Source organism: Hemiscyllium ocellatum, chromosome 15 (assembly GCF_020745735.1).
Source record: "Hemiscyllium ocellatum isolate sHemOce1 chromosome 15, sHemOce1.pat.X.cur, whole genome shotgun sequence".
Taxonomy (NCBI): Eukaryota; Metazoa; Chordata; class Chondrichthyes; order Orectolobiformes; family Hemiscylliidae; genus Hemiscyllium; species Hemiscyllium ocellatum.
In genome coordinates, this window is record NC_083415.1 from 18,200,185 (window position 1) to 18,344,363 (window position 144,179).

General features: G+C 40.3%; 3 protein-coding genes and 1 non-coding gene across 7 annotated transcripts; 2 read left to right on the plus strand and 2 right to left on the minus strand.

The window, feature by feature from the left end:
* Positions 1-3,724: 3,724 nt before the first annotated feature.
* On the minus strand, positions 3,725-26,324 carry tti1 (TELO2 interacting protein 1). The gene is made up of 8 exons (XM_060836294.1): positions 26,222-26,324; positions 22,597-24,945; positions 19,583-19,747; positions 14,912-15,063; positions 11,026-11,166; positions 10,603-10,807; positions 6,403-6,490; positions 3,725-5,008 (listed from the first exon to the last, which is right to left on the minus strand). The coding sequence occupies exons 2-8, from the start codon at positions 24,908-24,910 to the stop codon at positions 4,825-4,827; spliced, it is 3,249 nt and encodes a 1,082-aa protein (XP_060692277.1). The 5' UTR covers positions 24,911-24,945; positions 26,222-26,324; the 3' UTR covers positions 3,725-4,824.
* Positions 26,325-26,353: 29 nt separating this feature from the next.
* rprd1b (regulation of nuclear pre-mRNA domain containing 1B) lies at positions 26,354-76,722 on the plus strand. 2 transcript variants are annotated; one of them, XM_060836295.1, is made up of 8 exons: positions 26,354-26,748; positions 34,418-34,547; positions 36,638-36,771; positions 46,073-46,237; positions 63,120-63,229; positions 63,923-64,049; positions 64,191-64,366; positions 71,859-76,722. In XM_060836295.1, the coding sequence occupies exons 1-8, from the start codon at positions 26,598-26,600 to the stop codon at positions 72,006-72,008; spliced, it is 1,143 nt and encodes a 380-aa protein (XP_060692278.1). In that variant the 5' UTR covers positions 26,354-26,597; the 3' UTR covers positions 72,009-76,722. The 2 variants fall into 2 exon arrangements, with proteins under 2 accessions (XP_060692278.1, XP_060692279.1); XM_060836296.1 differs by lacking the exon at positions 46,073-46,237 and having other exon boundaries at positions 26,355-26,748.
* Positions 59,160-59,262, plus strand: LOC132823048 (U6 spliceosomal RNA). The gene has a single exon (XR_009645491.1). It is a non-coding gene; the product is annotated as a U6 spliceosomal RNA (small nuclear RNA).
* Positions 76,723-97,621: 20,899 nt separating the features above from the next.
* On the minus strand, positions 97,622-140,096 carry LOC132822902 (protein-glutamine gamma-glutamyltransferase 2-like). Of its 3 annotated transcripts, XM_060836298.1 has the most exons (14): positions 140,034-140,084; positions 135,125-135,369; positions 130,675-130,854; positions 129,518-129,754; positions 127,565-127,683; positions 125,331-125,459; positions 123,092-123,269; positions 117,732-117,867; positions 114,150-114,253; positions 113,494-113,736; positions 112,945-113,217; positions 110,884-111,044; positions 107,265-107,398; positions 97,622-100,267 (listed from the first exon to the last, which is right to left on the minus strand). In XM_060836298.1, the coding sequence occupies exons 2-14, from the start codon at positions 135,153-135,155 to the stop codon at positions 100,111-100,113; spliced, it is 2,082 nt and encodes a 693-aa protein (XP_060692281.1). In that variant the 5' UTR covers positions 135,156-135,369; positions 140,034-140,084; the 3' UTR covers positions 97,622-100,110. The 3 variants fall into 3 exon arrangements, with proteins under 3 accessions (XP_060692281.1, XP_060692282.1, XP_060692283.1); XM_060836299.1 differs by lacking the exon at positions 135,125-135,369 and having other exon boundaries at positions 140,034-140,096; XM_060836300.1 differs by lacking the exon at positions 135,125-135,369 and having other exon boundaries at positions 140,054-140,077.
* Positions 140,097-144,179: the final 4,083 nt, after the last annotated feature.

The following is a 144,179-nucleotide window of genomic DNA, read 5'->3' on the forward strand; positions in this document are numbered from 1 at the left end:
TACTAGAAAATGACTAATATAACATCAGTGTTTAAAAAGGGAGGGCAGCAGAAAACATGAAATTATAGGCCAGTAAACCTGACCTCGGTCATAGCCAGGTAAGTGAAAATGAGGACTACAGATGCTGGGGGTTAGAGCCGAGTGTGTGGTGCTAGAAAAGCACAGGTCAGGCAGCATCTGAGTAGCAGGAAAATTGACGTTTTTATGGCAAAAGCCCTTCATTCCTGATGCAGGGCTTTTGTCCAAAACATCAATTTTCCTGCTCCTCAGATGCTGCCTGACCTGCTGTACTTTTCCAGCACAACACTCTCGATTCAGTCATAGTCATACAGCACTGAAACAGACCCTTTGGTTCAACCAGCCCATCCCGAACATAATCTCAAACTAAACTAGCCCCACTTGTCTGCTTCTGTCCCCTATCCCTCCAAACCTTACCTTTTGTGTACTTAACCAAGTGTCTTTTAAACATTGTAACTGTGCCCACACCCAACTTTCTCAGTAAGTTCATTCCACACATGAACAACTGTGTAAAAAAATTGTGCCTCGTCTTTTTTAAACCTCTCTCCTCTCATCTTAAAAATGTGCCTCCTAGTCTTGAAATCCTCTATCCTAGGGGTGAAAAAAGCCCACCTATCATTAACCCTCTGTACTCCTCATGATTTTATAAACGTCTGTAAGGCCACGTCTGAACCTCCTAAAGTCCAATGAAAAAAGTCCCAGCCTGTCTTTTAACTCAAACCTGCCATACCCAGCCATATCCTGGAAAATCTCTTCTGAACCCTCTCCAGCTTAATAATATCCTTCCTATAACTGGTCAACCAGAACTGGACATGTTACTCCAACAGAGATCTTACTGATGTCCAACCTCAACATGACTTCCCAACCCCTACATTCAAAAGAACTGAGCAATGAAGGCAAGTGTGCTAAGCCTTTTAAACCACCCAGTCTATATGATGTAAACTTCAAAGAATCATTGACCTAAACCCCTGGGTCCCTCTGTTCTACAACACTACCAAAGGCCATACCATTAATTGTCTAAAGTTCTACCCGTTTGTTGTGCCAAAAATGCAGAATCTCACATTTATCCAGATTGAACTCCATCTGCCATTTTTCAGCCTATTGACAAATTTGATCAACATCCCTTTGTAAACTTAGAACCATTGATAAAATGCAAGATTTCACAATAAAGGATGAGATTATGGAGTATTTGGAAATGCATGATAAAATAAGCCTAAGTCAGCATTGCTTCATCAAGGGGAAGTCATGCCTGACAAATCTGTTAGAGCTCTTTAAGGACATAATGAGCAAGTTAGACGAAAGAGAGCCATTGGATGTGATCGATTTGAATTTCCAATAGGCTGTTGACAAATACCACACAAATTGTTGCTAAATAAGACCCCATAGTATTAAGGACATGGATAGAAGCCTCTGGATTAGTGGTGCTGGAAGAGCACAGCAGTTCAGGCAGCATCCAAGGAGCAGCAAAATCGACTTTTCGGGCAAAAGCCCTTCATCAGGAATAAAGGCAGAGAGCCTGAAGCATGGAGAGATAAGCTAGAGGAGGGTATGGGTGGGGACAAAGTAGCATAGAGTACAATAGGTGAGTGGGGGAGGGATGAAGGTGATGGGTCAGGGAGGTGTGGATAGGTGGAAAAGGAGATAGGCAGGTAGGACAAGTCATGGGGACAGTGCTGAGCTGGAAATTTGGAACTAGAGTGAGGTGGGGGAAGGGGAAATGAGAAAACTGTTGAAGTCCACATTGATACCCTGGAGTTGAAGTGTTCCGAAGTGGAAGATGAGGTATTCTTCCTCCAGGCGTCTGGTGGTGAGGGAGCGGCGGTGAAGGAGGCCCAGGACCTCCATGTAGTCGGCAGAGTTGAAATGTTGGGCCACAGGGTGGTGTGGTTGATTGGTGTGGGTGTCCCGGAGATGTATCCTAAAGCGCTTTGCTAGGAGGCGCCCAGTCTTCCCAATGTAGAGGAGAGTGTAATCGGGAGCAACGGATACAATAAATGATATTAGTGAATGTGCAGGTAAAACTTTGATGGATGTAGAAGGCTCCTTTAGGGCCTTGGATAGAGGTGAGGGAGAAGGTGTAGGCACAGGTTTTACAGTTCCTGTGGTGGCAGGAGAAGGTGCCAGGATGGGAGGGTGGGTTGTAGGGGGGGGGCGTGGAACTGACCAGGTAGTCACAGAGGAACGGTCTTTGCAGAAGGCGGAAAGGGGTAGGGAGGAAAATATATCCCTGGTGGTGGGATCTTTTTGGAAGTGGCAGAAATATCGGTGGATGATTTGGTTTATGCGAAGGTTGGTAGGGTGGAAGGTGAGCACCAGGGGTGTTCTGTCCTTGTTACGGTTGGAGGGGTGGGGTCTGAGGGCAGAGGTGCAGGATGTGGACGAGATTCATTGGAGGGCATCTTTAACCACTTGGGAAGGGAAATTGCTGTCTCTAAAGAAGGAGGCCATCTGGTATGTTCTGTGGTGGAACTGGTCCTCCTGGGAGCAGATACGGTGGAGGCAGAGGAATTGGGAATACGGGATGGCATTTTGCAAGAGGTAGGGTGGGAAGAGGTGTAATCCAGGTAGCTGTGGGAGTCGGTGGGTTTGTAAAAAATGTCAGTGTCAGGTCGATCGTCATTAATGGAGATGGAGAGGTCCAGGAAGGGGAGGGAGGTGTCAGAGATGGTCCAGGTAAATTTAAGGTCAGGGTGGAACGTGTTGGTGAAGTTGATGAATTGCTCAACCTCCTCATGGGAGCACGAGGTGGTGCCAATGCAGTCATCAATGTAGCAGAGGAAGAGGTGGGGAGTGGTGCCGGTGTAATTATGGAAGATCAACTGTTCTACGTAGCCAACAAAGAGACAGCCATAGCTGGGGCCCATACATGTGCCCATCGCTACCCCTTTGATCTGGAGGAAGTGGGAGGATTCGAAGGAGAAATTGTTAAGGGTGAGGATTTGATTAACTGGCAGAAGGCAGAGAGTGTGGATAAAGGGATCTTCTTCAGGATGGCGGCCAGTGACTAGTGGAATACTGCAGGTGTCAGTATTGGGACCAAGACTATTCACATTATGTATTAACAGTCTGGACTTCGGACCTGATGATGCTGTTGCGAAGTTGGCAGATGACACAAAGATAGAAGGGACAGGTAATGTGGAGGAAGCGTGCAGGCTGCAGAAGGACTTGGACAGGCTAGGCGAATGGACAAAGAATTCATGTGGGCAAGTATGAGGTTATGCACTTTGGGAGGAAGAATAGAGATGCAGACTATTTTTTAAATGGGGAAATGCTTCGGAAATCTGAAGCACAAAGAGACTTCGGTATCCAAGCTTGACGCTGGTGTGTTCCAAAATTCAGCAGCAATGAAGTGCAGAACCATTCTCAATGTAGAAATGTCATGACGGTGTGGAATGATTGGCATGTGTTGGATGCTACAGGTCTGTGGATGTGCTGCCCTGGAATATGCCCTGAAATGTTGGTGTCAGGTGTCCAAGATAGAGACCCCAAACAGCAAGCTGAGAACTGAAGTTGTCAAGTTCCTGCTCTGACTTGCATGTCAGGAATACATTTCTCTAGGAAAGGAATGTAGTGCGACTCAGCAAAGTGAGCACAGGTTGCACTGACCTTTAATCTAACTTCTGCCTATTCAATAGAGTGGCTCAAACAGTCTTTCAAAAAGAGTACACATGCTGAAGATACTCCATTCCGATCAGAAGGGGGAGCTGCTGCTACACTGTTAGCTTATACTTGTGTGATTTGCCATCAGGAAGTACATATACAAACCTAAACAGAAGAAGCTCTCACATCTCACTGTAATGACCAATACAGCTGTGTCTGTTATAGGATCAGCATAATTTAAAAAAGGACCAGGTAGCAAATTCCTTCCCTGTTGAATTTCTAAAATGGATATTCTAGAAGCAAGTCATTGGCCCATTACATTAAAATATCATATCAGACAGTTAGGCTTTCATTAGGTTGAAAACACTAGTGCATTTATTACTGAGTTTCCTTGTGTGTACCAATATTGATTGCATAAACACCAGATGTACGAGTCATCCAATTATATTTTGTAGCCCTTTGATGATATTGTTCAGATATAATGCAACCTAAAACTGTTGCAGAATTTGAGGAATTCAATCCATTCAACCTTGATGAGCAGAAGATTAATCAGTTTTGAATACAAAGTAACCAAAAAAACCTAGTTATCCCTGTCTAGGATTTCATCCCACTGCTGGTTAATAACATGGTGTTGTGGGATTGTCCCATTCATCCCATAGCCAGTCACAGTTGCACAGCTTAATACAGGAAAGCTAAAAAATAGCAAGGAAAGGAATCATAACACATTATAGACCCAGCTACAAGATGTTGAAACCAATCTGTGCAAGACAAAAAAGACCAAAGAACTGTAGCTGCTGGAAATCAGAAACAAAAACAGAAATTGATCAGTTCGAAGAATGTCACTGGATCAGAAATGTTAACTTTGCTTTCCCTCTGATGCTGCAAGATTTGCTGAGCTTTTCCAGTGATTGGTTCAATCTGTACTAGATACCTGCAGCAATTGTTTGAATCTTTAAGACATCCCCTTGATACTTTTGTCACCTATATTTTCTTGGTTTTTCTGTTACCTTTGCCAGTGGTTGAAAAGGTAAATGTGTCCAAACCTTGAGGGTGCTGCTATACAACTAGCCACAGAAACTGGTGGGAGGTTCAGCTGTATGCCTTTTCTCAGTTTATCACATTCCTTGCACCAAGGCTGATATTAGCAGTCTGAACATAGGGAGCTTTAGGTATGGTTGGCACTGCCAACTACCACAAATTTCTGAGTCATTCAAATTCTTGCAGAAGTTGAAGAACATTATCAGTAAATTCATTTCTCTGTTTTCCCATTCCTGTCAGGTGTATTGGTGGGAGGCTGAAGTGCGGCGGGTCATAAGTACTTGGACAATAAACTTCATTTAAAATGAGCCATGTGACATCAGGATCAACTTCATTTAGGTGGTAAAAAACACTGGTTAAAGGAAAAAGAGAGAAGTTACATACAAATCAACATATTTCGATAGCACCTTTAATGTAATAATCAAACTACTACACAGGAGTATTACAAAATAAAGTATTATACAAATCCAATAGGAGATAATCCGTCACATCTCCAGAAACTTGGTAAAAAACATAGGCTTTAAGGAGTGTCAAATCAGAAAACTAGATAGAGAAATAAAGATTATATGGAGGCACTTCCTAAACTTCAGAACCACGTAGCTAAAGGTATGGCCACCAATGACACAGCAATTACAATCAGAAATGCCCAAAACACCAGTATGAAAGCTTTTGGGGTAAGAAAGGATTCCAAAGCTACAGAGCGGCAAGGCCATGGAGATATGAAAATGATGACTTACTGCGAGTTAAGGCCATTACATGACTTGAAGTTTTACATACGGTAAAATATGGCAAATCAGCCACGAACACATGGATTTGGGTTTGAAAGTAACAAAGATGAGGGTTCAGCTGCAGCTAAGCTGAGAAAATGGCATTATTGGCAATATTACGGAGGTAAAATTATGCAGTCTTAGTGATGGCGCAAACATGAGGATGGAAATTCATCTCAGACCAGGAGAGGAATAGAAGTCAGTAACTAGGGAACAGATTTTGGAACAGGACAGAAAATAATGGCTTTACTCTTCCCAACATTTAAATGGAAGAAATTTCACTTCATCCAGGACTGGAAGTTAAACAATTTAACAATAGTGGAAGAGTTGAGAGAGGTATGCTTTGATGGAGCTGTGCATGTGTGAAAATTAAGAGTGCCATCAGATGAAGATGTTGCTGAGAGGGATCTGCTATTTCAAGCCCCTTTAATTCCAGTTGAAATATTCTTCAAAATAATGCGTTTCTCTTTTTTTTTCAAAATCATCAAGCCTCTTCTATCCTTTGTATTTCTGCTGAAGTCTCCTTCCTGCAAGCCATTCCACCAGTATCCTCACCACCTTGATAGAGAGGCTCCTTAATTTGAATGGCTCAGCTATTAATTAGTTGAGCCATCAGGGCCCTGGTTCTACATCTAATTTTAATATAGATGACAGGGGATAATAATTTAAACAGGAAGCTCTCTAATATGACCTATGTGATTATATGGTCATTTTTTTTTTCACATGCAATAATGCAACCTCAAGAACAGCCACAAACATTTAATTACAGGCACCAAGTGCACCCCCAGACTATCTTCATTCTTCTATCCTATTGATATCAAAACAATACATGCTCAATAGGATTGTCAGAATGGTTGGTTACACTTTTTCCCAAAGTATTTTAAGAGAAAAGATATTAAAATAATTCTAAGACAATGGGAATCTCTCACATTTTAAAAGCATAAATTCATCATATTAATCACTGATTATAATGAGTTACCTGCAAGCTGCATCCTGGAGTTTCGGTGGTTGTCTGCTGCTCAGATATGGTAGGCAAGTGTTGGCGACCATATCTAGATCGGTTTCACCTACATCAAGAAAAATAGTCCTATTTCATCTTCACTGTAAAATCGAGGAAATTAACTTTTTATTTTACATTGCCAGTGTTAAACAGTGCCCAAGTCAGACGTAGCACAGTGGGATAGAAATTGAAGCCATCTTGATTTCACCTAATAATGCTTCTTTGCTCTAAATTCAAATTAATAACTGCCATTTCTTACATCAGCAACCCTGTGATGACTCTGATTAAGGAGGAGAAAGTGAGGTCTGCTGATGCTGGAGGTCAGAACTGAAAATGTGTTGCTGGAAAAGCGCAGCAGGTCAGGCAGCATCCAAGGAGCAGGAGATTCGACGTTTCGGGCATAAGCCCTTTTTCAGGAACGAGGAAAGCGTGTCCAGCAGGCTAAGATAAAAGGTAGGGAGGAGGGACTTGGGGAGGGGCGATGGAGATGTGATAGGTGGAAGGAAGTCAAGGTGAGGGTGATAGGCCGGAGTGGGGTGGGGGCAGAGAGGTCAGGAAGAAGATTGCAGGTTAGGAAGGCGGAGCGGAGTTCGAGGAATTTGACTGAGACAAGGTGGGGAGAGGGGAAATGAAGAAACTGGAGAAATCGGAGTTCATCCCTTGTGGTTGGAGGGTTCCTAGGCGGAAGATGAAGCGCTCTTCCTCCAGCCGTCGTGTTGTTATGGTCTGGCGACGGAGGAGTCCAAGGACCTGCATTTCCTTGGTGGAGTGGGAGGGGGAGTTAAAGTGGAGCCACGGGGTGGTTGGGTTGGTTGGTCCGGGTGTCCCAGAGGTGTTCTCTGCAACCTTCCCCTGCAACCGCAAGAAATGTAAAACTTGCGCCCACACCTCCTCCCTTACTTCTCTCCAAGGCCCCAAAGGATCCTTCTATAACCGCCACAAATTCACCTGCACCTCCACACACATCACCTATTGCATTCGCTGCACCCGATGTGGCCTCCTCTATATTGGGGAGACAGACCGCCTACTTGCAGAATGTTTCAGAGAACACCTCTGGGACACCCGAACCAACCAACCCAACCACCCCGTGGCTCAACACTTTTAATTCCTCCTCCCACTCCACCAAGGACATGCAGGTCCTTGGACTCCTCCATCGCCAGACCATAACAAGACGACGGTTGGAGGAAGAGCGCCTCATCTTCCGCCTAGGAACCCTCCAACCACAAGGGATGAACTCAGATTTCTCCAGTTTCCTCATTTCCCCTCCCCCCACCTTGTCTCAGTCAAATCCCTCGAACTCAGCACCGCCCTCCTAACCTGCAATCTTCTTCCTGACCTCTCTGCCCCCACCCCACTCCGGCCTATCACCCTCACCTTGACCTCCTTCCACCTATCGCATCTCCATCGCCCCTCCTCCAAGTCCCTCCTCCCTACCTTTTACCTTAGCCTGCTGGACACACTTTCCTCATTCCTGAAGAAGGGCTTATGCCCGAAACGTCGAATCTCCTGTTCCTTGGATGCTGCCTGATCTGCTGCGCTTTTCCAGCAACACATTTTCAGCTATGACTCTGATTAAATCTGCTAACATGTTCCTGTTTCATACTTAAAACAAACTAGATTGAGGCCATGTAAATTCATTCCATGGCTAAATTCCTAATTATTGATTTCCACTAACAACAATGTTTTCAAAGAAAAACGGCTATGTTTTCTGTTGCACAATTAGATAAACCTAAAGCTTGAAACAGTGCCTGAATACATATTGTTACAGACAATGTATGTAAGAAATATCTTGCATTTCTAGCATTAATTTAAAGGTACAGCTTTACATATGAAGGAAGCTAGAAGCCAGTTATAGTCTACTAATTGTTAGATTGCTTTAACTCCATTTGTATATTGCTCCTGTTTTTGGGTTCAGTGTTCTGGTGAATGCCCTCCTAAACTGAATATTATAACTGTATGATTTAGCACGTTCAGCACCAATATGACATCACCAGTCTGATACTTGCTGGATGCATTAACTTCTCAGTCCCGAAAAATGACATACTAGGTTTGTTTTAATCCAAAAATGATAACTGAATTGAAACAAAAGTGAGGAATTGCAGCCAAATATTGTACTGTATACAATTACACAAATCTGTTACTTCTGATTGCAGGTAACAAGCTTCCTGGAACATTGAGAGAATTTTGTGCATTTGTTCTATTTTAAGACTGTAAGAAGGACTAATTTTCTCTCCATCTCACTCCCTTCTTTGCTAATGATTTTAAAAAGTGTATCTCAATATCAAAAAATCTCATGAAAAACAAGCATTATTGGAATAAAAACAGTGCTAAAAACATTCAGCAGATCTGGGCAGCATGGGTGGTGTTGTTTAGCGATTAGCACTGCTGCCTCACAGCACCGGAGACCCGGGTTTGACTCCCATGTCCAACGACTGACTGTGTGGAGTTTGCACATTCTCCTCATGTCTGCGTGGGTTTCCGCTGAGTGTTCTGGTTTCATCTCACAATCCAAAGATGTGTAGGTCAGGTGAATTGGCCATGCTAAACTGCCCATAGTGTTAGGTGCATTAGTCAGGGGTAAATATGGGGGAATGGGTCGGGGTGGGTTACTCTTCAGAGAATTGGCTGAATGACCTGTTTCCATACTGTAGGGAATCTAGTCACCCAGCATCTTTGGGACAAAACAGCCATTTTTGGATTCTTGCTGAAAATGCTACAGGTATTAAATGTAGAATGTATTGAGGAATTATTTCATGTTTTGAATCCAATAAGACTCATCTTCGAAACTGACAGGAATTAGTGTCCATTGGAATATGTTGGCCCTTGAAGCAAAGTCTTCTGGAAATCATCAGGAATACATGACGGTTTGTAACAGCATAATTTGCCTATGGTCTGTGATATATATCTGTGTCAAGACATCTGCCACATAGTAAAAGTAAATCGATAATTATTCAGCTAATAGAGGATTTTAGAGAGAAAAGTTCTAATTCTCAGTGTCTGAATACATAAATAGTTTGAAGCAGGAAAGCTAGGGTTATATTTAGAAAATGGAACTGAATTAAAACAGAAAACAGAAAAAAAACCCACAGCTGCAATGGAAAGGAAAATGTTAGGCATGAAAAATGTATTAGTTTTCATTCTTATTTTCTTGAAAGCAATATGAAAGGTCCAACTAGTGACATTGGTGGTATAGGTGAAAGGATCTTTCTCAGGATGGCAGCCAGTAACAAGTCATGTTCTGCAAGGCTCAGTGTTGGGACCCAACTTTTCACTTTATACATGAATAATCTAGATGAAGGAACTCAGACAATACAAAGGTAGGTCGAGTGACAGGTAACATAGAGGAAGCAGAGAGTCTGCAAAGGATTTGGACAAGTTAGGAGTGTGGGCAAAGAAGTGGCAGATGGAGTACAGCGTAGGAAAGTGTGAGGTCATTCACTTTGGTCGGAAGAATACAGGCATGAACTATTTTCTAAATGGGAAGAAAATTCAAAAGTCTGAAGTGCAAAGAGACTTGGGAGTTCTAGTCTAGGATTCTCTCAAGGTAAACTTGCAGTTTGAGTTTGTAGTTAGGAAGGCAAATGCAATAGAGGCATTTATTTTGAGAGGATTTGAATATAAAGCAAGGATGCACTTCTGAGGCTCTAAAAGGCTCTGGTCAGGCCACATTTGGAGTAGTGTGTGTGGTTTTGGACCCCATATCTCAGGAAGGATGTTCTGGCTCTGTAGAGTGTTCAGAGGAGGTTCATGAGAATGGTCCCAGGAATGAAAAGCTTAAGAAAGGAATGTCTAAGGACTCTGGGTTTATACTCCATGGAGTTTAGAAGGGTAAGGCGAGGATCTAATTGAAACTAACAGAACATTGAATGGCCTGGACAGAGTGGCTGTTGGGAAGATGTTTCCATTGGTTAGAGACCAAGACTTGAGGGCACAGCCTTTGAGTAAAGGGTAGACCTTTTAAAATGGAGATAAGGAGAAACTTCTTTGGCCAGAGAGTGGTGATTTTATGGAATTCGTTGCCACAGAAGGCTGTTAAGGCCAGGTCATTGAGTGTTTTTAAGATGGAGATGGATAGGTTCTTGATTATCAAAGGGGATCAAGGGTTATAAGGAGAAGGTGGAAGAATTGGGATGAGAAATTTATCAGCCATGTTGAGGTCTTGTGATCTTATGTACTTACCAAGATCCAGTTTCTCACAGAGTTTTCCAAGACCTTGAAGCTCAGCTAATTGGAGTTTGTAGGCAAGTGTGTGGCTATAAATAGGCCCAGCCTTTGCACTGACAGGGGCTTGGCTGACTAAAGAGCCAATCACCTTTGGCAAAATGTTTTTCGAAACTCTACTCTTCAGAAAATCACCACAGGTGTCTGCCAACCTGCATAGCACCTGTAAAACAAAACAGAAACCTTTCAATGTTCTGTAGTTTTTTTTATTACACCATTCAAGATCAGAAAATAACCCATCAAATTTCTGATATCCAGAAATATTTGCAAATATTTCATAAGAAAGTCAGGATAAATCAAATCCCTCTTGCCTTAGTTTAATGCAAAACATGTAAGATGCACAAATTCACCAAAGATGCTGGATAGGAAACATCACTTTACCCGGAATGCCCTAAGGACCACGAGGGGATCATCATTGGTCAATCTTTGCACAAAAGGACTCCATACCCGGTGTACCATTGGGAGTAGTTCATTCACATTACTCTGGAGAACAACCACACACAGTTCCAAAACATCCAGTACCTGTAAGAAAAGAAATATTGCATAACCGAAGATACTTAGTACATGTACATGTTTAAAAGGACCTCAGAATAAACTCTTCAAATTTATGTTAATTCAGAAAACAAGAGTTTCGTGTTAAAAGTATTTTGCTACAAATGTAGTTCATTTTGTTTTACACAGTTACTTCCATTATGCAATATGTGAAGTTTGACTGTTGATAACATCATGGTCATTATAATGCAGAAGAGATCATTTGAGCTATCAAGTTAATGCCAGTTCGCTGTGGAGCAATCCAGTCAGTCATATTCTCCCACTTTATCCCTGTAACTCTGCCCATTCTTTCCTTATAAAAGCTATTGATCATCTTCACTTTCACCATCCTTTTAGACAGTGGTTTCAGGTCACTACGACTCACTGTGTGAAGAGGTGCTTCCTCCAATCCACCACTTCTCTTGTCCACATCATTAAGTCAGTGGCCTCTACTTCTTGTACAATCATTCATTGAAAATAGCCTATACATCTCTTTATTTAAACTTATCATAATTCTAAATACACTATTAAATCTCCTTGGCTCTAGGGAGAACAACTCCATCTAACCTTGCAAAAACAAAATCTCTCATGATTTTAATGGTATTTCACCTGCACTCTCTCAATGACTTATATGCTCTTTCCTAAATGTGGTGACCAGAACTGAATGCAATTTTCCATCTCTGGCCTAATTAAAGTTTCCTATAGGTTCAGTTGTTTGACTCTGTTTATGAAGTCAGAGGTCACCTGTTCTTTGCCAACTCCTTTGTCAATAACCTTGGAATTTGCAAAGTCAGAAGGACTGCAAAGCCATTTAAGAAATCATAGGTGGGATCAGATTCCAGGGCACCCGGTGCCATTAATACAATGTACAAAGATGCAAGAAGAGAGACTGCACACAGCACTCCTAACTCATCCAGCTCCATTCGAGTGGAGGAATGCCCCACTAATTTTTGTGGAGTTGAGCCAGCTTCTCCATGATTTTAGAGGAGTTGTGAACCATATTTTAAATTTGGTACCATTTGAATTTGCCTTTGAAAAACATCTTCCTTGTGCCTCTTCCATGCCAAATCATTCCCCTACTCAAGTGTCACCAAATGGCCAGCCAAGCTTTTCAAAGAGATTATGTGAGTTTGCTTATGCAGGTCCAAAGAACTGATATGCTTGTTTGATTGACAGCTCTAAGAACTCCATTTTTCTGATTACCTTTTGTCAATATCTCAATGTTTTTGAGCACATGTTTAAGAGGTGACAAGCATTTAAAGCTTTGATTATTGACACCCTAATGGCCTTTCACATTGACATGTATATGATTTAGAGATCCATATGATGGAGCTTTTGTATGTCGTCATGTGGGAAGGAAGGAAATCCTCTTCCTATTTTCTCGTAGGTGCCTCTGATGGGCAAGGGATACCTTTCAAGGCTAGCAGTGTTCCTTCCTTACTACCTGTTTTAAACAGTTTGAAGATAAAAGAAACATATTTCCCCTCTCCCACCCACTAGCCATGCAAACTCCCTTGTTAACTCTCTTTCTCCAGATACTGCCAGACAGCTTACGTTCCTCTAGCAATTCCTGTTTTTAATTCAGATTTCCAGCATCTGCAGTTATTGTTTTTTAAACTATTTTGTGGCATGGGTAGTGTAATATTAAGAGTCAATTATTTGTTTACATATGGTGGGCAGCACGCTGATCGTTGGGACCTCTGCGAGTGAGAAATTGGCGTGCTAGATACCTTCATAAGAACACATGCCCTACTTTCCAAACACATGTAATATTCAGCTTCAAGGTTTTAAATCATCCATTCGGTATCAGATAATTGCCAAGAATGGAAGCAGAGTCTATGGCAGGGGTTAACATAACAGTTTCAATCTCCCTAATGCCCACTTAGAGATTTCCCATCATTCAGTTTTGGTTGTCAGATAAGCTTTGCTGCAAATCAGACACTGGAATAATCCAGAGAGCTGGTGGTGAAGTACAGCTTAGTCCCGACAGCGTGCATGCAAAACTTAATGCTGTCTTTGGGGATATCACCAAGGGGCAGTATGTAATATGGGAAAAGGAGCAGGATGAAATGTTATTACAGGTGACTTTGGTCACAACTGGACAAGTACAAATAGAACCAAGCAAAAAAATGTCCACCTAGCTAGATGATAGAGGAAAGGCACTGAAGGAAGACGGTGTGGTCAACTATGTTGAAGACAGCAGATAGGTGGAGAAATATATTAGCCACAATCATACATCATCAGCTATAATTTTGTAAAAGTCTATTTTAGTTCAGTGACTTTAGTAAATATACAGTGTGGAACCTTGAATGGAGGGATTTAAATGTGGAAGAACAGGAAACATGGGCATGGATTTGGCAGGTGAAAGCATGTTACAAAATTTTGGATAAGAAAAGTAGGTCAGAGATTGGGTGGTAGCTTGCAAAGCCAGAGGGATCAATGGTGACTCTTTTTGTTGCTGGAGGAGCAGACAGTCAATGTTAAGGGGAGTGTTATTACCTGTGCAGAGAGAATGGTTAACAACTTCAGTTAATACAGAAATGAAGTTACTTGGCTGCAGTTTGCTTGGAATAGCCTGATGGAGCAGAAAGTGGGACTAATGGACAACTCATGGGAGGAGAGAGGAAGGACACCAGAGAAAGGCCCAACTTACAGCTAAGGCATTGGTTGGGACAATTAGGAGAGGTTTGGTCCAGTGAGATCGATGGGAGAGAAGCAGCAAGGTAGAAGGTATTGATTCTTCGAGCTCTGGGTACATTATTAAAGACTAGGATAAAGGCAGCACAAGAGAGTTGTCCAAATCAAAAGCTTGTGCTGAAGAAAAGCTGGGGGTTATCTTTGCATTCCAGAATGATTTTGGAATAATGAACAGTTTTAGCAATGGAGAGAAATATCTGTTAATGACTTAAGTGATTCAACCAGATTTGGTAATAGATGATTAAACTAGTTTTCTACCATAGGCATTCAAAATTTATATTCCCTGGGCTTAAGGGAGTGACTGTCCGTCGCAGACTCCTTAAAAGTTAACAGATCTATGTAAGATAATGCTGTTCTTTATTTGGGGCTGCACAGTCTTGGGACTAGCTTGCCTCAAACCATTTATAAGAAGCAGACTAGACAGCATGAAAGGTTGGGTGCATTCACATCAGCTCTCAATTCCCACCTCTAACAATACTCTTTTGAAGCATCAGATTGAGCAAATCATTACAATTCCATTTTAGAACTAACTCAATAAATAAGGTTTTATTCCATTCTAGTCCAATCTCTTATAAATGCTAACTATGCAGTCCAGGAGTCTCTAAACAACGAATTATAGGGTGTTTATTATGGTAAGATTTTTATACCATAAAATGCAACATGTTAGAAAACTAATAATACTAATTTGCTTGCTCTCAAAACTCATTTTAATTCACAGATGCCATCTCCACAAAGATCGGAAGTTATTATACATGACTGACAGAAACTAAATAGAAGAAACATTAAAATTAACAGAACTATTCTGAGGGAATGATGGGGGATGAAAAAGACTTTTGCTTGCACTCTTGAACATTTAATTTGGATTAAGTTTAAAAGGAATATTTAAACTAGGTCTCAGTCAATACCATATGCCCTGACTTGATTTTACAAGTAAACTGCCTCACCACTTCTAGCCTTAGAGAAACCTGAGAATTGAAAAACATGTACAAATCCTTGAACATTTTAAAATCAAATATCAAGATAGGGAACACTAGAAGACCTTTAGCCGTAATTTAATGCTTTTGTCTGACAGAAGGTGAATGCACCTCTCCATCACATCTTTAGCAATTTGGATATGAGCAGGGAGCTCCTTCTTCACATCAGGGTGGTCAAAAGTAATGTCAGGTTCCAGTTGATCAGAGATTTCATATTCTAAAACAAAACATAAATTTGTGTTAAGAAACTCAAATTTCACGTAGAATGTTTAAAAATAAAACTGTCAACCAAAAGGATGGATGGTTGAGTAACAGATTCAACATTTGAAACAGCGAAAGGATCAAGTTAATAGGTGCTGATCTATTAAATCAGACCGAAAATAGAAAGGTTACTGCTTTGATACATCAGACATGCCAGCTCCATAGTTACTTAAAAGTATCCTGGAATTCGTATTAGCAATGAGTGGTCCTGTTTATGCAACGACAACTAAAACAACAGAAAACTTGAAGATGCTGGGCTGGGAAAGGTTACAGAGGACCAAGTAATTTTAAAACAAGATGGAGAATTCTTTAAGAATCAGCTATTGATTGATCTAGAGCCAAAATTAGACTGAAAATACAGGAGTGCTGATGAATGCTATCTGACGTAGGACGCAAGCAGAACAATTTTGGACAGTGTTGGATTTATAGTGTGCAAGGTAGAAGACCAGCGAGAAGAGTATTAGAACAGTTAAAATTACAATCAATAAGAGCATGGATAAGGGTTTTCACAACATAAGGTCACACAGGCATATGGACTGGGGAGTGTTACAGGTTGAATTGAAATATCTTATTAATTGACAGGATCTGAGTTAGCTTAATTCAGGATAAAGGAGCATGCCAAGATTTAAACACTATGGTTTCTCACCAAAGTGGTTAGGATGAGGAAATGGATCAATGGCTAGGGTTTGTGGTTAGGTCTAAAGACAGTGATTCCAGAATTCCCAATATTTAATTGAAAGACATTTCTATAACAAGTTAGGCCAGTTGGCTGCCCAATTGCAATGCAGACAAATTTGTGAAGTAATTTTAGTCTAGCCTATCCAGTGGAAAACCAAGGGGATTGAATTGCCTGCACATTTTGCACCCATCTATCCTTACTTTATTGACTGCAACAGAAAGTAAAAGTGGGGCAAAATGAACGAGTGCTCTGATGAAGGCAGTTTCTGCTGGGTGAGCCAGGCTCTCCTTCAAACAGAAAAAGCCAAAAGGGTATTTGAAAGAGGTGCTTAAAAATCATGCAAGATTTAGATTGAGTAAGTAAAAGTAAACAGTTTTCAGTGGCTGAAAAGTTGGTAACCTAAGAAAACAGGATTTAAGGTGAATGGCAAACAAAAAGAGGTGGACCGAATGTTGTATGGTTCTATATTCTGTTGACAAAAGAATCTTCAAAGCAACAAGCTCACTGTCTGACAGGACAATGATATAGATTCAATAGTAGGCTTCAAAAGGAAAATGGAAAACTACCTGAACAACAAAAATTTGCAGGCATATGAAGAAAGAATCGTGGAGTGGGACTAATTGGATTACTCACTGAAAGAGCTGGTGCTGCTTCAATGGGCTGAATAGCTTCCTTTTACGTTGTAGTACTCTGCAGTAAGTGTTGGGTCAGGTACCTTCAGAGTTGGTTAACTCTATGTCTCCATAAGTGAAAAAGATTACAGTATCAAATATCATTTAGATATTTAAATGCTGTAGAATGGTTTTCTAGTCTAATCAGAAGCTTCACCCCTGAACTCCCAACTCCATTTGAAGTTGTCAGCCAGAGACTGACAGCTTTCAAAGGTTAAACAGCATTGTTGGAGATCCATGTAGAGTTGCACCGTTGCAAGATAAGTGTTTTTTTGTTGGGCCAGAGAGGGACTTACAAGCAAGATGTTCAAGGTGGAAAGAAGATCAGAAGCAAGGTTGCCTTTTAGAGGTCACTTTCCTGCCTGTTCATCCACACCATAATTGTCCTCAGGTTAGGGAAAATAGGACAACCCACCCAACCCTGGAGGCAGCCACTCTGTTTTCTGGGCATGGAAAACACAGTCTCTTTTCTTGACTGCTGGGAAGGCAGTTAATTTGGGCCAGTAATGAGTTTAGGTCCTTAGATGACATTAACTGACCAGTTATGGACCGTATTGATGACAAAGAGTTGCTATGGTGGCAGGAAGGGGGAAGAGATTTGCTCCAAGACCCACCCACCCACCCAATTATTTGCCCTTTCTGCCACCTCCAGGAAAGGGGACAAAAAGTATTCATGGTTTTGTCACTATACATAGCCTTTTGTCCAGAACAACTGTCTGAAAACTACATGTCATCATGAAATCATATAAAACTTAATATTCAGAAAAAACAACATGCATTACCAGAGGCTGTATTAGAATTGCCAAACCAATTATTCTGCTGCATTCCTTTTCAGCAGTACGCAGAATTTCTGGCAAAATAACTGGTTGCAATGGACTGTAATGTGCAGCATGGTTGGTTAGGAGGCAGGAAACATAAAATACAAAGTAAGTTAATTGGGTACTGTACAACTCTGATATGGAGAATCCTCTCAGTATTACAGCCAATAATTCACAGTTCAAAAATTAGAGCATAAATGGGGCTTACACAAATATGAAAAGTGAGAAAAACAGAGTGCAAGGAGATATGAAGAAATAAGAGAAGATCATAGGAATGCTAGTGAACATATGAAAAGGGATTAAAAGGATTCACTCCATGTCAGTTATTCAGTCATTGCATCCAGCAGCTAACGGTTGAATTAATCACAGGATAAGCTTTTATGTTTGCAGAGAGCTGCAGTACTCTATAAGAACCAAAACTGTAACAACAAAATCAGTTTACTGAGAAACGTAACGACAAAGTTAAATCTCACAACACAGTCTTCAGAATGTCAATCACCTATATAGATGTGATAGACTGTAGGGAAATAGATGGTGACACCTTGCAAAATGTCCAGATTACAGAGGAGGAAGTGCTGGATGTCTTGAAACGGTTAAAGGTAGACGAATCCCCAGGACCTGATCAGGTGTACACGAGAACTCTGTGGGAAGTTAGAGAAGTGATTGCTGGACCTCTTGCTGAGATATTTGTATCATCGATAGTCACAGGTGAGGTGCCGGCAGACTGGAGGTTGGCAAACGTGGTGCCACTGTTTAAGATGGGCAGTAAAGACAAGCCAGGGAACTATAGACCGGTGAACCTGACCTCGGTGTTGGGCAAGTTGTTGGAGGGAATCCTGAGGGACAGGATGTACATGTATTTGGAAAGGCAAGGACTGATTCGGGATATAGTCAATATGGCTTTGTGCGTGGGAAATCATGTCTCACAAACTTGATTGAGTTTTTTGAAGAAGTAACAAAAAAGATTGATGAGGGCAGAGCAGTAGATATGATCTATATGGACTTCAGCAAGGCGTTTGACAAGGTTCCCCATGGGAGACTGATAAGCAAGGTTAGATCTCACGGAATACAGGGAGAACTAGCCATTTGGATACAGAACTGGCTCAAAGGTAGAAGACAGAGGGTGGTGGTGGAGGATTGTTTTTCAGACTGGAGGCCTGTTACCAGTGAAGTGCCACGAGGATCGGTGCTGGGCCCTCTACGTTTTGTCATTTACATAAATGATTTGGATGCGAGCATAAGAGGTACAGTTAGTAAGTTTGCAGATGACAACAAAATTGGAGGTGTAATGGACAGCGAAGAGGGTTACTTCAGATTACAACAGGATCTTGACCAGATGGGCCAGTGGGCTGAGAAGTGGCAGATAGAGTTTAATTCAGATAAATGCAAGATGCTGCATTTTGGGAAAGCAAATCTTCGCAGGACTTTTACACTTAATGGTAAGGTCCTAGGGAGTGTTGCTGAACAAAGAAACCTTGGAATGCAGATTCATAGCTCCTTGAAAGTGGAGTCACAGGCAGATTGGATGGTGAAGAAGGGGTTTGGTGTGCTTTCTTTTATTGGTCAGAGTATTGAGTGCAGGAGTTGGGAGGTCATGTTGCGGATGTACAGGACAATGGTTAGGCCACTATTGGAATATTGCGTGCAATTCTGGTCTCCTTCCTATCGGAAGGATGTTGTGAAACTTGAAAGGGTTCAAAAAAGATTTACAAGAATGTTTCCAGGGTTGGAGGATCTGAGCTATAGGGAGAGGCTGAACAGACTAGGGCTGTTTTCCCTGGAGCGTCGGAGGCTGAGGGGTGACCTTTATTTACAAAATTATGAGGTGCATGGATAGGATAAATAGACAAAGTCTTTTCCCTGGGGTGGGGGGTCCAGAACTAGAGGGCATAGGTTTAGGGTGAGAGGGGAAAGATATAAAAGAGACCTAAGAGGCAGCTTTTTCACACAGAGGGTGGAACGTGTATGGAATGAGCTGCCAGAGGATGTGGTGGAGGCTGGTACAATTGCAACATGTAAGAGGCATTTGGATGGGTATACGAATAGGAAGGGTTTGGAGGGATATGGGCCGGGTGCTGGCAGGTGGGACTAGTTTGGGTTGGGAGATCTGGTCGGCGTGGACGGGTTGGACCGAAGGGTCTGTTTCCATGCTGTACATCTCTATGGCTCTATGACTGGATCACAAGCTTCTAAGTGCTAGCACCTAATTGTTCACTGCACGCACATTGAGACTGATAGCATGCACTGCATTACAGAAAAGTGAAATATCTTGATTATTTGGAAAGGTAATTCTTGTCCAGGAAATACCTGTTTGGTCCGAATCAATATCTTCAACATCCCCTTCAGCCAAACGCTTTTGCTTCTGATAATCCTTGAAAAAGCACTGGATCTCTTCTGCTTTGGTAGCAAAATTACAGGCCTTATTGTGAGGTCTCTCTTTCTGAGCAGGCTCCTTCGGTGGAAACCAGTGAGCTATTTTGTGATCAAAAATGTGGAGGTTATTTTGTAACAGAATCTCTCATTAATATTTCATTAATTGAAAGGCTTTGTCATTCAGCTTTTCCCTTTGTCCGATCATTACAATGATGATGGGTTACACCTTCATATCAACCACCATTATTGGATTTGGCTTGTGGTTGACATCATATGCTTTCTGTTGCTAATCTTCCCAATTTATCAGGATTCGGGACTGGCACCAATAAACGCTAGGTTGCCTGAAACAGTAGCTCAGGTAAGTTAAAAAGCTTCTACCAGTCAAAATTTGAAAAAGTCTATTAAATGATGTTTTCAGGTGCCTCACTTAAATTGGACCACAGATTCTAAACTACATAAACACTTGAGAAAAAACAAGGCAATAGATATCTAGAGAATGCGCTGCTTAAAATAATAGTGGCCATTTGTAAAGGCAGTAGACTTTTGAGATAGGTTGGATAACTTCCACAAACTTTGCCTTTTTAAAAATGTGGTTTTTTAATTTGGTTTGAAGACTTTTCGTTATTATAGGAAATAAAGGAAAATAGGCTGTTTGATAGAAAGCAAAGAATCACCCAATTATAACTCCATCAGTTTTCCAACTGATACGGTCAGGCTGTGCATCAAAAGAATGGAGGAGTCAGGCTGCCAATAGTGAACAGGCCAGAAGACATGTCACAAAGCTTCCATCAATATGTCCAACAAGAGCTGAAAGCTAATTCTACTCTTGATTCTAAGAAGTCCGTAACACAGGTAGGTAAGGGACATTACACTGAGCAATACTAGCAGAGATTTACAATATTAGAAGTTTCCCAGAGGTAGGAGAGACAGTTGAGTAGAAATAATGTCACGAGACTTGTAATCCAGAGACCTAAGATCGTGCTAAAGCAGCTGATGGAAATTAAATACAATTTGGAATTGTAACAATGGCCATGACCCTATCATCAAGCATTGTAAAAAAAACTCCTCCTCATTACTAATTTCCCAAAGGAAAAGTTTCTATCCTCTTACCTAGTCTGGCTGACATGAGACTCCAGATCCATAATAACGTGATTGACACTTAACTGGCCTCTGAATTGGCCTAGCAAGACACTCAATTCAAGGGCAATTAGGGATGGGAAACAAATGCTGATCTTGCCAATGATACCCATATCCCATGAAAGAATCCAAAAATCTCACAAGTCATTTAAAATGAAATTAAATGGAGTCTTATTTATATAGCATTTTACTTGTTTAGCATCTTCCAAGGCTTGAACCATTGCAACATTCGTCAACAAATTTGAAATGTAGTCATGGTTATGATGTAGGAAATGTGGTGGTTATTTTGCACACAGAAGCTTCCACATCTAGCAATTAAATATCTGGACTATCAATACTTTTAAGGTGATGGTTAAGTGATAAACTTTACTTAGCAATGTTTAACCTCCATTACACATTTCATTCACAGCTTGCTGTCTGCATACTTAATCCCATCCAGCTCTGTCAGCTGATCACCCATGTGTGCTGGTTTCCAGTTAGGCAACACTTTGTTTTTTGAAAATTCTCATCCTTATTTTCAAATCCCTGAATGGCTACCTGCTTCACAGTAATCTATACAAGACTCCAAGATTCATAGGCTCCTTTAATTTTGGCCTCTTGCAGATTTCTTGTTCCCTTGCAGACTTGCTTTCAGTGGCTAAGCCCAAAATTCTGGAATTCTCTTCCTGAACCTCCTATGCAGTTTCTTGAGGATCCTTAAAATTTACCTTGACGTAGTTTTTGGGCATTTACCCCAACATCTTATGTTGATCAGTGTCAACTTTTGTTTGATAATCAATTGCCCTTTGAAATGCTTTTGGAATTGTACTACTTTAAAATGGTTCAAGTTGTTGTTGTTATTAACTTATTTCTTTACTTGTGCTCCATGCCCTAAATTACAAATCTCAAAATCTTGCTGGCTTTTTGTTTCCTACATATCAGTTTGCAAAGCTGGACACACAAAAAAACTAAAGATTAGTAGACGTATTCATGACTTCTGCCATTTACCCATTTTAAAAATAATATCAATGGTTATAGCTGGAACAGGAAAAAGGAAGTTCACAGACCATTTTGGATCTAAAAAGAAAAAAGGGAGTTTCTGTCATTTACAGGTCAATAGTCTTCAACAGAACGGGAGACTACAAGATAAACTAATGTTGGATGCATAGGGCTGCAGCTAAAAAACTTGGATTACAGGCATTGTGTAGATCTAAAAATACTGTAGACTTTAATGATGGTCACATTCTAATGAGGAGTTTAGACAAACACAATTGAACTCATGAACTGGAGATGCTGTTGTTGGACTGGGGTGTACAAAGTTTAAAAACAAGATTTTTAACAATTGAACGCATCATTGCTTGAAGCTAATTCTGAAAAGAGGGATGACTTTTAAGACACAAAGCCATTGCATTTATAATGTGTTTTTAAAAACTTTGAAATTTAAGAAAAAGGATGACCAAATTCATAATCCACTCGACTACCACTTATACATTACTGGATGAGAATGGAACAATTACTCTCTCCAGCCGCAACAATAGATATTGCCATTTACATTGGGTTTTAAAAGTTCATATCTTTGTAGGTTGAGTTTGTTCCTCAACCTCCACAATAACGTTTTGGTTTCAGCCTTGGAAATTGCTTTCTTACCTTAAATTGTCCTAATATTTAAACAAGATAACCATGTTTACTGCAAAAGAAAAAAAACACTATATTGCTGGAAACTTTTCTGCTTGCAGCAGAATGCTTAGCACCATTCAATTCCAATGAGTAATGACAAACATTGTGCTACATTCCAATAGTGGAATGTGGATATACTTTCATCAACAACATACCTAAAGCTGTCATTAGTGAATGGAGGACATTGAAAATTAGATGAGCCTTTTCACTGTGGTAATGATCAAGAGACAGCAGCACATCCTGAACCACATCATCAACCAAAGGTAGCAGACTGGCATCGGAATAGCTAAACATGACACTAATAACACGGGGTGTGTGAGGATATTGAGTTAGTCTTCTCAGGTTGAGGGAAATAGTGTTCACAAGATAGTCAGAATTCAGATTTATCAATTCTTGAAATGAATCATAGCCACAGGCTTGGCAAAGATCTATTAATGTCCTTGTAGCTGTTTGACTAATAAGTAAAGTCTCAGCTCCAACCTTTTCTATCACTGGGTAAAGAGAAGTCATTAAAAGTTGACGAAATTCCTTATTTAGCATCTGAGCAAAATAGCCAATTCCTTCAAGTTGAATGCAGATTTGCCAGATATTGCTGTTCATAGTGTGAACAGTTAGACTTTGACTTGTGTGAAGACAATCACTGTGGGATCCTTTAGTAAAACCCAGAAATTTTGGTTGGTTCGTATTGAGGCCAGCCTCATGCTCTGACTCAATACTTGTTACCAGATCCCAGTTAGCCCTGCTTACGTATTCCTCAATAATGGAAGTCACAGTTGCCTTGAGATCATCTACACTAACTGGAGTTTCTCTTTCATGCAGAACATCCACATCTAACCCTGCAGCCCCCAACAGCACTTCATTAATCACTATTGCAGCCTGTTTCCTATACAACACTGACTCTTGGTAGAGGTGAATGAAATGATCCACGAGTAGATACAGATTGCCATAGTAACCTAAAACTCTGCAAGTCTGCTGGAGTAGTGCAAACACACATTCTTCGGTAAAATGCTTGAAGTATTTTCTCTTCATAGTGGGCTTGTTTCCCAGTCTTAAGTGATCCCAGCCAGACAGAAAGGACATTGGATGTTGTAGATCATCAGCTTCAGAATTCAAACGTCTCTCTTCCACAATTCTCACATCCGTGACATCCAACTCTAGGATTTGCATCAGTGCTTTTGAAAGACGGCTAAGGTGAACAGTTGAATTTAATATAACATTCACTTTGGGTCCTAATAACTTTAAGTAGCCAAGTAATAAACCCAACGATTTCAATTTACTCTGGTCATCCAGTGTTCTCATAAGTCTTGGAAGAGCAGTTGTGAGTGCGTGCACATTTTCAGACAGCACATCTGTAAAATCTTTGTTCTCGCATATCATACAAAGCTCAGAGACATTTCTCAAAACTTGCCCGCATCTGGTATGCACTTCTGGTCTCTCATCACCTACAAGGCCAACCAGAATTTCCAGCAAATGGCCAATAGATTGTTTCAGTGATTTGTTACAGTAAGACAGCAAATGGGAGACTAGCTCAACCAATTCCAACCTTACTTTCCAATGTGGGTTGCCAGTAGCACAGCTACAGATTTTCTGTAACAATACATCTAATTTGTTTGCAGTATCTTTCACCCATTCTGGTTCCCTGCAGATTACAAGATCAGCAAGCTTACTGTCCTCTACAAAGAGCATTTTCTTGTCACGGTGATTCTTGGACACTTGGTCGTTGGCCATGACTAAGCCCACCAGTTTATACCAAACCTTAATGGCATAGGTGGTTACTAAGTGACCCTGTTTAATATCTCCAGAAATTATGCGTGACATTCCTAAAGCGATTCCTGGCAAAAATGAGGCAAATGCATCTCCAACTTGAAGGAGGTCACTACTGTCAAATGAACAGTGCGTATCTGGGCAATCACACTGTAATATCAAAAGCAGCAAACACTTTAGGGCCAGGACCCGAAGCTGTCTTGATTTTTCATGTTCAGCAATGTCTAAAAGCATAGAAATAACAAATCCTTGTGTAGGAAGCATGTGTGGTTGGTAGAGACATAGCAAAATGTCACCATATGCTGAATGAAGCAGGGCAATGAGACCTTGGACAACAGCCATTTTAAGCTCCTCTGAGATAATGGCCAGCTTTCCATGGTTTCCTGGAGAGGACAGGCAAAGAGAAAATTCAGAGAAGATGTCACAAAGTTGTTGCTGATTCTGCACACATGTTCTAGAAATTATAAAATGAATGCACTCTACTACACTTTGGACAAATCTTTCTTGCTTCAGACCAGGTGTCCTCAATGAAAATCTAAGTGGAAACAAGACATACTCCTGCAATTCCTGTAATGCAGCATCCCCAACCTTCTGCAGCTGGGACTGAAGGCATTGTACATTGATGACATTCTGTTCCTTTGTTATCTTAACACAAATTGGACGCAAGGCACTGAAAGCCTCTTTTGGGGTATGAAAGATGGCCATCTTCAACCTACTGCTGCATCTATTGCTTTATCATCCTGTAAAACAGAAACAGAATTTTATGTTCAATTTGCTGAACCTTTCACAAACACATTCATTTAAAAAATGTCAATGTTATTCAACAAAAGGTAGCAATGCTACTTAGATGAAGTGGCAATATGTGTTGAGTGGCTAATCATGTTATTATTACAATCATAATAGCTGTAGCCCAAAATCACTTTTTTTTATGGAGACAGCCACAATATTACAGAATGAGCAAACATCCGAGTTCTGATTAGATGTGGTGTAGCTGTAGATTCCAGTGAATATATTGAACAATGTCCACAAAATTTAAATAATTGAAGTGGACAGACTTCTCACTCTCCAGTATCCTACAGGCATGGACACAGATCCCTCACTCCTCGATATCCTGGAGGCATAGAGATGTACAGCATGGAAACAAACCCTTCAGTCCAACTTGCCTACGCCTTATAGATCATGTCCACCACACCGTCCTCATCAATCTTCTTTGTTGCTTTTTCAAAAAACTCAATCAAGTTCCATCCTGACTATCCCTTTCCAAATATGGGTAAATTCTGTCCCTCAGGATTCCCTCCAACAACTTGCCCATGACCAAAGTCAGGCTCACCAGTCTATAGTTCCCTAGCTTGTCCTTACCACTGTTTTTGGCCCAGCTTTTACTTCCCTACCTTTCCACAGAGTTCCAGGATACACCTGATCAGGTCCTGGGTATTTATCCACCTTTAACCGTTTCAAGACATACAGCACTTCCTTCTCTGTAATATAGACATTTTTCAAGATGTCACCAACTATTTCCCCACATTCTATATCTTCCACATTCTTTTCCACAGTAAACACTGACCCAAAATACACATCTAGTTTCCCCCCTCCACCCCACCGTCTCCTGCGGCTCCACACAAACACTGCCTTGTTGGTCTTTGAGGGGCCCTATTTGCTCCCTAGTTACCCTTTTGTCCTTAATGTATTTGTAAATACCCTTTGGATTCTTTTTAACCTAATTTGCCAATGTGATCTCATGTTCCCTTTTTTGCCCTACTGATTTCCCTCTTAAATATACTCCAGACTTTATACTCTTCTAATGATTCACTCGATCTCTCCTGTCTGTTCCTGACATACGCCTCCTTCTTTTTCTTGGACAAACCATCAATTCCTCTAGTCATCCAGCATTCCCTACACCTGCCAGCCTTTCCTTTCACCCTAACAGGAATCTACTGGCTCTGGACTTTTGTTATGGTCACAGACTCCTCACTCTCCGGTATATTATAGGTATGGATCCAGACACGATATACTAACATTTTGTCCGGCTGTTTTCAGCTTGAAGCTCCAGGGATGACCGGCGCTACTGCACATGCGCCAAATCGAGCCCAGACGCCTGCGCACTAACGGCGGCCGCTCTCGATCAGAAATTTCTAGATTGAACTGTCCAAGACCCAGTGATGAACGGGCCCAGCCAACCGTCACTGGGAAGCTCGCGCTGTCATTGTTCCGAGAGTTGGCGCGGGCGGTCACGTGGCCGGTCTGGCGCCGTGACCTCTGACCCTGCCGGGTGGTTTGGAGGGGGGTGAGAGGGCAGGCCGCCATTTTGCCGAGCGAGCTCCTGAGGGATCGATCGTGGCGGGCGGCAGGCACCGCTGGATTGACCGATACGTACCCGCACACTGAGACAGAAATGTCCTCCTTCTCTGAGTCCGCCCTCGAGAAGAAGCTCGCCGAGCTGAGCAATTCGCAGCAGAGCGTGCAGACCCTCTCCCTGTGGCTTATTCATCATCGGAAACACGCAGGGATAATCGTGCACGTCTGGCACCGGGAGCTGAAGCGAGGTGAGCGGCTCGTTCCCCGACCCCGAGTGGGGTTAGGCTGCCAGGCTTAGAGAGCTGTCGTCCGCCGGAGAAAGGAGGGCACCCGCCGCTGTCTGTTGCCCGCCTCTTGGCTTCAGCGCTTCTCGTGTCTGGAACGCTTCCAGCTTGAGCAGCAGAGTACTCCTCAAAAAAAGGGGGATAAACATTTGTGTTTGTGTAGCGTCTCGGTGCATTCTTAAGAAATCTTGACCGTACATGAACCACCTTTTTGAAGTTAAAAATCACACAACACCAGGTTATAGTCCAACAGGTTTAATTGGAAGCACACCAGCTTTTGAAGCACCGCTCCTTCAGTGACGCTCCGAAAGCTAGTGCTTCCAATGAAACCTGTTGGACTGTAACCTGGTGTGTGATTTTTAACTTTGTACATCCCAGTCCAACACCGGCATCTCCAAATTATCACCTTTTTGAAGTTTTATTACTATTGTAACGAAAGAATCATTCACATTTCTCCCACCGACAGTTTTTGGATGATATTTGAGGGCTAAGTACTGGTGCTCCTTCCCTGACTTTCTCCAATGTTTCTGTTCTCCTTGGGTTCACTTTAAAATTTTATTCTAAAATGACAAGTTTGACACACTATTATGTCCGTTAGTAATGCTTTGATGCGACAGCCGATGTGCTACAATCTCTGATTGGATATGGGACCACAGATATCAGTCTCAGATAAAGTTAAAAATCACACAACACTAGGTTATAGTCCAACAGGTTTGATTGGAAGCACACTAGCTTTCGGAGCGACGCTCCTTCATCAGGTGATTGTGGAGGGCTCGATCGTAACACAGAATAACTGAAATTATACATTGAAAAATTGATTGTTAAGCCTTTCATCTGTTAGAATACAGTGATAGTTTTCACTTCTTTCATGTGTAAATCACAAAACCATTTTTTTAAAGTTGCATTCTTGGGTTAGCTGTTAACAATGGTGATAGCTAGACAATATGTTGAAGGCATTTTTTTTATTTTAAGGATGAGAATCGTGCCTATGCATGATAATGGTGCAAACCTTTGGCTATTTTGTATTGTATATATGTGACAGATGATTAAATCAACTTTGCGTAAAAAAAATTGTGAGCATTGGAAATGGGAGTAGAAGTAGGCTATTGGCTTACCAACGTGCTGTGACATTCAATAAGATTATGGCTGATCTCTGGCGTCCATTCTGTTTTCTTTCCTGATCCAACATCCCTCAACATGCAAGTCAATTGAGCCTTGGTTCAACATTGAATTTGATAGCTCTTTAGCACAGAATTTGAATTGCTCACAACCCCCAAGGAGAAATTTCTTTGCTCAGTCTGAAATTATCATTACATTTTACACTAAACTATAGCCCTGACTCTGGATACTCTCATCCAGGGTAATAAAGTCTCAACATCTACTGTCAAGCCCCAAGTCTGAATTTTGCATGCTTCAGTGCCAGCCGTATGTCATTCTTTTGAACTCTGGAGAATAAAAGCCTAATTTACTCAGTCCTCCTTCATAGTGTACCGTCATTCTATGAACTAATCTATAGAACTAGCTTCGCATTGCCGTGCCATTGTTTCCACCTTCCTTTGAAATTTACTTTATAGAACTTTTAGATGGTTTTGTCACTATTCTGTCTCTTTGATTGTCCTACATGTGTTGTTCTTGGTCAGTGCTAGTCTTAGTTATTCTTTCCAGTTTTGTAACCTAATGACAGATTTGCCTGGAGCGGGAAGAAACCACAGACATCCTTTTCCATATTGCTGTATCTCTGATCTTAACCAGAGAAAATATTAGTTTGTTCGGCTTTTTATTTAAAAAAAAAACTCTGGGCACCTTGGAAATATAAAATTAAATACATTTTTAGAGACCTGTGCATAACATGTTCGTTCACTAAAATAAAACTCTCAACACCAGTATATAGTCCCAACAGGTTTATTTGGAAATACAAGCTTTGAGTGCTGCTTCTTTATCAGATAGCTAGTTTTGGGCAGGATCAATTTTAACTTTGTTCACTGCAGTCCAAAAGCGGTATCTTCACATCACTGAAATGAAAGCAGAGCACTGCAGTTCCTGAAGGTCAAAAATAACAACAGAGTGCTGGAGGAATTCAGCAGGTTTGGCAACATCTGTGGAACAAAGTTAACCTTTTGAGTCTAATATAATTCTTCTTTGGAATGTTCTGAGGAAGAGTAATATCAGCCTCTACATTACCTTTGCTGTGAGACCTGTTGAGGGTATCCAGCACTTTCTGTTGATAGTTTAGGTTGGTTTATTCAATAGGCTGTGTTTGTTTCCATTGACAATAGAAATATTCATATTTATTTCTTTGCATATGCTGAAATAAACTATAGTTTGACAAGATGAAAGAAAAGCACTAACTCAATGCATTATGGCTAATATGTTTAACTTGGCTTTTGTAAGCATTGCACATCTGTTCTATTTCCAACTTTCCCTTTCTCGTCGTGTGGTGATGAACTTGTCTGTTTTGTGTGACGTTTCCATCCATTCTGAATAAGAATGAAATAGTATATCTTTTCAATGGGGGAATGTAAGTGTGGAGAGTAGTATTTGAGGGGAAGAGGAATATATTGCAATAGAATTATGCATGAGTACTTTCTCTGCTCCCAGCTAAAGGGGCAAATTCAGTCAGCATTTGGGCAACAAGTAGCCTTTCAGTGCTTTATTAGTATGAAAGTTTATTCTCTATTCCTGAAACGTTTTCATACTTTCTCTGCTCTAGAGCTAGCTAATACTTAAATGAAAATTCATTTATTTTATTCCCCTGCAACTTTCTCCATTAAAAGACAGCCATGACATCAACAGTAGATTAGATTAGATTACTTACAGTGTGGAAACAGGCCCTTCAGCCCAACAAGTCCACATCGACCCGCCGAAGCGCAACCCACCCAGACCCATTCCCCTATACCTAATGCTATGTGCAATTTAGCATGACCAATTCACCTGACCTGCACATTTGTTTTTTGGGATTGTGGGAGGAAACTGGAGCACCTGGAGGAAACCCACACAGACACGGGGAGAATATGCAAACTCCACACACACACAGTCGCCTGAGGCAGGAATTGAACCCGAGTCTCTGGCGCTGAGACGCTCTGGCCACCGTGCCACCCACAAAGTTTGCATTCGTGATTTTAAACTGATACTTAACTATCTTTCAGGAACTCCTGCAGTATATTTTTTTAAAAATTGGTTAGTTAAGTTAGCAAGAGGCTAAAAGCAAGTGAAAATTCTTGATGTCCTGAAGAACTTGCAGAAGGTAAAATTTTGTGAGAAAAGCAGAGGTGAGTTAAAGCAGGACCTACTTTTTACATTATAGAAAAGAAAAGTGAGAACAGTTCCTGTTTCCAACTTGTCTTTTCTTATTTCACTAGTATCAGATCTGAGATGAGCATTATTTGAGCTGCAATCATATTTTTATTAGTTTGATTTTCTGAAGAAGCGTGAAGTTTTTTATTTAAATAGTTGTCTGGTTGTATAAAAGTGTTTTGATGAAAAAAGATGCATTTTGAAGTTTTTCATTTTGCATGCATTAGGGCGTTTTGCAAGAATATCATTTCAAGGAGAAACAAATTTATATTGCATAAGAGGAGAGTGTTGATAGGTTACCAGTTGGAAACTGAGGAATGTAGTATATGGATTTTAGCGCTATTGTGGTAGGTATGTATGTCCAAAATCTGGTGGATTGTATCAAACAGAATATCCTTTCATCTGTTCTCCACAAGCAAGTTACTAACTGTTCCAAACAAAACTCCCAGTACAGTATTCAACACTGATTCTGCGACCGGACAGCAATTGCTGGATAATCCTGAACATGGAACACTTGTTTGTACAGGAAGCTTTGAATATTAATGCTTAAGACCCTGTTCTTTAGGCACAGAAAGGACATACTGTGTCTGCTTTGACTCAACGCTGAACAAGATAGTTCACATTTCTCAGGGCAATGCCTGACAATACGGAGTAAACCTTTCTGATTTAAAATTTAAATAAAGTTTGGCAGTTGACTGTCAATCAGTATTAATGGATGCATTTTCCATGAAAATCTCTCAGCCAATCCAAGTCCAATATTTTCTTTAAAATGCCATGTGTTTTGTTCATTTGTAGAAACTGGACATCGCTGGTTGGTCAGCATTGTTTGTCCATTCCTAGTTGCCTTTGAAAGGTAGTGGTGAGCTGCCGCCTTGAACTGCTGCAGTCCATGTTCTGTAGGTTGAACAACAGTGCCATTAGGGAAGGAATTCCAAGATTTTGACCCAGGATGGTGAGTGGCTTGAAGGAGAACTTAAAGGTGGTGGTGCTCCCTTGCGTCTGCGCTGCCCTTATCCTTTTGGATGGAAGTAGTCATGGCTTTGGAAGGTGCTGCCTGAGGATATTTAGTAAATTGTTGCAGTGTATCTTGTAGATAGTACACATTGATACTGAGTGTCATGAATTAAAGGGAATGGATGTTTGGGGATATGGTGCCAATCAAGTGGGCTGCTTTGTCAAGTTTGTTGAGTATTGTTGGAGCTGCACTCATCTAGACAAATGGGAAATACTTGTCTGACTTGTGTCATGTAGATGGTGGACAGGTGTTGGGGTGTCAGGGGATGAGTTACTTGGTAGAGTATTCCTAGCCTCTGACCTGCTTTTGTAGCCACTGTGTTTATGTGGTGATTTCTGTTGAGTTTCTGGTCAATAGTAATCCCAAGGATATAGGCAATTCAATGATGGTAACATCATTGAATGTCATGGGGTAGTGGTGAGGTTGTCTTTTGGTGATGGTCATTGCCTGATATTTGTGTGGTTACTTATCACTTTTCAGTCTAAGCCTGGACATATCTAAATTTTGTTGCATTTGAACATGGACTGGTTCAGTGTCTGAGGAGTTGCAAATGGTGCTGCACATTGTGCAGTCATTGGTGAACATCCTCACTTATGACCTTGTGATGGAGGGAAGATTGTTGAAGCAGCTGAAGGTGGTTGAGTCGATGGCACTAACTACACTGAGGAACCCTTGGGGAGTTGTCCTGGAGCTGAGATGACAGACCTCCAACAACCATAGCCATCTTCTTATCCACCAGGTATGACTCCAACTAGCAAAGAGTTTGTATCCTGATACTCATTGATTGTTGTTTTGCAAGAGCGCCTAGATGTCACCCTCATTGAATAGTCTTAATGTCAAGGGCTGTCACTGTTACCTTACCTCTGGAGTTCAGTTTTTTTTGTCTCTTTGAACCAAGGCTGTAGTGAGGTCAGGAACTGAGTGGCCATTATGGAGCTTAAACTGGGCGTCACTGAGCAGGTTATTGCTGAGCAAATGCTGCTCAACAGCATATTGATGACATAATTCCTCACTTTACTGATGATTGAGTGTGGACTGAAGCAATAATTGGCTAGTTTAGGTTTGTCCTGCTTTTTGAGGACAGGACATATCTGGACAATTTGTTGTGAAGATGCCTGTGTTGTAACTGCACAGGACAAGCTTCCTAGGGCTGTGGCAAGTTCTGGAGCAGAAGTACTTTTGCTGGAATGTTGTTCGGGCCCATAGCCTTTGCAATATACCGTGTTTTCAACCATGCATGGAGTGCATTGAATTGGCTGATGATTAGAATTTGTGATGGGGAAGACTAGAGGTGGCAGTGATGGATCATCCATTTGGCAGTTCTGGTTGAAGATTGTGAATGCTTCAGCCTTAACTTTAGCACTAAATGATGGGTTCTTCCATCATTTAGGATGGGGATATTTGTGGAACTGCCACCTCAAGTGAGTTGTTTATTGTCCACTGTCATTCATGACTGGATGCAGCAGGACTGTATAGACCTGATCCGTTGATTTTGCGATTACTTAACTCTGTCTGTGGCTTGCTGCTAATGTTGTTTTGGCATGTAAGTAGTCCTGTTTGTTAGCTTTGCCAGAGTGGCACACCATTTTTAGGTATGTCTGCTGCACCTGTCATGCAGGAGAAAGTGAGGACTGCAGATGCTGGAGATCAGAGCTGAAAAATGTGTTGCTGGAAAAACGCAGTAGGTCAAGCAGCATCCAAGGAGCAGGAGAATGAACGTTTTCGGACATAAGGCTTCTTCATTCCTGAAGAAGGGCTAATGCCCGAAACGTCGATGCTGCCTGACCTGCACTTTTCCAGTAACACACATTTTTGCTCCTGTCGTGCACTCTGCATTGAACCAAAGTTGATGCTAATGGTTGAGTCGGGGGTGTGCTCAGCCATGAGATCAAGGGTTATGCCGGAATATGGTTCTGCTGTCAATACCTGGTCTTGAGTTGTTAGATCTGTTTTAAATCTCTATTTTAGCAGGGTGGTAGTGCTACACAACACAATAGAGGTTATTCTCAATGTGAAAGTGGGACTTTGTCTCAACAAGGACTGTGCGGTTGTCACATTTAGTGAAACTGTCATGGACAGGTGTATCTGTCGATGGCAGATTGGTAAAGATTAGGTTAAGTATGTTTTTGTCTCTTGGTTCCCTCACCATCTGCTGCAGATCAGTCTAGCAGCTGAGTCCTTTAGGACTGGACCAGTTTGATTTATGGGTGGCTGCTGAGTCACTAGTGGTAGATATTGAAACCTTCTCACCCAGAGTAATTTTGCTGTCTTGCCACCTGCCATGCTTTGCTCAACATGGTGTACTGATTCATCAGTGGAAAGAAAGTGGTATGTGATAAGCATCAGGCTTCCTTGCCCACGTTTGATCTGAAACCTTCATGGGATCCAGAGTGAATGCTGAGGATTCATTGGGTAACTCCCTCCTGACTATATACCATTGTGCAGCTATCTGAGTCTGTCTTGCCAGTGAGACAGGACATATCTAGGGATGGCGATGATCTTGTCTGGGGCGTTGCCTTACAGATAACGTTCCATAAGTACGACTGTGTCAGGCTGTTGCTTGATCAATCTGTGAGACACATTCTCACATATTCCCTGTGAGACAAATCTCCCAATTTTGGTACTACCCTGAGATGTTAGGAAGGAGGACTTTACAGGGTCGAGAGAGCTGTTTCTGGTGTTGTCTTTTCCAGTGCTTAAATCGATGCCAGGTTATCTGTCCAGTTTCATTTCTTTTATGAGACTTTGTAGCAATTTATATAACTCTGGCTTGCTAGGTGTTTTTAGAGAATAATTGAGAGTTAATCACATTGCTGTGAGTCTGCAGTTCCAAGTAGGCTAGACCAGGTGAGGATGGCATATCATTGAGTAAGATGGATTTTTTTAATGACAATTAACAAATGTTTCTGATCGTCAGTAGATTCTTTATCCCATTTTTTAAAAATTGAATTCAAACCCAGAATGAGAACATTAGCTAGGTTTCTAGATTTATACTCCAGCAATAATACCACTAAGATGTCACCTACCCTGCAATATAATGGTGTTAAATTTCAGGGAAATTGACTCAATTGGAGGCTACATCTAAATAAGTTTCTTCCAGATAGCACAAAAAAATTACCAATTAAAAGATCTTTACACGGTTCAACCACCATCAACCCAAGCAATTTTAAAGCAGATCACACAGATAATCCATAAATGTAACAGCTCTGTTTTAAGTTATCTGCAGTTAGTTATTTCTAACTGACAACACTTGCCTGGTGTATAGGAAGGTTATATATCTAAGTGTTTTTGTCTTCATTAATTGCAACCTTTTTTATGTAACAGCTAAACCAAGCAGGAAATTGACATTCATCTACCTGGCTAATGATGTCATTCAGAATAGTAAGAGGAAAGGTCCTGAATTCACCAAGGCTTTTGAGGGAGTTCTTGTGGATGCTTTTTCACATGTTGCCAGGTACAGTATATGTTGAGCTTTATTTTGTAAAAATATCATGGCTGTGCAATATATAGGAAGTTCATTTGACTAATTTGTTGGTGAATAAGTTTAGAAAAATGCTGACATTTGTCCAGACTTGCAGACTAGCACATCTGATTGTAGTTGAGGTACTAAGATCTCACCTTCTTAACCTCACCCTTCACCTGAGGCATGGTGACCATCAACTTAACTGATCACTAGTCATCCCTCATAATGAGCAAGCAGCCATAATGTCCTATGGGACTATTGTAACTTAATATTGCTATTGTTTACCAGTCCACAAAGGATCACAGGTAGATTTTGTGTCCAATAGAAAGCTTTCTTCCTCTGCACCTTGGGCATACATGTGGAGTTCTATCAGCAGTGAAACAAGGGATGTATATACTGTAACTCTGTATATAGGCCTCTTGTAAAGAAATAGGAAAGTTAAAATCTGCATTATTGAATTGATGAATGGAATTTCAGAAGTTTAAATCCACTGCAAGGTATCAATGAACTCATTTTATGATTTTGATGGAATGTGTCATAATTATTTGTGCGCCTATTTTGGTTTCTGGATTCTACAACTAAGTCTGAATGTAAAGCAAACAAACTGTGAAGTCAAAAGCTTTTGTTGCTTTCTTGAAAGTCAAGCGCATGTTCTAAACTATTTTGTCAAGTTGTAAAAAGTAGTATTAAAGGTGACATGAGTTACAATTTGCTTTGTATGTATGCCAGTGTGAAAAGCATAATCTCGTCACGATGGGATTATGTAAAAGATGGTTTTAAATGGATTTAGAAGTAATTTTGGATTCTGAAATTGGTGTTTCTATATGTAGGAATGCAATCAAACATGTTAATAATTACTTATTAACTTATTAATGATTACTGTCATTGTAGAGTTTCTTCTAACCACGCTGAATCATCTGGGCTTGTTATTAGATTAGATTAGATTAGATTACTTACAGTGTGGAAACAGGCCCTTCAGCCCAACCAGTCCACACCGACCCGCCGAAGCGCAACCCACCCATTCCCCTACATTTACCCCTTATCTAATACTATGGGCAATTTAGCATGGCCAATTCACCTGACCTGCACATCTTTGGACTGTGGGAGGAAACCGGAGTACCCGGAGGAAACCCACGCAGACAAAGGGAGAATGTGCAAACTCCACACAGTCAAGTCACCTGAGTCGGGAATTGAACCCGGGTCTCTGGTGCTGTGAGGCAGCAGTGCTAACCACTGTGCCACTGTGAAATTCCACATTTTTGAACAGAATAGAAAATGAATAAGTTGCATCCAGCCTTTGAGTGAACAGTCGCATCTGACATTTTAATACTGACATGTACAATCTGACAGTACATTTAACATGAGAGCTGGACTGAAATCTGCCCAACTTTACTGACATCTTCCATTTATTAGGTGTTCCTGTGGCATAATGCACTGAATCTCCGTATGACAGTAACATTGAGTGGCTAAACTGAGTAAATGTTAGTATAATATGTCTGTGACAGTGACCAGTGTTTGAGTGTCAACTGGTGATTCCCAATTGCACTCTGCCAGTATCTGCTCTATCAATAACTAACCAGTTGCATGTGAATGGAAGCCATTTATTGTGGATCCACTTTGTAAAGTATAAAGCATGTGCATCAATTTTCTCATCCATAAATTCTCTAAGGAGTTCTCAAATTATTACAAAGTCATTGTTGAGGAAGTTTCACTGGTTTGTGCTGAGTACAATGTAAAATAGGAGTGCTACCATTGGAATGATGTGTTACAGGTATGTTTAGAGACATGATTTAACATACTTCTTCCAATTTCTTTCCAGCAATTATTCTATAAGTAGTTATGGGTGACCATCCATTGAGGACAGAAGCAGGTTTGTTTTGAGTAGCTAACTTTTGTCTTGTTTCCTGATAGAAGCTGAGAGAAATTGTTATCCTTGATCAAAGGTGATATCTTCAAGTTTTTTTGTAAATAGGTTTTCCTTTAAGATAAGTGTAAGAGAAGCCATGTTGTTATTGATGGTCTTAACTCCAATAACTTTTATATTGTTTTTGTTCATATTTTAAAATTTTTTCTTTCCCCAGAGAATCTGAGCAGAGTTGTAAGAAACAAATGGAACGAGTCCTGAATATCTGGCAGGAAAGAATTGTCTATGATATTGATTTTATTCAACAACTTAAGTTAACTGTGGATGAATCTAACAGTCCGCTTCCAGTAGGTATGCAAATCATAACTTATAATATGATCATGTCAGTGTACAATTTGTATATTATAACCTGAATTATTCAGATTATCTTTGTGCTGAATAGGTATTTGGTTGAAACAAACTGTGTTCTGTATGTGACATTTGTAAAGTGGGATATTGGTGTTTAAAATGGTTGTATGTGGGCCACTGTCTGCGACTCATTGAGACTGTTGAGAACAAAATATGTCTGTTAATCTCCTTATTTCATAGTATTGCTTTATGAATGTTACTTCAATTAGCAGTGATCATTACATGATTGAGTTTTGCATTTAATTTGAGGAAGAGAACAAAAAAGGGTTTAAGATGAATGCCTTTAAGGGCAATTATGAAAATATGAAATAGCTGGCTAAAATGAAATGGAAAATTTTGTCAAGGGATAGGATAGTAGGGATGTAGGAGCAGACAGTTTGAGATATTTCGTAACGCTCAACAAAGAAACATTTGAGTGAAAAAGCAATAGTTTGGGAAAGGACTCACCACCTGTGATAGCATACTGAGAAAACACATACAGTTCTGCAAAGATTGCTGGCAAGTCAGACTAGACAGAATGTAACAAACTGCCAAGAATTATTTGAAAGAAATGGGGGAAATAAATAGGGTATTGGGGCAAAGCTAGCCGTAAGTATGAAACTTTCTACTGGTATTTCAAAATGAAAAGTATATCTATAATGAGCATTGATTCATGGTGGATGTTATCTTGGGAATTAATAGTGGAAAATAAGGTCAGTGAACTGAACAGTTAGTTTGCTTCTGTCTTCACTGTAGAAAACACAAATAACTTTCCAGAAATGATTGGAAATCATAGGGAAAGGGAGTAACAACGTAAAATGGAGTTATAGAAATTTACAGCACGGAAACAGACTCTTCAGTGCAATTCACCCATGCCGACCAAATATCCCAAATTATCTAGTTCAATTTGCCAGCATTTGACTCATGTCCCTCTAAATCCTTCCTATACCCATCCAGAGATTTTAAAAGTTGTAATTATATCAGCTTCCACCACTTCCTCTGACAGTCTTTTGTATACCACCCTTTGTAAAAAAAAAAGAATTGCCTGTTCCTTTCAAATTTTTCTCCTCTTGCCCTAAACCTATGCCCTCTAGTTCTGGACTCCCCCAGCCCAGGGAAAAGGCCTCGATAATTTACCCTATCCACACCCCTCATTATTTTATAAACCTCTACAAGATCATCCCTCAGCCTTTGACAGTTAAAATCTGTAGGGAAGGGGTACTGAGTTGTTTATTAGAATTCAAACCTGAAAATCCCCATATCCTGATTGGGTAACATAATATGAACAGGGGATTTAGTTAGGTAACAGGAATTAGAAAGTTGGCTTAAATCTTTTTGCATGTTGAATTCAGAATAAATTAAACTTGGTAATCCAGTGGAATAGAGAATTTTTCAGTGAGCTTGTTTGTCTGATCTTGTGTTTAGTTTCGAGCTGCATTGTCTTTGTGCTGGGTCATTTGCATCTTTTGTGCAACTGTAGAAAATATAAAATTTTGTAAAATACTGAAAATAGTTATCAAGCCGTCAGAAATGCTTGGTATTATTGCAAAGCTAATATAAAAACAAAAATCTCTACAGTGTGGAAATAGGCTATTTGGCCCAACAACTCCACACGGACCCTCCAAAGAGTATCTCACCCAGACCCATTCCCTGCCCTTACTACTGTTTCCCCTGACTAATATATCTAGCCTACATGTTGGGCAATTTAGCATGGCCAATTCACCTAACGTGCATATCTTTGGACTGTGGGAGGAAACACAGACGTGGATAGAATGTGCAAACTCCATACAGACCATTGCCTGAAGCTGTGCCCTGGTCCTGTGAGGCAACAGTGCTAACCACTGAGCCAGAATTGGTCAGGGACCTAGAAGTGAAGGAGCCATTGGGAAGTAGTGACCATAATACAATAAGCTTCAGTCTGCAATTTGAGAGGTAGAGGGTACAATTGGAAGTGACAATATTTCTGTTGAATAAAGGGAAGTATGAAGATATGAGGGAGGAGCTGGCCAAAGTTCAATGGTGCAATATCTTAGCAGGGGTGACAGTGGAGGAACAATGGCAGATATTTCTGTGTATAATGCAGAAATTGCAGGATCAGTTCATTCCAAATAGGAAGAAAGATCCTAGGAGGAGACATGGGTGGCTGTGGCTGACGAGGGAAGTTAAGAAGCATATAAAGTTAAGAGAAATAGCAAAGATAAGTGGGAAAACGGAGGACTGGGAAGCTTTTAAAGAACAATAGAGGATTACTAAGAAGGAAATACGCAGAGAAAAAATGAGGTACGAAGGTAAACTGGCAAATAATATAAAGGAGGATAATAATAAGAGTTTTTTTAGGTATGTGAAAGGCAAAAAATTGGTTAAGACTAAAATTGGGTCCTTGAAGACAGAAACAGGGGAATATATTACGGGGAACAAAGAAATGACAGAAGAATTGAATTGATACTTCAGATCTGTGTTCACTGGGGAAGACACAAGCAATCTCCCTGAGCTAACAGTGGCTGAAGGACCTGAACTTAAGGGAATTTATATTTGCCAGGAATTGGTGTTGGAGAGACTATTGGGTCTGAAGGTTGATAAGTCCCCGGGCCTGATGGTCTACATCCCAGGGTTCTGAAGGAAGTGGCTCAAGAAATTGTGGATGCGTTGGTGATTATTTTCCAGAGTTCGATAGATTCGGGATCAGTTCCTGCGGATTGGAGGGTGGCTAATGTTGTACCACTTTTTAAGAAAGGTGGGAGAGAGAAAGCAGGAAATTATAAACCAGTTAGTCTGACCTCAGTGGTGGGAAAGATGCTGGTGTCTATTATAAAGGATGAAATTACGACACATCTGGATAGTAGTAACAGGATAGGTCAGAGTCAGCATGGATTTGTGAAGGGGAAATCATGCTTGACTAATCTTCTGGAATTTTTTGAGGATGTAACTCTGAAGATGGACGAGGGCGATCCAGTAGATGTAGTATACCTGGACTTTCAGGAAGCTTTTGATAAAGTCCCACAAAAGAGGTTAGTGGGCAAAGTACTGACTTGGATTGAAAGTTGATTGGCAGATAGGAAACAAAGAGTAGTGATAAACGGCTCAATTTCGGAATGGCAGGCATTGACCAGTGGGGTACCACAGGGATCAGTACTGGGACTGCAGCTTTTTACAATATATGTTAATGATATAGAAGATGGTATGAGCAATAATATTAGCAAATTTGCTGATGATACTAAGCTGGGTGGCAGGGTGTAATGTGACAAGGATGTTGGGAGATTACAGAATGACCTGGACAAGTTAGGTGAGTGGTCAGATACATGGCAGATACATTTATCCACATTAAATTGCATGATTATCCACTTTGGTGGCAAGAACAGGAAGACAGATTACTACCTAAATGGAATCAATTTAGGTAAAGGGGCAATACAAAGAGATCTGGGTGTCAGTGAAGGTAAGCATGCAGGTACAGCAGGTAGTGAAGAAGGCTAATAGCATGCTTGCCTTCATAACAAGAGGGAATGAGAATAGAAGCAAAGAGATTCTTCTGCAGCTGTACAGGGCCTTGTGAGACCACACCTGGAGTACCGTGTGCAGTTCTGATCTCCATATTTGAGGAAAGACATTCTGGCTATTGAGGGAGTGCAGCGTAGGTTCACAAGGTCAATTCCTGGAATGGCAGGATTACCTTACACTCAAAGACTGGGCTTGTATATCCTTGAGTTTAAAAGACTGAGAGGGGATCTTATTGAAGCATATAAGATTATTAAAGGATTGGTCACTCTGGAGGCAGGAAACATGTTTCCGTTGATGGGTGAGTGCTGAACCCGAGGACACAGCTTAAAAATACGGGGTAGACCATTTAGGACAGAGATGAGGAGAAACTTCTTCACCCAGAGAGTGGTGGCTGTGTGGAATGCTCTGCCCCAGAGGGCAGTGGCGACTCAGCCTCTGGATTCATTTAAGAAAGAGTTGGATAGAGCTCTCAAGGATAGTGGAATCAAGGGTTATGGAGATAAGACAGGAACAGGATACTGATTAAGGATGATCAGCCATGATCATATTGAATGGTGGTGCAGGCTTGAAGGGCAGAATGACCTACTCCTCCACCTATTGTCTCTCTGTCCTGACCCTCCAAATAGCATCCCACCCAGACTCAAACTCCATCCTGTCTCTGTAATCCTGTATTTCCTATGGCTAAACTACCTAGCTTCCACATCCCTAGACATTATGGGTAATTTAGTGTGGCCAATCTACCTAATCTGCACATCTCTGAACTGTGGGAAGAAACCAAAGCACCCACGTGAACCCTGGGAGAATATGAAAACTCCACACAGTCGCCTGAAGGTGGAGTTGAACACACGTCGTGGGCACTGTAAGGTAGTAGAGCTAACCACTGAGCCACCGTCCTGCCAAATGCTGGAGATCTGACATGTATGTTTTTTTTAAAAAAAACAAGATCTGTGGTAATTCAAATCTGGAAGCATCTTTTTTCTAGAGAAGATGAGTTCATGTTTTGAGTTCAATATAAATGTGAAGTCATTGGATTTGAAACATTAACTGTTTCTCTTAATAAATATTACCTATCCGAGTTTTTCCAGTGCTTTCTGTTTTTGTTTTATTACAAAGCTGCTGTCCATACTAATCGTTTTGAAATTTTGATTCAGATTTGAAGAACGCAATTAATGTTTAAAAGCTTTGTTTTCAATACAAGTTTACTACTTGCTTGACTTTATTATACTATACTAAAACATATTTTGAACACTGGGAGCTTTGTTTGTGGTGTGTTCCCTTATGCTATTTTAACCAATCAAAATTAAGTTTTAAATTCAGAATTTACCAGTGATAACACAGGTCTGTGTATGTCCTGGTTGACATTTCAAGTTTGTTTTTTAATCTTAAGTATAAATGGTAGTTGCAAATAAGAGTAAGTTATGCTTAACTAAGCAGTATCGTATTATCCCTAAACATATACCAAATAAAAATAAATGCTGTTTATAGCGTTTATCCTACTGATGAACAAGTTTAGTTCTGTATAGGTAACATTAGAATACAAAGTAAAAAAGCAAAGTACGTAGATAGTGTTGTGTTGCAGAACGCTTGATAATTAAAGCCTTAATTACACTTTCAAGAGATTCAGTGCATTAAGCTTTGAAAGAGTTATTTGCGTTATGTTCTTATGAGGGAGAATCACATTCTCATTAATAAACTTGAGCTTTATTTTTTTTTCCATACGTGGGATTTGATTGATGCTAGCAACACTAACATTTATTGCCTAAAGTTTAACCACCTTGCTGAGAGTCTGAAGTCATATGTAGGCCAGGTAATGATGACAGATTAGTAAACGAGATGGATCTATACAACAATTGACTGGTTACACGGTTGCCATCAGGCTAGCTTTTTATCGAAGAGTTCAAGTTTCATTTTCTGCTATGGTGGAATTTGCATGTATATCCAATGACATTGCCACTACATCACCACCTGTCCTTTTAGAAATTTGCTGTTTGCAAGTAAAATTACTGTGCTTTCAAAATAATTAATCATTTTTGTTTTCCTGAAATAGTTTTGAAAGAGTTAACCACAACAGTGATTTAAAGCAGAAAGCAATGATGATTTGTGGGAGTTAAACATTTTAAATAGTTGTTATTGTCTGTGTGGCTACCTATAAATCTGCATTGACTGTGATTATAGGAAGAATTTGGACAACTAAGTAGTAGATTAAAATTCCACAGTTACGTTTAATCTGATTAGTTTTATTTTGTTATTGAGAATGTTGTTTATCTGCTCTTCATCCGTTTGTTTTGATGTAATTAGCATAGTTAATTTTTATACAAATATTTGAAGTCATAATGTTTTGAATTTATGATCTTTAATAATGGAAAGTAGAATGTTTTTCAACTGAAAAAAAAGTTGTAATCTGGAATAAGTACTTCAGCATTGTGAGTGATATGGTATTGAGTTACACCTGCATTTACATTTCTTGCAAAAGTCTTGATATCTCTGATGCCGAATACAACAAATTCAACTTGGGTTAAAATATTGTAGGCAATATATTAAGACGGCAAGTATCCTGAGTGTGCAGGAAATAAATTTTACAGTATTAGAATGTTTTCTTGACTTCATGTAGAATCTCAATTCAATATGGTTATTGCATTGAATACAGCATCTTTGATTTGATACTACATTTTTTTATGATCCCATATTGTGCATGAAGCGCACACAGGGTTCAGTTTGCAGCCAAAATATGACCATAAGATGTATCAACGGCAGTAGGTTGTTTGGCTCATGGAGTCCGCTCCACCGTTCAATGAAATCATGCTGACCTGATAATACTCAACTCCACTTTCTTGCCTTATCCCTGTAATGTTTGACTCCCTTAATAATTAGATTTCTGTCTATCTCAGCTTTGAACATACTTAATGACATCGATAGCCCACTACAGTAATGAATTCCTCAGATTCACACTGAGATCCAACCAGCAATCTGGTTGTTTTGAATCTATGATGTGTAATCAGGCAGGTTTAATAAATTATCTCAATGTAAAATATGCCCTGTGAAACAGTAATCTTAATAAGGTAGAGTTTAATATCACTTCCATCAGAAACAACTGTGCTAAACATAAATAATAATTACAAAGGAATGAGAGCAGAGCTAGCCGGGTGGACTGGAAAAGGAATTTAGCAGGGAAGACTGTTGAGGCTCAACAGCACTTATTTAAGCAAGTAATTAATGATTCACCTGAAATACATCCAATTGAGAAAAAGGGCCCTAGGAAAAGGATAAACCAAACGTAGTTTACCAGGAATGTTGAGGATAACAAATGGAAAGGAAATCATACAATATGGCAAAGAATAGTGGTTAGCCAGATCATTACGGAAGTTTCAAAAAAGAACAAAAGGAAGAGAGAAAGTATGCACGATAATGATCACTAAAGAAAAAATACCAGGGAAGCTAATAACTAAAGATCAATAAGTTTACTGGATCTGATGAGATGCATCTTAGAATATTAAAGAAAGTAGCTACATTGTGTTTGTTTATCCCCTTCTCCTCCCTTTTAACTCCTTGATTGCTTAATATTTTTGGAAAACTGTTGGTATCCTTTTGCATGAAAACTTATGCCAAGTATTTGTTTGACTCTACTGCCATTTCCTGACTCCCCACTATAATTGCTCCAGCCTCATTCTCTAAGGGGCCTTGGTTAGTATTACTTCTTTCTTCCTTTGTTTATACTTAAGGAAGCTCTTATTGTCTCTGTGTTCCTTGCTAGTTTGCTTTGTTTTTATTTTCTCTTTTATTATTGTTATGGTCATCCTTTTTTGGCTTTTAAAGTTTCTCCTATTCTCTGCCACTAATCTTTACCACATTGGTTTTTTTTCCCCTTCAATTTGATGTTGTACTTAAATGGACCATGGTTAATGATAGTTGGTTTACCCCTTTCCTAGAATTCTTTTTCTCCACTAAGATATATCCTTGCTGTGAGTCATGAACTTTGTTTTTGAATGGGTGCCATTGACCTCTTGAGTATTGTGATCCTATCCCAGCTAATTTGCTGAGTAGTTGACAGGCCACTCCAAAATATAGCCGGACCTAGAAGTACCAGATTAAAATCTTAAGCTGTAAAAATGTTTTCCCTCTACCAATTTCTTTATTTTCTAATCAACCTGTTTGAGATGTTCTAACGCACCCTTGGAGCAAGCAGGACTTGAACCCAAGGCCCTTTCTCAATGTCTCAAAATCATTAGAAAATTAAAACGTTTGAGATGTTCGTTGGTTGAAGAAATAAGCTGACTTTTTGACTAGAAAATAGACAAAATGACCTATCAAACTCGGTTGAATGGAGCCATATTATTTTTAAGTGAATAATGAAAATATCACACATTTGGAATGAATGCAGAAACCTTTCCTTCAATGAGAGATACAATCTGGAACTCAAATTTGTTTGAGAAATTGAACCACAGTTCTAAGAAACTGTAACAATATCAATAAAAGTTGGGGAGTAAAAAAATGTAGTGTTCATTCCACATTTCAACACAGCCTGATGCTTTATTCCTTTATAAATATAATGTATTATGATGTTTTCAGGTTTATGTTTTCTCCAGCTGCTATGATGAAAGTTTTCCATTTCAAAATAATTATAAATCTGTAATACAGGTGTTAGAATTTGAATTGGAATAGGATGCCCTACAGAATATCATTGAAACTTCTGATTTCTTTCATAATTGCAAGCTTTTGAATTGTGAATAGTGTAGGCAGAAGATACTCTGCAATCTCTGTTAAAACAGTTCCATGCCCAAGAAAAACATATTTGGTTTTGCTAGGTTTTTTTTCTTTCCTCCAAGATAGAAGTATCTTTACTATTTTGACTATTTAGCAATGCATTGAGAAGTTGCAAAGCTTTGCAAGTTAGAAAGGAGTAAAATTATATTTCTAAGCTTTATTTGGAAACAATAAAAGAAAATTTTTGAAGAAAATCTGCATTTGTGTTGGACTTTTTTCATTCCTATTGAATTTCACAAGTGATTCAATGTTTTTAATAACCTGGCTCCTATTTTGAGTTGGGAATTTGGCAAGAAATTGCAAGTAAAATATTACCGTGAGGAAATGGGCGGCATGGTGGCTCATTGATTTGCACTGCTGCCTCTCAGCGCCCTTCTCAGGCAACTCTGTGTGGAATTTGCACATTCTACCTGTGTCTGTGTTTTCCTTTAGGTCTTTGGTTTCCTCTCATAATCTAAAGATGTGCAGCTCTGGTGAATTGGTCATGCTAAATTGCCCATTGTATTAGGTGCATTAGTCAGGGGTAAATATAGAATAGGCGAGTGGGTCTGAGTAGGTTACTCTTTGGAGTGTCGGTGTGGACTTGTTGGGCCAAATGGCCTATATCCAAATTGTAAGGAATCTAATCTATGAAAAGTTAATCCTGATTAGTTGAGACTGACTGGCAATTAAGATGAACATCTCAAATTTTTAAGCTAATGCCAGCAGTTAAACCTTGGGGAAGTTTTATTGCAAAAGGTGTCCAGTTGCAATAGGCAGTGGCAATTGAAAGACTTCCTAAACATTAGCATCTTGCTTCCAAAGCAAGTATCCATGCTTTGATTGTTTAAATTTCTCCCTTGTTGTTTTAGGATTATTGGAAAACTGAGAATTCCTGGACTGTTTGAATAAATTTTGTGTTTTCTGCATTTTTTTTTGTAGGTTAGGAGCTTAAAGTGATGTAAAATTGCAATAGCATTTAGTGTGTACCCCAGTAATTACCGTCTGACAGCAAATTTAATCTTTGCAGAGAATGCTGGTTCTAAAGTCGTATATGATCAACCACCATCTTGCCCATCATCCAGTGAAAGGCAATTTCGATCTAACAGAGTTCGTAATGCCGAGGTTGTAAAAGGTCATGAATCAGCAACATCTGACTCTTCATGCAGCATCTCATCTGATACCAGATATCTAGGTCAGTAGGTTTCCAGAGAGCCAATAGTTATACCATCTTTCTAAAGAAGATGGAATAATTCCACAAAAGGAAATACTTTAAGATGCATCCAGCCTTTACTATTTTGTGAAGTTGGTTATGCCTGTGTCTCACCTCTGATCATGGCTCAGGAGGTGGTTAATGGTTTTTGTTTTAAAGTCTTAATTTTTAAAAAAAGTGACATTTATTTGCCTGTATGTAGTGCCCATGAATTGGATTTCTTGATATTTTGTTTTTCATGCTGAACATCTGGTGGAAGTGGAAAGCTGAAATGGTGAGGTGTTCAAGCTGTTTAGGATAGTACAAATCACTTTTTTTCTCTTGTAATTGAGAAAGGAAACACTTCATTTTTGTGGAAAGCAAGACTTGGATCGAGAAGTTAGTTTGCATTGATGGTGTTATTCGCATTCTCAACATTCAAAGCCTTTATGCTGAATGAATTACTTTTGAAGTGTAGTCATTATTATTGAGGTAGTTGAAGAACCCTATTTGCTGTTTGTTGGATAGTTCTGTGCAATGTCTTAAACTTCTCTGCATAAAGGCAAATATGTCCTTGGAATGTAATTTAGTCAGAAATGTAGCATGTCTGACAATCCCACATTCCCTAGCTTTATGCAGTGAAATATCAGCTTTGATTTATGTAAAGAGGTTTTTTGATTCCTGAACTGTACTACTTTGATTCAAATATCAGAAAATTAGCACTGAATCAATTGACAAATATTGTGACTGTACAGGACATTGTTGAGGCTACTTTTGGAATAAATGTACAATTCTGTTTGCCTTTCTATAGGAAGGATGTGAGTAAACTTGAGTGCAGAAAAGATTTGCAAGCAAATTGCCGTGACTGGAGGATCTGAGCTATAGGGAGAAGCGCAATAGGCCGGAGCTATTTTTCTTGGCGAGTCGTCAACTGAGGGTTGACCTTGTAGGCGTTTATAAAATTATGAGGGATATGGATAGGGTGAATAGCCATGGTCTTTTTCTGAGGAAGAAGTCATCGAGACCTAGAAGACCTAAGTTTAAGGTGTGAGGGGAAAGATTTAAAAGGGACTTGAGGGGTAACTTTTTCAAGCAAAGGGTGGTGCGTGTATGGAACAAGGTGCCAGAGGAAGTGGCGAAGGTGGGTACGATTACAGCATTTAAAAGGCAAGTGGATGAGTATATGACTAGGAAGGGTTTCGAGTTATATTGGCCAAATGCTGGCAAATGGAACTAGATTAGATTGGGATGTCTGGTCGGCAGTGATGAGTTGGACTGAAGGTTCTGTTTCTGTTCTGTATGACTCTGATTTCAAAAAGCAAAAGCAACATTTAATAATCAAGCAAGAAGGTGGCATTGTTGTTTTAAACTTTTTTAGAAGGTTGTACTTTAGACTAAAATCATGCCATTTTCATTGTTGTTTTTACTAGGTTGTATTTCACAGCTTCTCCCATATAGCAGATGCTCCCCCTTTCAACTGTGCCATGAAGATCATGAACATCACTTGATCATTTTTGCAAAGGGGGAGAATCTGAGCATTATCTTGGACTCTGAATCCAAAAATTATTGAATGATTACAGCACTGAAGGAACCATTCAGTGCTGTAATCATTCAATAATTTTTGGATTCAGAATCCAAGATAATGCTCAGAGTCCATGCTGTCCATATACAAGAGCAGTTCAGCTAGTATGCATCCCATAGTATGTTCCTGTATCTCTGTAAAAATTTCCTTATCGGGCACTTATTCAATTTCAATGGTCAAACAGTTTGTAAAATTCTTGCCAAATTTGATGCGAGTTACTGAAGCATTAAGGCAACTCACGAAGCAATTTCAAATGATCAAGAATATGTTAATGTTGCCTGATTCTGGCACTGCAATCTTTCGTTATCAACTATAATTGCAGTTGGTGCCACAGGTTTCAGGGCAGTCTTCAAATCCAGGAAAATGGATGCCAATTTCAAATGACAGATTTCAAGCACTGTCAGGTACTGAGAAGAGACGTGGATTCATGCAGAATGATGCTCTTTCTGTCAAAGGGAATTCCACATAGTTCTTAGGCAGTTTCCTAATGATTACATGGCTTATTTTACTGAAAAATATGGATTTGAACATCTTGCAAATTTCCTGGAATTTCTTAATCTGTTGACTAAGTGTAGAACAAGGAATCATAGCAATCAAAGCACTCTTACCATGTGGGTTAGCACATTTGGAGTTATTGATGGGAAAGAGACTTCAAAACATAACTGTTATCATACTTGAGAAATTGCTCCGTGGTCTAAATGTCTAGGAGTATCAAGGAATGCAAGACAGAAATCTTACACAATACAGTAAACAGAAGAAACTACAACAGGCTCTAAGAGTGTAGAATGCAGACCAAAACAGATGGGATCGTTGTCCAGACAGATCAGCAGAGATTGCATCTGGTGCACATATCACAATACACAATAAGAAGAAATAATGGAAAGCTTATTCCATTAAATCCATAAGTTTCTTCCCAAAGTCAGCAAAGAATCATTTATTGGTCAGGTTAATTGTCCATGCTAAATTGCCTATATTGTTAGGTGAAGGGGTAAATGTAAGGGTATGGGTGGGTTGCCCTTCGGCTGGTCGGTGTGGACTTGTTGGGCCAAAGGGCCTGTTTTTACACTAAGTAATTTAATCTAACCTAATCTAAATGAGCCAAATGTTGAAACTTAAAAGTAGAAGTGTAGAGGTACACAATATTTTATCTGAAATTGGAAAAGCTCCGAAATCTGAACTCTTTTTGTGAAGTGTTTTTTTTCTCCATAACAAGGTTGTTTGGTGTGCAAACAGTTAATCCAATTCCACACCCACTTGACCCACGTCAATCAGATGTGACGTGGTGGCGTGACCCAGTACTGGCAAGCATCAGTTCTGTCTCAGCACTCATGGTGCTCACAGATGCATCTGCTGTTTGGTAAGATTCTTTTTATTTCACCATTAAACAATCACTTATTCTGAAAATTAGCCTGCCCCAAAGATTCCTGGTAAAGGATTGTGTACCTGTACTAAAAATGTCACTGCAAACAATCAAAATTAAGGAAGAAAAGTTATTTTTTAGAAAGAAAATCAGCGATCTTCCAAGTTCAAGTTCTACTTTTCATGGAAGAATTGTGGAACCTGCTGAGAAATAAAATGTGTCCAAGTCTTTGTTGAAGATGTACAATCAGGTGAATTGGCCATACTAAATTGCCCATTGTGTTAGGTGCATTAGTTAAGGGTACGTATGGGGTAGGGGAATGGATCTGGGTGGGTTGCTCTTCGGAGGGTTGGTGTGGACTTGTTGGACCGAAAGGCCTGTTTCCATACTGCAGGGAATCTAATCTAATCAAAAAGCTGTTTCGGGTTGATAAATGATGTTGTATCTAGGGTCAGGCCCAAAAATTTAATGTCTGGTTTCCACCTTTTAGGAAATTCGTACATATATACTAAAGAAAACAACATAAGCAACAGTCAAATGAACTAGAGCAAAACAAAATCTCCCAAAAGAGCTTCACGCTGCAAATATTCAGTTTTTTTAAAAAGTAAAATGTCATTTCTGATGACCACTGGTTCTGGTTTCTCGAATTATTTAGGAAAATGTTTTTGTCAGTAATCAAGTGCCTAATTGGTGCTAGCTAATTTTTTGAGGTAGTATCTCCTTAAAAGTGATAGCTTGTCAATGCCCTACTGGCTAGCTAAGGCCTGAGCAGTACCATCATTAAATTAGACCTGTGGAATTACACTTTACCAAACTCCAGTATCTTAGACCTTTATCAGGTTAGTAAAAGGAGTGTTACTTCTACCTGTATTTTTACAAATATATTAAGGACAAAAGGGTAACTAGTGAGAGAATAGGACTCCTCAAAGATCAGCAAGGCGGCCTTTGTGTGGAGCCACAGAAAATGGGGGAGATACTAAATGAATATTTTGCATCAGTATTTATTGTGGAAAAGGATATGGAAGATATAGACTGTAGGGAAATAGATGGTGACATCTTGCAAAATGTCCAGATTACGGAGGAGGAAGTGCTGGATGCCTTGAAATGGTTAAGGGTGGATAAATCCCCAGGACCTGATCAGGTGTACCTGAGAACTCTGTGGCAAGCTAAAAAAGTGATTGCTGGGCCTCTTGCTGAAATATTAGTATCGATAGTCACAGGTGAGGTGCCAGAAGACTGGAGGTTGACAAATGTTGTGCCACTGTTTAAGAAGGGCGATAAAGACAAGCCAGGGAACTATAGACCGGTGAGCCTGACCTCAGTGGTGGGCAAGTTGTTGGAGGGAATCCTGAGGGACAAGATGTACATGTATTTGGAAAGGCAAGGACTGATTCGGGGTAGTCAACATGGCTTTGTGCGTGGGGAATCATCGAGTAAAAAATGAGGTCTGCAGATGCTGGAGATCACAGCTGCAAATGTGTTGCTGGTCAAAGCACAGCAGGCCAGGCAGCATCTCAGGAATAGAGAATTCGACGTTTCGAGATGAAGGGCTTATGCTCGAAACGTCGAATTCTCTATTCCTGAGATGCTGCCTGGCCTGCTGTGCTTTGACCAGCAACACATTTGCAGCGTGGGGAATCATGTCTCACAAACTTGATTGAGTTTTTTGAAGAAGTAACAAAGAAGTTTGAGGGCAGAGCAGAAGATGTGATCTATATGGACTTCAGTAAGGCGTTCAACAAGGTTCCTGATGGGAGACTGATAAGCAAGATTAGATCTCATGGCATACAGGGAGAACTAGCCATTTGGATAAAAAACTGGCTCAAGGGTAGAAGACAGAGGGTGGTGGTGGAGGGTTGTTGTTCAGACTGGAGGCCTTTGACCAGTGGAGTGCCACAAGGATCGGTGCTGGGCCCTCTACTTTTTGTCATTTACATAAATGATTTGGATGTGAGCATAAGAGGTACAGTTAGTACATTTTCAGATGACACCAAAATTGGTGGTGTAGTGGACAGTGAAGAGGGTTACCCCAGATTACAACAGGATCTGGACCAGATGGGCCAATGGGCTGAAAAGTGGCAGGTGGAGTTTAATTCGGATAAATGCGCGATGTTGCATTTTGGGAAAGCAAATCTTAGCAGGACTTATACACTTAATGGTAAGGTCCTAGGGAATGTTGCTGAACAAAGAGACCTTGGAGTGCAGATTCATAGCTCCTTGAAAGTGGAGTCGCAGGTATATAGGATAGTGAAGAAGGAGTTTGGTATGCTTTCCTTTATTGGTAAGAGTATTGAGTACAGGAGTTGGGAGGTCATGTTGGAATATTGCGTGCAATTCTGGTCGTCTTATCGGAAAAATGTTGTGAAACCTGAAAGGGTTCAGAAAAGATTTACAAGGGTGTTGCCAGTGTTGGAGGATCTGAGCTACAGGGAGAGGCTGAATAGGCTGGGGCTATTTTCCCTGGAGCGTCGGAGGCTGAGGGGTGACCTTATAGAGGTTTACAAAGTTATGAGGGGCACGGATAGGATAAATAGACAAAGTCTTTTCTCTGGGGTCGGGGACTCCAAAACTAGACGGCATAGGTTTAGGGTGAGAGGGGAAAGATATAAAAGAGACCTAAGGGGCAACTTTTTCATGCAGAGGGTGGTACGTGTATTGACTGAGCTGCCAGAGGATATGGTGGAGGCTGGTACAATTGCTGCATTTGAGAGGCATTTGGATGGGTATATGATTAGGAAGAGTTTGGAGCGATATGGGCTGGGTGCTGGCAGGTGGGACTAGATTGGGTTGGGATATCTGGTCGGCATGGACGGGTTAGACCGAAGGGTCTGTTTCCATGCTGTATATCTCTGACTCTATGAACAAGTATTTGTAGAATTAACTTCTAAAAGGTATTCATGACTCTGATGCTATCACTCTCTTGAAAAGGGAATTTACTCAGCATTCAAACACCTTTAATTTACACACCCAATGTAATCTCCCTAACAGGTTTTTTTGCCATCTAAATCTGTCTATTGTTCCCACTGACAATCTAGAAACAATTAATTTCTTATGATTGTTCATAATCTAGTATTAGGAAACTTGGATTCTCAAGTAGATGAACAAAGCATGAATTTGATTTGAATTTCTACATTATGTGCATTAAGAAGAGAAAGGCATTGTTCTAGTTTAATTTTTGAGTGGCATAACAGGGTCTCTGAAACTTTGTTTACTTGCTTCTTAATGAGGTGCTTTAATAACAGAAGAAAGGGATGAAAACTGCTGTTGTCTATTGACAGGGGTTCACAGGAAGACAGAACTATGCAGAAAGTCAGGCAATGTACAGATTTAATCAGCAAGAAAAGGCACTGCAACTTCAGCCATCTCCACAAAACTATGATTGGTGAAAACTCAAAAAGCAAAAAACTGCTGGGAGCTGGGGGTATGAAAAATTTGCGTTTACTCTGAAAGTTTGGAAGCTGATAAGAAAACTTCAGAAACCATTCCAACTCAACAGGCAGCTTTAAATTGGAGACAGAGTGCCCTTCACTAAGATTTAAATATCTGTAATGTTCATGTTAAGGGTAAGCAGACTGAAACTTTATTCAGAGAATTTTAGCAAGATTATTTCAAATAGTTCTTGTATTGTTTGTTTTTTCTTTCCTTTGTTCTTCTGTTAAAAGCACAAATTCCAACTTCTTGTGAATTTATTCAGTAATTCATCACCATGGGAAACTATTAAGAAATGTAAAATGTTTGGCCTATCAAGCAGAATTGCACTTTGAAATTTGACTTGTCCGGTATAATATGGACCAGGCTAGACTCCCTCAAAACATGTCAAGAAAGTAGCCCAAACCCTAACTTGGATCATTGTTTTAAGCAGGTGTAAAATGGATATTTTAAGGGGGATGCTGCTGGTCAAACCACTTAGTTTTAAACAAAATAAAATTTATTTCCAAGATTACCGAATGGAACACAAACAAGAGAGAACAGAATACCGAATAACTTAATCTATCTGAAAACCCAACTGATTATCCCAATTTAGTGATGCTGTTCCTAATACTTGCAACAAACAGCAAGTCATAACAGGAGAGAAGTCTGAGAGAGATGAGCATGGACCTGCTGCTTTGGGTCCAGCAGCCTTTTTCAACTCTACTGTGCTAAAACCAAACCAAACCAAAGAAAAGCTGAGCTGGGAAAACTGGCCACTCCCTCTTTCATTGTAAAAGTTTTTTAAAAAACTTAAAAGCCCTTTGCCTGAGGCAGTATCTGTTAGCTATAATCAAATTGGCCCGAAAGCCCTTCAACTTTGACTTTTCAAAGTCTGCGTCTTTTATGACCTCTCTGGGGAAAAAAACAAGGACAACATAACTTGTTAAAGGAGTAGCATTGTCACAGGTATTACTATCAGCTGGGATCATAATGTCTTATTTATTCTGTTGAAAAATTTCATAACTGATGCAGATGTGCACGAGATAACTTTCTTGCTCTCAAGTTGAGACTTGAACTACCTCTCAATGAATTAGCCAATAAGTTATGACTGTTTGTTCTCATGTATATTTTGTAATTTTTCTTTTTCAATGAGCAATTAAATTTGTACTTTAGAATTTGACTTTTTGCAGTGTGAATGTTTTTCTTATATTGACAACATTAGGCATGGTTTTAGTTTTAGCACATTATCAACTTAGTAAATCATATACTTTGTGCAGAAGTCACGCTTGCTTTTGTCTTATGTTGTTTACGTTTTATATCTTTGACATAAACTCAATTTGCTATAGATCTCAGAACTATAAAAATCAAACGACCATCAAAACTTGTTTTTGTTATTTGGGCAAAGAATTTCAAGAATAGTCTGTACCATTATCAATTGAGTCCTGTTTCAGTATTGATTGGAGGTTGAGAGTCCTGGTTAGATTTATGATGGCTACTGTCTGCACTAATGTCAGTCACATGACTCTTGAAATTTTTCCCCCTGCTCTGTTTCCAAAGGCTGTTTTCTCTTGAGATACAGTTTTGTGAATTCTGGTCAAATATTTTCACAAGTGGAAATTCTTAGTGCATGATGTCAGAAAGTATATTTAGTGATAGTGCTGAGCATAGATTTTTTTGCACATGGTGTGTATATAAACATTAATTTCAAGAGAAGTTACCTCATAGTGGGATAGGATGTAAATATTATCCTCCAAAAATGTGCAGAATTTCCTACTCTTGTACTCAGTGTAGGTGAGTGCTCGAATCTAACTTCTACCTAGTCAGTGTCACTTAGTAACATTTGTCCTCCTGAGACATTTGGTGATCTGACAATTATGCAATCAGTAAGAATTATTGTTAGGTCAAACTAACTGTAGATTTCTTCTGGATCCTGGCCAAATAGTCTCCTTCCTTCTCCATACTGTGTTGTGATTTAGTTTTCTTCTAGTATGTATATAGTAACAACAATGTACGTTCATCAGTATGACTTGTTCTTTGTATCAAGTGCCAAATATTTTTCACTTTGACAGTGATGTGTATAAATTTATATCTTCATTTTCACAAGATTGAGTGTTTATTTCAATACAGTACTGAATTATTTCAGTTACACTTAGTTTTGGCATTGAGCCAGTGTTTACTTCTTCCTTTGTATCTTCTGCATTGTATCTTTGTGTCAACAAGTGTTAATGAACCAGATAATACAAAAGTGACCTGAATATCTATTAATAAACTTGTGGAAATACTGGTAACTATTTTCCTCTTTACAATCAAATTAAATATTGTAGATCTGTCTGTTCTTCACGTCCTCTGGGCATTTGAAAATTGTGAATTAATAATAGTGAATTAATTCCTTTTTGAATGATAGGTACCATTGCTACTGAGAAAGCATGGGCGTTGACGTTAATTCCTCTTCACCTTGCATCCAAACAAAATGGGCTAGTTAGGGCCTTTTTTAAAAAAAAGCAGAAACATGAACCTAGCTAGTCATGTATGCACCTATTAATATTAGGATGACGGCATAGCCCCTCTCATTCCCCCATTCCCTCCTCTGCACTGATCTCCTTTTCCCACCTCCCAAGCATTCCCTCAGTGCTTTTTTTCATTCCATCTATTCTGTGATCACAGCTCATCCCTCATTTGATTACCATGTTCTATACCAGGAGCTGCGCCCACTGTTGAAAAATGTAGTGCTGGAAAAATACAGCAGGCCAGGCAGCATCCGAGGAGCAGGAGAATCAGCGTTTCGGGCATAAGCCTGAAACGTTGATTCTCCTGCTCCTCTGATGTTGCCTGGCCTGCTGTGTTTTTCCAGCACCACATTTTTCAACTCTAGTACTCCAGCATCTGCAGTTCTCACTTTCTCCTAGCTGTGCCCACTGTATTTTGCTGCTGGTTTTCTTGCCCGGCTGAGAGACAGCAAATAGAATAAAATAAAAGTTTGAGCTCTGATCGTTGTCTGTTTCCAGTCTCCGACCATCTGTCTGTATCAGTCTTGGTGAACAGACTTGTACACGATACGTTTCCAATCAACAAGTAATCAGTCTTTGCTGTCCTGATTGAGAAATAAATGTTAGCTGCTATACTGAGACCTTCCTTTCTTTAAATATTCTATGGGGATTTTGCATTTTGGTTTTAGCATCTTATTTGAAAGCACACCTCTAATGGAATATAATTCCCTCAATCTGACATGGGAGTGTCTTCTAAGATTATGGACTCAATTCCTGTGTAGGGCTTCATTTCATAATCTGACTCTGAAACTGGTATTAGATTAGTCAAACTGAAAATTTTGGATCTGCAGAATATATTTCCATTCAAAGAATGATGATCAAATGTAATAGCTTAATTGCAGAGTGGTTATTTTTAACTGGAGATCATCAAACTTGTGAGCCCTTTTGAAACGTGACCTGTAGGTAAAAATATTCTTAATTAATTTGTTATTTCATTTTGTGAATATGTTGTGACAGAATGACAGCTAATTTTGGATTAAATTGATATGCACGATTACTGGGGTGATTACTTATGTTTGACATGCAAACCCTTGTGTGTTGGATGTAAGCAGTTTGTGTGAGAAATTTTTATTACTTGGATTTTTTTTAAAAACCTGATTAGTTTTTAGCGTGCGATTGCTTGAAAGTTTATTATCGGCTATTTTTTCAGTTCATGTTTCATCATAGTCTTGACCCAAGTATAAACAAGAACTAAAGGTGAGGTGAGAGTGGCTGTCCTAGACATCAAAGTAATGTTCAACCAAGTGTGGCAACAAAAAGTATTTGCAAAACTGGAATAATTGGGAGCACATTTCCATTGGTTAGGGGCCTATTCACTGCAAAAGAAGATGTTTATAACCATTCAAGGGAATAATTTCAGCCCTAAGACATTGATGTGGAGATTGATTAGGCTACTGACGTAGGCTCAATCATCTTCAACTACTTTGTCAGTGACATTTCCTCCAGTCTCAGATCAGTAGTGAGGATCGTCACACATGATTGCATAATGTTCAGTACTATTCATGACTTCAGATACTGAATTAATTCATTCTCGCATGCAGTGAGAAGCAGATGACTTTTTGGTGTTGACTGATCACTGTCAAGTAACATTCGTGTCGCAAAGTGCTGGATAATTACCATCCTTAGTAAGAAAGGCTCTGACCATCTTCCCTTCACATTCGACAGCACAAGCATTGCAGAATCCCCTATCAGTATCCTTTGGGGTTATGATTGACCAGAAGCTTAACTGGAACAACCCTTATATATGTGGTTACAAGAGCAGGTCAGAGGAGAGGTATTCTGAGGTGGGTAGCTTGACTCCTGAATCATAAAACCTGTCCTTCGCCTGGAGGGTACAAGTCGAGGAGAGTGATGGAATCCTTTCCACTTGCCTGAATGAGTGCAGCTGCAACTATGTTAAAAATGATCAGTATCAGTCAGGTCAGAACAACCACTTGATTGATATCGCATTCACAACCTTAAACATTTCTGTCCATTTCCTGCGTAGTTTCAGGAACATGTACCACATAGAAGAAGCACTGCAGAAAATAATTAAATTTCCTTTGGCAATACCTTCCAAATCCACAATCTGTGCCATGTTATGCAAATGTATAATTTCATGATGTGTGTATTTTGGAAATTTAATTTTTAAATGTTAGCAAATTTGGAGGAAAAAGCCTGGTTTTCAGAGGTCTTGAACAGTTTTCAAGATAAATACCATTCAAAGATTGGCCTGAGTTTATTTAAAGTGATTATTGTTAGAGGTGTGAAAACAAAATATTAAAAAAGTGGTCTGACCTTAGTTTAGGAATGGAGTCAGCAAGTCTGGTAAGATTGTAGTTGACCCTATTAGAGAAAAGTATGATTCAGACCTCTTGTCAGATCAAAACAAGATTTGAAAACATTGGTTAGACAACAGGAGGTCTTACAAAGGTTCATATATTTTTCAGATCAAAAGACAGATTTGGGATTGTCTAGGTATAGTTTGAATTTCTACTTAGGACACACCATTTGTGTCATTTTGCAGTTGGGATAGATTCTTTTGTATTGGGTTTATCAATGTGTTTTAACAGAAACAGTTGGTTACTTTGAAAGACAATGATAAGTCAATTGTGCATTTGTTGTAGAACAAAGAACATAAAGCATTAGGAACCAGGGCTCCCTAAGTTGGAACCCCTAAGCAGAAGTTGAGTGAAGAGCCTAGAAAACCTAAGTTCCGATAAGTCCAGTTCCATTAAGGATTAGTATTGTCAGCTCTGCAAGTAAAAGATTGGCAGTGAATTTTTTGTGAAGAGATCTCTGACATCCCAGTACTCGACTAGGAAACTGAAGAAATTTGGAAATTGAGTCACTGAATTCTAGAAATCTATTGCATACCTGAGCTTTGTCACAGGAGATGTAATGGGGCTTTGAAGATCCTAAAAGTATGGGGAAAATCTTGGGTTGATTTTTAAAAAATGAGCAGGAAGGGGTCTGTTGAGTTTTCAGTGTTTACATAATAGTGCTAAGTTAATACTTTAATTTATTTACAGTAAACATTTCTGTTTAAAACAATTCTTGTGATTTTCTTTGTGAATAACTGGGAATTAAAATTATGATCTATTGGGAGAGCCATTAATTTTTAAAGACCATCAGAAAAGCAAGCTCAGCAGACAGATGGGAATGTCAACTGCAAGTTTCACCCCAATGCACATGTCATCTTAACTTGGAGCTATTGTTGCAATCTTATTGGAGATGTAACATTTTAAAATAAAATACAGATGTCAATTTAGTACCTGAAAACAGTGGAGCGAGTTTTCACATTCAAAAGGAAAATATTGTTATTACCAAAAGAAAAGGGATAAGTTTCATTGATTTAGCACTGAATCTTGTGAGCTCTATTACTTTAAACCAAGCTTCTGAACAGAAATATCCTCATTCTGCTTTCCTATCAACCAAGAATTCATTTTTAAATTAGTCTTTTAAATGACTATTTATATCTCCCAGAATTAAAACATTAGGTATCTTGGCGTCTGAGAATTCATTTTGGTTTTCCTGTTTTCTTAGTTATCTCTCAAAGTGAGAGATTTCTTGTGAATTCTTCACTCCCTTCTCTCTTCTCACCGCCCCCCCCCCCCCCCCCCCCCAAACCCGGGGAAAAAAGCGTGTGGTTAGCTAAATCTTTCAGCCCAACTTCAACACCTATAGACTTATGCACCAGAGAGTGATTAAACAGATTTTGTATTTCTATATTGAAAATAACTTGGAGTGGAAGAAAATCTTTCTCATTAAAGGAATAGGCTTCATATGTCTTCCAAATATTAATTCTGTTTGGAATACAGAATATAAGCTACAACATTATAATGGCATTATTCTTGTACTTTAGACAGTGGGTCAAGCAACAAATACATACACACAAATCATATGTGGCACTGACTGCTGGGTGACTATAAATTTATCATTTCAAGGTAAAATGTTTAGATATATCTCACTTAGACTTACCCAGAGCATGAAGATCCAGAAGCATCAAAGGCTCAAGTAGGTATTCGTGGAGGGATATCACTCAAAGAAATTCAAGATAGCACATATAGTAACATTGGAACGATATGGAGAAGATTAGCATAGCCCCTGTGCAAGGATGACGTAAACGTGTAAAGCGTTCAACCTCTTTCGGTGCATAGATGTTGTCCCTAACCTGTTCTGGGAGGCCCAGGTTCACGTCCTACCTGCTTGAGAGATATGTAATAGCATCTCTGAACAGATTGTTTAGAAAACTTTAAAACACACCCAATATTGAAGGTTGGGCAGTGCTGTGTCTTTCAAGCATGAGGATTATTTTAATTGAATCAGTGAGAGAAATGAGAAACTATTGAAGGAGCAATGTCCTCTCTACAAAATTTTGTTCGGAGGCAAGGTGTCATTATCCAAGCATGATGTCCAGGCAAAATATTTGCAGAATTTTCCAATGCAAACTCATGGAGAGCTAAGACCCTTGGATACTGGTTCAGATCAGAGCATGCAATATCGCAAGAGTTTATTCCCTAATGTATATAGCAACCCCAACCTTATGAACACAAAAAATGTGAATTAGTGTACCAGCATGGTTTTGGCAAGCCCTATCTTGAGCCCAATATTTTAGGAATCTGTTTGCAGTGGATAACTTCACTTAACAGTAACATGCGTTCTCAAGCTGTCTGTATTAATGAATCATGCAAGTTAGCCAAATCAAATATAGCCTTCGCTAGGTGTGGCACATCAGTCTGCAAGCAAAGAGGAGCAAATCCACCAACTGAAGTCAATATATCAGTAGTCCTGCCCATTTTGCTCCAAATATGCAAGACTTTGAATGTATATCAGCATTCGAAGTTTGTGAGAAGACTTGTAGCTCGGGTGCTCGTTGTTGTGGTTCAGTTCGCCGAGCTGGGAATTTGTGTTGCAGATGTTTCGTCCCCCATCTAGGTGAAATCCTCGGTGCTTGGGAGCCTCCTGTGAAGCGCTTCTGTGATCTTTCCTCCGGCATTTGTAGTGGTTTGAATCTGTCGCTTCCGGTTGTCAGTTCCAGCTGTCCGTTGCAGTATATTGGGTCCAGGTCGATGTGCTTATTGATTGAATCTGTGGATGAGTGCCATGCCTCTAGGAATTCCCTGGCTGGTCTCTGTTTGGCTTGTCCTATAATGGTAGTGTTGTCCCAGTCGAATTCATGTTGCTTGTCATCTGCGTGTGTGGCTACTAAGGATAGCTGGTCGTGTCGTTTCGTGGCTAGTTGGTGTTCATGGATGCGGATCGTTAGCTCTCTTTCTGTTTGTCCTATGTAGTGTTTTGTGCAGTCCTTGCATGGGACTTTGTGCGCTGCATTGGTTTTGCTCATGTGCAATCCCATGCAAGGACTGCACAAAACACTACATATGACAAACCGAAAGACAGCTAATGATCTGCATCCATGAACACCAACTAGCCACGAAACGACACGACCAACTATCCTTAGTAGCCACACACGCAGATGACAAGCAACATGAATTCGACTGGGACAACACCACCATTATAGGACAAGCCAAACAGAGACCAGCCAGGGAATTCCTAGAGGCATGGCACTCATCCACAGATTCAATCAATAAGCACATCGACCTGGACCCAATATACCGACCACTGCAACAGACAGCTGGAACTGACAACCGGAAGCGGCAGATTTAAACCACTACAGATGCCGGAGGAAAGATCACAGAAGCACTTCACAGGAGGCTCCCAAGCACTGAGGATGTCACCTAGACAGGGGATGTATATCAGCCCCTTGCCAAGAAGTTCAGCCACTTTCACTTAAGTAACTTTTGGAAGCTTTTGAAGATCCAATGGCAGGACAAAATGCTAGACCTGGGTTGGTATACAAAGCATCTGCACCATACTAGATCACATCTGAGTTGGAAATTTTAAGTAGTCAGAATGTCTAGTACTTATCAAAGTACATCTTGTGGCGCACTTGAATCTCGGAGCCATTCTCCTGGCCTCTGTTGCTAAACAGATACTCTTAAGGCTTCACTTTGGCATTTTGATATCACCTTCGAGTTCTGGGTGATGTTTAGCTGGGATCACTACACCAGGAGCAGCCTGGGCTGCTTCAAGGATGTTAATTAACCATTCAGCTTAATTTGGGGTCACTGATGAACAGTTCCAAAGTCAAAAGACAGAGGCATTCTCCATGTTAGAAATGTTGATGTTTAAGTATGTTGCAAGGAGGCAGCTGATCGGCATTGAGTCTGTGTAGTTGGGGACCCAGTAGGAAGTGAAGTGCAGTTCAATAGTTCTGTATAGTCAGGGCTCAGAACAAGAGAGAGTGGAAAAGTCACTGGCTTTGTTGGCAGAAGTCGAGAAGGGCTTAGAAGAAGCCTGTAAGTTTTGACACTAAAGATAAGTTAAAAGCAGCAATTGAAAGACCATAAGTAGTGTTTGTGTAATGCAACAGAGCTTGGGGAAATCCAGAGCACATCTGGCCTAGTAAAGTTAGCTGTCACTGAAAAGCTGGAGTTTTGCCTTTGGTTACTGGAGTACTATTTGAGCGCAGGACAGAAATGTGCTCAACCAGAACAGGAGCAACCATTGATGCAGTTCATGACTGGGTCTCTCTTGAGAGGGAGTTTCAAAACAGGATCAGCAAATGTGAATTGTCATCCCTCGAAGTTCAATGAGGTTTTATGACCCACTGTCTTATTGCTCGCTGGCTTGCCCTGCCCCCAGATGTTCATTTATAGGATCTGCCATGATAAAATTTGTTGTTCAACGTGTGCTAAGGGGTGTTCAAGCACAATCTATTATCCATGTTTGCCATTTGTTAATGCTGGATGCTGGAATTAAATACACATGTATTGCAGATGGTCTTGCAATTCTAATTTGGAAAGTATTATTTGTTCTAAACTATGGAATCCTATGGCATTACATAGTTCCCTGAAACATACCTTTTATATAACTTGAAAAATAATAGTTACTTGACCCGACTAGATCATAGCATAATTTTGTGCTCTCATCCAGGATTATAACATCAATGTGGTAGTCTAGTCTAGTATCATAATATGGGGCTTTTGTGGCATTTGTAATCAACAAACAAATACAGGCACTAGGACATTTTAAAATCTATTCATGGAAACAGATATTTCTCTAGTTAGCTTGCTGAAGTTAAGGCTGGTTAAGATTTTCACTGAGTTTTGCTATATATGGTGAAATGTAAAATGGCTTTGACAGGATGTTGCTGCAGAAGGAATATCTATCCCTGACTGAATTTCAAACATTGACCAAGGCTAGGTTTGTAATGTTATGATATAGCATAAGCAGAGAAAAAAGAGTAAGAATTAGAAACTAAAAGAAAGCAGGTGTAAATTGAAGTAACTATACAGTATCTTGGATTTGAAGAAGCCAGATAAAACAGTGTGAGTTGGGTACACCCAAAAAACTGCGGTTGCCGAAAATCTGAAACATAAGTCGCTGGACCTGAAACTTAAACCTGTTTTCTCTCCACAGATGTTGTCAGACTTAGTGAATTTTTCCAGCAATTTGCTTGTGTTTCTAACTTAACTAGAATCCAGTTGCATTTGAAGTAACAGGAAAATGAGAGAAAACCAAAAGAAAGCGTGAACTGGATAAAGAACAGTTTAGGTTATGGTGGCAAGAGATCAAGTAGTTTGGTTGAGAAGTCCCAAGCAGATATCTGGTTTGACCAAAACTCATTTTTTAGGGGTAGGGAATTATTTTCTCTTGTTTGAGGAAGTGGCCGAAGGGCTCAGAGGCTGCTATGCTGCAAAGTGTCTTGATTGAGACAGTTGAAACTGTGGTACTTAACGCCTATTAGATTGTTCTGGAAGCTTACCACTTCCCGTTTAGGACAATGAAGGTTAAACCCAGTCAGACATATGCTGAATTCAGAAAGGATAAAGAAATGTTATGCGATTATAGATTTACTTCACTGAAGTTAGAGAAACTTCTGAAAATGTGAGGGAAATCATGATTATAGTGATGTATGAACCATTGACTTTTGTTTTGTAGGTGAAGAGAAACGAGCACCAAAACGTAGCTATCCTGTTGTTGAAGACGAAGAAGATGATGATTACAGAGTCAACTACTCCCCTATAGACACTGGCACAGGTCCAATGTTGGTATGTACAGTACTTCACTGGATTTGATGATTTCCAGTAAATGTAGGATTCAGTCATTTTGATCATGAGTGGAGTTCATACTATTCATCAATTGTACTGGTATGACTTAGGGCCCGTATTTCTAGGGGCTTTGATGGGGAATGAAACTGTATAATCATTTTGAAAGAATTGCATCCTGAATGTTTGTTAGGTTTGATATCAGACTATGAATATGATGCCAACTTTAGAATAAAATTAATCTTGTTCTAAAACTGGTAATATAATAATATGGTATACGAGATGTTGACCTGTTAACTTAGACCAAACTTGAAAGGTTCCATTTTGTATATCTAAGTCATTGTCAGTAAAAACTCCATGCAGTTCAATTACGATGTGTCCACCAAATCCAGATTTTTCCTTGCATTGCAAATAAACCTTAGGATTGCCCATGCTAGTACAGATATCCATGTGTTCACTTGTGATTACAAGACAATAGGTGTTGCTTGTTGAATTCTTTTTCTGGGTAGCTTGTTATGAGCAACCTATGCAGCATTTTATAATATTGTATGAATGGGTCATGTTCCCTGCCAAATTAAACATTTGGTCTTTCTTAAATGGTACCATCCCTCAACTAAGTAACTCAGACAACTTGTCACTGTTTCCATTTATAACGATGTGTACATCCTCTTGATTTAATGTATTTTCCTTCTAAAGACTGAAAATTTGATTAAAGCTTTGCAAGACTTGGAAAATGCAGCATCAGGAGATGCAACAGTTCGGCAGAAGATTGCATCATTGCCTCAAGAAGTGCAAGATGTTTCACTCTTGGAAAATATAGCGGGTAGGAAGTTTGTTCATTGACCACTGGTACTGGATGATGCAGTGTGTCCCTGACCAGTTATTGTCCATATTGCTTTTTTATTTTCTCCACTTAGTTTAATTTAGCTTCACTGTTACCGATTTCTTATGTTCTCACACTCAGATAAAGCAGCAGCTGAAAGACTTTCTAAAATTGTTGATGAGGCTTGTTTGCTGCTCGCGGAGTACAATGGGCGGTTGGCAGCAGAGCTGGATGACCGGAGACAGCTGGCACGAATGCTGACTGAATACATCAACAGTCAGAAGGAGATTCTGGGGGAGAAGGAGAAGAAACTAGCAGTGCGTACATTTTTTCTTTGATGTTGCTAATTTTGAACTAAATTCAGTTACTATACACTTCTTGGACTGTTGAAACATGCTCACAAGTTAACAGATAATGCTTTACCAAAGAATTTTGATGTGAGATGGTAAATTAAGATTGATATCTAAAGGTACACTAATAGCTTAGAATAAACAAATATATTAAAAGTGAGTTTTCAAACATAAAGAGAAATTGAGCCAGAATAGTGGGAATTGCAGGATATGTTTTCATTTCTGTGGAAGCCAAACTAAGAATATAATAACTATTCATTGTTACACAGACCATGGAGATTTTAGACTTTCAAACCACAATCTTCCAGTTTGGTTCTCCGGCACCATCCTCATATCCAAAGGAATTGCAAATCTTGCATTTTAAAAATGGGAAAGAGGGATACTACTGCGAGTGACATTGGTAGCAATAACCTTTCATTGAGAAGCACCTAATTAATTGACGTTTGAAAGCACATTGCTACTTGTTGAAAGTCAGTGTGAATTGGTTAACCAAACAGAGTTTAACTAATAAGATTTAGTTATTTGCAGTAAATGAAACATTGACAGTGATGCAAAAGAAATTGTGAGCAGTTTCACAAATCCTTTAACAAATACCACTATAGACATGTTAGAAAATTAAAGGGGCGAAAGTGGGGGCTGCAGATGCTGGAGATGAGAGTCAAGGTTAGAGCTGTGCTGGAAAAGCACAGCACGGTCAAGGTTAGAGCTGTGCTGGAAAAGCACAGCACGGTCAAGGTTAGAGCTGTGCTGGAAAAGCACAGCACGGTCAAGGTTAGAGCTGTGCTGGAAAAGCACAGCACGGTCAAGGTTAGAGCTGTGCTGGAAAAGCACAGCACGGTCAAGGTTAGAGCTGTGCTGGAAAAGCACAGCACGGTCAAGGTTAGAGCTGTGCTGGAAAAGCACAGCACGGTCAAGGTTAGAGCTGTGCTGGAAAAGCACAGCACGGTCAAGGTTAGAGCAGTGCTGGAAAAGGGCAGCAGGATCAAGGTTAGAGCAGTGCTGGAAAGACATAGCGCGGTCAAGGTTAGAGCAGTGCTGGAAAACAAGCACGGTCAACGTTCGAACACTGCTCGAAAACAAGCACGGTCAACGTTCGAACACTGCTCGAAAAGCGCAGTACGGTCAATGTTAGAGCAGTGCTGGACCAGCACAGCACGGTGAAGGTTAGAGCAGTGCTGTTAAAACACAGCACGATCAAGGTTAGAGCAGTTTTGGGAAAGCACAGCACGGTCAAGGTTAGAGCAGTGCTGGAAAAGGGCAGCAGGATCAAGGTTAGAGCAGTGCTGGAAAGACATAGCGCGGTCAAGGTTAGAGCAGTGCTGGAAAAGCACAGCGCAGTCAAGGTTGAAGCAGCACTGGAAAAGCGTAGTGCAGTCAAGGTCAGAGCAGTGCTGGAACAGCACAGCGCGGTCAAGGTTAGAGCAATGCTGGAACAGCACAGCGTGGTCAAGGTTAGAGCAGTGCTGGCAAAGCACAGCGCCGTGAAGGTTTAGAGCAGTACTGGAAAAGGTTGGGCGGTCAAGGTCAGAGCAATGCTGGAACAGCACAGCGCGGTCAAGGTCAGAGCAATGCTGGAACAGCACAGCGCGGTCAAGGTCAGAGCAATGCTGGAACAGCACAGCGTGGTCAAGGTTAGAGCAGTGCTGGCAAAGCACAGCACGGTCAAGGTTAGAGCAGTGCTGGCAAAGCACAGCACGGTCAAGGTTAGAGCAGTGCTGCAGTAGCACAACGCCATGAAGGTTTAGAGCAATGCTGGAAAAGCGCAGCGCGATCAAGGTTAGAGCAGTGCTGGAAAAGCACGGCACGGTCAAGGTTAGAGCAATGCTGGAAGCGCACAGCACGGTCAAGGTTAGAGCAGTACTGGAAAGGCACAGTGCCGTCAAGGTTAGAGCAATGCTGGAAAATAGCAAGGTCAACGTTTGAGCAGTCTGGACGAGGACTGCGTGGTCAAGGTGACAGCAGTGCTGGAAAAGCACAGCACGGTCAAGTTTAGATCAGCGGTGGAAAATCAGCGCAGTCAAGGTTAGACTAGTGTTGGAAATGTCAGTGCGGTCAAGGTTAGAGCAGTGCTGTTAAAGCATAGCACGGTGAAGGTTGGAGCAGCGCTGGCAAAGCACAGCACAGTCAAGGTAAAAGCAGTGCTGGAAAACACAGCTGTGAAGGTTTAGAGCAGCGCTGGAAAAGCGCAGCGCGGTCAATGTTAGAGCAACGCTAGAAATGCACAGCACGGTCTAGGTTAGAGCAGTACTGGAAAAGCACAGCACGGTCAAGGCTAGAGCAGTGCTGGAAAAGCACAGCAAGATCAAGGTTAGAGAAGTACTGGAAAAGCGCAGCGCGGTTTAGGTTAGAGCAGTGTTGGACCAGCACAGCGCGGTCATGGTTAAAACAGCGCTGGAAAAGAGCAGTGCGGTCAAGATTAGAGCAGTGCTGGAAAAGCACAGCGTGGTCAAGGTTACAGCAGTGCTGGAAAATCTCAGAATGATCAAGGTTAGAGCATCGCTGGAAAACAGTGCGGTCAACTTTAGAGCAGTGCTGGAAATGTCAGCGTGATCACGGTTTGAGCAGTGCTGTTAAAGCACAGCACCGTCATGGTTACAGCAGTAGAGCTGTGCTGGAAAAGCACAGCACAGTCAAGTTTAGAGCAGTGCTGGAAAAGCACAGTGCAGTCAAGGTTAGAGCAGTGCTGGAAAAACACAGCGCTATGAAGGTTTAGAGCAGTGCTGGAAAAGAGCACTGCAGTCAAGGTTAGAGCAGTGCTGGTAAGCAGCGGTCAACGTTAGAACAGTGCTGAAAAATCACTGCGCGGTCAAGGTTAGAGCAGTGCTGGGAAAGCACAGCACGGTCAAGGTTAGAGCAGTGCTGGAAAAGCACAGCACGGTCAAGGTTAGAGCAGTGCTGGAAAAGCACAGCACGGTCAAGGTTAGAGCAGTGCTGGAAAAGCACAGCACAGTCAAGGTTAGAGCAGTGCTGGAAAAGCACAGTGCGGTGAAGGTTTAGAGCAGTGCTAGAAAAGCACAGCACAGTCAAGGTTAGAGCAGTGCTGGAAAAGCACAGCGCGGTGAAGGTTTAGAGCAGTGCTGGAAAATCACAGCACAATCAAGGTCAGAGCAGTTTTGGAAAAGCAGCGCGGCCCAGGTTAGAGCAGTGCTGGAAAACAACACGGTCAAGGTTAGAGCAGTGCTGGAATAGCACAGCGCTGTGAAGGTTTAGAGCAGTGCTGGAAAGGCGCAGCACGGTCAAGGTTGGAGCAGTGCTGGAAAAATGCAGCGCTGTCCAGGTTGAGTAGTGCTGGAAAAGCGCAGTGCGGTCAAGATTAGAGCAATGCTGGAAAACAGTGTGGTCAACGTTAGAGCAGTGCTGGAAAAGCGCAGCGCAGTTAATGTTTGAGCAGTGCTGTGCAAGTGAAACGCGATCAAGGCTAGAGCAGTGCTGGAAAAGCCCAGCGCGATCAAGGTTAGAGCACTGCTTGAAAAGCGCCTTGCGGTCATTGTTAGAGCAGTGCTGGAAAAGCACAGCGCGGTCAACTTTGGAGCAGTGCTGGAAAACAGTGCGGTCAAGGTTACAGCAGTGCTGCAAATGCACAGCACGGTCAAGTTTAGAGCACTGCTAGAAAAGCACCGTGCAGTTAGTGTTAGAGCAGTGCTGCAAAAGCGCAGCGTGGTCAAGTTTTCTTGTTTCTTGGATGCTGCCTGACCTGCTGTGCTTTTCCAGCACTACTATAACCTTGACATAATTGAAGGGATTAAGTGACAGCGGGGATACAAGATTTTCTCAGGCTTAGATAACGTGGAGTCATGGTTAAATCAATATTTTTTGTACTTAAGAGAATTAACCACTTCTGTCCCAGAGGAGATTGGTATTAGATCCATTGCACCTTTTATTAATGACCTGAGCTTGTGTATGGATGGCATAATTTCCGAGTTTGGTAATGGCACAAAAGTTAGAACGTAGCAAACAAGGAGCATAGGAATAGACACCAACCAACACAGTGGATAAAAGTTAATGGAGACAAGTGTGAAATGTTGTGTTTTAGTCTGAAGGCTAAGGAGGAGTAATCTGGATTAAGTGCTAGAAATTAGTAAGAGACATAACTGAGGGCTTTCACAAAATCTTTGAAGCTGACATATAATTTAGATGACTTCTATTTTTAAAAGGTGCATGAGATCATTTGCTTAATTCATTGATGTTACACAGCAGGTGTTGGACTTTGGTGGACGAATTTTAAAAAACACAACACTAGGTTATAGTCCAAAAGATTTATTTGGGAATACATGCTTTTGGAGCACTGCTCTTCATCAAGTAGCTGGCAGACAGGCTCATACGACACTGAATTTATAGCTAAAGGTCATACTGTCACACAGCTGATGCGATATATTGAACAAACCTAGATTGCTGTTCAATATATTGCATCAGTTGTATGACATGATTAGCTTTTGCTATAAATTCAGTGTCCTATAATCCTGCTACACTAGCTACCTGACGAAGGAGCAGCATTCTGAAAGCTAGTACTTCCAAATAAACCTGGTGTTGTGTGATTTTTAACTTCTTTGAGTCAGAGAATACAAAGGAAGGAAATTAGGTTAAACCTTTAGGAAATACTGTTTAAATGCTGGAGTATTATGTTCAATTTTGGGCACCACAATAGGTAAGATGCCAATGCCTTTGAGAGTGTGCAGAATGGATTTACGAGAATGATAGGAAGAATGAGTGATCTTGTGTTGTGTTCAAAAATTGGAGAGGCTGGTGTTCTGTTAAGAACAGAAAAGCTTAACAGGAAATTTGATTGAGGTGTTCAGAATCAAATGGTTTTGTGGAATAAATCAGGAAAAAATGTATCAACGTCAGCAACCCGAGACTGTAGGTTTAATGCAAGTAGATCAAGAAATATTTTGTAAACACATTGGTGAAATCTAAAATGTATTGCTTGATAGCTAGATGGCAATAGAATCCATAGTGGTAGTCAAAAGAAAATTGATAAATGCTTGATGTGGGAAAGAAAATCTTAGTCTATAGGGAAGGAGCAGAGGACTAAAATTAATTGGATAATCCTGTAAATGAGCTGTCGTGCACGAATGGACCAAGTGACCCGCTTATGTATTGCATGATTCTGTTTATATGATTAGTCCAATATCTGGTATTAGCATTAATGAAGTATTGCCAGTAGCTGTGGAGTAGCAGACATTATCATAACACTTGCAAAGTTCAAGGTTATGTAGTAGTTGAAAGTTTTGTTACTGTATAGCTTTGTTAGTGCAGTAGTGAGATGAACAATTGAAAATTTTGATTGGGACTGTTAATAATTGCACATTGAAACCCCTAATTTTGCTATGTTGGTTCATTTTCTTGAATGCATGCGATTATGTCTAATATGCTATAAAAGCAGTTTAGTGTGCTAATGGTACTGGAACTTTGTCTTATTTGTCCTTGTTAATTAGCACTAAACTTCACAGTCTTTTTTTAAAAGTTGGTTCCCCAATCTTTCCAGATTGAATCTTTCAGTCAGGATTCTGGTCCTCCCAACAACCCTAACCATGGTCACAAACCACATTGCTTGACTGATTTTGCCCACTCTAATTTTTTCCATAGTAACTCTATCCTTCTCCAGTATCTACAATCTAATCTCTTACACCCAGTTAGAAACACTACCTCAAATTAATTTAACTGAGCTGAATCATCTCCAGAATATCACTCTCAATAGCTTTTCTTCATGTTGTGATGCCATCACTTTGAGGTTACAAGTCCAACGTCCAGTGTTCAATGAACAGACATTTTCACCAGCTGAACATCGTGAAAATCGAACAATAGTTTTCAGGCCCCTCTACAAGTTTTATATCCTAGCCATTGACTCTGTCTCCTCTCTGGCTGTTTACTTGAGCTAAAATGGTGATTTAAAGCCTTGGTATTGTTTAACTCCATGTTGGAGTTCCAGTCCTGTCCATGGTCTGTCTCTCATTGCCTCCTTCTGTATTTCCTCTAGCCCAGCTGCAATCTCTATTCTTCTGACTTTAGATTTGAGAGTCCCGCCCAATCGCTGTACAGTTGACTGTCATTCTTTCAGGCAACTAGACTTCATGCTTTGGAATTTTCCCCAATGTGCACCATTTCTTCAGTTCCCTCTCTCCTTTAAACGCCTTTTTAAAATCTATCTTTTTAACAAAGCCTTTGGTCACCTCTCTTAACCTTTCTGACTCTGGCTTGGCAGTTGTTTTCCCAGAGCTTCTATAATATGCTCTGGGGCCGCTGAAAGTCATAGAGATGTACAGCATGGAAACAGACCCTTCATGCCGACCAGATATCCCAACCCAATCTCGTCCCATCTGCCAGCACCCGGCCCATATCCCTCCAAACCCTTCCTATTCATATATCCATCCAAATGCCTCTTAAATGTTGCAATTGTACCAGCCTCCACCACTACCTCTGGCAGCTCATTCCATATATATACCACCCTCTGCGTTTAAAAAGTTGCCCCTTAGGTTTCTTTTATATCTTTCCCCTCTCGCCCTAAACCTATGCCCTCTAGTTCTGGACTCACCGACCCCAGGGAAAAGACTTTACCTATTTACCCTTCATAATTTTGTAAACCTCTATAAGGTCACCCCTCAGCCTCCGACGCTCCAAGGAAAACAGCCCCAGTCTGTTCAGCCTCTCCCTATAGCTCAAATTCTCCAACCCTGGCAACATCCTTGTAAATCTTTTCTGAACCCTTGCAAGTTTCACAAAATCTTTCCGATAGGAAGGAGACCAGAATTGCACACAATATTCCAACAGTGGCCTAACAAATGTCCTGTACAGCTGCTGTATGACCTCCCAACTCCAGCACTCAATACTCTGACCAATAAAGGAAAACATGCCAAATGCCTCCTTCTCTATCCTATCTACTGCGACTCCACTTTCAAGGAGCTATGAACCTGCTCTCCAAGGTCTCTTTGTTCAGCAACACTCCCTAGGACCTTACCATTAAGTGTAAAAGTCCTGCTAAGATTTGCTTTCCCAAAATGCAGCATCTCGCATTTATCTGTATTAAACTCCATCTGTCACTTCTCAGCCCATTGGCCCATCTGGTCAAGATCCTGTTGTAATCTGAGGTAACCCTCTTTGCTGTCCACTACACCTCCAATTTTGGTGTCATCTGCAAACTTACAAACTGTACCTCTTATGCTCACATCCAAATCATTTATGTAAATGACAAAAAGTAGAGGACCCAGCACCGATCCTTGTGGCACTCCACTGGTTACAGGCCTCCAGTCTGAAAAACAGGTGGTCTCTGTCTTCCACCTTTTGAGCCAGTTCTGTATCCACATGGTGAGTTCTCCCTGTATTCAGTGAGATCTAACCTTGCTAACCAGTCTCTCATGGGGAACCCCTTGAGTTAAAGATACTATCGAAATACATGTTGTTCCAGCAGCAGAATTATAGGTTGTAATATAGTCTAATAGAAATATGATTTCTTTTTCTTCAGGAATACAAACAGAAACTGGCTCAAGTAACACAAGTTCGGAAAGAACTGAAATCTCACATTCAGAATTTGCCAGACCTTTCATTGCTTCCAAATGTTACAGGTGGTTTAGCACCGTTGCCCTCTGCTGGTGACCTTTTCTCTAGTGACTGAACTTGCTACCCTTTTCTCAGGAGTCAAACCGCAATACCTCCGCTGTGTGTGACAACTTCTTGAAGGCATGGATCTGTGATATGTGGCCTAAATCAGCAGGGCCAAACCTTTAAGACATCTGTGTACCAATTGCATTAGAGCTGTAGTAACCCTAACATGGTGGTTTACAGCAGTTTGAAACATGGAGGAATATAAACACTATTCAAAGCCACTGCTGTTAACCTGTAAGTTCCAATATACATCAATCCTGCGCCAGGAGCAATGGAAACTTTCTTCTCCAATCAGGATGTTGTGACGTCCATGTGACAATGTGAACCAGATGAGCAATATAAAGAATGCACGAGTCCACAGAACTGAATATTTTGAACTGAATGTAGTTGAGTGTATTGAAGTAAAGCGCTGATAATCTAAAATGAGAATTGGGCAAATTGTTGGCACTGTTACAAGAGCCTTTATATTGTTCTGGATTACAAGTTCTTACTGTACCTGAATATGAAAAGTTAGATATCCAGTTTCTCCAAATCGACAATTCATTTTGCTCTTTTAAGCACAACAATTTTAACTTTTATTTTTAAATGTTCTTCCAAAGGTAAAGGAAATCCAAATTTAAAATGCATGCCAGCTATATAACTTGGAGTAAAAATTCATTAATGGTACCCACTGGGCCAGCGATAAGAGGTTTCCCAACTGTAGTATAGTAAGCTGCAGCATATTCTTGTATGCTGGTCCTGCAAGCTTGCATTGGAAGTGCAGAGCCTATTTATACTTGGTTTAAAAATGGGCATATCCAAATATTTAAGCACATTCATATTGAGGGCAGACTTACTGCCTTCATTGTTTTGCAGTTGGTGCTTGGTATGTGTCCAACACTTCTGCTTTGCTACCAGTAGAAGAACGTGGAGCACTTCTGTTAACATTTTGAGTTTCAAGTATCTTGTTTAAGTCCATGACAATTGAATTTGGTTTTGTACTGGGGTCTCATAATTCCAACACTCCTTCCTCTCATTGAGGACTAATTAAATATTTAGATAGACTCATTTTGATCATTTGTGTTAAGTTGGGGGTTTCAGTTGTTTAATAACCGAGCAAAATCAGTAATTCGGTTGCTTTGTTTAGAAAAATTCTTCTAAGTGGATTCAGTTTTTTTCAGAAGTGACAAACCAAAACATGATTTTTATCTTGTGCAGAGGGTACTTTACTTTCCTTCCAAAAATGTTTCTCAGTTCAAGCTTGAGCATCTTTAAACAAAGATTTACATTTATTATTTGACAGCTGTGGGTGTACTTCTAAATTCTTAAGTCCTTAATATGGAAAAGTCTTGACAGTTTGTTCGCGGAAAGAAGTTAGAAGAAACCAGTTTGGTGAGAGGCATATGACAAGCATGGAGAGACATTTTCGTGTTTTTCAAAAGACACTGAAGTGGGAAAGCTCTTTTGGATCCTTGCAAATATGTAAACTATTATGTGAATTGAACTGGTTAACAATTTTCATTTTTAGTGTTTTTATTTACTTACAATGGATTTAGTTCCAATAAATAGCCAACTAAGGATTTTTTTTTAATTAAAAAGTAATTCAGTCAGCCTGACCAAACACTATTAAACGCTCTTGGTCTCATCAACATACATTTCTCTTCCCTTTTTTTGTTTGACTTTTTTGTTTAGTTGTGTGAACAAATGACAATTTTTTAAAAAGTTCAATTACAAAGAAAGGGTTATCTGTTGATACAAATTTTACAAAGTTGCTGTATCTTGGTAGTTGCCACACAAGGCAGTCGATCTCTTGACTTGCTATAGCTCAGGCCCAAAATTGCTCTTCCCAGAATGGTGAGATTTTTTTTTTTGTTACCTGTTATATGGGTTGGGAAGAGAAATTGTCTAAAAGGCACTTCCATCTGTACTACTTGAACATCATTAACAGTAGATCAAATAAATTACTAGGTAATGTAAGAATTATTTCCACGTATGAATCTCATACATGGGATTTCTAGTTACATGCAATGATGAGAAATGTAAACCTTTAGGTTCATCTGCAGTGATTCAGGGATGACGAAGCAAGCTTTCTAAAATTCTAAATCAGGCTTTGCTTTGTTTGCATCTGCCTGTGGTATGCAATTGGGAAATGCAGTTTATGTTAATGTGGTACTTACATTGGGCCTCAGGCTTTTTAAAATGAAGCATAATTAATTTTGGGGTTGGTCTCACGTTTGTGGTTCTTTAAGTTTATTGGATTTATCCTCTTGACTGAAAATTAAAAAAACCTTTCTGGGATAAACTACCCACCATTGTACTCTGTGTAAGTTTATAAATAGCCAATGTTTCAGAAGATCATTATTTTCTATACACAATCAAATTATTACCAATTGTGCTGTGTTGTAGAAGCTAATGTTTCTTATAAAGTCAGCATTGCAACAAACTACCCTAATTTGGCAGCCATTCTATCCAAATGATTGCTTGGTAGTGTTGAGGGGAAAACCAACGTTGTTATAAGTGGGAAAATTGACATTGGTGATATTTGTGTAATTTGTTCCAGCCAAAACACTCACTACCATATTTTCAATATTGACCAAATATCGTAGTTTTGCAAGGGGCCAGATATCTATTGTTAATAAGTCAACAGACATTTGTTTGATTTCCCATTAGCTGCACAGTATTCTCGGAATTGAAAAGCAAGGCATTTCTTTGTCTCTCAAAGCAAGTGCGTTTTGCTGACATCTGCAGCTTTCATGATCATCCAGAAACGGTTACTGATACAGATCATTCTAAGTCATGGTACTTAATGTGGATTTCCCTTTTATAATTGGCATATGAGAGTACTTGGACCACTTAAGTGCAATTTAGTTTTGGCTTATAATGTAGCATCCTTCAGAATATGCCTTAAATTAATTCCATGCATAGTTTTCAAATGTCTCCCAAACATGAGTATTTTAGGAAACCTAACTTCTATTTTTTTTGTGAAATTTGTCTGCCTGCAAATATGTAGAAACCTTTGAATGTATTTGTAAGAAATTTAATAAAAAAAAGTAATTGAACAGAAATCACATTACTAGGTGAATGTGTAATAGGTTAGTGTTGGAATACAAAATAAAAAAAAGAATTGGATGTATTGATCATATTCTGGCACACCCTTATTTTAATGTTTACTTATTGTCAGTCAATTGAATTATGCTAATGTTTTTTTTAAATCTGAAATATCTGATTCATGAATGATAGGAAAGGAGTAATGGAAAGGGATGAACGTAATTCAATTATTAAAAGCAGATAAAAACATTCAACAGATAACTGAATGGTAAGTCTTAAGTGAACAGATCTGAAGATTCCAAGTGAATTTAATTATTTTGAAGTATAATGGAATAGAGACCTACTTTGAGTAAAGGCACAGAGCTTGAAAAGTTATAACTTGAGTTGCATCAAAAGAGACTAGTACACTTCAGCCCTTATTCTTGTTCAGGTTTTCTGCAACGGATGAGTACGATTCAGAAATCCAGTTCTGCAGCTCCTAACTCAAATACAGTCATGATAGATCCTGGTTAGGGCATCAATGGTTTGACAAACTTGACCTTTTGCTTAAAGCCAGGATTTTATTTTCATATTTGACTTAAGATTTCTGTGATAATTTTTCTACTTGTAGATAAAGTGCTCATGTGATCCATTTGAATTTCTAAAGTGGGCCATGAAAACACAACCTCCCATAGATATGTTTATAGATATAGCATTCTATCTTCTAACATTTTGTCAGAAACATTAAAATTGGATTATTATAATTAATTATTATACACCCTGCAACTGGGTCTGGAAGGTGTAACAGATTTTATGATTATGTACTAGTATTTTAACACTGTGAAACAAAAAAGCCATGTGCCAATAGGATTATGTTTTTTCACCATGAACAGAATATTCCTAATATAAATGTTATGAGCATCAAATCCTGGCTACAAATATATGGTTTTGATGACCATTGTAAGAAATCAAAATCACGCAAAAAGCTATTATTGTTGTTGAAATGTAAATAAATAGATCTATCAAATCAGTGTTTTTATATTCACTTTTTTACATGCATGTTGAATTTTTTTGACTTAGTATAAATGGTTTATAAGCAGTAGGTGAATTCTGAACTAAGGGCAATGTTTAGGGCAGCACAGTGGTTAGGACCACTGCTTCACAGTGCCTGGGACCCAAGTTCAATTCCAGCCTTGGGTGACTGTGTCTATGTAAAGGTTATCCATGCTCTCCATGTCTGCGTGTTTCTCTGGGTGCTCTAGTTTCCTCCTCTAATCCAAAGATATGTGATTTATGTGGATAGGCAATGCTAATTTGTACGTAACGGCCAGGCTGTGCAGGCTAGGTGGATAAGCTATGGTAACAGCAGGGTTACAAGGATAGGGTGGAGAGGACATGCTGTCAGAGGGTTAATGCAGACTTAATGAGCTGAATGGCCTCTATCTGCACTGCAGGAATTTTAGGATTCAAATTGATATTTTTAATCCTTTTTAAATAACCTCACATTTTTGTGCTTACTCCTTTTTAAAAGCAATTTGCTGATTATTGAGAACTTAAACATGACCATAATATCTACCCAATTTTGGAAAATATTGCAATACCTATGATAATGAAGTGTTTAAAAAACTGCAAGTAATTCACATTTGTCACCTGAAAACAGTAAATATGACCTTGTAAGTTTGTTAGGTTATAACAGCTAGCAATAGTAACGCAACTTTCCGAACAGCTGCATTGTTTGTAATTGTAAAAATAAAGTATTTTGTTATGATGTTGATTTTGTTATTTATTTGATTAGTAAAATGTCCCTGGGGTTCCACTATTTCAATAAGAAACTTAACTTTGAAATAATTTTGGAGAAAAAAGGAACACAATTAATTTGGGACTTTTAAAATATTCAGGACCCAAGACAATGATTGGCCAAGGTTGTATTAGAGAATGCAAGATTTTAGAAGAATGAGGGGGAATTTCAGAGCAACCTATAAAACTCTTAACAGGACTCGATAGGGATAACACAGGAGGCATATTCCTGATGACCAGGGAATCAGACCAGTGTAAGGAAATGGGATAGGCCATTTAGGACTGAAATGAGAAATTCCTTTAGCCTAACATTTAAAAGACATCTGGATGGGTGTATGAATAGAAGGAGTGGAGGGGTTTGGGTCAAGTGCTGGCAAATTGGACTGGGATTAGGTTGGGATATCTGGTCAGCATGGACGAGTTGGACGGAAGGGTCTGTTTCCGTGCTGTACATCTCTATGACTCTGTGGGATGTTTTACTTCAGAAAGCAGTTGAGGCCAAAACATTGCATGTTTTCACGAAGAAGATGCACGCGGTTCTTAGAACTAAAGGGATCAAAGGGCATGGACACATTCGAGAAACATAACCTTAGTTAAACTGTCCAAAGAGTTGATGGACATTTTCAGTGCCTCAGTGAAGTCTATGGGGAACTTCAGGCCAGTTTTCAAGTGCCAACGAATCTGTAGCAATTTGAATATATTGTAAAATAAATGATAATGATCAGTGAGGTTTGTGAGCAATATATCCTTGTAGAATTGTGTAGTTACATGGGAGGGAATGTAAATGCGAAACAAATAGAGGGAAAGCTTTGAAAAGGGTGAGGGGGTGGAAATGAGGATTTCTAAACAGATGGAAAGCTATGGCATGAGGAATCTGAGATGAATGCAGTAACTACAAGTAAAGTTGTGTATGAGTGAGGAATTCAAAGAAACAATATTCTTGAACAAGGTCTCTGATTTGTGGAAATTCACTGGTGGAGCAGTGAAGGAATTGAACATTGAAATGCCTGGGTTGCATGAAATTAAGTTTGGGCAGCATTGGTTAAAAAAAAGACCGGCTAGACAGGTGATTTTTGACACTGAAGGAAGTAGTTTTGGAAATGAATTAGAAGTGCTGGAAACTTGAGTAATTTAAACTTTAGTTGTAAAGGATAATAAATATTTTCAGTTGCTATTTTAATCAATCCAAATATGGCCTTTAAATCCAACTTGCACTTGTTGAGGATAGCACTTTACTCTAATTTGAGTCACTGATTTCAATAATAAAGACAGTCTTTTTAGAGCAACTGTCAAATTTTGCTTCAGTGTTTGTTAATAATTGTGAGTACTTGATCTTCAGTTATACCCATTCGCTATGGAGCTCAACTTAACAAAGTGTAACACATCTATTTTGAGAGTGTGCTCATCTGGGGCATGAGAATGCATTTTATATGATTCTTTTGTTATCCTCCTGTGTTCAGTGCTAGCAACTTATGTTGTGCAACAATCACAAACATATCAAATTTCTTCATTGAGGATTCTTTCACAGAATCCATGGTTATGCAGTAGTCCCCTGTACCCGTGGGGGATATGTTCCAACACCTACTGCAGAAACCCAAAACCGTGGATAAAAGGGAAAGCGTTCATTTAAATTGGAAATTTACCTTCCCGGCATCCCCCAGTCCCTGGTCCTGGAAGCTTCCTATTGTATGTTTGGGCTGCAGTAAACCGCAGGTTACTGAACCCGTGGAAAAGAATTCCATAGATACGAGGATCGCCCTGTACTGCAGAAGTAACTAAAATTACTTGGCGCGAGAGAAAGAGAGTTGAAGTAATTTCTCAGGATGACTGCATGCCTATCCAAACCAGCCAACTGTGAAATGTTGTAGTGCCAGCTATTGCTTTATGGATGAAATACAAGCTATTGCAGACACCTCTTGCCCCTGCATCCAGAAGTATGAGGTCATCCCCATCCCTTGACAATAGTAAGCTTTTTACCACATTGCTCTTCACACTCAGTGCAATTTAACAGTATATTTGTGTATTTGTTTAGACACAAAGAATGCATTTGCAGAGGCAACTTTGGGAAGCACAATGTTCGATAGTAAAGGGATCTTGTATCATCAAATAAATTGATTCCTTTTGCAGACAGGTTTTGTTACAATCATATTAAATTTGACACTGGTAAGCTACTGAGAAAATTGCTAAGCAATAGTTCATTTCAAGAAATGGCTTTTATCCAGAAAATCATCATCTGCCAGACTTGCCTGGGCTAGTTGATAGTGTTCTAATCAGTGGCATACATGTTTGCATTTGCCTGCATCATCTTCTCCACATCTAATTTGAATTAAATGTTTGTGCAACATAGTATTTAATATTAGAGACTATTTTGAGACTTTACAGCGGAAACCCATTTTAGGCATTTAAAGAAAAAAAATTGAACAATTTCTCTGAATCTTAGTTTGAGGAATGACAAGGGCTTTGTAATACTCTTAATGCTGTATTGTAATTGCCAGTTATGGTCATCGGGCACACAGGCACAGTCATAGAACATTACAGCGCAGTACAGGCCCTTCAGCCCTCGATGTTGCGCCGACCAGTCATACCAATCTGAAGCCCATCTAACCTACGTCCATATGTTTGTCCAATGACGACTTAAATGCACTTAAAGTTGGCGAATCTAATGCCGTTGCAGGCAAAGCATTCCATACCCTTACTACTCTCTGAGTAAAGAAACTACCTCTGACATCTGTCTTATAACTATCACCTCTCAATTTAAAGCTATGCCCTCTCGTGCTCGCAGTCACCATACTTGGAAAAAGGCTCTCCCTGTCCATCCTATCTAACCCTCTGATTATCTTGTATGTCTCTATTAAGTCACCTCTCAGCCACCTTTTCTCCAACGAAAACAGGCAACATCGTAGTAAATCTCCTCTACACCCTTTCCAAAGCTTCCACATCCTCCTTATAATGTGGTGACCAGAATTGTACACAATACTCCAAGTGCGGCCACACCAGAGTTTTGTACAGCTGTAGCATAACCTCATGGTTCCAGAACTCGATCCCTCTATTAATAAAAGCGAAAACACTGCCTTCTTATAACCCTGTCAACCTGGGTGGCAACTTTCAAGGATCTGTGTACATGAACACCGCGATTTCTCTGCTCATCTACACTACCAAGAATCTTACCATTAACCCTGTACTTTGCATTCCAGCTACTCTGACCAAAGTGAATCACCTCACACTTGTCTGCATTAAACTCCATTTGCCACCTCTTAGCCCAACTCTGCAGCTTATCTATGTCTCTCTGTAACCTACAACATCCTTCGTCACTATGCACAACTCCACCGACCTTAGTGTCGTCTGCACATTTACTAACCCACCCTTCTACGTCCTCATCCAAGTCATTTATAAAAATGACGAATAGTAGTGAACTCAACACTGACCCTTGCGGTACACCACTAGTAACTGGACTCCAGGATGAACATGTCCCATCACCACCACCCTCTGTCTTCTTTCAGCAAGCCAATTACTGAGCCAAACTGCTGTATCTCCCACAATCCCATTCCTCCACATTTTGTACAATAGCCTACTGTGGTGAACTTTATTGAATGCTTTACTGAAATCCATGTACATCACATCAACCGGTTTACTCTCGTCTACCTGTTTCTCAAGGAACTCAAAAAGGTTTGTCAGGCACGATCTACCCTTCACAAAACTGTGCTGACTATCCCTAATCAAATTATTATTTTCCAGATGATTCTAAATCCTATCTCTTATAACCTTTTCCAACACTTTACCAACAACTGAAGTAAGGCTCACTGGTCTGTAATTACCGGGTTGTTTCTACTCCCCTTCTTGAACAGGGGAACCACATTTGCTATCCTGCAGTCTTCTGGCACTATTCCTGTAGACAATGACTATTTAAAGATCAATGTCAAAGGCTTGGCAATCTCCTCCCTGGCTTCCCAGAGGATCCTAGGATAAATTCCATCTGGCCCGGGGGACTTATTTATTTTCACACTCTGTAGGATTTCTAATACCTCTTTCTTGTGAACCTCAATCCCACCTAGTCTAGTAGCTTGTATCTCAGTATTCTCCTCGACAACATTGTTGCTTCCTAGAGTGAATACTGTCGAAAAATATTCATTTAATGCTTCCCCTCTCTCCTCTGACTCCACACACAACTTCTCACTACTATCCTTGATTGTCCCTAATCTTAATCTTAATCTCCTTTTTTTTATTCCATAAATACCTAAAGCCTTAGGCTTTACCTTGATCCTATCCGCCAACAACTTCTCATGTCTCCTCCTGGCTCTTCTGAGCTCTCTCATTAGGTCTTTCCTGGCTACCTTGTATTCCTCAAGCGCCCTAACTGAGCCTTCACATCTCATCCTAACATAAACTGCCTTCTTCCTCTTGACCAGAGATTCCACTTCCTTCATAAACCACGGCTCCCATGCTCTACAGCTTCCTCCTTGCCTGACAGGTACATACAACATTCAGGAGCTTTTCCTTGAATAAGCTCCACATTTCTAATGTGCCCATCTCCTGCAGTTTCCTTCCCCATTCTATGCTTCCTAAATCTCTCCTAATCGCATCGTAATTGCCTTTCCCCCAGCTGTAACTCTTGCCCAGTGGTATACACGTATCCCTTTCTATCACTAAAGTAAACATAACAGAATTGTGATCGCTATCACCAAAGTGCTCACCTACTTCCAAGTCTAACACCTGGCCGCGCTTGTTACACAGTACCAAATCTAATGTGGCTTTGCCCCTTGTTGGCCTGTCTACATACTGTGTCAGGAAGCCCTCCTGCACACACTGGACAAAACCTGACCCATCTGTAGTACTCGTACTGTAGTGTTCCTAATCAATATTTGGAAAGTTGAAGTCCCCCATGACAACTACCCTGTCTCTCTCACTCCTATCGAGAATCATCTTTGCTATCCTTTACATGTCTGGAAACATTCAGAGGCTTATAGAAAACTCCCAATAGGGTGACCTCTCCTTTCCTGTTTCTAACCTCAGCCCATACAACCTTAGTTGACGAGTCCCCTAACATCCTTTCTGCAACTGCAATACTGTCCTTGTCCAACAATGCCACACCTCCCTCTCATTTCCCATCTTCTCTGTTCTTACTGAAAGATCTAAACCCTGGAACCTGCAACAACCATTCCTGTCCCTGCTCTATCCCTGTCTCTGAAATGGTCACAGCATCGAAGTCCCAGGTACCAACCTATGCTGCAAGTTCACCCACCTTATTCCGGATGCTCCTGGCGTTGAAGTGTGTCTACTTCAAACCAACTTCTTGCTTGCCGGTGCCATCTTGCGTCCCTGAAACTTGGTTTTGGACTTCCTGGTATTCTGTTAGTTAATAGTTCAACCTTGTGGACCTTTCTGCATTACACTATTGACATGGTTCACTCTTAAATTCTCCCAGTTTTAACAAATTCCCATAGCCTCCAGAGCTACCCCTCTTTATTTTTTGAAAAATTGCCATGCCCACAGAAGTTAATAATTAAACCCTTCCAGGCACATGCACACTTACCCCAAACCCCTACTTGTTTAAATTCAGAAATCAAGGTTTGTGCGAAGATTTGTAGCTCGGGTGCTCGTTGTTGTGGTTCTGTTCGCCGAGCTGGAAGTTTTTGTTGCAAACGTTTCGTCCCCTGGCTAGGCGACATCATCAGTGCTCTGGAGCCTCCTGCGAAGCGCTTCTTTGATGTTTCTTCCGGTATTTATTGTGGTCTGTCCTTGCCGCTTCCGGGTGTCAGTTTCAGCTGTCCGCTGTAGTGGTTGGTATATTGGGTCCAGGTCGATGTGTTTGTTGATGGAGTTTGTGGATGAATGCTATGCCTCTAGGAATTCCCTGGCTGTTCTCTGTCTGGCTTGCCCTATGATAGTTGTGTTTTCCCAGTCGAATTCATGTTGCTTGTTGTCTGCGTGTGTGGCTACTAGGGATAGCTGGTCGTGTCGTTTCGTGGCTAGTTGATGTTCATGTATGCGGATTGTTAGCTGTCTTCCTGTTTGTCCTATATAGTGTTTATATAGAACACTAGAACAAAGGACCCGATACCCAACATGAGCAAAACTAATGTAGTTTACAAAATACCATGCAAGGACTGCACAAAACACTATATAGCACAAACAGGAAGACAGCTAACAATCCGCATACATGAACATCAACTAGCCACGAAACGACACGACCAGCTATCCCTAGTAGCCACACACGCAGACAACAAGCAACATGAATTCGACTGGGAAAACACTACTATCATAGGGCAAGCCAGACAGAGAACAGCCAGGGAATTCCTAGAGGCATGGCATTCATCCACAAACTCCATCAACAAACACATCGACCTGGACCCAATATACCAACCACTACAGCGGACAGCTGAAACTGACACCCGGAAGCGGCAAGGACAGACCACAATAAATACCGGAAGAAACATCAAAGAAGCGCTTCGCAGGAGGCTCAAGAGCACTGATGATGTCGCCTAGCCAGGGGACAAAACGTTTGCAACAAAAAACTTCCAGCTCGGCGAACAGAACCACAATAAATTCAGAAATCCCAATTCAAAATAAGTATTAAACTATATATAAATCTCACACTTCGGATCACAACAATGACCCCAGTTTCAACTTTCTCCTGCAAGTGGAAATCTTTACTCCATTGTGTCAAGACTGCTCAGAATCTTGTATGTTTCAATCAACTTGTCTGTAACATACCCAACTCCCAAAGGCTACAGCCTAGTTGCACACAATCCTAACTTGTTACTGTTACAGCCTTCCTTCTTGATCAGAGGCAATGTCCTGGGATTTCCTTTTTCCCAGCATAGTAGTGTATCTACACACGATTGACTGTAGTAGTTCAAGGCTATAGTTTATCTTTTTTTTCTCAAGGTATGGCCAACAAGTGCCTGTCCTGCTACTCGTCACATATCTTTCATCCCTTTCCTCTGTACCGAATCTCTCAATGGATATTTTGAGGTTGCCTTTATTTTAATGCACGTTCACATTTTCTTATCATCATTTTTGTAGCAGCTTTTCAAGAACTTTCCAGGCAGTGAATGAAGGGACAGTATTTTGTCAAGCCTGATAGAGTGGAAAGCATAGCATGCACGGTAAACTCTGTGGGAAGCTAGGGAAGTGATTGCTGGGCCTCCTAATGAGATATTTGTATCATCGATAGTCACAGGTGAGGTGCCGGAGGATTGGAGGGTGGCTAATGTGGTGCCCCTGTTGAAGAAAGGTGGTAAGGGCAGGCTAGGGAACAACCTGACGTCGGTGGTGGGCAAGTTGTTGGAGGGAATACTGAGGATAGGATGTACATGTATTTGGATAGGCAAGGGCGGATTAGGGATAGTCAACATGGCTTGTGCGTGGGAAATCATGTCTCACAAACCTGATTGAGTTTTTTGAAGAAGTAACAAAGAGGATTGATGAGGGCAGAATGGTAGATGTGATCCATATGGACTTCAGTAAGGCGTAGAACAAGGTTCTCCACGGGAGACTGGTTAGCAAGTTTAGATCTCACGGAATACAGAGAGAACTAGCCATGTGGATATAGAACTGGCTCAAAGGTTGAAGACAGAAGGTGGTGGTGGAGAGTTGTTTTTCAGACTGGAGGCCTGTGACTAGTGGAGTGCCACAAGGAACGGTGCTGGGTCCACTACTTTTCATCATTTATATAAATGATTTGGATGTGAGCAGAAGCAATACAGTTAGTAGGTTTGCTGATGACACCAAAGTTGGAGGTGTAGTGGACAGCGAAGGCAGTTATCTCAGATTACAATGGGATCTTGATCAGAAGGGCCACTAGGCTGAGAAGTAGCAGATCGAGTTTATTTTAGATAAATATGAGGTACTGCATTTTGGGAAAGCAAATCTCAGCGTGACTTATACACTTAATGGTAAAGTCCTAGGGAGTGTTGCTGAACAACGAGACCTTGGAGTGCAGATTCATAGCTCCTTGAAAGTGAACTCGCAGGTAGATAGGGTAGTGAAGAAGGCATATGGTATGCTTTCATTTATTGGTCAGAGTATTGAGTGCAGGAGCTGGGAGGTCATGCTGTGGCTGTACAGGACATTGGTTAGGCCACTTGGAATATTGCATGCAGTTCTGGTCTCCTTCCTATCGGAAAGATATTGTGAAACTTGAAAGGGTTCAGAAAAGATTTACAGGGATGTTGCCAGGGTTGGAGAATTTGAGGTATAGGGAGAGGTTGAGTAGACTAGGGCTGTTTTTCCTGGAGCGTCAGAGGTTGAGGGGTGAACCTTATGAAATCATGAGCATGGATAGGATAAACAGACACAATCTGTTCCCTGGGGGAGTCCAGAACTAGAGGGCACAGGTTTAGGGTGAGAGGGGAAAGATATAAAAGAGACCTAAGGGGCAACGCTTTCACGCAGAGGGTGGTATGTGTATGGAATGAGCTGTCAGAGGAAGTGGTGGAGGCTGGTACAATTGCTAGATTTAAAAGGCATTTGGATGGGTATATGAAAAGGAAGGGTTTGGAGGGATATGGGTCAGGTGCTAGCAAGTAGGACTATATTGTGTTGGGATATCTGGTCGACATGGACAAGTTGGAGTGAAGGGTCTGTTTCCATGCTGTACATCTCTATGGCTCTAATTAGGCAGAATGTAAAATTTCAATTTCCCAATTGAAGGCTCAGATGCATCAATAAAGGCAACAGCATGTTGAGCCTCATGTTGACCTGTTGTCAGTTCATAATCAAGTAAGTATGAAGCTTTTAAATAAAACCCTAGCTTCAATATAAAGTTGGCAGTGTACAATAGCTTTGTGGCATGTGTTTCTTTTGCAAGCAGCAGTCAGCTTTTTGCAGGCATAGCTGTGGTCAGTAGTTTTCTCTGTTTAACTCCACAGCATGAGGGGAATGGAGTAGGAGAATAGCAGTTTGCATGGAGCTACAAGAGCTGCAAGGTGAGTCAGTGGTTGAGAGTTGAGGTCTAGCAGATTACAGAAGTAGAAGAGGGAATCCGAGAGGGCAGAAGTTGAGACTGGGAGCATGGAGGAGTGACATTGGAAGGGTTGATATCTTGGGATGTTGCAGCTGGAGGCTTGGGGGAAACAATCAGTCAAGACAAGTCAGAGCCTAAAAAGCTTAAAAAGTCAGTAATGTCCAAACATGTCCATCTCAGGATGATGGTTGGCTCTAGATTTAGAATTCGCCTGTAAAATTTCAATTATTCATGCTAAGCATTATGTCAGACAATGTCTTTTACAATGGGTAGAAAGGATAGCCACTTGTGCCTGGAAATAAAGCCATGTTTGCAGACTGGTGAGTACAACACGGCGTAACATGAACATTCAGTAAGTAGACAATGTAACACAGCATTGTTTCTTTCACAGTCAAGAAAATGTCTAACTTGTGGAGTTATACAGCACAGAAACAGACCCTTCAGTCCAACCAGTCCCTGCAGACCATAATCCTAAACTAGTCCCACCTGCCTGTGCATGGCCCATATCCCTCCAAACATTTCTTATGTGCAGATATAAGTGTCTATTAAATGTTGTAATTGCATTCACATTCACCACTTCCTCTGGACGTTTATTCCACACACAAGTCACTCTTGTGTTTTAAAAAATTGCCTGTCTTGTCTTCTTTAAATCTTAATTTAATCTTAGAGGTCCCCTGTAACCACCAAATGGTGCCGACCATGAAGTGTGCCAGTACATTTAATTCTCAGTAAGTTAGCCTCAACAAATAATAATGTGAAATGAAAACAAATTGCTGGAAAAGCTCAGCAGGTCTGGTGGCATTTATGGAGAGAAATCAGAGTTCATGTTTCTGATCCAGTAACCTTTCCTCAGAAGAATGAAATATTTCCGAGTAAAATTTCATTTTGAGCTGAATAGCAAAATTGCAGCTGTGATGTGGAGCCTCCCTGTTTAACAGCGAGGTACTTTTAAAATCCCCACTATACCTGCTGCATTGTTAGCTGGTAGCAGGCCCTTCGTCCCACCAACGCACGATGCCTTTCTAAACGAAAACCTTTTGTGTCTATATGGTCCTTATTCCACTCTTCCCTGCCTATTCATATATCTGTCAAGATGCCTCTTAAATGTTGTTGTATCTGCCTACACAGCACATTCCAGGCTCTCGCTATCCTGTGCAAAACAAGCAATTGCACCTTCCAACACCTTTTATATCAAACCTACGTTGCCTGCTAAGTGACATTTCTACCCTTGGGAGAAAGACTCCAACCATTCATTCTACCTTTGCCTCTCATAACTTTGTAAACTTCCATCAGGTCACCCCTCTTCTTTCAACATCCAAATTTGTCCAATTTCTCCTTGTAGCTAATACCCGCCAAATCAAACAACATCTTTGTAAACTGAGTCTCTACTCTCTCCAAAGCCTCCACATCCTTCTGGTCGTATGGCGACCAGAACTATATACAATATTCCAATGTGACCTAACTAACATTCTGTACAGCCATTGGGCATCAAGTTTCTCCTGTTGGATAAATGCATGTTTCTCCCAAATGGTGCCAGCATTTTAAATGTTAACCACATGAACATAAGAAAAAGAAACAAAGTTTCCAGTTACACCATCTGGGGTGGCATGCGGATGGCAATTCCCCACCATTGGTGCCCGCAAACCACACCTGATCTGCTTTGGGAACATCCACAGACACTGAACAGAAAATCCATAAAACTGCAAATGCTGGAATTTAAAAAAAAGCAATCGGAAATTGATGGAAAATCTCAACATGTCTGGCAGCATTCTGCATTATTACAATAGATTTAAAACCCAGGAAGCCTCCTGCCCACCTTTTCACAGAATCATAGATTCCCTACAGTTGGAAGCAGGCTATTCAGTCCACCAAATCCATGTTGACAGCCCCTCCCACCCACGCACCCTCCCCCTCCCCGAAAAGCACCCCACCAAGACTCAAACCACGTTTGCATGTCCCATGACCAATCCAGCCAGCCTGCACATACCCAGAAACAGTGGGGCAACTCATCATAGCCAATACACCAACCTGCACATCCCCAGATCATAGGAGTAAACCAGAGCAACTAGAGGAAACCTATGCCGACATGAAGAGAATATGCAAACTCCACACAAATAACCACCCAAGGGTGGAATCAAACCTGGGTCCCTGGCGCTGTGAGGCAGCAGTGCCAATCATGTTAAGCTGCAAGGGCAAATTTCACCGATGAGGTTAAACTCTTGAATATACAATATTAGGACATGCTCTTGAGAACGATATAAAAACAACATATTTCTGCAGCCCCTTTTTGATATTGAAATGTCCCAAGCTACTCCACAGGAAAGTTAACCTGTAGAGAGAAAACACAGTTAATGACTTAGGTCTAGTAACCCTTCTTCAGAGCTGCTTCTAGCTAGTAAAAGTTTGGTACATATTCTGAAGGTGGGCTGGGTACAGAGGGGAGGAGTAAACAATAGGTGGACACTGAATTCAGAGAGAGGGAAAAATAGTTAGATAGACAACAGAATGGGTAAATGTCAGACTAGAAGAATGAATAGCTGCTAATGAAGATCCTAGTGGGTGATAATGGGCATTTGTGGTAGCAGCCCATGTGTGGAGTTTGGGGTAAGGACCTGTGAAAGGTGCTCAGACTCTAAAATTGTTGAAACCAATATTGAGCCCAGAAGGCTGTAGCATTCCCGAGCAGAAAATGAGCTTGAGCTTTGCCTCGGTGGAGCACTGCAACGAGCCTGAGACAGAGATATTGGCCTGGGAACATGGTGGTGTGTTGAAATGGCAGGCAACTGGAAGCTCAGGGTCATTTTTGCAGAAGGAATGTAGGTTTTCTGTAAATCGGTCTCTCAGTCTGTGCTTCATCTCCCCAGTGTATACGAGACCACATTGGGAGCAGTGAATACAGTAGGCTGATTGAGTGAAGTGTAGGTAAGTTGCTGCCTCATCTGGAAGGTGGGTCTGGGGGCCTTGGATAGTTAGGACGGAGGAAGTAAACAGGCAGGTGTTATATGTTCTGCAATTGCAGGGGAAGGTGCCATGGGGTGTGGGAGAGTGTTGGAAGTGAAGGAGGAATGGACCAGGGTGTCTCAGAGGGAACTGTCCCTGCAGAAGACTGACAAGGTGTGGAAGCTCAGCCCGAGCTTGCTGGCTTCTTGTGAACGCCTGTCCGAGAACAGAGAACCACCGCTTGATCAATAGCGTCAACAGTACTGTCTTTATTGAAAATTGCAAGTATACACGTATACAAACAAGCTTGGGAGCAGATCCACTCTAGCCCACGCCGGATGCTAGACAGTGGTCTCTCGCTCTCAATTGGGAAGGTTGTCATATTTATACATAACTTCTCACCCAAGGCAGAATCCCGTGTCATGGGGTTATCACAAAGTATGTTAATCAAGTTATACTTAAATGTAATCAAGTTATACTTAAATGTAAACGTACACATCAAGAATGTTCTAAGTCTGACATACAGACGTCAGCATTACCTCAAGTTAAGACATTAGCATTTTTCTGAAGATAAGCTACCAACATTTTCTTTAGTTAAAACATCAGCATTCTTGTACTGCTCTCAAATTAAACATTCAGATACCAGAATCTGCTCGAAAGTTAAACATTCAGATACCAACATTCTTCTAAGATTAAACATTCAGATATCAGCATTGTTCTGGTGACTGCCCCTTGACTTGGTGGGTTTACTATGGACTTGTGTATTCGGACTTCTTTCAGGGAACTTTACAAGTTGCAGTGTTAGCAGTTTATATGAAGTTGCAGTGTTAGCAGTTTGTGTCTCGCTCCGCATGTCGGTCAATACAGCCAATGCCCCACAAACATTGACCATTTTACCCGACACGCCGGGCGCCATTTTCTATATGGTCACTGTTTCTATCTTCAACTTATCAAAGGAAGGTAAGGAAATGTATGTTTGGTGGTCGTACCCTTTTTGAGGTGACAGAAATAATGGCTAATGACCGTTTGGATGTGGATGCTGGTGGGATGTAGCTGAACCAGTGACCTAGAAATTCTGAAACTGACATAAAGCATCGGAGGAATTGTGGAAGTAAGTGGGAAGGGACTGGTCAAGGGGAGAAAAAATCAAGCTGAGGTCAGAAATTATGAGTACTGTGGGGCAGGAGCAGGTAGAAACAATGGGTTTGCCTGGGCAGTCCTGTTTGTGGATTTTGGGAAGGAGGTAGAAGTGAGCTGTGCAGGGTTGGGGAACTATGAGCTTGCAGGCAGTTTGGGGTGGGGGGGGGATGGGTTTGAGATCACTGTTAAGATTTTTTCTCTCTCTCTCAGCTCCATCTTTACCAATTATTTCCTTATTGCCCCTCCTTCCCACCCTTTCTCCAGCATATATACCGACCTTGTCGTAGCTACATTCAATTCTGAAGAATGGTCATTGGACCCAAAACTTTAACTTTGTTTTTCCTGCACAGATGCTACCATATCCGCTGAACTTTTTCAGCAATTTCTGATTTTGAATTCACAGCCATTTAAATTAGTTAGACATGACTTTCCTTTCACACATCTGTACTGCTCATGACTGACTATCTCACATTTGTTCAAGCACTCAATCACTCTGTCCAAATGGCTAATTATGGTCACTTCCCCATTTTTATAGTCATGTACATAGTATATCATTCCCACCCTTCATAAATAATGAAGCAACATTTCATCCCATCACTATTCTCTTAAAAGGTCAGAATACCAGGGATATTGCAGAACAGCTTAGTATTTACCCTCTGGCAAGGTGGGTATGGAAGTACATAAAGGTAGATTGAGTGTTTCACATGAACTTCCACAGCTCAATTTAAACACGATTCTTAATTGAGGCTGGTGTGCATTGAATGGCAAGTTCAAAAAAGTCTTATCTTACCTCTGTTTATAGTCCAAAAGCTTATTTTTTTTCCTGAATTATTGTCTCAGACCATGTGATGGGATACAGAGCTGAGTCTATCTGCCATGTCCTACATATTGGAGTGCCAACAACATTTCTGTTTAGCCCTAACTATTTTGTCATCAATTCTCAGAATTACAGAATTGTTACAGCACAGAAGGCTACTGAACCCATCATGTCTATGCTAACACTCAGATGGAGAGATTTACTAACTGTCACTCATGTATCTTCTCCCCAACACTCAGTAGTTCTTCCTTTTCAGATAACAATCTAATCCCACCTGAAATGTTTCAATTCAACCTGGATCACCGCAGGTGTTGGGAGGCCATGTTGTAACTGTACAGGACATTGGTTAGGCCACTGTTGGACTGTTGCATGAAATTCTCATCTCCTTCCTATCAGAAGAATGCTGTGAAACTTGAAAGGGTTCAGAAAAGATTTACAAGGATGTTGCCAAGGTTGGAGGATTTGAGCTATAGGGAGAAGCTGAATGGGCTGAGGCTGTTTTCCCTGGAGCATCAGAGGCTGAGGGATGACCTCAGAGGTTTATAAAATCATGAGGGATGTGGATGGGGTAAATAGACAAGGTCTTTTCTCTGGGTTGTGGGATCCAGAACTATAGGGCATAGGTTTAGGGAGAGAGGGGAAAGATATAAAAGTGACCTAAGGGGCAACTTTTTCATGCAAAGGGTGGTAAATGTATGGAATGAGTTGGCAGAGGAAGTGGTGGAGGCTGGTATAATTGCAACATTTAAAAGGCATCTGGATGGGGATATGAATGGAAAGCTTTTAAAGGGATATGGGTCAATTGCTGGCAAATGGGACTAAATTTGGTTGGGATATCTGATCAGCAAGAACGAGTTGGACTGAAGTGTCTGTTTCCGTGCTGTACCTCTCTATGACTCTAATCTAGATGGTAACATCTCTCTGTGTGTAAAGTTCTCAATCATGTTGCTGTCACTTCCTTTTTGCCAATTACCTTAAATCTTCAGTTCTGAAGAAGAATCATACAACTTGAAATGCTAATTCTCTTCTCAGATGCTGACAGCCCTGCTGAGTTTCTCCAGCATTCTGTGCTTGTTATCTTGAATATGTACCCTTTTGTTCTCAATTCTTTCACTGCTGCGAACATTTTTCCCTGTGTAAAATGTCACAAACTCATAATTTTGAGTACCTCTATCAAATCTAATTAGACATCTTTCAGAAAAGCTAAAGTGGTACTTATCAATGGGGTAGTCCTGTTAATGTTCTCTTTTGGAATGCTGCTCCTTCATCAGGTGAAGTCCTGACAAAGAAGCAGTGATCCGAAAGCTTGTGATTTCAAATAAACCTGTTGAACTATAACCTGGTGTTGTGTGACTTCTGACTTTGTCCTCCTCAGTCCAACACAAGCACATCCACATAAATCTGCTCTTTGCTATCTTCCATTATTGTCGATGAATATATGTTGTGTCCGAAAAAAAAGGAGTAAGCAATTGATTACTTTAAGTTAGAGCTGAAACTTTGTCTGAACATCTTTCTCTCCAAATATCCCAAATCAGTTTGTTTTCCTCTTTCTCACAATGCACAGTGAATCTATTTTATATACATTCGCTGAGTAGTGTGAGGCAAATTTTGTACAAATCCTCATGAAAGATATCTCAGTCCTAATGCCATCACACCTAGGTCAACTGATTGACCATGACAATAAAAATAATTGAAGGTAATAAAGCATGACATGGAGCACCAATGACTGATGATGTGAGTTTGTCTCCAAAAGCTGTTTTTCTGGAAGTGGAAATACAAATGTTATCTCTCATAACATAGGAAATGTGATATGGATATCATTGTTCTGAGGAAGGGTCACTGGATCTGAAATGTTAACTCTGATTTCTCTCCACAGATGCTTCCAGATTTACTGAGCTTTTCCAGCAACTTCTATTTTTATTTTTGATATTCAGCATCCCTAGTTCTTTCAGTTTTTATTGATATCATAGTATTGAAGGAACTGACTGATGTTTTTTATAGCTAATTATTAGATACAAGCACTGCATTCCTCAGGTGTTTTCATTGAATAGGCTCGATCTCAGCTCACAAATGATACTATTAATACCAAATGTACGTGTGAACCAGCCTGTGACTGAAGAAGCCATGGAGAAGTGAGTGGAAGTGTATTGGTTTGAGCATGAGCAGCAGCAGTCGAAGCTCTAGCTTGTCACCTTTCCAGCGACAATAATTTTACGTACAAAACTGCCAACGATGAAAGCCCTGCTGGAGACAAGCAGATTGGAGGGCTAATATAATATTCAACAATCAGGCCCTATTGACATTTTTGTATTTCTATCAAGGAGAGCCTCGTTTCACAGCAGCTGAACCCCACCAAGAGGCACCAACAGACTGGAAGAGCCCACAGTAATTTTTAACAATATGCCTCTTTTGGGCCTTGGGCCTTCTAATTTCCAAACTCAATCTTTGATTCCCCATCTAAATCTTTCTATAACACCTCTCCCCTACATTCCTACCCCATCTCCACCAAAGTCATCACCACCAGCAGTAGCTGCCCAGAATTGTTCTCACAGACCCTTAAGTTATGTCCTCCTAGTATAAACTTCCCACTCTCACCCACCAGGCTGGCAGTTAAAATGGACAGGGCATCTGTGATTTGTGATAGGTCTCGCTAACACTGTTCCTGACTCCCAGTAAAAATTGAGACCAATATCCTCAAGCTAAATGTTAATCACTTCCAGGCAACCCTTATATTAAAAAAAAGTGCATGTCTTTGTATAAGAAGAGGATGAAATTTAACCACAATGCAAGTCAATACAGAAACAATGGTTGTAAAAAGCACATTTGATATCTGACCTTCATAAAGAGGTATTGAATTATTTATCAGATTATAAAAGAAACATTATATTAGTGGGCGGCACGGTGGCACAGTGGTTAGCACTGCTGCCTCACAGCGCCTGTAGACCCGGGTTCAATTCCCGACTCAGGCGACTGACTGTGTGGAGTTTGCACGTTCTCCCCGTGTCTGCGTGGGTTTCCTCCGGGTGCTCTGGTTTCCTCCCACAGTCACAAAGATGTGCGGGTCAGGTGAATTGGCCAAGCTAAATTGCCCGTAGTGTTAGGTAAGGGGTAAATGTAGGGGTATGGGTGGGTTGCGCTTCGGCGGGTCGGTGTGGACTTGTTGGGCCGAAGGGCCTGTTTCCACACTGTAAGTCTAATCTAATCTAATGGCCCAAGGAGTTTCAATACATAAGATACTTCTACATTGTTGTGAGGTGGGAAATGCAATAACACAGCAAGCTCCCAGAAATAGCATGGAATTAAATGACCTGAATGAGTGAATAAGAGTGTGCGTGGTGTGCGCGTCTGTGTTGTGTTTGCGTGAGGTGCAGTTGAGGGTTGAGAAGGTGGATTGCAAAGTTCATAGTCTGCTCCTCCCTAATAAATCTTACAGCATTTGGCTGTTTTAAAGTCTGATGTTACATTATATTGGCTGCATAGTTTGTCATCACTTTTAACATTTGACAAGGATCATTAACCATTATTTATTTACTTTTGTCGTTGTGCTTTTTTTATGTTCAATAATGGTGGTAAGATGATGAGAAGGATGATCTGATTGAAGTCTTCAAGATATTAATAGGAAAAGACAGAATTGATAGAGATAAACTATTTCCATTCATTGGAGATAGTTTGAGAATTAGGGACAGACTGTCCAGGAGAGATGTTAGGAAGCACTTCGACATACAAAGGGAGGTAGAGATTTCAAACCCTCTCCCCCAAATGGCAGTTGGTACTGAATCAGTTGTTAACATTAAATCTGAGTAGATATATTTTTGTTAATGCAAGGTATTAAGGGATATGGACCAAAGGCAGGTGTATGGAGTTAGGCTACAGATCAGTCAGGATCTCATTGAAAGGCTGAATGAACTATTACTGTTCCTATATTTCTAATCTGAACACCATACATTTTGAACTGAAAATGTGTTGCTGGTTAAAGCACAGCAGGTCAGGCAGCATCCAAGGAACAGGAAATTCGACGTTTCGGGCCAGAGCCCTTCATCAGGAATGAGGAGAGTGTGCCAGGCAGGCTAAGATAAAAGGTAGGGAGGAGGGACTAGGGGGAGGGGCAATGGAGATGCGATAGGTGGAAGGAGGTCAAGGTGAGGGTGATAGGCTGGAGTGGGGTGGGGGCAGAGAGGTCAGGAAGAAGATTGCAGGTTAGGAGGGCAGTGCTGAGTTTGAGGGTTTCGACTAAGACAAGGTGGGGGGAGGGGAAATGAGGAAACTGGAGAAATCTGAGTTCATTCCTTGTGGTTGGAGGGTTCTCAGGCGGAAGATGAGGCGCTCCTCCTCCAACTGTCATGTTGTTATGTTCTGGCGATGGAGGAGTCCAAGGACCTGCATGTCCTCGGTAGAATGTGAGGGAGAGTTAAAGTGTTGAGCCACGGGGTGGTTGGGTTGGTTCGTCCGGGCGTCCCAGAGGTGTTCCCTGAAGCGTTCCGCAAGTAGGCGGCCACTCTCCCGAATATAGAGGAGGCCACATCGGGTGCAGCGGATGCAATAGATGATGTGTGTGGAGGTGCAGCGGAATTTATGGTGGATATGGAAGGATCCCTTGGGGCCTTGGAGAGAAGTAAGGGAGGAGGTGTGGGCGCAAGTTTTGCATTTCCTGCGGTTGCAGGGGAAGGTGCCGGGAGTGGAGGTTGGGTTGGTAGGGGGTGTGGACCTAACGAGGGAGTCACAAAGGGAGTGGTCTTTGCGGAATGCTGATAGGGGAGGGGAGGGAAATATATCCCTGGTGGTGGGGTCCGTTTGGAGGTGGCGGAAATGACGGCGGACGATACACTGTATACGGAGGTTGGTGGGGTGATAGGTGAGAACTAGTGGGGTTCTGTCTTGGTGGCGGTTGGAGGGGCGGGGCTCAAGGGCGGAGGAGCGGGAAGTGGAGGTGATGCGGTGGAGGGCATCGTCGATCACGTCTGGGGGGAGTCAGCGGTCCTTGAAGAAGGAGGCCATCTGGGGTGTAAGGTATTGGAACTGGTCCTCTTGGAAACAGATGCGGCGTAGACGAAGGAATTGGGAATATGGGATGGCGTTTTTACAGGGGGCAGGGTGGGAGGAGGTGTAGTCCAGGTAGCTGTGGGAGTCAGTCGGTTTATAGTAGATGTCTGTCTTGAGTCGGTCGCCCGAGATAGAAATGGAAAGGTCTAGGAAGGGGAGGGAGGAGTCTGAGACGGTCCAGGCGAATTTGAGGTCAGGATGGAAGGTGTTGGTAAAGTTGATGAACTGTTCAACTTCCTCGTGGGAGCACGAGGCAGCGCCGATACAGTCATCGATGTAGCGGAGGAAAAGGTGGGGGGTGGTGCCAGTGTAGTTGCGGAAGATGGACTGTTCCACATATCCTACGAAGAGACAGGCATAGCTGGGGCCCATGTGGGTGCCCATGGCAACTCCTTTAGTTTGGAGGAAGTGGGAGGATTGGAAAGAGAAGTTATTCAGGGTGAGGACCAGTTCAGTCAGTCGAAGGAGGGTGTCAGTGGAAGGGTACTGGTTGGTGCGGCGGGAAAGGAAGAAGCGGAGGGCTTTGAGTCCTTCGTGATGGGGGATGGAGGTGTACAGGGACTGGATGTCCATCGTGAAGATAAGGCGTTGGGGACCGGGAAAGCGAAAATCATGGAGGAGGTGGAGGGCGTGGGGGATGTCCCGAACGTAGGTGGGGAGTTCTTGGACTAAAGGGGACAGAACCGTGTTGAGGTATGTGGAGATGAGTTCGGTGGGGCAGGAGCAGGCTGAGACAATGGATCGGCCGGGGCAGTCAGGTTTGTGGATTTTGGGCAGGAGGTAGAAACGGGCGGTGTGGGGTTGTGGTACTATGAGGTTGGAGGCGGTGGATGGGAGATCCCCTGAGGTAATGAGGTTATGGATGATCTGGGAGATGATGGTTTGGTGGTGGGAGGTGGGGTCATGGTCAAGGGGGCAATAGGAGGAGGCGTCCACAAAGCTGGCGTTTGGCCTCAGCGATCTAAAGGTTGGTGCGCCAAACTACTACCGTGCCTCCCTTGTCTGCCAGTTTGCCCTACTACCATACATTTTGAATTCAAAGTCATTTTTTGTTAAACCTAAATGTATTAAACCAGATTACAACTTCACTTGGTCAGTCAGGCCAGAGAAATTTCATCAAGATAGTTTGGACAGCTATCATACTGCTATGCATCTGTGTCTATACTTCTCTGCACAGTTTCAATATTATTCTAAAATATATGAATGAATGAATGATTTTGGCATTAGGTGTACAGTTAACCACTTCTATAAAGTGGTGTGTAACTTTAATATAACAAGGTACCTTGTATTCTAAGGTATTCCAATCTATGTATCATTTAATCATGAATAATCATGCAAGAACGTACATTAAGTGGGAGAACTTACATAATTAAGCTGGTCATGAGCTTGGTAACTTGTGTTGTCAGCACTCAATTAAACAGAAATATTGAAAGGAAAGAAACTTGAAACTGGCTGAACAAAAACAATGAATACTGAATCTTAAAAAAAGCCATAGATGTGAGACTCAATCCTTACCATGTGCCAAGTAGTTAGAACCCTGCAACAACACATCCTTATGCCTGATCGTGTGAGTTTTCATCACTGAATCTGGTATGCATCCACCCTGTGGTCCCTTTGAGTACAACTCAGCTTCTGAGAAAATAGCAATTGAGGCCTCAGCAATAGTCACCGCTAGTGCTTGTACAGTCAATACTACTGGGCTATCACCCATTCAAGGTGGGCCTCTTCCCACTTTCAGCCTTGCGGAACCAAGACTTGTCCCACAATGAAAATAATATTGTTGTGTCTCTATGGAGCACCTTGGAACAGTCTGTCAACAGTACAGATACCATATAAATTCAAATAGAAGCTGATTGATAGTCTTGAGCGATTATATTTCAATGCAAGAAATACAGGCTAATTACTGTAGAATTCACAATTCATTCATGCAAGTTTATTTTATTTTCTTCACCCAATATAATCAATGGCATGTACCCAGTACCTGAAAACAGTAGTAAACAATAATCATATCAGAAACATATGAATTCATGGAGTTCAAGTTAAAAGATACATTTGGAGACATGATTACAAGAAAATGAATCACTTTTTGATCAAACCAGAGGCCATGATACAAACGGCATGTCGTGGAACCTCATGGTTTGTGGCAAGCATTGCGATCTCCCTCGACACTTTGTTCTTCTATTGGTGCATACTGCACCAGGTTTCAGTGTAATCTCATCCATTTTGCTAGTAAGAAAAAGGCTTCTAAATATCAAGATAAAATTTCTAAATATTTGCATAAACAATGCTTCCTGATCACATTTTATGCCCCTACATATAATCATATTAGTTACCTCTTTACCCATACCATGTCAGAGAAACAAGAATTTAGATTCTGAATGAGTGGAGACCTTTCTGTAAAATGTTCTGTCATAAGTATGTTTTAAAATGTGCTGCTAAGAAATTGTTCCCACGTTTAAAACCGGGACACAGTATTGACAACGTGGTTTGAAAATGAAGGCCAGAGGCTTCCCAGAAGTTAGGCACTGGTGTTCATCTAATATTGGCAAGTTTTGGGTGTCCTAATAGTACACTCAATGACCCTGTTTGAAATTGACTAGCTCAGGCATCCATGGTTTAAGCCCGGAAAAGGGAACAATGGCAAACAAGCATACTTAACTGGAGGAAGGAGGAGAATTTGTTTTCCTCTCATTCCATAGTAAGATGACTTTTTGCTGGTCTTCAACAGTTCTCTTCAAGAATCGCTGACTAAGCAGCGATAAAACTCAGAAAAACTGCCACCTTTTTAAACTCAATTTTGTCATCAGGTCCAAAATAAGATGTTGGACCACTGATTAGCAGATTTAAGAAGACTAACGACTGTTTGAGATGGTGGCCCAACCATTCTGAAATCACTGAGGGGTCTTGTGGTACAGTGGTATTATCTCTACAAGGATCTGTTTTGGGACCATTGCTTTTTGTTATCTTTATAAATGATCTAGAGGAAGGACTTGAAAGCTGGGTAAGCAAGTTTGCGGATGACACAAAAGTCGGTGGAGTTGTGGATAGTGAGGAAGGAAGTGGTAGGTTACAGCGGGATATAGATAAGTTGCAGAGCTGGGCGGAAATGTGGCAAATGAAAATCAATGTAGCTAAGTGCGAAGTCGTTCACTTTGGTAGGAATAACAAGATGATGGATTACTGGGCTAATGGTAGGCTACTTGGTAGTGTGGATGAGCAGAGGGATCTTGGTGTCTATGTACACTGATCTCTGAAAGTTGCCACCCAGGTAAATAGTGCTGTGAGGAAGGCATATGGTGTACTGGGCTTTATTGGCAGAGGAATTGAGTTCCGGAGTCCTGAGGTCATGTTGCAGTTGTATAAGACTCTGGTGAGGCCTCATCTGGAGTATTGTGTGCAGTTTTGGTCGCCATACTATAGGAAGGATGTGGAAGCTTTAGAACGAGTGCAGAGGAGGTTTACCAGGATGTTGCCTGGAATGGTAGGAAAATCTTATGAGGAAAGGCTGAGGCACTTGGGGCTGTTCTCATTGGAGAAGAGAAGGTTTAGGGGAGATCTGATAGAAGTGTATAAGATGATTAGGGGTTTAGATAGGGTAGATACTAAGAACCTTTTACCGCTAATGGAGTCAGGTGTTACTAGGGGACATAGCTTTAAATTAAGGGGTGGTAGGTATAGGACAGATGTTAGGGGTAGATTCTTCACACAGCGGGTTGTGAGTTCATGGAATGCCCTGCCCGTATCAGTGGTGAACTCTCCTTCTTTATGGTCATTTAAGCGGGCATTGGATAGGCATTTGGAAGTTATTGGGCTAGTATAGGTTAGGTAGGATTCGGTCGGCGCAACATCGAGGGCCGAAGGGCCTGTACTGCGCTGTATCCTTCTATGTTCTATGTTCTATCTGCGCCAGGAGAACTGGGTTCAAATCCCACCTGCCTCAGTGGTATGTAAGAATACCTCTGAACAGGTCGATTAGAAAATACCAAAAAAAAGCCTGAGGGACGGTTTTGCAGTGGTAGAGTCCCTGCCTCTGAGTCTGGTGACCTGGCTTGATGTCCCACCTGCTTCAATCGTGTATAATAGTGTCTCTGAACAGTTTGATGAAAGATATGTTCTCAAATTATTGATTGTCATCAAGTGCAGCAGAGTCTTCTCCAGTATGGCCCATCTTGAATATTTTAGTTTTTACTTTGAAAGTGGCTATGATGGTGACTAAATTCTGCCAAAATATTTCATAGATTAACCATTTTAAAAATGCACAATCATGAGTGAACCTGGAGATATATATTGTTCTGACAGTTGACTAATTTAGTTGACAAAGCATTTCTGATTGCACAGAATACTAAAAAAAATGAAGTTACATCATGAAACAGCACAAAATATGCAACAGAGTAGGTGAGAAGTAAATCACATTAAATATCCTTGGACAGTCATGTTTTTGAATCCTTTCACATCTTTCAACTTGGCAGAGTCAAAATCGACCATTAACTTCCGTGGGCCAGGTTTCGTTGGAGTGAATTCAAGTTGTAGTCTGAGTGTTTGTTTTGGCCCTATCTCATGAACTCTGAAACAATGTAAGAGCAATGGGATTTAGTAAATAATCTCTCAACAGGTTTTTGAAATCTTGAACATAATTAGATTAGCATTAATGCAAAGGACAAAAATATCAAATTCAAACCATCTCCAGGTTTCCTATTGACTAATTTAACAATGACAACTTTGGAGCATTGCTGCCTCACAGCACCAGACATCCAGGTGCAATTCCAGCCTTGGGCAACTGGCTATTGTGAGTTTGTACATCCACCCTGTGTTTGCACAGGTTTCCTCTGGGTGCTCCTGGTTCCTCCCAGAGTCCAAAGATATGCAGGTCAGGTGGATTGGCTATACTAAAGTGCTCATAATTTCCAAGGATATGCAGGCTAGGTGGATTAGCCATGAGAAATGCAGGGTTACAGGGATAGGGTAGTTGGAGTAAGTCTGGGTGAGATGCCCCTTTGGAGGGTCAGTGTGGGTTTGGATGGGCTGAATGACCTGCTTCCACACTATAGGGATTCTATGTTATGCTCAGTTCGTTCTGAGCATCTCAACATGTTGATCAATTTTGACCCACTCCTCAGAATTTATCAATCTGAGAGAGTTTTAATTGTTTTTAATTCTGTTTTGTTGCCATCCAGATTGACAGGGTTGTTAAGAAGGCATACAGTGCTTTCACTTTTATTAATAGAGGGATCAAGTTCTGGAACCATGAGGTTATACTACAGCTGTACAAAACTCTAGTGCGGCTGTAGTCTGGTCACCGCATTATAAGAAGAATGTGTTAGCTTTGGAAAGGGTGCAGAGGAGATTTGCTAGGATGTTGCATGTTATAGAGGGAAGGTCTTACGAGGAAAGGCTGAGGGATTTGAGGCTGTTTTCATTAGAGAGAAGAAGGTTGAGAGGTGACTTAATAGAGACATATAAGATAATCAGAGGGTTAGATAGGGTGGACAGGGAGAGCCTTTTTCCAAGTATGGTGACTGCGAGCACGAGGGGGCATAGCTTTAAATTGAGGAGTGCTAGATATAGGACAGATGTCAGAGGTAGTTTCTTTACTCAGTGAGTAGTAAGGGTATGGAATGCTTTGCCTGCAATGGTAGTAGATTTGCCAACTTTAAGTACATTTAAGTCATCATTGGACAAGCATATGGACGTGCATGGAATAGTGTAGGTTAGATGGGCTTCAGATTGGTATGACAGGTTGGCGCAACATCGAGGGCCGAAGGGCCTGTACTGCGCTGTTATGTTCTATGATCAAGAAGGTTTTAAACTGATTTGGCTGAAGGATGGGTCACAGAATAGATGTAAAGTTGGGAACAAGGCCCAACCAGATCTCGAAGGAATGTTAGGACAATCCAGTAGGTGGAGAAGACATGGCAAGGTAAGACACATTTGAAGGTCTAAAGTGCTAAATTGTATCTATTATTTCAAGGAGCTTGATTGGTAAGGCAGACGAGCTTAGAGTGCTGATCAGCACATAGGAAGATGATATTTCATGCAATTGCTGAGATATGGTTGAAGGAAGGGCAGAAACTTGAAAGGGTTCAGAAAAGATTTACAAGGATGTTGCCAGGATTGGAGATTTGAGCTATAGGGAGAGGCTAAATAGGCTGGGGCTGTTTTTCCTGGAGCATCAGAAGCTGAGGGGTGACCTTATAGAGGTTTATAAAATCATAGGGGATATGGATAAGGTAAATAGATGAAGTCTTTTCCCTGGGGTGGAGGAGTCCAGAACTAGCGGGCATAGGTTCAGGTGAAAGGGAAGGTGTCAAAGGGATCTAAGGGGCAACTTTTTCACACAGGGTGGTGTGTGCATTGGAATGAGTTGCCAGAGGAAGTGGTGGAGGCTGGTACAAGTGCAACGTTTAAAAGGCATCTGGTTGGGTATATGAATAGAAAGGATTTAGAGGGATGTGTGCTAAGTGCTGGCAAACGAGACTAGATTAAATTGGGATATCTGGTCAGCATGGACCTGTTGGACTGAGGGTTTGTTTCTGTTCTGTACATCTCTTTGACTCTCTGACCGTTAGCTCACCATTCCAGGGTATAGAAGGTTTAGGTACAATAGGGAGGGAAGTAAGAGAAGTGAGGCCATTTCATTATTGATTTAGGAAACCATCACTGCAGTACTAAGGAAGGATTTTGAACAAAGACCTTCAAATGTGGCCATCTGGCTGGAACATAAAAATAAAAAAGGTGTGAATACCTTACTGGGATTATACTACAGGCCTCCCAATAGTGAGAGGGAGATGGAGGAACAGATAGTTAGGCAAATCACAGAAAGGTGTGAGAGATGTAGGGTTATAGTTGGAGGGAATTTCGACTTTCCCAGCCTTAACCAGCATGATCTTTGAAACGATCAAATGGGGTGGAATTTTAAAAATGCATTTAGAAGAGGTCTTAGTGCCAGTATGTAGATAATCTTATTGGAGATGGGGCAGTGCTAGACCTAATCCTAGGGATTGAAGCTAGTAAAGTGGTTGAAGTTTCAGTGGGCAAGCACTTTCGTAATAGTGATCATAACATGTACGTTTCAAAGTCAATATGGAAAGGGATAAGTATAGTGCAGGTGATAAGTGTCTGAAATTGAGGGAAGGCCGTTTTCAATATCAGCAAGCACGATCTGGAGACATCAACTAGGAATGGTTACTTGAAGGTAAATCTACATTTGGAAAGTGGAAGTATTTTTAAAAATGTATTGTGAGAATCCAGGGCCAGTCTCTTCCTCTAAGAGTAAATGACAAGGGCAGCAGATCCAGAGAATGCTAAATGTCAAGGCCTAATGAGAACTTGATAAAAAAAAGAAGGAAACATATGTGTGGTATTGTGCATTGAAAACAGGAGAGGCCTTTCAAAAGTATAGAGAATGTAGAACATTACTTAGAAAGAAAATTAAAAGGGCAAAGGCAGGTGTATATAACATATCTCTGACAAATAGAATCAAGGAAAACCCCAAGGCTTTTTTATAAGTACAAGGTGACCACTGTATCTGTAGAGTCAGTTTCCGTGGTTTCAGTTACTTGCGGTTTACTGTGGCCCGAACATATTACATGGAACATTTGAGAACCAGGAACCGGGGGCTGCCGGGGAGATAAATTTGGCATTTAAATGAATAGGTTAGCTACTATCCGTGGTTTCGGGCTTCCACGGTAGGTCTTGAAACGTATCCCCAAGAGTACAGGGGGAGTGACTATATATCAAGAGTGCCAGGATTACTAGGGAAAGGGTGTGACCTATTAGAGACCAAAGTGTCAATCTGTATGTGGAGCCAGAGGACATGGGTGAGATCTTAAATGAATATTTCTCAACTGTATTCACAGAGGAGAAAGATATTGTATCTGGGAATCATCGCCAGGATGGTGACGTACTAGAAAACGTTAAGATTAACAAGGAGGAGGTTTTGACGGGCATATAGGTGCACACATCCCCAGGGCCTGACCATAAGTATCCCAGGTTGCACTGGGAGGCAACAGAGGAAATTGCTGGCTCTCTGACAGAGATACTTATTAGAGTGATGCTGGAAAAGCACAGAAAGTCAGGCAGCATCCATTGGAGCAGGAAAACTGACGTTTCAGATTTCAATGAAGCCATTGACATGCAAGGCTGGCCCAAAAGGTAAGAGCCCATGGAATTGAAGGCACGTTGGCACAGTAGATCCAAAACTGGCTTACAAGTAGGAGGCAAAGAGTGATGGTGACTGTGATTGGTGCTGGGACCCTTACAGTTATTTGCATTAACAACTTGGATGTGAGTATAGAGGGTATATTTAGTAAGTTTGCAGCTGACACAAAAAAATACTATTATTATTGATATTTAGGACTACATGATATTGATTAGCTGGTAAATTGGGCAGAGCAATGGCAGATGAAATTTAGTCCTAATAAGTGTGAGGTGATGCATTTTGGGAAGTCTAATGAGGGAAGAACATACAAAATGAATGGTAGGTCCCTGGGGAGTACTGGGGAACAAGCCCGTAGATCCCTGAAGATGTCAGGACAAATAGACACGGTGATGAAAAAGGCATACAGGATGAATGCCTTCATTTTTTCAGGGAGTAGAGCGTAGGAGCAAGGAAGTCTTGTAATAACTTCATAATACATTGGTTAGGCCACAGATGAATACCGCATGCAGTTCTGCTCACCACAATATTGGAAGGACGTGATTGCAATGGAGAGGATGCAGAGGGGATTCACCAGGATATTGCCTGGGATGAAAAGTCTCAGTTATGAGAAGAGACTGGATAGGTTGAGTTTGTTTTCCTTTGAGCAGAGGAGGCTGAAGGAGAATCGGATTGAGGTATACAAAATTATAACAGGCATAGACAGAGTAGATCATGATAATCTTTCTCCATAGCAGATGTGTGTATGACCAGAGGACATAGTTTATGGTGAGGAATAGGTGGATATCTGAGGAAAGGATGGTAGATATTCTTGAAAAATGTAAGAAATATTTGGATGAGCAGTTAAAATGCCAGAGCATATTACGTTATGGACCCAGTGCTGATAAATGGGATCAGTGTAGTTTGAGGTTTGTTGATCAGTATAGACATGATAAGCTGAAGGTTCTGTTTCTCTGCTGTATGATTCTGAAATTCATAAAGGAAAATGCATTGTGCCTTATGTGAAATGTTGCAGTGCTGCCCAATTGCACAGAGGTGCATGCATAAGTCATTGACAGATGTTAGAAGTAAAGAATCCACATCAGAAGTGTTGGAATGTTAAATGAGCACAGGGATATATGTGGATTTCCTGCTTCAGTTTATGCTGGACACCCAAATGGAGAAATACAAGAAAAAAGCTGACAGATCTTATGCTGGGATCTTCTTCATAGATTAGGCTATTTAAGATCTTGTAAGTACACTGTTGAAACCACAATATAAACAATGCCCTCTACCACAACCAGTCCCAGATCAAATATCATTTTCCAGTTAATATATACAAAATGAGTGCTATTCTCTGGTTCTAATATTGGCAGGTAGGAATGTTTCAACAGGTCACCTGGGCCAGGATATTTAAGCAGATTGATCTTACAGCAGGTATTGTACTCCCAAGCACTTTGTTTGTGCATATCAAAGTATTCTACTTGGAACTTGCATGGCAGTATTTCTCCGATAAAGTTCAAGATAGTCAACACCATCTAGAACGAAACACTCCACTTGATCAGCACTCTATATTCGATCTTAAATATTCACTCTGTCCTCACTGGCACATCACAGCTACAGTAATTATAATTTACTGGATGCACCACTGCATCTTGCCAAAGATTTCTTTGATAGTATCTCCTAAAACTGTTACCTCTAGCACTCAGTAGGACAAAGTCTATAACTGCATGGGAACACCATCCTTATTTGGAAATATATTTCCATTCACCATATCGTCCCCACCATATTTAGACTAGCTCAGTACCATTGCATGTCCTTTCCCAACCTCCACACTTTAACTTGTTAATGTTTTTCTGACTAGAACCCTATGTCATAAATCTTCTGCTTGGGTTCCCAGCAAGTTCCACTTCATCACGGCCTGTGGCTTCAGTAACCTACATTGTTCTTGATCCTACTTCTTTAGTGTTAACATTCTCTGTAACTTTCTTCAGTCATACAATAACTTTCCTCTCAAATTTTCATTTCAGCTCTTTCTGAGCTTTTGTGCACTGCTTTTCCTTTTAATCCTTATCAGCAGCAAAGTCTTCAGACCTTTTGACTTTGTATTCTGGCATTTTCAGCCCAAGTCATTTCATTTGTTCTCTTTTTAGCTTCTTTTTTAAAAACTGTCTCTTTGGTCAAGTATTTAGATGTTCTATCTAACATGTCTTTCTTAAATACAGCACCATTTTCTCCTTACAACTCTGTGAAGAGCTTTAGGCATTAAACAACAATATAAATGCAAGTTCTTCTCGTAAATGGCATTGTTCCAGGATTCAAGAAAGGATAACTTTCAGGGGTACGGAAAATCATTAGAGTAAATGCAATAGAACACCATATGGCCTGCCCATTCCACTATTCAATATGATCGTGGCTAATTTTGAACTTCAACTCCATTTGCATACCCCCTAATTTCCTGAGATGGCAAAGATCCCTCAATATTGCCTAAAGTATATTAAATAATGGAGAATCACCAACCCTCTGAAAAGAGAATTTCAAAGATGTACAGTCATTTTATTGAAGATATTCCTCCACATTTGCAGCCTCACCAAAGTATTTGTCCCTTTATCCTGAACTGTGTTCGCTTATTTCCCTAGCCAGGGGGAATGTCTCAGCATCTACATTTTAAATCTCCTTCTTAATCTTGAAAATTTCAGCAAGCTTATACTCAGTCTTTTAAACTTCAAGAAATGTACTCATCTCGGACAAATTTCTCAGCCCAGGAAACAGACTGGTGAACATTTACTGCATGTCCTCAACTCAGGTATACCCTTCCTCAAACATGGAAGTGGAAATTACACACAGAATTCCACATATGGACTCAACAAACCCCTGTTAAGTTTCATTAGTCCAATACTTAAATTTCTTAAACATGCCATTTGTTTTCTTAATTGCTTGCTGTATCTGCACACAAACTTTCAGTATTCTTTGCATGAACACACTAAAATCTTTGTATGTGTTAGCATTTACAAGTTTCATGATTTTTACAAACATATAAATTAGGAACGGGAATAGTCCATCACTGTCGCAAGTCTGCTCTATCATTGAAAAACATCATGGCTGATCTGATTGTAACCTCAACTCTTATTTTCCAACCTTACATCCTTGGGAGGGCTTCAAAACAGTTCTAACGGATTGGCCTTCTGCTATAACCATATTCTGGTTTGCTCCCACCCACTTTACAGTCCCAGTGCAGAATTATATCCTCTGATATTTTTCTGGGATCTACTGTGCATTAAAACAATCAGTCATTTTCTGAGAAGGGAACTTTTTTAAAAATCTGTACTTTCAGAGCATGAAAGGAGGTACAAATGTGCTGTGTAATACAAAAAATGGAAATTTGGCAAAAATTAACATGTTTTAGCAACCATATTTTTTTACTTACCTTGTCTGATGCATGCCATGAATTAGACCTAATCCTTCCACAGTGAAAACGCATTGGTACAATGAAATTCTCAGAGGGTTTGTCAAAATTATTTCTGCTTTCATCGGTCTGTTCAAAATAGGAGTACCCAGGAGCTGAGGAAATAAATCATCGTTTAATCCTTTGGTTAAATCTTATTATTCCAGATGTATGAAATAAGGCAGACTCATATTTATTAAAGAGGTGTGTTTGGAGCTGAACCTTTGGCAATCCCAAATGAAACAACATCCTAACCAAATGGCACTTAAAGTGAATGCTTTTCTCTTTAATTCCTCCCTTTAAAGATCAGAGTCACACAATATCAGGTTATAGGCCGACAGGTTTATTTGAAATTACAAGGTTTCAAGAACTGCTCCTTTTTCAGTGTTATCACCGAAAGCTTGTGATTTCAAACAAACCTGTTGCACTATAACCTGGTGTTGTGTGACTTCCGACCTTGTCTACACCATTCCAAAACTAGCACCCCTACAACATTCCTTTAAAGGAATATTGAGGAATGTTTTGCCATAAATTTGAGAACTCAAAGCTATATACCAACAATATATCTAGGATTGAATGCAGATAGTAGTTGGGTAAAGAGGTCTAAATTTTTATTTTGCAGCCTGTATTCAACATTAAGCTTAATCTACAGTTTAAATTCTGTAGTTGTCAGGCTGGACTAAAGTTTTAATAAAACTTCCAATGAAAGAAACAGCTTGAGAACCACTTGAAGCTGGATCTTCATTCAGTGAGTCAACTATACCTTTTATCCAAGGAGCATATAAAACTAGCCAACTTAGTGTGACTTAACACTTGTATGTGATTTCCAATTGAGTGCAGGAGTTGAGAAATTAAGGGAGTTCAGAGGAGAAAGAAAGACGTTTTTCATTACTTTTGCTTTTCCTAATTTTTTCAACCTTAGGAAATCATTTGTATATTTCTAGAGGAGAAGAAACAAACTATTTCATACTTGGTAATTGACTAAAGTTTATTCTATCCCTAAGGTTCAATATACAAAAACAACCAGTGGTACAGTTAACAAAAAGTATAAAAATGTAACTCAGTATAAAATTGAACAAGTTAATTGAGTAGTTTCCCAGAACATATTAAGAATTGCAGAAAAGTTATATGTTATGGCTGCAGCATGTGGGAGTCCCTGAATCCCATTATGGTCCAAAGCAAGCACATCTGCATTCAAGCAACTTTGGCTCAGAATTTATGAGCTGGAGACTAAACTATGGAGATTGTGATGCATTAAAAAGGGGGAAAGGTATCTGGGGGTGGGAGTTAAAGTGTTCAGCTAAGGGACAATGGGGTTGTTTATTGCGGATGTCCCAGAGATATTCTCTGAATTGATCTGCAAGTTGACATCCTGTCTCCCCAATGTAGAGAAGACCTCCCTCTTGAACAGTCCTACCTGTCCATCTTCCTTCCCACCTATTTGCGCCGACCTATCATGTTCACCACCGCCTTCATTTACCTGTCGCATTCCCAGCTAACTTGCCCCCAGACACACGCCCCCCATATATCCCTCAGCCCCCTTAGCCCACAAGCCTCACTCATGTTGAAGGGCCTATGCCCAAAATGTTGATTCTCCTGCGCCTCAGATGCTGCCTGACCGGCTGTACATTTCCAGCACCACACACTTCGACTCTGATCTCCAGTGTCTGCAGTCCTCACTTTCTCCTACATGGACAGAGAGGGCAGGCCCACAGAATTCCTAGCTCTTACAATTGTCTAACAAGTTTGAGATCCTATCAGTTTGTCTGGATGAGTTTGAAGGATATGGGAAGAGAGATTTTGGGGAAATGTGCTAATCTTTGTACAGGAAGCCAATCAAGAGGTGGGGGAGGGGGGGAGCAGGAGTTACAAGGAATGTTGTGATAGTAGAGGACAGTGTAGTGAGGGACCTGACACTATTTGTGTCAGCAAAGCATATGGGGCTAGATGGTTGTGTAGCCTCTCAATGTCAGGATATCTGTTTATTGTTGTAGAATAATCTGAAGTTTCAGGAGTAGGATGCTATCTTTGTGGTCCACGTAGGCAACAATGATTTAAACTAGTCTAAGGAGGAGATTCTAGATAGTCATAACAAGGACTATTACATCAAATAAAGAACCAGAACATCAATGATCATAATCTGAACTGAATAGTGGGGTTGAGAGATCAAATGTAAGAAGATTAGGTAAATCCAAGGTTTACCTAAGGTGGAAAGTTTTACTATGGGAACTTTTCGGAGACAGTGAGGTCTGTAGATGCTGGATATCAGAGTTGAGAGTGTGTTGCTGGAAAAGCACAGCAGGTCAGGCAGCATCCGAGGAGCAGGAGAATCGACGTTTCAGGCCGGAGACCTTCATTAGGAATGGGAAGTTTTGCAGTAAAGGAGGAAGGATCTAAACATCTTTCTGCAGTAAAGAATTCCACAGATTGACTACTCTTTGATCAAGAAAAAATATCCTAATTTTTTTAAACAGGTGACACTTTACTCTGAGGTTATGATGATAGACAATAGACAATAGACAATAGGTGCAGGAGTAGGCCATTCAGCCCTTCGAGCCTGCACCACCATTCAATATGATCATGGCTGATCATTCCTAATCAGTATCCGCTTCCTGCCTTATCTCCATAACCCTTGATTCCACTATCTTTGAGAGCTCTATCCAACTCTTTCTTAAATGAATCCAGAGACTGGGCCTCCACTGCCCTCTGGGACAGAGCATTCCACACAGCCACCATTCTCTGGGTGAAGAAGTTTCTCCTCATCTCTGTCCTAAATGGTCTACCCCATATTTTTAAGCTGTGTCTTCTGGTTCGGCACTCACCCATCAGCAGAAACATGTTTCCTGCTGCCAGAACAACTTCTCAGTATTTGACTGAAAATGTGGTGGACTCAGATTCAATTGAGACCTTGGATGATTATTTGGATAGAAATAGCATACAGGGACATGGGGATAAAGCAGGAGATTGGCAGTGCATAATGATGCTTGTTTGAAGAGCTGGTGCAGAAGGGCCTTCTGTACTGTAATAATTCTACGATCCTGTAAATATGTGGTGGTGGGCGGGGGGTTGATGAGGAGCTAAGGGGCCTCCCATACTGTAATAATTTGATGATCCAGTAATTATGTGGTGGTGGTGGGCTGAAGGCCTCCTGTACTGTCGTAATTCTATGACCCTGTCATTAAGTGGTGGTGGGCTGGAGGGTATATGAGGGGAAAGACTGCAGCTTAAAATGTCAGTTGGGACAACTTTGGAAGTGAAAAGAATGCCACATTGACTTCGTGGAATAATAGAAAATGGCTGGAGGAAACGAATGGCTGGGAAATTCCTTAAGCTACTTCTGATCCCTGGGAAATCCTTTTTCAGCTTAGTTTGTCTGCAAGCACTGAGTGTTAGCCAATTAATCATCAGTGAAAATAATCCAATTAAGCATTAGGAAATAATATAAAGCTAAGGTTGAAAATCATTTAGCCCAATAATATTAGGTAACCATAGAGAGACAACTGAAATGTAATGTAAAGTATGGGTTATCTACTGAGATGAACAATTCAATTGTAGTTTTAATCATGAAAATGCTGTAGATAGTGTTGCTTCAGATTATTACCTGAATATCAATATCAGGATTGATCACAGAAAGATCTTTCGTTCCCAAAGCACTTGTGTGTGTGACTGAGTCATTTGCCAAAGCAGTCAGCTTGATCAAATGGTGATTTTCAATATAATCAGCATAGTCTGAGCAAGGTATTTGTAGAACCACCTTCTCATCTGAAAAAAATTCAATTTGAAAACAAGGAATAAATTAGAAATTTGCCAAAGGATTTTCTATGGAATAGTCCTTTTTTTGAATATATGTAAAACAAAATTCCACTATGGAGAAGTGCCACTGAAATAATTAATAGAAGGTTGATGAAACTGAAAAATATAATAAAACAACAAGGTTTTGAGTGAAATTATGGATATTAAGGCCATGATGTGTGCAAGTACCATCACCAGAGACAATTGTTTTTTTTATTCAGTCATGGGATGAAGGCATCACTAGCTCGGCCAGAATTTGTTGCCCAACCCTAATGGTCTCTAAGAGTTCACCACGTTGCTATGGATCTGGGCTCACATGTAGGCCAGACCAGGTAGAGATGGCAGGTTCCTTTCCTAAAGAGATTCATTAGTTTTTTTGGTAATTGGCAATTGATTCATGGTCATCACTTGACTCCTAATTCCAGATTTTTAAAAATTGAATTCAAATTTCACAATGGTGAGATTCAAACCCAAGACCCAGAGCATTGTCTGAGTCTCTGGATTAATCGTCCGGTGACAATACCACTAGGCCATTGTCTTCTGTTTAATACATGAGGAGAGATGGGTTGGGCCTGAAAGTGAGAACAAAAATGGAGAATTCAGTTTAAAAAGCTGAAAATGTGAGCCAAGATTGTACATTGGAGAAGATTGCTAAGATGTGGTGGAATAAGCCTGTAGAGGGTTGTGTAAACAAAGAAGTTAAAATTTATGCACTCAGAAATAGAAATTACCAAAGTTTGGGGTGATGGAGGAAATAGATTTATAATGTGAGTGGAAAACAACTGGATAAGTTGCAATGTTTGGTATGTGGAAGTTTAGAGGCAAGATAGGGTATAACAAGATGGACTAGACTAGAAAGCTTAGATTGGAGATGACAAAAACAAAAAAAAAATCAGCAATGTGGAAGGTAAGGTAGGTGTAGAAAAGGAGTGATAATTTACATATATACATAGTTACTCTGGGAATCTTCATAGGTACTTTGTCTGCTTTCAATCAGGAAGTTTTGATATGCTTTATAAATGTCTAATCTTGATATTTATGATGAATATCTTAATTGTTCCTGGAAAAGCTGATTACAAACATTTCCATTGTAGAAAGTTGAGGTTGGTTGAACATTTGAAGAAATCTACTTTTGATATCATAAACAAACATGTGAATCCTTCAATAAATAGAAATTACATGAATAAATGCTCTCAAAACTACATTTTTTTAACTGTTGTCACTGAATAAAATCCTAAGGTTTCTGGTTACTTTGACGAAAAAAAGGGGCTATTTCATGGATTCCCAGAGTTCCCATCTTGGATTATAGGGACATGTATGAAGACTCCTATCTGTCTCTTTCTGAAAGTGAATAAAGAAGAGTTTGTCATGACATTCTGGATTAAAAATGATCTGTCTCTGTGCATGTATGTTATTAAAGGTAATCGTGAATATGATAGACATCACTCTATTATAAGGGAGGAAATATGAGATTTGAACCAACCAGGTAAACGTGTGAGAGAGATATGCATAGAAATTGAAGTATAATGGATAGAGTGTGACAGAGAAACTCAAAAATATGGATTAAATATTTAATCTCACATTCTTCTTAAAGCTGTCGTAACCAGTAACTAAATTCTATCATTTAGTAAGCTTGACAATTTAAATAGATTGCATTAGAGAACATCCAATTATATGTTTCTGGTATTGTGGCAGATATGAATAAATTATGATAAAAAGTCACAGAACTAAAATATTAACTCTTTTTCTCTCCATGAACACCGCCTGACCTGCTGAATATTTCCACCACTTTCAGGCTTTATGATCAAATGGTAAGTGGTTAACTGCTACAAAGAAAAGCAAGATACAAGAGCAATAGTTGTTTGATTACCTCTGTTGCCTTGAACAACAATTTTATCAAAATGCTTCTCTGCAATTTGGTGCAGTGACCTTCCATTATAATTCATTATTTGAGCAATGAAGTTAAGATTGCAGAACATTGTAGTTGAACTGTTGTTGGAGATGGTTATGCAGACATTAATGTCAGATCCATTAGGTATTGATTCCTCAGCCTTCACATTGACCAATAATTTTCTTGGTTGCAGAGGAGTATGTCTATTTCTGAGGTCAGCTTCAGAAACAATGGCTCTTTCTTGAAAAGACCCTAAATATGTTGAAAAGTAAGTTAGTTAAATAAGAAGCTGATATAATACAATGGAGCTTTTTTTTAATTCTATTTGGATAATTTATCACAATGTATTCCCACTTTCAGTACAGCTGTACAGGCACCTTATTCTAATGGTTGACACTGAGCTATAAAATGCAGTCTGCTATTTAAATCCAGTATATAAATCTGGATGCATAAAACAGGTATCAAAATATAACTAAGAGCAATACTAATGGTAAAATAAATCATGTCTTAAAAAGTAATAGTCCTTACCTTCGCGGTATTTGTAATTGTCTGTAATATCTTCACGATCGGGTCTGCCACACCTCTTAGTGCTGATATTCTGACCCACATGCTGTGTTTCAACATGCATCTTTTCTTTTCTGCCATCTCTACATTGGATCCAAGTTACTTGATCTGCATTGACCTCAGCAAAGACAAAGGGAATGTCAAACTTCAAATCCACGAATCCTTCTTTGACTGCTTTGACAGGAGCTGGTCCACAGCAATAAATTCCTATAAAAGACAAGGAAGTAATTGAGAATCAAATTAAATAAATTTAAATGAGTCTTACAAGGATTCATATTTAAGATAACCTTTTAGGAGCTCTTCCAGTCATCTGAAATCAAAAAATCACAAACGTTTGTTCAAATGCGATTGTTAGCTTCCATTGTTAAACATTTTCTTCCTTCGCCAATCGTATTCCAGATTGATTACCTCATGGTCAAAATTACTGAAACTGAAATGATTAGATTAGGCTAAATAATTTATCCCCAGAAATCTGCCCAGCTGGTATTTTGGGCCAGTAAAACAGCCATGCGTAATTCTAGCACTATTTAGCTTCGGTGCAATAGCAATTGTGTCATAACTATGAGGAAAGTTGTGAAATGCTTGATAATGGTTTGCGATAATGGAATTTATCTCGCTACCTTCACTTTTCTCCTGTGGGGTTGGGTCCAATACCTGCCAACCATCATAACCTGCCACCAGATCATTTCGTGCCATCCAACTCTCTATCCAGACATGGAAGTTCCTGAAATGAAGCAACAGTAAACAAAATTTCCAAATGCCTAAAATTCTCTCAAAAATCACTTTGTGTTTAATTAGAAAAGTAAGATAGAGATCAACACTTTGTTGATCTAATATGATCAGCATCAGTTATACATCGGAGTTAATGATTGTTTAAACTTTCCAATTCATAAAAATAACATTATTAATCTGTACATTATCTTACTGAAGGTCAGTGATCACTTACTGAATATTCTGCTGTTATGATTTGAAATTTAATTATATTATCCATTACATTTACCAATTTTCCCCTTTTCATAACAGGCTCTTTAAAGGTCATTATAGACAGATCTACACCTTTGCCTTTGCTGTGAATGTATCCAATGATCCAGAAATGGTGAAGAAGTGTAGCAGGGCAACAAATGATTGAGGCACAATTAGAGAATTGTGTCCTTAACACAGCTAGGTTTGGTATAAGAATTGAAAAGGAAGGGAACAACCAAAGATGAACATTAAACTCTAACCTCCTTTAAAACACTTGCAAAAATTAAAATATTTTGGAACTTCAAACTCATTTATGGTTCAATGTTATACTTTGATAATGCTGAAATGAAGCACCTTGGGACATTTTGCTTTGTTAAAGACATAATATAAATGCAACTTTTTATTGAAAACTAATGACTGGCAAAATTGAATGCAAGCAAAGGGAAGTTATTTTTCAGTTATTCAGAGCATTAATAAAATTGCATCTGGAGTGCTGTGCACTGTACTCGTCACCTTACTTACAAAAGAATGCTAATGTGATGATACTATGACTTTAAGAGACCTATTTTGTCCTGGTTTTTTATGAAGAAAGGTTGAGCAGTCCGCACAAAGCCATTAAAATAAACAGCTTGTGAGGCCTTGGTATTTTTTTAAAAGTTGGAACATTAGAAGCAGCCTGAATGGGTGGGGGAAGCTCCCACAGAACTAGGAATTTTAGTTTTAGCTTTCTACAGTTGCTGAGGTTTTGAAGCTGGATGTGGAAGCTCTTAGTCCTCTCTGTGTTACAGCTAAAAGCTGGGATTCTTTTTCTGCTGCTAGCACAATCTATTTTACTGAATTTGCATTTGCCATGGGTGTGTTTATGGTTTGTTACTGTTAATGGTTAATTAGATTAGATTAGATTAGATTACCTACAGTGCGGAAACAGGCTCTTTTGCCCAACAAGTCCACACCGACCCTCTGAAGTGTAACACACCTAGACCCATTTCCCTCTGACTAATGCACCTAACACTATGGGCAATTCAGCATAGCCAATTCACCTGACCTGCACATCTTTGGACTGTGGGATGAAACCGGAGCACCCGGAGGAAACCCACGCAGACACGGGGAGAATGTGCAAGCTCCACACAGACAGTCGCCTGATTAGTTCTACTTACTATATCTTTTAGTTAAGCCAATTATTTTATTTTATTTTTATTTTATCTGTATTTTAACTGGAGTGTGTTTTGTTTAACGTCAACTAGTTTGACCAATCAAATTGCATCTAGAATGTAACCTTTAAGATAAGAAAATCTTCTTAATACATATGAGGAGGTCTGATCCATAGCACTTTGGTAGCAGTTCAGAGAAGATTTATGGGACTAATACATGGAATACGTGGATTGTCTTATGAGGAAAGGCTAAACAGGCAAGTCCTATGTTCTCTGGAGTTTAAAAGAGTCAGATGATTTAATTGAGATATATTAAATCCTGAAGAGTCTTGACTGGGTGCATGTTGAAAGGATGGTTCTTCTTGTGGGAGAATCTCTTGTGGGTCACAGTTTTAAAAGACAAGGACATACTTTTATAACAACAGAAACAACTTTTCTCTCAGAATTTTGAGAATCTTTGAAATTTCCTTCTTCAAAAGGATGTGCAATCTTTAAATGTTTAAGTTATTTTAAGACAGAGGTAAATAGATTAATGATTACCAAGGGGGATGAAAGAATGTCAAGTTGAGGTTAAAATCAGATCAACCATGATTTGTTGAATGACAGAACAGGCTAAAAGGGTTGAGTGGTCTACTTGTTCATTCTTTATATATTAGTGTATATTTTTCCGAAATAATAAAAGAGAAATAATTCATATCTGACTCAACTATATCAAGTTCTATTGCCTGAAGATTGCAATTACTCTAAATCTTGAAGTAAAAATGTCTAAAAATGTCTACACATTTTTCCCGCACTTTCAATTGCCATATTAACTGTCTGCTACCCCCATCTTTACCTCCAAGAAATTTAAGAAATGTATGGAGCTTTCATTCAATGAAACAAGGATTATTGATTCAGGTATTAAGTCTACCTTGCTTTATTTCAACTAACTTAAATTTCGCTAATGTTTTGCTGGTCAATGCCCTCTCCAAGCTATGGTCTTTTCCAGGGTCTATCTGCTGCTGATGTAACTCCAGCATTCAACCTTTGATCCTAACCTTCTTCCCAGATTGTCATAACCTTGGATATTCTAAATACATCCCTCAATCAGATCCGTACTCTGTATTGAAGATTTTTTAAAGTAGCCCCAAAACATCTTCAAGCAGTTCTGATCTACCATGCCTCTTTCCTCCTGTTAGTTTCTTTATGGATTGCTACCAACTTGATTAGCTCTCTCAGAACTCCTTAACTGAAATTCTCCAATCCCAGCAAATCCTAATCAAAGTCACCAATTACATTTGTTGTAACCGGGATTATGTTTCATTACCTTTCCTCGTGCCCTCTGCAATTGGTGACGTGTCAAACATCAAATTTTAATGTTGTTACTCCATTCTCCTGCTCATCAGCACAATGCTCATTCAATCAAAGATTTCCAGTATCTGTGTTTTGTTTGTTAATTAATTCTCATTTGATCCTTTGACCTTACCCAATGATTGCTCAAGCAATCATCCTTCGAGAGAAACCTCTTTCCCAGTTCTGCAACTTGGCAGTCATGCACAGATTCACTCCTAGGCTTCTCATTCATGATACCAAGTTAGCATATAACTCAATGGATGGCATATTTCTTATAGGTCAGTAAGTGAGAAATTGTGTTCTCCAGGAGGAAGACCAGGGACCCAGCCACTCACTTCATGAGGTACATCTCTAGAAAATAATTGGCAATTTTTCTTTCAAATGGCCAGTGATTGGGACTGGTTCTCATTCTGTTTCTCCCTAAGTGGGTGGTATTTAGGATAGAGTTTATTTGACCTGAACTGGCCTCTATTTGCAGATTTAGATTTAAGCGTACAGGTCAGATCCTGCACACTTGTGGCAGGCCTCCACTGGAAGGGGGATGTAGTCTATTCGATCTGCTACAATAGTGATGATCCTGGATTGGTCTGGCTGATTCTGTCAAAACAGAATCTTTATTTCTGAATAAAGGTGGGCATTGAGAAAAAAAGGATTAATCTGTCTTTTCTCTTTCATGGTGCTGACACAATCTACTGTGTGTTTTTTTGTTTTCTCTTAACGGCTAAAATTTGCATTTTTGATACTAATTTGACTCACCAGATGCTATCACCTGGGCCTCCAAGGTCTCTCCCATATTCATCACACACTTTATCGATTGTTAAATTCCCATTGCTGTCATGAGCAGAATTAAAGTTTGTGACAACACGAGTTGGAATTCCTAAGCATCTCAAAACTAAGAAATAACAAAAAGAAGTATGTCATTACAACTGAATGAACACATGTCTATACATAACACTGTGGCAGGATCTGATACTTGAGCAAACTGCCAGCATTCAAATCAGGATTTAATACTTTGAGATGCATTTTAAAAACATTTATTTCATGAAAATATTTTTTACTATCAATACCCCACAATTTGGAAAACACTGAGTATGCTACAGGACACTGAGGTACTTACTGTTTTAATGTAGTTAAAAATCACACAACACTAGGTTATAGTCCAACAGGTTTATTTGGAATACTAACTTTCAGTGCGTCTGCTCCTTCATCAGCTAGCTAGCTTTTTAACTTTGTCCACCCAAGTCCAACACTGGCACCTCCACCTCCACATCATGTTTTAATGTAGGGTTATGTAGCAACTAATTTGTACACTACAATCCTTCACAATCAGCAACGAGTTGAATGCCAGCATAATTTGATACTGCTTATCAAAACATCAGGTGAAGTTCCTGCTTTTCTTTCTGAAAAATCATTTACACCAAGTTTGATTTGGCAGTCTTGGTCCTCATGGACTTTAATGGCATGTTAGTACCATATCTGCATCCAGGACTTGAAGGTCTTCTGACTGATGTTTCTGGGTGGCAGCCAGTTAGGAGGGCCCCTCTGAGTTGGATGTCTGATGGGACAAACAGGCTGGAGGAGCATTCAAATCCTGATTGAAGAGTGATATCAAAGGACAAACCAACAGCAAGCAGAGGGACATTTTAGACACTAGGTGTATTGGGTCAAAAGAAGGTAGAGATATGCACCAAAAGGGAAAAGGGCAGTCTAAAGATTCATGTAAAAGCACTTTAATGCTGGAAATTGCAAAGGCATAGAGTTCCATCCAGAGGATGCCAGGAGGCTGACATATAGCCTCATAAAACAGTCATGACAAAGGTTTGCACAGGAAGTGAGCAGCCACAATGTGGTGCATGTATGGAGGAGCGACTTTCAAGATAACACATGAAATTGCCCTCCCTCTGCCGTCTCCGGGGGATGTAAAAGATCCCAAGAAAACATTTTGAAGAAAAGCAGGGGAATTCTTCCTGGACTCATTAATCACTGTTAATTGTGGGAGCTTACTGTGGGCCAACCTAGTTACTGTGTTTCCTGCATTATAACAGTGACTACACTTCACTTGAATATAATGAGCTTTGAGACATCTGGCACATGACAAAACAGCATATAAATGCAAGGTTTTCTATCTTCTATCTTGGGATCAGCATGGAAATGCCTCAACTGACTATCTTGTCAATTGTTATTGACTCTCTTAAAGTTTGCCAAAATTGTTGCTAAGGAACTTATGGGTAACTATTTCAGTGTTCTGTATTTCTGTAACACTGCCAAAATACAGTCAGCTCAAGGTGTTTCATTATCATTCCTTGTCAATCGCATATTTCAGGAGATTGGGAGTTTGATCTAATAATGCACTCTTTGAAAAAACATCATGCTAAATTTTAATCTAGGTTTAATATTTGTTCTTTGCAGTAGCTGTACTTTAAAAAGTTGCTTCTATAATTAAAATAGTTATACAAAAATATATGCATTTTTGTTCTGCATTGCATTCTCCATGGTTTAATATTTCCTCAGTTTCAGTTTAACTGGACTTAGCGGAAATGCTGGTTGATTTCCATCTTAGATATACAGGATAATTTAAACTCATGGATGTTTACAACACAAAAGGAGGTCATTTGGCTTATCATATCTGCACCAGTCAAAAGATATCTGACTGCTCTAATCTCCTTTTCCAATTTTTGGCCCATAATCCTGGACGATATGGCAACTAAGTGGATACCTAAATACAGCTTAAATATTTCAACTGAACCTCCACCGCCACACCCCCTTTCAGGTAGTGAGCTCCAGATTCCCATTATCTACTAAGTGAAAAGAAACTCTCCTCAGCTCTTCCACGAAGGGAAAAAGTACTTTTCTATTCAATCTACCAATGCCCCATATAATCTAATACTATCAGGTCCCTTCTAAAGCTTTGTTGCGCCAAGAAAAACAACCCCAGCTTATCCAATCCTTTTTCATAGTTCAAACCCTCCAGCCCACACAGCATCTTAGAACATACCCAATGCACCCTGTCCAATGCAATCATATATTTCCTATAAGATGATGACCAGAATAGCACATAACACTCCAGTTGTGGTCTAGTCAGCATTTTATACTCCAGTGCAACTTCCTTCCTCTTGTATAAAAGCAAATACCGTAAATCTTCTGAAATCGTAAATCACTAATTTATCTATCGTGCCAAAACATAAGTAAAAACAAAAATCAGCATCTACAGGCAAAAATCGCTTATCCATGATATTTTTAACAATGTTAGCCTATTTTAATGAGCTCTGAACTCATGAATTTCATCATTCATGGAGATTCTCAGGAATGGAACCCTCATTCTGTGGAACGATGCGTTTATTGCATATGCTTTTTTAGCCATCTTACCCTGCTACCTTCAGGGATTTGTGGATGTACACACTAAGGTTCAGTACTTTCCCAGAGTCCTACTATTCATAATGTCACCCCTAGCCTTGAGAGCTCATTCCAAATGCAGTATCTCTCACTTGTCTGGATTGAATGACATCTGCCTCTCCTCTGCCAACCTTGTTGAGTCCATTGGCACCGTCCTGTAGTTTTCAGCTATCTTTCTCACTATTTACCTTTAAGTCCAAACAACAAACAGCAACCAGCCTGCAAACTGAGCCTTGTGAAACCCCACTGGAAACAAAATTCCAGTCACAGAAAATCCCCCAAACTTTCTACTTTCTGTCCCTCAGCCAATTTTCAATCCAACATGCCATTTTGCCTTGGATCCCATTGACTCTTCCTTTTGAAGCAGTCTGCCATGAAGGACTTTTATCAAAAGTCTTGCTCAGGTCTATATAGACCTAATCAGATGCATTATCCCTGCAACACTCCTGATTACATTTGATCAAAGTTGTCAATTGCGACCAATCTGTAACAAATCCATGCTGACTATCCCCGACTAATCTGTATCTCTCTCAGTGCAGGTATATTCTATCCCTTCAGAATTATTTCTAGTAGCTTTCCCACCACCGAGGTTATCTGACTGGCCTGTAATTTCTTGGTCCATCTTTCCTTCCTTTTTTAATAATGAGACAAATTTAGAAATCCACCAGGCTTCTCCTGTGTCCAGAGAAGATTTGAAAATTACTGCAAGGTCCTGATATTTCCTCTCTTGACTCCCTCAACTGCCTGAGATATATATTATTTAGCCTGCAGATTTATCAACTTTTATGGTTCCTAAATCCACTGGCATTCCTCTCAATCCATGTTACTTTCTTCCAATGTTCTCAGGATGTCTATCCTAGCACCAACCTTTTCCATTGAGAAGACTAACAAAAGTATTCATAGAAGACTTTGTGCCACATCTGGTGAGTCCATACAGATTACCTCTAATGGTGCTTAATGGGCTCTACTCCTACTCTAGTTATTCTTTTGCTCTTTATATATTGAAGAAGCCTCTTTGGGTTTTTCTTTATTTTACCCACTATTACTTTCTTATGCATTCCCTTCACTTTCCTAATTACCTTTTTGTGTTTCCCTCTGTACTTATACTTCTCTGTGGGTTCTGCCCGATATAACTCTCAATATCAACCATAAAACTCTCCTTTTCTCTTAATCCTAAATTTGATCAAAATCCTTGATTTCATTCCTAAAATCAATGGTGAAATGATCTACTCCTGTTCCTATGGTTCCTATGTTTATAACCCTTACAATCCAATGTACTTCAATTTTGGTCCTACCCTTTGTTTTTACTGGAACATATTTGCCAAGTACTTTCAATGTTTCCTCTTTGAATTACCGTGTTGTTCTCAATGTCCAACTGAAGCACTGGTCTATTAGTTCTATCATATTTTCATTATAACGCATCATACTGCAGAAAAAAATAAATAATAGGAATAAAGTGTAGAAAGTTCACGGAAGGGTTGCTGAATGGCTGTCTTTTTCAGAGAGCTTCAGTAAGTTGAACTGAATGAACCTTCCCTATGTGCCATTTATTTCTGTAGGGGGTTAGTTGCTGCAGCTTTAATTGAATTGTACATCATTACTGGGAAGACCTATAGAAAGTCTTGTCTGGCAGCGTAAATCACTATTCACAAGGTTTCTATGAGATTTTCCACCTAATGGGAGGCTACTTGCTTCAATCTAGATTGACATAATAATTGCATAAAAACAAGGGTGTTTTCTACATCAGTGTAATTCTAGTCCAATAAGAAAGAAGACATTGTTGGACTTGGTTCTTGAAAATGAGTGGCCCACATATATTGTGACCTTTTTATTCACTTGTGGGAAATGAGTACTCACTGGCTGGTCAGCATTTATTGTTTGACCTTATTTGCTCTCAAAAGGTGGTTTTGAGGTCCCTCCTTAAATTGCTGCAGTCCATCTGCTGTGTCAATAGGGTACATTTAAGAGAAAGTAGTTATTGTATCATAAGATTTAGCTTGCTATGGATTGTTAGGTTGATTCCCAAGACAGGAGAAAGTGAGGACTGCAGATGCTGGAGATCAGAGCTGAAAATGTGTTGCTGGAAAAGCGCAGCAGGTCAGGCAGCATCCAAGGACCAGGAGAATCGGCTCATGCCCGAAACATCGATTCTCCTGCTCTGTGGATGCTGCCTGACCTGCTGCGCTTTTCCAGCAACACATTTTCAGCTCTGATTCCCAAGACAAGCAATTTCAGGTATGTAGAAAGATTGGGATAGTTCTCCTTGGAGCAGTGAAGGTTGAGACCGGTATGGTCGAGATATTCAAATTCATGAGGGTTCTGCCTTAGTATGGAGAAACTATGGCCAAGGATCAAGAATCAAAGGACGCTGACTTCTTATAATTAGTAAAAGAAGTAATAGTGTTTCTGAATGTGAAGCTCTTCTTTGAAAATCTTTTTGATTTTTAAATCTTCCCTTTAATATTAATTTCACATATGAAGACATATGTTAAGGGCTATTGTGCTTGTAATTTCAGAGCTACTTCATGATACTGGTCATTAAATAACCCCACAATAAAAACTTCTAAAGCATTTTTTATCATAAACATAATATGTAAGTGTGTCTAAGCAGCTGAATGGGTTAGGAAATATCTTGAAAATTTTGTAGGAAATTTTTTAATGCATCAGAATGTAGATACTTAGAATTTCAGAATAAAATCCCTATTACATCTTGCACTTTGTACCTGTGCAGGCAACTGCTGCAAACACCCAGCACTGTCCAAACTGAACTTTCTTACAACCACGATCGTTCCATTCTGTAAGGATGGCAACACTTCCATTCCAATTCCACGGGCATGTCCCTCCACAATATGGTGCACTCCATCTGCCTTCAAGTATACCTTTGTCATCACAAGAATTTACCTGGAAAAGTTGGAACAGTGAGTCTGTATTAACACAGTTGTGTAGGTTTTATTCCTGAAACTATCAATAAAATTACATGGCGCAATCAGAAGGTAATGTGCACATGTGGCCATTGAAAGGTTGAGTTAGCATCACAGAAATAAAATCATAAATAAATGTATTAGAAGCAAAGAAATAAGGCATGATGCGTGAATAAGAGGCCAAATGAAAAGTGGCCAGAATGAATAGCAGTGTTTTTGATTTGTAAATAACTCATTGGAGTCTCTGGATAATTCAAACAAGACTAAATACTAGTAATTGTGAATTTCTTTCCCTTTTCCTGCATGGTGACTGATATAAAGTGACTTTAAAATTAACAGCAGCCAGATTACGTATTGCAATGTCTCTCACATACAGCAATGAGATCTCTTTTGAATGATGGTGATGAAAGGATAAGTATTGGTCAGATCATCAAGGAGAACCATTCTCTTTTTCTTCCCTCAAAATAGTACTATTGGTTCACTTACATTCTTTTGAGTGGGAAGAGAATTATTTCTTCATTGAATGTTTCATTTGAAAGGCAACATTTCCAATATGCCATACTCCAAAAGTCACTTTAAACCGAGTGCTCAAATCTCAGAATAGATCTTGAAGCAGACCTCTCTGCCTCAGAACTGAGAGTATTGCAGATTGATCCAAGGCTGATATTTTATGCAGTCATTGAAAAGGCTGCATAAAGTGAATGGAACATGTTCAGCAAGGTTTGAAATCTTTAATATAAGGTGTGGTCATAGAGATGTACAGCATGGAAACAGACCCTTTGGTCCAACCCGTCCATGCTGACCAGATATCCCGACCCAATCTAGTCCCACCTGCCAGCACCCGGCCCATATCCCTCGAAACCTTTCCTATTCATATACTCATCCAAATGCCTCTTAAATGTTGCAATTGTACCAGCTTCTACCACATCCTCTGGCAGCTCATTCCATACACGCACCACCCTCTGCGTGAAAAAGTTGCCCCTTAGGTCTCTTTTATATCTTCCCCCTCTCACCCTAAACCTATGCTCTCTAGTTCTGGACTCCCCAACCCCAGGGAAAAGACTTTGCCTATTTATCCTATTCATGGCCCTCATAATTTTGTAAACCTCTATAAGGTCATCCCTCAGCCTCCGACGTTCCAGGGAAAACAGCCCTAGTCTGTTCAACCTCTCCCTATAGCTCAAATCCTGCAACCCTGGCAATATCCTTGTAAATCTCTTCTGAACCCTTTCAAGATTTTATTCTGAAATTCAACATCTTTCCGATAGGAAGGAGACCAGAATTGCACGCAATATTCCAACAGTGGCCTAACTAATGTTCTGTACAGCTGCAACATGACCTCCCAACTCCTGTACTCAATACTCTGACCAATATAGGAAAGCATACCAAATGCCTTCTTCACTATCCTATCTACCTGCAACTCCACTTTCAAGGAGCTATGAACCTGCACTCTAAGGTCTCTTTGTTCAGCAACACTCCCTAGGACCTTACCATTAAGTGTATAAGTCCTGCTAAGATTTGGTTTTCCAAAATGCAGTACCTCGCATTTATCTGAATTAAACTCCATCTGCCACTTCTGAGCCCATTGGCCCCATCTGGTCAAGATCCTGTTGTAATCTGAGGTAACCCTCTTCGCTGTCCACTACACCTCCAATTTTGGTATCATCTGCAAACTTACTAACTGTACCCCTTATGCTCGCATCCAAATCATTTATGTAAATGACAAGAAGTAGTGGACTCAGCACCGATCCTTGTGGCACTCCACTGATCACAGGCCTCCAGTCTGAAAAACAACCCTCCACCACCATCCTCTGTCTTCTACCTTTGAACCAGGTGTTTTTAAGGACATCCATACTACAGCTAACATCACAATCTCAAAATGTTTAATGTGATCTGGAAGGGGGAGAAAGGTAGACAGAAACATTAAGCCAGAGAACTCAAGAAAACCATTCAGATAGAATAAAACCAAATGAAGGAGATTATTTTGACAGTCACTAACATTTATTCTCATCAATATCATCCATAAGGTTAACGTGCTTACCATTGCTGACACCATTCTACTGATATAAGTAGGGTCATTTCTGCGTACATAGTCTTTTTCTGGGCATGACAGGCATTTGTTATTATTGTCCATCAATTTAAGACAGACATCTAGGATATTGTCTGCAAACTGAAAAAGAAAAAAGATTTTCTAAAGAATATTGTTCAAAATTGTTCGGTAATGATGGTATGTTTTATTTCTGTTGTCAATAATCTTTTTGAGGGGCATGTGCAGTTGGTGCCAATGGATCATGCACTGATGCACTGGTGTGTGGTGACAAAGATGGAGGGTCCTGACATCCAGTGGCAAGCTGAGATCACTACATACCTGCTCTGACTTGCATGTCGAGAAATCTCGACATCTAAAATGGCTGGCGCATTTTGTGAGATAGGAAGCTGAGTATCAATTAGGTGAGTTGTGGGGTTAAGAAGCATTTATCAACCAATAATTTGACCATAATTTTGCAACTTATCGAGAAACTCACCTTGCCAATCAGAAAAGCAACAAAAGATGAGGTGACTCGCTCCCAACATCAGAATAGGCTTCACCCAATTTCTCACAGATTCTGCCACAACTCTTGCCATAGTCTACCAACCTTATCCAGGTCCCTAAAAGATTCTGCTCATTGTTCCTCACAATGAAATGTTTTCAACAGGGATTTGGGAAGGTGAAGTTAGAGGTAGTAACAATGGTGTTAATAGTGGCAATGATTTTATGGCAGAATGACCAGAAAACAGAGAAATTTAATTCTGCCTGCTTTATTTTCAATGCATGACACAGAGTTAAGATGTACAAAATACATTGTGGAAATGTACGCAATATTAAGAGCAAGGTTAATGATATTGTAAATGCCAAATTAAGTAGGATACTAGAAAATCACATGGTCTAGTTCCATTGTTCGATAAAGGTTCAGGTGTTCGGAGGCAGGTGCTTTCATCGATAGCTTCTCAAATCCGACTTCTAAAAATCGATGCCCATACTTTGTATTTTTGGCTGGGAGAGGTGGAGGGGGCAGCCAGAGTTAGGCCATGAAGAGCTAAGGAGGCTGATAGTTGCCAAAATGGCTGTTCAGAATGCCTGCCCATGGGTTCCAGCATTATATCTAAAAATAAAAGAATGAAGAACACTCCTTTAGCCCCCACACCTCCCACCTCCCCTGCTCTCTCCTTATGCTGCTAATGCCCTCTGCTCATCCATTTCCACTCATCACCCCCCATCCCACCCTCTGCTCTTTGTGCTGGGTAGGAGTGCATACCCTGGCATGAGAAACATGAAGAACTTTCGGAACTAACCCTTCAAGTGGTTCTCTCATGCACGCTATGAACCATAACTCTTTAAACAACTGGTTTGCATCCATGCCAATTGTAGAAGACTGGGACATGCTTCCCACCATGGAGTCAGCCAGGGCAGTAATATCGTGTGCTGAAAATGTGTTGCTGGTTAAAGCACAGCAGGTCAGGCAGCATCCAAGGAACAGGAAATTCAACGTTTCGGGCCAGAGCCCTTCATCAGGGATTCCTGATGAAGGGCTCTGGCCCGAAACGTCGAATTTCCTGTTCCTTGGATGCTGCCTGACCTGCTGTGCTTTAACCAGCAACACATTTTCAGCTCTGATTTCCAGCATCTGCAGACCTCACTTTTTACAGTAATATCGTGTGCAGTGTCATGAACAAAATCAGCACACAGCTTTAAGAGGTCGTGATGAAAATTGAAAAGGCAGAACTAGGATCAGAATTGAATCCCACTCAACTTTTTAAGCGGTACCTGATCCATCCCAACTGATGAAAACCAAGGCTGCTATCACCAACAATAATGTGTGTGCTACAGTTTTGTAGCAGGGAAGGCAGAATTATATTCATTAAAGGTCGCATGCAACTTTTACATTTACCTTAAATATATGGAACTTAGCTGTTGACTTACTGGTAGGAATCTTATAACTGCTCACGTGAGTGAGCTGCATACGTTCAAAGATAAATTTCACTGAGCCTGCAGGAGGTTTAATTTCACTCCCTGTACAGGGCTGAATATAGTTCACAGGGTATCAGAAGCTGCAGTTTGGAGTATGTGCTATTTTAGGATTTTTAAAATTGAAATGTTGATGGACCAGGAGCTAGAAGTCAGACAGCAGAGTGGTAAGGGGGTGGACAGGACTTGTGTAAGTTCAAAAACTAACAAAGAATTCAGCTGACTTGTTAAACACAGTTCAATAGTATATTGTTAGTGATTTCAAATACCTGTCCAAAGTACCATGCTCGTGATTGAATACAATGACTAGAACCAGTGTAGATGATTCCCTCTTCATTCATCACATATTCCTGACGTTGTTGTTCATTATCCAAAAAGACTGTATCCTCTAACAGGAGAAAACACAGAATTCTTAACACAACAATCATTTGTAATTTGAGTATGCAATATAATGTGGCTAACAAAAACATAATCGGAGTAACATTTAAAATCAGCAAATTAACAAGTTTACATTAGGAGAATAATCTTGCACGTTTGCATGTATATAGCTACATTCCAGAAATAGGATGGTGCTGCAGCTACTCTATAGATATGTAATTGATGCTGAAGAGCCCAAGATGGTGCGTGTGTGCTCATCCTGTGCAGGGCTTCCATATTACTTAAGGCCATTCCATGTTGTGAAGGTTGTATGTCTGAAACTAGAGTTAAAGTTATTACTCGTGCTTACATCACTTTTCAGCATCCTGTGCTAAATTTAACTGATATTGACCACAGCATTCACTTAGCAACTAGCTATCAGTTGCCAAAACATCATAACTAATCATTAGCGGCCAAAACAGTGGTCTTTAAAGCGATCACTGGAAGCTACCAGCTGAAAGTCAAAGGATTTACCTATACAAACTTGGACAAGCACATGAGACTCTTCTTTTTCCACCTGTCCATTCATTCCCATCCCTGAGCCTCCCATTGCTCTCCTGTCCCCAAATTCCTGAGGCAGCCTGTTTTACAACTCCATAGGAACATAAGAACATAGGAACAGGAGAAGGCTATTCAGCCCATCAAACTTGTTCCACCATTCAATAAGATCGTGGCTGATCTATGACCTAATTCCATATACCTGCCTTTGGCCCATAATCCTTAATACCTTTGCTTAACAAAAAAATTATCTATCTCAGATTTAAAATTAATGACTGAAATTGTATCCGCAGCCATTTGTTGAAGAGGGTTTCAAACATCTATTGCACTTTGTGTGTAGAAGTGCTTTGTAACATCTCTTCTGAACAGTCTAGCCCTAATAATCACACTATATCCTCTGGTTCTAGAATCCCCAACCAGTGAAAATAGGTTATCTACCTTCTCTTTTCTATAAATATCTTGAAAACTTCGATCAACTCGCCTCTAACCCTTCTTAAAATCTAGAGAAAATATGCCTATTTTGTGTAATCTCGCCTCATAACTTAGGCCCTAAAGTCCAGGTATCAACTCTCACCCAAGCTCAGAGCAGGTTGGGTCTATCCTACTGAGGTCAGTGGATCAGTTTATGGACACTCTGAATTTTCTCCTCACTCCAACGCTACTTTCACACCTTTTCTCCACTCTCTAGCTCTGCCGATCTCCACAACCCAGTACACCCAGCTCCCCAGTTCCACTGATGTCAGAGATGAGCCACAGAAATGTTGGGAGCAGACCCTAGGGACTAGGGACTGGGTGTGAGATTGGAGTATTACAGCATCAGGGGTGTGTGTGGTGGTGCAAGCTAAATGTTCAAGAAAACCCTGTAAGAGCTATAAACACTTTGGAGCACTTGAAATGAATGAAACTATTTGGGAACACTTAAAAGCCAAAGTAAACGGCAACTGAAACTTTTTTAGAAAATTATTTAGTTAACAATGTCTAATACTTTGTAACTAGGCCTTGCGAATCAATTATCGAATGCTCTATCTAGCATCCAGGAGAGAAGGTCCTGAATGTTGCCATAGTAAATGAAACACATATTTTAAACATTGCCAATCAATGTGCTGACTTAAGTTCAGAGTAATTTATAGCCTCTAGTTTTGGATTCCCCCTCCCTCACCATGTGGCAACATTTGTTTCTGCCCATGGTACAAAAGGTCAGTGGATTCAACTATGCTTTATTGCACCACACAGTGTTGGTCCATCTTCAAACCTCTTTTACAATCTCGTTCCAAATTTCTCAGAATCTGTATTCAAAACATCCCTACCTTTGCACCATGGATTGAAGAGGAGGATGAACTCCCCAAGTAAGTAATTCTCATCATTTCCCATCATTCTTTGAAGAGACAATTTATATTTTCCAATCTTGGCATTTGGAGATGGACATATCTGCAAGGTCATTCTGGTTCCGGTGCTAGAAACAACAACTGCTTTCCAAAGGTTTACACCGTATGAATTTAATTCAAGCAGGATTTTGGTTCCAAATGCTGTTGAAGGTTTTGGCCCTAAAACAAGACAACAAAATTAAACAAGCCTGCATTGAACCACACTACAACTGTATATGAACATCCCAGCCAACTGTCAACATCATCAGTTTTAATTAAGTGAACAGGTAAAATATATTTCAAAATACAGTATAAAATGTTCCGTTTGAGAAGCAATATAAGTCGAGTGACTTCAGCACAACCCTGATATTTTCATAATTGTGGTATGATTTGATGACATGATAAACATGATTGGGTAAATCTTGTCCCCTATGAAGAAATAGTTACATGGGGCTTCATGTCCATTGGTTTGTTTGTCCACAGTCTGTGGCCTATTTCATGAATACCAAGCAAGTTATCTCCTGATTATTGTGTGCCACAGTAATTATAAGAAATTCAACCATTGTAATCCATTTCTTTACCTTTACTTTTACTTTTTCTAGACATATATGAGGATTTATTTCAACATACTTCAATTACATCTTCCAATTATTTGTACCAAGCACATCCAGGTAGTTTCTTCAGATGAAGAAGCTAGGTGGTGTTGGAGGCAAAATGAAAAATAGGAACTTGCTCTCTGTTCTTCCCTAAAAGGAAAAGCTGAAGGTATGGATCTCTCAGGCTTAACCATCCCCATTTGCAGAGTAAGCAATTCCTTTGTACATAAATGTGTTTCCTAATTTCACTTGTTTATAGTGATTGATTTCAGAGGAGTTGTAAAGCCCTCACATCATAGTCATCATTGCAAGTTGCTACAAGAACCAGTAGTATCATCTACCATAACACTGCGTGTGGGTTGGACTCATTGAAACTCAAATTGTATTGTTCACAGATATTGCTAATAAATTGAGAAAGATTGGGTAGAACTGTGAGTAATTATAGAATTATGTAATGTTCATATTTGTCATTTCATGCTCCCCATTTCATACATAACAGACTACCTGTCTCAGCACAGATTACCACTGTGCCATTGTCAATAAATTGATCACTGTAAGATTGCAGTATGAGATGGAAAGGCTGTCCCCGCCTGACTATCAGCCGCTCAGTGCTGATTTCAATGGTCTTGTGCTCATGGTTGTTCTTCTCACACTGCAAATCGACGGTGAAATTCATTTCCAAAACTGTAAAAGAAACCACAGGATATTCAGGTTATAAAGGCAAGACAAAAAAGCCAACAACTGTAGCATTTTGTCTTGTGCTGCATGGACATAGTTCCCAGCTGTGTAAGAGTTCTCAAGGTCAAAATTAGTTAAGGACTGGTTAAGAAGTGCTGACTTACTATCATCTACTTTTCAATATTGGACCAAGTCAAATGTTATTCCATTGAATGATTAACATAAACTTTACACTGTGTTGTAGAAGTAAGAGTAAGGGAATCATTTAAGAAAATAATTATATAAGTTTTAGGGATGACTTTAGATTCCATTTCAGCTTCCTCCAGCATCTCAGATATCAGACCTCAGTCAATTCAATTAATCTACGTGATATCAAGAAGTGGCTGAAAATATTAGATTCCACAAATGTTGAGAGTCCTGACAGCATTCCAGCAATAGTGTTTAAGAGGTGCTCCATGTTCCTAGCCAAACTGTCCCAACACAGTGTAAAATCTAGCACCTCTCAACCATGTGGAAAATTGCCCAGGTATGTTTTGTACATCAAATCCAACCCAGTCAAATACTGCCCCATCAGTCTACTAGGCAACAGTCTACTTAGCAGCAGTTTACTCACTGAAACTCAGGTTGGGTCTGTCAAAGCCACTCTACTCCTGACCTCATTGTAGCCTTAGTACAAACATGGATAAAAGAGCCAAATTCCAGGGGAGTGACTAGATCTAACATCAAGGCAACTTTGATCCAGTGTGACGTCAGGGGCCTTGAGCAAAACTGGAATCACTGGGAATCAGGCAAAACCTGTCAAGAAGGCAGCTCAGTGCCATTTCTTCTCCAGGGCAACTAGGGACAGGCAATAAATGCTGGCTCAGCCAATGACACCCATATCTTCTGAATGAATAAAATTATTGTCTTGATGGAAAGAATTAATCTGGGTGAATTGTTCTCCTTGATCATAATTATCTTGTGACCTATAACACTTTTTTTTAAAAAGTGCCACTCCCTAGTGTAGATCTTTGAATCATTGTTTCTTCAAATAACCATGAAAGGAATGTGCTGAAGTGTTGAATAAAGATTGAGCAAATTACTTACACTGAACATTCCAGGTATATGCAGTTTGGCTGCATTGCAAACTGGGTTCTTCAAAAGATGCCAATGATTGATAACAACAGTATGTGTATTGGAACTATTAATGTGTTTACATTCATAGCTTAAATTTTCTGGTGTTATTTCCAAAAATTGAATTTGAGAGAATGAACAAAATGTGATTAGCAAATCGTTATATGTATCTCTACCTACTATTGAACAAAAGTATTTAAGCCCAGGATCATATACTGCTGAAAGCAGAAATGGAGTGATAACATTTTACATGTTATCAGTAGGTTGACACTCAGCATTTACATGGCAAAATTTTCCCTAACTCGTTTTTACATAATCCTTTCCAATGCCTCTCCTTTGTCATCCAGCTGCATGGGTCTACACTTGTCTGTTTGATTCTTACCTATCAAGTTTTAGTTACAGTAATTTATCTTCTGACTCCAAAACTGCTGTCAAGAATCTATTCTTGACTGGCTCCTACTTCTCTTCTAAGCATGACCTCAGAGGCATCATTTAAAACCACTATGCCTGTTACCTCACCACCACCATTGCTGTAAACATCTCCAGTACATCCTGATTTTAATTGTTCCACCACTGACAGACATGCCAGTTGTCAAGGTCCTAAACTCTGCATTTCGCACCCTAAATCTCTCCAACTCAGGGCCATGTGTGGTGGAATGGTGACTCAGTGGTTAGCACTGTTGCCTCACAGCGCCAGGGACTTGGGTTCAATTCCTCCCTCGGGTGACTGTTTGAATTGAGTTTGCACATTCGCCCCATATCTGTCTGGGTTTCTTCCAAATGCTCTTGTTTCTTTTGACAGTCTAAAGGTGTTTGAGTTAGGTAGATTCGTCATGCTAAAGTATCCAAGGATGTTCAGGCTAGGTGGGTTAGCTATGGGATTGGGATACTCTTTGGAAAATTGATGTAGACTTGATGAGCTAAATGGCCTACTTCCACACTGTGGAGATTCAATGATCTCTCTTTCTTGTTTTAAGATACCCTTAACACCTATATCTCATCCATCTTAGTATATTTTCATGTCGAACTGTGTCACCTTTTGTTTGAAAACACTCCTGTGAAGCACCATGGCACATGTTATTGTTGCAAAGGTGTTGGAGAAATACAAGTTGTTATTGTTATTATCTCATCTGAAAGACACCTCCACTGGCAGGGCAGCTCTTATTCAATGCTGTACTCAAGTGTCAGCTTAAAGCTTTTGAACTCACGTTCCTTGAACACGCAATCTACCGAGAGTGATATCTCTGAGAAATGGTTTACTCTAATTATGATTTGGAGGTGCTGGAGTTGGACTGGGGTGGACAAGGTCAAACATCACATGACACCAGGTTATGGTTCAACAGGTTTATTTGAAATTGCAAGATTTCAGACCTCTGCTCATTCCTCAGGCGTGGTGTGATGGGGAGGTATAAGGCATAATATGTATAAGCAAGAAGTTAACAACTTGAAAACTAGTTGCCCTTGTTGAATCCTTCAATCAGTTAGGAAGTAGACTGCCAATTAAAATGCAAAATCCAGACTATTTTGAAGTCTTTTTCCCTAGATAATAAAAGATTTTATCAATGTTCAAAAGGTGATATCCCAGGTAGACGATGCACTTCAGGTGTAGTGAGGTTCCACTTCGAATCTACGTTTTAAGCTGAGGTACAGTTTTATTTTTTTGACAGAAAGCAATCTTGAATGAAATAATTTGTGCATGTGTGTCTGTGTGAGTGAGTGTGTATGTGAGAGAGTGTGTATGTGTATGCGAAAGAGAGTGTGTGTGAGTGAGAGTGTGTTTTTGTGTGTGAATGGGTATGTGTGTGTAAGTGAGTGAGAGAGAGAGAGAGAGAGACAGAGTGTGGATGTGTGTGCATTCTTTAGTCTTACCTCAGCAAGTTTTGCAATCACTGCAACATTCAGTACAAGTATCTTTTTCTTTAGTTCTCTGCTCAAAGGCAGGTCTGACCCTTTGCACCATAAACTCCACGTTGGGTAGGGCAAAGAGGCAGGTTCCAAATCTACCTCAGGCAGAGCTGGGAAGTGAACACTGTTTTGTTGACACCATTCAGACCCATATAAATACACGACTTAGGAGTAAGGGCAGGCTCTACCATTTAATAAGACCTACCATTTAATAAGGTCATGACTGATCTGATTGTGGTCAAATCCACTTTCCTGTTAATTCCTGATAATTTTTAAATCCTGTGTTACTAAAGAATCCATCTATCTTTTCCCACCCCCATTCCCCTGTCTGTGTGCGAGACTTACAAAGACTCAGAAACCTCCAAGAAAAAAGCCTTCTCTTCTCAAGTCTTCATCGGGAAACTCCCTATTTTACAACTATATCCCTGCTTTCTAGACTTTATTACAAGGGAAAACATGTTTTCAAATTCACTCAGTCAAGCCCACTCAGGACTGGATTTTTTTTTAAGAAGTTCACCCCTCAGCCTTCTAAACTCCAATGGATCCAGGCTCAGCCTGTCTAACCTTCTCTCCATTTCAGGTAGCAATCATTGAACTGCCTCTGAACTGCTTTGAATCCACTTACATTCTTTCATTGTTATGAAGACCAAAACTGTACACTACCTTCCTTCAGTGTAAGTGACAGACTCTGAGCCTCCAGCCCCCTCCCACTATCTGGATTCTTCCTCAATGTAAAACCCAGAGATCTACCTTCCTGTCAGCTATGATTCTTTTTGGGCTGTGTTACCTGCACTACCTGCAGCAGCCACCAGTTCAGGCACTGCCAGGGGGATGGAACCACATTCCAATCATATTATGTAAACTGGAATAAATCAACCTGAAGCCTCCTTGCATTGTCCTCATAATTCACAACCCCAAATAAGTTGTGTCATCAGCAAACTTTGAAATCTTGCACTTGGTTCTCTATTCCAAGTCGTTTATATATGTCATGAATTGATGGGGCATGTAATGTTTCAACATGACTCGCAACCTGTCATGTGGATGAAGGGTCACTTATTCTCACTCTCTGTTTCCCATCTTTCATAGAGCCATAGAGTCACACAGCTTGGAAACAGCCCCTTTGGACTACCTAATCCATGCTAGCCAGCTTGCCTTAACTGAATTGGTCCTGTTTGCTTGCATTTGGCTCATATCCCTTTAAACCTTTCTTATCCATATACCTGCCTAAATGTTTCAGAAATGCTGTAATTGTACCCACCTCTAACACTTCCTCTGGCAGCTCGTTCCATATGCGGACCATCCTCTGACTGAAAATGTTGTTCTGCAGGTCCCTTTTAAATCTTTCCTCTCTCTCCTTACTCAGCCTGTGCGAGTATATTACTCCAATCGTGCGTTCTTTAATTTTGTCCACTAGCCTCTTATATCAGACCTTAACAACAGCTTTCTTGATCCAACGCATCTCCTATCTCAGCAGTGAGTACTTTGAAGATTTTAGGATGATGTCTGCCAGGGAACTTGTAAGATTTAGGTTCCAACAATTTTGATAAAGCAATTACAATACTTGTTATGATCTCAAATGACAGTAATCTGATTGGAGGATTAGGAAATTAACAAACGCAAAGTGAAGAATGTGTTAGTTATTAGCATGTCTAATCAGATACAGAAAGTGATGTTTATGAATTCTTTAAGAATTAAAACAGAAGAAATTAAACTCAGTTCTTATGACAGTTAATTTGCAGTGGAAAACAGGTTGACAAGAGATATTTTGTGAAAAGGGCTCTTTAGGAGCAGGGCTCAGTTAGTTCAGTTGGATGATGCTGGATTGTAATGCAGAATGATGCCAACAGCATGTATTCAGTTCCTGGGTTGAAAATGTGTTGCTGGTTAAAGCGCAACAGGTCAGGCAGCATCCAAGGAACAGGAAATTCGACGTTTCAGGCATAAGCCTGATGAAGGGCTTATGCCCGAAACATCGAATTTCCTGTTCCTTGGATGCTGCCTGGCCTGCTGCGCTTTAACCAGCAACACATTTTCAGCTCTGATCTCCAGCATCTGCAGACCTCACTTTTTACTCGTATTCAGTTCCTGCACTAACTGAGGTTACCTCAAAGGTCCCATGTTGCACCTGAGGCATGGTGACCATCAGGTTAAACTCACCCACCACTTTACCCACCACTTTTCTCACTATTGGGAGAGCAGTCCTATAGTGTGGTATGGCAATGGCAACTTCACTTTGACTGAAATGTACCAGATTTTCATGGATAGGTTTAATTTGGATCTAACCTTCAAATACAGCCTCCTTGCACCATATAACGATGGGGAAGACAGTGAAATTCAGTTTTTGATGAGGAACTGTGAAGAGTCACAGCTTGAATGGAAATTTTTGGATTTCCATATTTAGCTGTATTGGTTATGATCTGAAGTGACCAAGGTATTTGTTGATATATATATTTGTCTGATATATTTAATGATAATTAAACTAATTGTCTTATCAGTTTTAATTGTCATTATTTTGACAGTACGTTATAAGCCATTGTATCCAGTTGATAAAGAATACCTATACTGAATATGCAATCTTAGCTTAAACATGTTCTTTGTCACTGTAGCGTTCCTATATAGATGAGAGAGTTATAGCAGAGTGAGTCTAAGGAGGCCACCTATTCTTGCTCCTATTTTAGTTGAAAAGGGAAAGTTAAAATAGATATCAGCTTGTGAAGTGTTACACTATCGGGCATCGACAGACAGTATGAATAAATTTTATACACACTGGTTTCCAGTGTGGAGCTTTGATAGGTGGAGCATAGGTCATTGAGCAGGAATGTAATAATGTCGGTCTATTTCTGGAAAGACACCATTGACTGGCAAGGTTTTGCACCAAGTGGTTCATTACAATTTTATTCTTAAGATGCATTTTAGATGAATAAGCCTCTGAATTGGCCTTGTATGAGGGTCTGAATAAAAATACTCGATGGCTTTCAATGCAGTTTTGCAGCAGTAGACTTACCATGATACCTGGCACTCAAGGTGAAAAATGCCAAGGAAAAATACACAGACTAATCTGGTATTTCAGGAATTTAGAAGTTGAAAGGGTGACTTGATCAAAGTTTTCATAACATTGAGGGCAACAGATAGTATAGTAGAAGTTGAATGATTTATGATAGTTTAGAAGTCTAGGATTGGGGCCATAACCTGAAAATTAGAGCCCAAAAAATATTTCAGGAATAAATTAGGAAATGCTTCTACACTCAAAGAGTGGTAGACATTTGGAACTCCATTCTGAAAATGTCGCTTGATGCCTGGTCAATTGTTAAATTTAAAATGATGATTGACCGATTTCTGGTAACCACAAGGAGCCTAGAACCAGGCAGCACAACTTAAAAACAAGGGGGATGCCACATAGGTCGGAGATAAGGAGAATTTGTTTTACTCAGAGGATTGTGAAAATGTGGAATTTTCTACCACCGAGGTCTGTGGAGGCTCAGTTTTTGAATGTTTAAAGTGGGTTGATAGATTTATGATTACCAATAGTGTATAGGGTTATCAAGATGGCTTCAGTAAAAGGTATTGAAGCGTTCAATGAGCCGTGATTGCATTGAATAGTGGGGCAGGCTGAATATCCTATTTCAAACCCTTGTTCCGAATCAAAGATATTAAGAGGCATGGGGCAAAAATGGAAATATGTAATTAGGTGGGAGATCATCCATGATCTCACTGAATGACAAAAACAGGCTCAAGGAGCTAAAAGGCCTCCTTCCTTTCCTATGTTATTATGCTATTCACCTACTGCGTTTCAGAAAATCACATATTTGGCAAAAGTCCATTCTTCCCATGTTCATTTGCCACAAAGTGCAGGAGTTAGCTCAGTAAGATTGCGAGTAATTTGTTTGGTGTGGTGGTTCTTTGTTAATGAGCATTGCAAATAGTGTCTGACAAAATGCACTGCATCAGTCACATGACACCTAAAAAGATGGCAATGTGCAGGGAATTGAGTGTGGCTGTGGGTGTCTTTGGCATTCTGCAATCCTGTTTGGCTACATCCTTCTAAAATGGTTTTCCCTGGACATATTGATAATTTTTTTTAGCATCATTGGCTAGACCAACATTTGTTTCCATTTCTCAGTTTGAGCATTTCAGTTACTTTAATAGCCAAACGATTGTTAAACAATTTTATGTATGAACATTTAAAGGTAAGACAGTAAAAGGAAAGGACTTTTGTTTTTAATTCTTACAGGAGGCAAAGGATTGCAAAGATATTAAATAGTACCTTCAGTTTTTATATAAAAGTGAGGTTAGTTCTGAATGAATAGATAAAAGAGAAAGTGTCAATGTAGATAATGTAATGTTCCTAAAGAAGCAGCACGGTGCTAAAAAATTGGTGAAGTTCAAAGTGGAAAACATATAAGACCCGAATGGCAAGGAGTCTGAAAATTGAGGTAAGTCGGACAGAAAATAGTAGGGCGCTTTCAAGCATCCCTTAATATGGAGGTTTCCTAGATGATTGGATGATATTTGATGATGCAGCTCTTTCTACAAAGAGAGATGATGCAGAAGGAATGTACTAATATGATGACAGAGCTCAGAAGCTTTAAGTAAGTTGATGGACTGAAGAAAAGTAAAATTTCTTTCATTTGGCCAATCAGGTTGAAATCACAAGAAACTTTGGTAGGTTAATTGGGAAATCCATGACCTACTTTAAACACGCTTTGATTTATGTAGCATTTAGTACTCTAACCCTTCAGCCACCTGTCACCCTAACCCTTCACCCATCAGAAACCACGCCCCAACATCTGTCTAATGCCATACTCTTTTATCTACTCAACACTAGTAGCTTCTAAACTGAATTAGAAATAAGTTTGCTCATCTGAACCAAAAACAAAGCTAATGGTTTTACATGGAGAAAGTGAGGACTGCAGATGCTGGAGATCAGAGCTGAAAAATGTATTGCTGGAAAAGCGCAGCAGGTCAGGCAGCATCCAAGGAGCAGGAGAATCAATGTTCCTGAAGAAGGGCTTATGCCCGAAACATCGATTCTCCTGCTCCTTGGATGCTGCCTGACCTGCTGCACTTTTCCAGCAACACATTTTTCAGCTAATGATTTTACATGTTTACTTTACCTATCATAAACAGAAAAATATAAAGAGCTTTCCATTAGCAACACAGGCATCCACAGTCTCCTGCTTCATGAGAATTTTTTGAATTTAAATCACTATTCTGGAAGATTGCTGTGACCTTTTTTTTAATAGCAAAGCCTTCACAGAAGTAGCCAATATCCATCTGCCTCTACTTTGAACTCCAGACGCCAAGAAGGTCACCAATATGTACAAGTTGTACATCCTTTATCATACTATAACAATTGGCTTGAGGCACCTAATAATGGAGATGCTGTATAGAGACTGGTTGAAGTTAATTATACATTCTGTAATTATCAAGTTAAAATCTTTTCTAACATATTTGTGCAAATTTTGTGAATAAAGTACAATATTGGAGAAAGGCTTTCGTTATCCAAGTTGTAAATCAAATGTGTGTTAGAATTGGAAAAAAGTAACTAAATTTAAGGAGAATTGTTGTTGTTAAAATTGCTAAAACAAATTTGCAGAAGAATAGAGAATGAAGTAACAGCAGCAGTGGTAGTTATTGCTAAGTGAAAGAAGACAAAAAATTATCAATAGCTGGCAAAATCTGAAATAATTTAGAAAACAACTTAGCCTTCAAGTTCCAATATAAAGCCCCATTTCTGCCAATATAGTGAGGCATGCTTGTTATATGTCTTGTTATACAATAGGCAGGGGAGTTTCTATAAATTCTAATATCACATTTTCTTTGAGTCTCTTTTTGCTTTCTTTTCTCACGCAATGCACCTTGAAAAAAACAACTTCTAACATATCTTAATTCAAAAAATCTATTCACTTCCCTAAACTAGTTAAAACAAATCTTTTTTCCTTTCATACTGCAATCCTACCACGCACCTCCCAGAATAGAAAGCTTTAACTGGACTCACCATGCAACCACGTTTCTTACAGTGAAGTGATATAAAAGTAACAACTTCTAATACATCTTAATTCAAAAATCTATTCACTTTCCTAAATCATTTAAAACAAATCCTTCTTCTTTTTGTACTGCCTAGCTCCCACACACCTCCCAGAATAGAAAGCTTTAACTAGACTCACAGCGCTGGCACGTTTCTTACAGAGAAGTGATCTTTCCTCTTCAGTGTACTTTCAATCACTATAATGTATCAGAGCTGCTCAAAATTTATACTATCAGCTTGTGTGTAATTGGCTGTAGCATGCCTTTTCTTGTTAATTAGGAGGGCCAAGCATCAAAGTTGCCTAACCTGTTCTACCTTCTAGAAATATTTTAGCTACTTGTAGTGAGAACATAGTGATTCAAACTAACCCTCAGGGTATCACAGTCATCATCAATTTTTCTTCTTGTTTATTTCGTTCTTCTCCTTTTGCAGACTAGACATTTCTTTAATCAATAAGGAAGAATAAAACACACCCAGTCAGTTGGGGCTACACTGGCCAACTCTCATTTGCAGTTCTAACTTAAAGTTTATAGAACCCCTACAGTGCGGAAACAGGCAATTTGGCCCACAGAATCCATAATGATACTTCAAAAAGCATCCCGCCCAGAGCTGACCCCCCCAACCCTACCCTAACCCTGTAACCCCATATTTCCCCTAGCTAATCCATCTAGCCTGCACACTATGGGTAATTTAGCATGGCCAATCCACCTAGCCCTGGATTGTGGGAGGAAACCAGAGCAACCAGAGGTAACCCACACAGACACAGGGAGAGCGTCCAAATTCCATACGGACAATCACCTGAGGGTAGCATTGAACTTGGGCCCTTGGTGCTGTGGGGCAGCAGTGCTGACTGAGTTACCATGTTAGCCAAAGTTGCTGAAACCAGGAGCCCACCTACATTGAGAACACTTCAACCCTTCAGAATGGCATATTATCTATCAGTGCTACAGTCCCACATGAGTAGTCTTTGATCATCTCATGTTCTAGAATGTGGTCATTAGAATTACAATGGATGTCACTTTCTTATTCAAGAAAGGAAAGGTTTAAAGGACAGAGCTACCCTTGAAGAGCCAGTGTTGGCATGGATGCTATGGGCACATATGTCTTGCTTCTGTTTTGCAATTTCTGAAATTTTAAAAACTGCTAAAACATTTATCTTACCAAAGAGACTATAAGTTCAAGTCCTACCTCCTACCCAGACAAACATTTCATAAATTGTTTTTGGCCAAGGTTATATTATGGAGACAATGTTACAGTACAGTGCAGTCTAGTGACAAATTTACAGTGAAAATGTGCTTATAATGCAAAATTCAAAGGAGGATTTGGCAGAAGTTTTAATTCTCTCTGCCAGGTACATTTTTTACTTGGTATTGTCAATCAGTCTTTTCTCCTCCCCTTGTTTCTGAGGATTAGGTCATTAACAGCCAGTGGATTGGTCCATATGTACGGACAAAGAACTGCAGTTGGTGCCATTACCTCCTGCAAAGTGATTGTCCAGATACTTACCTACTCTTCTTGCTGCCATCAGGCATATTGGAAGGATATGGATATTGAATGATCAATCTGTTTGGTCATATTACAAATGCACCTTCTGTGATCAATAAGTTTTGGAGTGGGATTTGAACCTAGAGCTTCTCACCTTGGGTTTGGGACACTACCCACTGCACCACAAAACCTCATACTGAATGCTTTCAGACAATACAATTGATACCAATACAAAAGTCCATTCTGATAGTGGATTGATACAAGCAGTGCAAAATATAAGTGTAAATTATAGATTTGCCTCAGAAAAGAAATGCAGTTTAAGGCAGAGTATAAATTGAGATATAATTACAGAACTCTTACAGTACAAGTCTTTCAGCCCGTCGACTTTGAACTGACCGTCTGAAGAGTAGCCCATCCAAACAAAGTACCCTATCCCCATGACCCTGCATTTCCCATGGCTGGTTCATGTAGCATGTACACTACAGAACAATTTTAGCATGGCCAATCTACTAACCTGCACATATTTAGACTGTGGGAGGAAACCGGAGCAAACCCACAGGCACAAGGAGAATGTGAAAACTCTGTACAGACAGTTATAGAGTCATAGAGATGTACAGATGGAAACAGATCCTTCAGTCCAACCTATCCATGCTGACCAGATATCCCAAACTAATCTAGTCCCACCTGCTAGCACCCAGCCCATATCCCTCCAAACCCTTCCTAATCATATACCCATCCAAATGCCTCTTAATTGTTGCAATTGTACCAGCCTCCACTGCGTCCTCTGGCAGCTCATTCCATACATGTACCACCTTCTGTGTGAAAACATTTCCCCTTAGGTCTCTTGTATATCTTTCCCCTCTCACCCTAAACCTATGCCCTCTAGTTCTGGACTCCCCAACCCCAGGAAAAAGACTTTGTCTATTTATCCTATCCATGCCCCTCATAATTTTGTAAACCTCCATAAGGTCACCCCTCAGCCTCTGACGCTCCAGGGAAAACAGCCTCAGCCTGTTCAGCCTCTCCATATAGCTCAAATCCTCCAACCCTGGCAACATCCTTGTAAATCTTTTCTGAACCCTTTCAAGTTTCACAACATTTTTCCGATAGGAAGGAGACCAAAATTGCACGCAATATTCCAACAGTGGCCTAATCAATGTCCTGTACAGCCGCAACATGACCTCCCAACTCCTGTACTCAATACTCTCACCAATAAAGGAAAGCATACCAAACGCCTTCTTCACTATCCTATCTACTTTCAAGGAGCTATGAACCTGCACTCCAAGGTCTCTTTGTTCAGCAACACTCCCTAGGACTTTACCATTAAGTGTATAAGTCCTGCTAAGATTTGCTTCCTCAAAATGCAGCACCTCGCATTTATCTGAATTAAACTCCAAGTGCCATTTCTCAGCCCATTGGCCCATCTGGTCCAGATCCTGTTGTAATCTGAGGTAGCCTTCTTCGCTGTCCACTGCACCTCCAATTTTGGTATCATCTGCAAACTTACTAACTGTACCCCTCATGCTCACATCCAAATCATTTATATAAATGACAAAAAGTAGAGGACCCAGCACCGATCCCTGTGGCACTCCACTGATCACAGGCCTCCAGTCTGAAAAGCAACCCTTCACCACCACCCGCTGTCTTCTACCTTTGAGCCAGTTTTGTATCCAAATGGCTAGGTCTCCCTGTATTCCATGAGATCGAACCTTGCTTATCAGTCTCCCATGGGGAACCTTGTCGAACGCCTTACTGAAGACCATATAGATCACATCTACTGCTCTGCCCTCATCAATCCTCTTTATTACTCCTTCAAAAAACTAAATCAAGCTGCCTGAGAGTGGAATCAAACTCAGGTACCCAGCACTGTGAGGCAGCAGTGCTAACCACTGGGTTACCGTGCCACCCTGGTGGGTAGAGATGTGTAATAAATGCACTACAATTGCCATGGGTGATTTTAATTTTCACACTGACAGAAAGTTGGATGGGCAAAGTTAATGTGGAAGATGAATTTGTACAGTACATCAGAGATTGCATCTCAATGTAGTGTATTGCATAACTTACTGGAGAACAGTCCATTTTAGTTCTAGAGTCATAGAGATGTACAGCATGGAAACAGAACCTATGATCCAACTTGTCCATGTCAAACAGATATCCTAAATTAATCTAGTCCCATTTGCTGGTACTTGGCCCATATTCCTCTCAACCTTTCCTATTCATATACACACCCAGATGCCATAGTATAATTGTACTAGACTCCACCATTTCCTCTGGCAGTTAATTCTATACACACACCACCCTTTGTGTGAAAATGTTGCCCCTTAGGTCCTTTTTAAATCTTTCCCCTCTTGCCCTTACCTATGCCCTCTAGCTCTGGACTCCCCCAACCCATGGAAAAATGAGGTAGGATTAATAAGAGGGTAAAAAATGAGGTCTGCAGATGCTGGAGATCACAGCTGAAAATGTGTTGCTGGTTAAAGCACAGCAAGTTAGGCAGCATCCAAGGAATAGGAAATTCGACGTTTTGGGCATAAGCCCTTCATCAGGAATGAGGAGAGTGTGCCAAGCAGGCTAAGATAAAAGGTAGGGAGGAGGGACTTGGGGGAGGGGCGATGGAGATGTGATAGGTGGAAGGAGGTCAAGGTGAGGGTGATAGGCCGGAGTGGGGTGGGGGCGGAGAGGTCAGGAAGAAGATTGCAGGTTAGGAGGGCGGTGCTGAGTTGAGGGAACCTACTGAGACAAGGTGGGGGGAGGGGAAATGAGGAAACTGGAGAAATCTGAGTTCATTCCTTGTGTTTGG

Coding starts and splice junctions, on each gene's coding strand:
- tti1 (XM_060836294.1), bottom strand. CDS start 24,910: ATGGCCATCTTTCATACCCCAAAAGAGGCTTTCAGTGCCTTGCGTCCA. Junction 19,748..22,596: donor TTCACTAATGACAGCTTTAG/GTATGTTGTTGA, acceptor ATCACAAAATAG/CTCACTGGTTTCCACCGAAG. Junction 11,167..14,911: donor GCATTAAATTACGGCTAAAG/GTCTTCTAGTGT, acceptor CTTTTCTTACAG/GTACTGGATGTTTTGGAACT.
- rprd1b (XM_060836295.1), top strand. CDS start 26,598: ATGTCCTCCTTCTCTGAGTCCGCCCTCGAGAAGAAGCTCGCCGAGCTG. Junction 63,230..63,922: donor CTGGCACAGGTCCAATGTTG/GTATGTACAGTA, acceptor TTCCTTCTAAAG/ACTGAAAATTTGATTAAAGC. Junction 64,367..71,858: donor AGAAGGAGAAGAAACTAGCA/GTGCGTACATTT, acceptor CTTTTTCTTCAG/GAATACAAACAGAAACTGGC.
- LOC132822902 (XM_060836298.1), bottom strand. CDS start 135,155: ATGGAACGAGCTGCCAGAGGAAGTGTTAGAG. Junction 125,460..127,564: donor GAGCATGGTACTTTGGACAG/GTATTTGAAATC, acceptor TTTCTTTTTCAG/TTTGCAGACAATATCCTAGA. Junction 114,254..117,731: donor GGCCCAGGTGATAGCATCTG/GTGAGTCAAATT, acceptor GCTTCATTTCAG/GAACTTCCATGTCTGGATAG.